At 35.6% G+C, this 144179-nt stretch overlaps 8 protein-coding genes and 2 pseudogenes across 24 annotated transcripts in view; 4 read left to right on the top strand and 6 right to left on the bottom strand.

The window, feature by feature from the left end:
- Positions 1-21444: 21444 nt before the first annotated feature.
- Positions 21445-29733, bottom strand: LOC115967485 (annotated as a pseudogene). The gene is made up of 3 exons (XR_004086463.1): positions 28757-29733; positions 24132-24251; positions 21445-22670 (listed from the first exon to the last, which is right to left on the bottom strand). The product of XR_004086463.1 is annotated as a wall-associated receptor kinase-like 8 (transcript).
- A 17576-nt stretch (positions 29734-47309) lies between these two features.
- LOC115967450 lies at positions 47310-50001 on the bottom strand. Its single transcript, XM_031086545.1, has 4 exons — positions 49905-50001; positions 48910-48960; positions 48032-48090; positions 47310-47734 (listed from the first exon to the last, which is right to left on the bottom strand). Exons 1-4 carry the CDS (start codon positions 49981-49983, stop codon positions 47561-47563), a joined length of 363 nt encoding a protein of 120 aa, XP_030942405.1. The 5' UTR covers positions 49984-50001; the 3' UTR covers positions 47310-47560.
- A 3277-nt stretch (positions 50002-53278) lies between these two features.
- Positions 53279-55015, top strand: LOC115968103 (tyrosine/DOPA decarboxylase 2-like). The gene has a single exon (XM_031087351.1). The coding sequence runs from the start codon at positions 53279-53281 to the stop codon at positions 54797-54799; it is 1521 nt and encodes a 506-aa protein (XP_030943211.1). The 3' UTR covers positions 54800-55015.
- Positions 55016-60256: 5241 nt separating this feature from the next.
- LOC115968102 (3-oxoacyl-[acyl-carrier-protein] synthase II, chloroplastic-like) lies at positions 60257-98024 on the bottom strand. 15 transcript variants are annotated; one of them, XM_031087341.1, is made up of 21 exons: positions 97213-97978; positions 94821-95026; positions 94535-94738; positions 93954-94110; positions 92563-92717; positions 92365-92445; positions 89514-89636; positions 88452-88559; positions 87748-87816; positions 87438-87521; positions 87178-87254; positions 86173-86239; positions 83365-83422; positions 83061-83128; positions 82917-82979; positions 80104-80157; positions 79916-80018; positions 79693-79802; positions 79463-79582; positions 74871-74925; positions 60257-60275 (listed from the first exon to the last, which is right to left on the bottom strand). In XM_031087341.1, the coding sequence occupies exons 1-20, from the start codon at positions 97607-97609 to the stop codon at positions 74872-74874; spliced, it is 2358 nt and encodes a 785-aa protein (XP_030943201.1). In that variant the 5' UTR covers positions 97610-97978; the 3' UTR covers positions 60257-60275; position 74871. The 15 variants fall into 15 exon arrangements, with proteins under 15 accessions (XP_030943201.1, XP_030943197.1, XP_030943198.1 ...); XM_031087337.1 differs by lacking the exon at positions 60257-60275 and adding an exon at positions 71928-72391; XM_031087338.1 differs by lacking the exon at positions 60257-60275 and adding an exon at positions 71928-72388.
- Positions 98025-101127: 3103 nt separating this feature from the next.
- Positions 101128-104781, top strand: LOC115966393 (annotated as a pseudogene). Its single transcript, XR_004086385.1, has 3 exons — positions 101128-101178; positions 101314-101839; positions 103422-104781. The product of XR_004086385.1 is annotated as an arginine decarboxylase-like (transcript).
- Positions 104782-105737: 956 nt separating this feature from the next.
- LOC115969240 (methyl-CpG-binding domain-containing protein 2-like) lies at positions 105738-107521 on the bottom strand. The gene is made up of 3 exons (XM_031088844.1): positions 107497-107521; positions 107178-107335; positions 105738-106214 (listed from the first exon to the last, which is right to left on the bottom strand). The coding sequence occupies exons 1-3, from the start codon at positions 107511-107513 to the stop codon at positions 106012-106014; spliced, it is 378 nt and encodes a 125-aa protein (XP_030944704.1). The 5' UTR covers positions 107514-107521; the 3' UTR covers positions 105738-106011.
- Positions 107522-119974: 12453 nt separating this feature from the next.
- On the bottom strand, positions 119975-122047 carry LOC115966392. The gene has a single exon (XM_031085634.1). The coding sequence runs from the start codon at positions 122045-122047 to the stop codon at positions 119975-119977; it is 2073 nt and encodes a 690-aa protein (XP_030941494.1).
- Positions 122048-126056: 4009 nt separating this feature from the next.
- Positions 126057-128013, bottom strand: LOC115968625 (pentatricopeptide repeat-containing protein At5g66520-like). The gene has a single exon (XM_031088060.1). The coding sequence runs from the start codon at positions 127809-127811 to the stop codon at positions 126492-126494; it is 1320 nt and encodes a 439-aa protein (XP_030943920.1). The 5' UTR covers positions 127812-128013; the 3' UTR covers positions 126057-126491.
- A 7703-nt stretch (positions 128014-135716) lies between these two features.
- On the top strand, positions 135717-136934 carry LOC115966391 (transcription factor MYB86-like). Its single transcript, XM_031085633.1, has 2 exons — positions 135717-135846; positions 136093-136934. Exons 1-2 carry the CDS (start codon positions 135717-135719, stop codon positions 136932-136934), a joined length of 972 nt encoding a protein of 323 aa, XP_030941493.1.
- A 5868-nt stretch (positions 136935-142802) lies between these two features.
- Positions 142803-144179, top strand: part of LOC115968374 (proline--tRNA ligase, cytoplasmic-like) — an 8813-nt gene continuing 7436 nt past the window's right edge. Inside the window, exons 1-3 of the mRNA XM_031087759.1 lie at positions 142803-142924; positions 143656-143710; positions 143843-143928. Coding sequence (XP_030943619.1) covers positions 143671-143710; positions 143843-143928 — 126 coding nt within the window. The 5' untranslated portion in view covers positions 142803-142924; positions 143656-143670. The remainder of the gene's footprint in view (positions 142925-143655; positions 143711-143842; positions 143929-144179) is intronic.

Genomic DNA, 144179 nt, shown 5'->3' with positions numbered 1-144179 from the left:
TACTTAATCATAATAGTGGTTTCGTATATGTGTGTCTGTGTGGTGAAAGCATGAGATTCAAAATCAATATCTGTACAGTGGCTCAGTGCCTAGAGGTTCATACTTCTTTCCTGTCATTTCTATATTGTGTTGGCTTGATAAGGAGTGTGTAGCAGTTCGACCTGAGCAATGTACAAGTCAATTTGTTTCAAGCAACAGTGCAAAACACAGAAAATTTAAGCAGCACTAGTAGGCCAAGGTTGATTGAAAATGAGGACAGGCTTCCTAGAGCTGTGCTGCTTGCAAGGGCAAGGCTTCTGGAGAGGTTGAGAGGGGTGCCTCTTTCTGCAAACAGGTCAGTGCTTACTTTATTTGATATGCAATTTGGTATTTTTCAAGGGTGAGTCTGGACATTACATAAAAGTTATTATCTATTTTATGCCATCAATAATATGTTTATGTTTGTCATTATACATCTGTGCAATACCAAGATTGACAACCACCAATGCTGTTGACGGTGAAGTTATGAAAGTATTGAATCAATTAATCTGATACCATAATTTCAGGTCTGATGATGGATCCAATTTTTCTTATCTGGCTCCACTTTTTTTTTTTTTTTTTTTGATTCTCAACTTAAAAATTTCATTAAACTGAAACTGATTTCATACAGATAACATCTTGCTGCACTTGTGCAGAGACAATAGGTGGGGTATCCTCCACCCAAATGACCTATCTAATACAGACTTGGCATTTCTTGCCAAAATATGAGCTACAAAATTTGTTTCCCTGCAAATGTGAGACACCTTCCACGCCTCAAAACATCTAAGATCCATTCCTATGCCTTCAATGACGTGTTGGATGCTACTCAGTACTACGCTTTGATCACGAATTGCATTGACCATAGTTTGCGAATCACTTTCAATGATAATCCTTTTGAGACCAAGATCCCATGCAAGTTGAACCCCATCTTCCACAGCCTTTGCTTCTATCTCTAATGCACCCAAAGGCATGTCCCATCTTTTACTCATTGCTCCCATAATTTGTCTCTCATCGTTCCTAATCACCACCCCGCTTCCGCAACACCCAATCTCCCTGAACACTGCACCATCTGTGTTAATCTTATACCAGTCCTGTCTAGGAGGAGCCCAGGGACGTGTGGTCTTAGGGGGCTGACACAACTGAGGGATTTTCCTCCTTAATTTCAGCAACGTACTCAGCCACAGCCCGGATCAAAACCCCATTACCTTTACATTTCCCCTCATGAATAACCGTATTTCTATTATTCCATATGCTCCACGCCGTCACAGCAAACATGGTCCAATCAACCTACGGGTGTGAATTCATAATCTCCCATACTATATCTACGAAGTCATTTATAGGTTCTTGCAGCCATGGAAGCTTAATTTTAGTTCCACTCCACACAGCCTTTGCATATTGGCAGCCCCACAAGATATGACCAGATGTCTCCCTTAGTCCACACAGTACACAGCAGTCACCACTTCCAACACCCCGAGCCATAAGCTGTTCCTTGGTAGGGAGAATGTTTTTGCACGCTCTCCACATAAAATGCTTTATTTTACTTGGGCAAGTCAGCTGCCATATAAGCTTCCATATGGACCTCATCTTAGAACTATCTAAGCTGCTTCCAACATCAGGACGAGTATTCCTTTCTTTCAACCATTTTTGTGCAACCACATATGCACTCTTAATGGTAAACTTTCCATAAGTGGTCCAAGCCCATATAATTGAATCTTTAGGCAATCTCAAACTAATTGGGATTCCTAACACGACTTCAGCTTCATGAGGGAGAAAAGTGCTTCTTACCTTGGTAATATTCCAGCTTCTCTTATCAACATCAATCAGGTCCGTGACTTGCACTGCTTCTTGCTGGGGCTGTCTTGGGTTGAAGACTTTGAAGGATTCTGGTCTTGGGATCCACTGATCATCCCATATATTTACTATTTGACCATTACCTATATTCCACCGATACCCCTTCCTTATAACCTCCTTTGCTGCCATAATGCTCCGCCAAGCATAAGAAGGCCTTCGGCCCAATTGAGTGTGAAGGAAAAAGTCCTTTGCAAGTACTTCACCTTATAAACTCTATGCACCAAGGAATTTGGGTTGTTCAGAATTCTCCATCCTTGCTTGGCTAGAAGGGCCAAATTGAAAGCCTTAAGGTCCCGAAATCCCATACCCCCCTCTGCCTTCGGTGTGCATAGTTTCTCCCACGATACCCAAGCCATTTTTCTTTCCTTTTCCTTCTGCCCCCACCAAAAATTACCCATCAAAGAATTCAGATCCTTACACAAAGAATCTGGCAGCTTGAAGACACTCATTGTGTATGTAGGTGTGGCTTGTGCAACGGCTTTGATAAGGACTTCTCGATCTGCGTTGGATAAAAATTTACCCTTCCATCCTGCAATTTTCCTTCCCACTTGATCTTTAATCCGGTTAAAAGCTTTTCTTTTCCCCCTTCCAACTAGTGGTGGCAAACCTAGATACTTTTCATGATGTCTAACAATCTCCGCACCCAGCTTTTGCTTAACTTGGTCCTGAACATCCCTCCTCGTGTTCTTGCTAAAATATAAGAAAGTTTTTTCCTTATTAAGCTTTTGGCCCGAAACCCTCTCATAATCCTCCAAAACCTTCATCACTCTATCACACTCCAACATCGAAGCTCTACAGAAGATTATACTATCATCTGCAAATAACAAGTGTGAAATACTCGGCACCCCTCTGCTCACTGCCACCCCTTTGATTTTCCCATCTCTCACCTCTTTTTTCAGCATTGCCGACAACCCCTCAGCACATAATAAAAATAAATACGGCGAAATAGGATCCCCTTGCCTCAATCCTCTTGAAGGAACAATTTTACCTTTTGGCTCCCCATTTATCAAAACCAAATATGACACCGTGCTAACACACATCATCATAAGCTCAATCCACTTCTCATGAAACCCCAATCTCCTCATAATGGCTTCAAGATAAGACCATTCGACCCTATCATAGGCGTTACTCATGTCGAGCTTCATCGCCATTAGCGCTTCTTTACCTTTTCTTCTCTGATCGATACAATGCATCGTCTCAAAAGCGACAAGCACATTATCTGTTATTGATCTGCCAGGCACAAAGGCACTTTGAGATTCATCAATCACCTCCCTTAGGATTCTTTTCAACCTATTCTCCAGAACTTTAGAAATGGTTTTATACACTACATTACATAAACTTATAGGCCTAAATTCAGTGATTTTTTTAGGGGAAACAACCTTCAGAATAAGACAAAAAACGGTTTCATTAAGTTCGCAAGGCAACACACCAGAATTTAATACTTCCAGCACACAACTAATAACGTCAGGGCCAACAACATCCCAAAATTGATGGAAGAATAAGGGAGACATACCGTCAGGACCTGGCACCTTAGTAGGATGCATCTGCTTCAGTGCTTTCCAAACCTTAGTTGCCTTGAACTCTGCCAATAACTCCTTGTTCATATCGGCCGTGACCCTAGGGGATATTGCATCCAAACTTTCTGCAAAGTTGGAAGGAAGGTACGACTTGAAGATATTAGCGAAGTATTCTAAAATTATGGACTCAATACCCTGTTGATCATCTATCCACTCCCCATTCTGATTTTGTAGCCCCTCAATCCGGTTTTTCCTTCTCCGTTGGCTAGTTGTTGCATGAAAAAATTTTGTGTTTTGATCTCCCCACTTCATGCCCTAGACCTCTGCTTCCCCGTAATTTCCTCTCTTAACAGGACCTCATTGATTTCCTTCTTCAGACACTTTATATCCTCAGCTTTGTCAACCATTCCATCAATGGCTTCAAATTGTTGAACATCTTCAAGGTATTGTTCACATTCCCGAAAACCTTCCAGTTCCACCTACGAAGGTGTTCTTGGCAGTTTTTCAATCAATCTGTGATTCTATAATCTGGGTCCCTTCTCAAAGGATCTCATGCTTCCTCAATCACCTCTCTACACCCAGGTTCCTTAGTCCACATCGCTTCGAAGAAGAACCTCTTTCTTACCGGTTTGTGGGGTTGTCTCAGGTTTAAATACAATGTTAACAAACAATGATCAGAAATAGACATTGAAAAGTGATGTACACTTGCCTCAGAGAAGCGTTGGACCCAGCTCTCACTTGCCACCATCCTATCCAGCCAGATTTTTGTTCTCTGCTCCCCCTCCCTTCCATTGCACCAAGTGAATCTTTGGCCCACAAACCCCAAATCAAAGAGACCACAACTGCTCAAGCATTCCCTGAAATCCTTCATTTGACCTGCATCTCTTTCCAGTCCTCCAAGCTTTTCATCAGACTGGGAAATTTCATTGAAATCCCCAAACACTACCCACGGCAAATCACTTTGTTTTTTCAGAGCTTCCATCAGTTGCCAAGAAATAAATCTTTTGGCTGCATCGGGTTGCCCATAAAAACCGGTAGCCCGTCAAGGAGCAACTGAGATCTTTCGTGGATCTCAACATCGATGTGTGAATTGGAACAACTCTTAAACCTCACATCCGTACCCTCTCTCCACAACATAGCCAGCCCACCACTTCGACCATCACTAGGAACCGTAATACCCTGAGTGTAGTCTAATTTATTTTGAATACCTTTGATTCTACTCATACCAGCCTTCGTTTTCAACAAGAAAACTAGCAGGGGTTTTTTCATTCTCACCTCGTCGGTGAGTGTCCGAACTTCCAGGGACGACCCCAGTCCCCGGTAGTTCCAGGCTATGACATTCATGTGGCTTAGCGATGCTGCACCGCAGCCACTGCCACACCGCCAACCATTTGTTCCTCTCCATTCTTCTTTTTGCTCTGTCCCGTACTTCCTCTTCTGCATTTCAGATCACTTATGTTAGGATCTAATTCCTGAAGTGGAGTTGGGCCAATACATTTTCCATTAATTGGGTCTCCTCCAATCTGGGCTGCCTTATTATGAACTTCCCGTGCAAGCCTTTTCCAATGCCTACTAGTTGGACCCAAGGTTTCTGAAATCCAGCCCTTATTTTCATCAAAACACATGGCTATTGGGCCCAATTCCTTACACTCAAGCATTGGCCCAGCATCATTTAAATTGGACACAAGGTTTGGCGCCTGACTTGAGGCTTTCACTTCCAAAGCCACGTGATTATAAGCTATCTTCACTTGCTTGTCTTCCATCACATCCGGCTTGACCACAGGCTTTTCAACACTTGACTTCCCCAATTTATCTTCCTTCTCCTCATGCTTTCCCATCACCTTTTTAACCTTACCATTCTCATGCAAGTTTTCTGACATGGGCATAGGTTGAGCTAGACCCTCCATACTTTGTGTAGGATAGTTGTCTTCCTGGCTTAACTTCTCGTGCACGTTACTTCCACCGCCGCCCGATGTTTCCTTTACCGTGTGCATCAACTCCGCCGGTTTTGTCGTAGCTTCCCCTGTTACCCCAGATCGTTGAACCTCTCCACCACCATAGCTTTGTTTATTCAGCTCCCTTCCACCCCACCAGACTAGTTCACCCCTTAGCCAAGCCCTATATTGAAGCTGGTTATCTTCCTTCGAACTTCTTTGATCCTGATCATCAGAGCAGTCCTTAAAGGCATGATTTAGAAGCCCACACCTGTAACAGAAGTTGGGTAACCTCTCGTACTTGAAGTTAACCCATTTTACTTCACCTCCTTCAATGGTAATCTTCCTCCCTCGCACCAACCGCCTTGTAACATCGATGCGCACACGAACCCGCAAGCATCTACTCCATTGCACACCTGAGTTTGGCACATCCACCTCCAGGACTGCCCCTAAGCTTGAACCAATAACCCACCCTCTTTCTCTCGTTCTGCTTTTCAAAGGAAGATTATAAATCTGAACCCAGAAGGGAACCCATTTTAAATCTAATTCCTTTGGGGTTAACTCCCCTTCAAATTCTTGGATTATAACTAGTTGCTTCTCGTAACTCCAGGGACACATATCCAGCACTTTCTTTTTGTCTTTCACATCTCCAAACTCTACTAGAAAAACTTCCTCATCTACTTCAGATATTTGGACCCCCTTATTGGGTTTCCATAGCATTCTTAGATTTTTCCTCAGAGCATCCAAATTTATACTTCTCTGAGTCCAAATCTTCATTAGAGCACAACACTTTCCCACCGCTTTTGCTGCTTTCGTACTAGTACTGTCTAAATTTATTCTAGTATCTTCCTCCTCCGTGAACTTTAGTTTTTTCCACAACTCTTCCAGTTCCTCTGCCATCGCTAACTCTTTCAACTGAGCTTTTCCTACAACACTCAGAAACCTAAACTTGCACCACTAAAAGTAGATGGGGACAAAAGAAAACCCCACTACCACAACCTCACACACTCGGAGGTTACTCCACTTCTTGCAAAAACTGCAAGACACCCAACTGCTACTACGCACCAAAGCGCGAGAGCACGGATGATGTTTTCACTTTCTCATATCTGGCTCCACTTTTAGATGGACTTCTATGTGTCAAAACTGGGTTATAGTGACCCATTTAATTCTTATGGAATGGCCAGAAACATCTTCAACTTTTTTGCAATTAATTATCCTGTACATGATGTCCCTAATTTAAATTTCTTGTGATAGAAGTATTTATGACTGGAGGGATTGCATAATGTGTGTATGTTGGATTGTATTAACAGTCCTATACTGTCAAGGGATGTTTATTATATCACAAAACTAGGCCAACCAAGAACAACATAACTGGTTTTAATTGTTTTTAGTTAAAAAACTGGTTCAAAATGGGATGGAATATGTTCCTTTACAAACCTAGTTTTAACTTGGTTCTTTCAAATATACATTCTCTCCAAAATCAAGTTCTGAAAATTTTGATGTACGTTTTCACATGCATACTCTCACCATTATCTAGTTTTAAATTAGAAAATTCTGCATGCAAATTAGACAAACTGGTTTTGATATAATTCTAGACAAACTTGAAATAAAATAAAGGGAATTGTTCTAGACAAACTTGAAATAAAGTTTTGCATGCAAATTAGACGGACATTTGTGATCCTAAGTTTTGGGGACCCACTATAATTTTGCTCTGAATTCCCCTTTGGAGGAATTGAATTTGGTTTGGTAATTGGAATGGCTAATTCTACTGGCTCTCACCACCGGGTTCAATTACAAAGCTCAGTGAAGATCTTGCCCACTTACCAGAGAGAGTAGTGTGTATTCCTTTAATCTCATTTTACGACTTAATATTAATAGTGCAGCAATTCAGGCTGTTGGGACAAGACACTGTAATTTATTGCGACGAAATTCTCCTAATATATTTTATTTCTTTTAACAAATGCTGAATTCTATGCTTGTATTAATCAAACGTGCGACAATATCCATTATGGGAATTCTAAATATTCACAAATTATTGGTGAATATCTCTTGTACCATCAAATTGAATTTGAAACGGTTGGACATATTTTAATGGATGGCTTCTTCAATCATTGTGTTTCTCATTCAATTTTTTGTCAAATTTTTCTTAGGCTTCCGTTCTTTTTATGATTTCCCAGTATCTTGAACCTCCAAATTATTTGCTAAATTATTTTATATCATTAGTTTTTTTCACTAGAAATGTTTTTGTAATCTGGGTTTCCTACACGTGTGAAAGTTTTGGCACTGACCAAATTATGTCGTTTTTTTTTTTTTTGAGGGTGACCAAATTATGTCGTCAATTTGTAATTGTGTGCATGTGTAATTATTGTACCTCCTGCGCTGTTGTACACACACGAGAAAATCTGGTCTCAATTGTATTTCTTGACTGTTATTTTGAAATTTGGATACGTGTTTTCTGTGTTTTACTGTTGTAGATTACCTTTTGATATCTGTCCTTTATTTAGGAAATTTAGAAGGTATTGACAGTCAAAGCCCACAAAGCCTATGAATGATGTTGGAAAGACCCAACAAGTAGTATTGCGGCCCAAAGCTTGCACACTACTATATATATATATATATATATATATGAAAATAAAATAACATAAATTGAAAATGCTTTTAACTTTTTCTTTTCTGATAAAGTAAAAAAAATGCTTTGAACTTTTTTTTTGCTGAGTAAAATGCTTTGAGCTTGAACATATTAGAATAGACTACTCGAATAAAAGGAGACGAGAACAATTATTAAACTTATGCTTTGGTTCTTGTTCTATTTTTTATTCTTATAATTGCCAACACAACATCTATATATAAAAACAATAGTATAAATTAGGGAAATAATTTTTAAATATATTTATTTCAGGTTTCAAGGAGAAGCTCAATTTGGAGTGTCAATTGGTCCTTAGTAGGTTTGTCATAGTGTAGTTATAAGGCTCCTATAAGAAATTTAAAATTTGATTTTGGATCAATGATTTTGGATGTAGGTAGAATTTGAACATAAATCCTTTATTTGAGAGGGAAAAAAAAAATAGGTTCCATTATTGATTGTTGATGAGGAAGAGAATCAGTGCTCTCACAGTCAATTCTCTCCAACTCCTACAGACTTTGAGCAAAGAGAGGCTCTAATAGGTCACCAGCTCAATGTCATGAAAAATGAATTTGTTCCATACTTGAAAGCCTTAGGTGATGAGTTTGAGTCTGAAAGAAACAGAGTCAAACGAGAAACCTATAGACCAAGCCATACCTTAGAACAAAAGAAAGAAGTGCTTAACAAATTGCAAGAATTCATGAAAGAAATATCAGCAGAAATACCTTTCTTTGAATACATCGAGAACCATTTTAAGTGGCACAGAAAATCTTGTGTTCTTACCAAAACAAATTGGACTAAAGAGAACCAACAAGTAGTCCAATCTAGCCAACCACTTCTAGAAACCATAGTTATCAAACATCAAGGACAAAAAGTTGTTGCTTCCATATTCAAGAAACCAACTGAAGAAGAAAAACTAGTTAGGAAACTTATGGAGCAAAACAACTATACCAACTGGTGCTTAGATGTCATAGGCAAGCAATTAGATAGAATAGAAGATAGAGGGACAAAATGGGCTTCTGCCCTTTTGGGGCAAATTAATTAGCCTTTTGTCTTTCTTCCCAAACTAAATAGGGATATACCCCTCTTTTGAAAATCGAGTTTTTCAAAATCGATTTAAGTCCTATAGTGACGTTTTCAAAGACCTATAGTGACGTTTATAAAGACCTATATTGGCGTTTTGTAACTTGATATCCATGAAATCGAGTTATAGGCAATTTTATTTCTTATAACTCGATTTTATGGATATCAAGTTATAAAACGTCACTATAGATTCTTAAAATGTCACTATAAGTCCTTAAAAACGTCACTATAGGGCTTTAGATTTTTTTTTTTTTTAACTCGATTTTGAGAAACTCAATTTTCAAAAGAGGGGCATTTCCCTATTTAGTTTGGGAAGAATGGCAAAAGGCTAATTAATTTGTCCAAAAAGGGCAGAAGCCCATTTTGTCCGAAGATAGAGTAGAAAATAAGGTTATCCCTCAATCCAACAACCTTGTCAAACCTATTCAATCTTTAGAAAAACCTTTAGTGAAATTACCAGTCAGTATACAAGCCAATCGTAGATCTAAGGATAAAACAACCTTAGAAATAGTAAACCAAAAGTTAGAAGACTTAGTTAAGAAGGAATTAGGAACCTGCTCGGCTAGCAATTCTAGCTAAACCTCTTTAGAATCTGAAAGAGAAATAGAGCAACTAGAAAACCAATTTCAAGTTTTACAAGTGAATAGGCTTCACCATCCCAAAGTAAACCCAACCAGTCTTACCAAAAATTAGTACCCCAAACCAACACCCCCTGACCTCCAGTTTGAGGAAAGAAATATTAGCAATCAGTTTTCATTAGCTTTTTTGATAAACTTTATGAATGGAATATAGATGGATTATCAGAACAAGAAATTTTGAATAAAATCCAGCACCTAACCATGGTAGCAAATAACTACCTCAGTAATGAATTCACCCATACCTAAGTAATTAATCTTTTGGTCTTAGGATTCACATGTAAACTTCTGTCATAGTGGGATAAGTACCTTACGGAAGAATCCAGAGAACAGATCAAAAGTGCAATTAAAAAAATGATGATGGAAATCCCATCTTTGACGAAGCTATAGGCAGAGGTGTCCCAAATGGAGTCAATACCTTGATCTACACAATCATAGATCAACATCACAACAAGGATACATAACCAGTTAAGTAACCTCAAGTGTCACCACCACGCACCTTTAGTGTGGTGGTCACTCCACTAGTATAAATGCTTGTAAAGTGTGGGGGGCAAGAGTTAGGGTTCAAGTTTCTAGGAGGAAACTTCACACACATATACACTTAGATTAGGCTAGAGTAGAAATTCTATCTTGTAAATAATAAAAAAAATAAAAAAAAAAAGTAACCTCAAATGTCCTACCCTCAGTGACTTTTGATGGTATGAAGATGTCTTCACCACTAGAGCCATTCTTAGAGATGATTGTAGCTCTCCATTTTGGAAAGAGAAGTTTATCAATGGTCTACCTAGTCTTTTCGCCCATAAAATCAAGAAACCCTAAGTAATACCTCAAGAGTCATAGATTATGACAACTTGACTTATGGGAATATATCTAGTGTCATCTGCCGAGAAGGCCTAAAGATGTGCATAGATATGAAGATCAACAACCAAGCCAACAAGGATAAGAAGAAAGCCAAGTATGAAGTAGGAAACTTTTGTACCCAGTATGGTTTAATAGACATCATAAGAAGTCTAATAACTTTAGCAGAGATGACTTCTATAAGAAAAATTGGAAAACCAAAGATTACCATAAGGTCAACAAAAAAGACCTTGCACAAAAAGACACAACAAAAAGAAAGCTGAGCGCTACAGGTGTGGCAAGAAATGTCATTTTAAATCAGAGTGTAGGTCGAAAGCCAAAGCCTTGACCAACACCCTTCAAATTGATCAAACTAGCAAAGATGAGTTATTTAAAGTTTTAGAGCTTAGAAACACAGACAGTGAGTCTTCTAATAGCTCTAGTGATCATGAGATTTTCCAGTTAAACCAATCATTTTCCTCCAAAGACTCCTCTAGTACCTCTTATGGTCCAAACAGTAGGATAGGATGTAAAGACAGTTGTTGCAAGGACAAATCAGTCAATGTTCTTAGCCAACAAGAAGAGCTTCTCCTTGATTTAATAGAAAAGGTAGAAGACCCAGTTATAAAAGCCCAGTACCTTAGCAAGTTTTAGAAAGCCCTAGTCAAAGAAACCAAGGAGCCCAAACCTAAGCCTTCTGAACCTCCTATGAACCTAGAGAAAATCTTCAATAGGTTTACCAAAGCCAAGAAGGAAGTCACGGTTAGCGTCCTTCAGCTAGAATCAAGGAAACCAAATTTGAAGTTAGAACCCTTAAAGAAGAAGTTTGGAAGCTTAACCAAGCCCTAACTATTCTTAGATCGATCATAATTTCCTTGACCAAAAAATGAAGAACCAAAGTGATATTTCTCATCTATCCAAAAAAAAAAAAGGTGATATTTCTCATCGAGATAATAATGAAGAAGGTCCTTCATGCCAGAATCTCTCAGATGATGAAGAAGTAGAAAACATTTTTGATGTGTATCTAACCTTAAGCCTCAAACGCCTTGTTTTTTGGTATTAGAGCCAAGTTGGCCTCAAAAACATTACACTATATGTTGTTAAAATAATCTTGTTTTTAGTTGATTTTACATGCATTATAAGATTACATCTATTTTATTTTAACCTAGCTCCTCTTTTATCCTCCATATTTGTTGTGTTTTCTCTATTTGTTAGCAATCGAATACCTTTTACTTCACTCTATTTGTTGTTTCAAGACTAATTCTCCATGTTATCCAATTATCTCCTAGTTGCTTTCTTTTTTGAGTTTCTGTGTTTATCCCCACAACTTGTTCCAAGAGAGTGCGAGTTTGACTTGTAAGTCCAGTTTCTTAGCGAGTGGTCGTGTTAGCCAAAGATAGGCATTTGAGGCTTAAAGCGGAAAGGCAAATGGTCATGGAATGTACCCCCTATCATAGGTCAAAGGTTAGATACAGCAATTTGAAGATAAAAGTAATTAGGTTTTGATTGTTTAACTTAGACTTTTAATTTGGAAATAATGAATAGATTGTTTAGAAGCAATTCTTCTGCTAGCTCTAGGTCATCCATACCAGATATAGATTATCCTCCTCTTACAGAATCCCGTAGTAATCCTATAATAGGAACATACCCATTTATTCAATCTTGTAATCATATGGCCTCACTCAATCTTGTAATCATGTGGCCTTAATCAGCCTTTTAATGTGGCCTCAGTCAGCCTTTTGATCCTTTTTTTTTGGTATCAAAGCCAAGTTGGCCTTAGAAACATTACACTGTATGTTGTTAAAATAATTTTGTTTTCAGTTGATTTTACTTGCATTATAAGATTACATCTATTTTATTTTAACCTAGCTCCTCTTTTATCCTCCATATTTGTTGTGTTTTCTCTATTTATTGGTAATTGAATTCCTTTTATTTCACTCTATTTGTTGTTTCGGGATTAATTCTCCATGTTATCCAGTTATCTCCCAGTTGCTTTCTTTTTTGAGTTTTTGTGTTTAGCCCCACAGCTTGTTCTAGGAGAATGCGAGTTTGACCTATAAGTCCAATTTCTTAGCAAGTGGTAGTGTTAACTAAAGATATGCGTTTGAGGCTTAAAGTGAAAAGGCAAAAGGTCATGGAATGTACCCCCTATCATAGGTCAAAGGTTAGATACAACAATTTGAAGATAAACGCAATTAGGTTTTGATTGTTTAACTTAGACTTTTAATTCGAAAATAATAAATAGATTTTTTAGAAGCAATTATTCTACCAGCTCTAGGTCATCCTTACCAGATATCCCAGAAGAAACCGAAGTTGTCAATTCCAAATCTTATGAATTATCAGATGTTGAGCTAGGTTTAGGAGATTGGAAAATCCTTAAGATACCTATCAACTAGATCTATAAGTCTTCTTGGTCTCTTAAATCATTTAAGCAAGATTACCAAGTTAAGATTGTAGAACAAGTCTATGGCATAAATAAAGAATATGAGACATGTTACTTGTTTACACCAGCAGCCACAAAAGCCCATAGCAAGAAAGGACACAACTTCCAAACACATGTTCGGTTCTTAGGTTTTGACATCCATCATGGCCTAATCAAACCTATAGATAGAGCCATTTAGTTTGCAGACAAGTTTCCAAATCAAATCCTAGACAAAACACAACTTCAGAGATTTATAGGATCTCTCAATTACATTTTAGGCTTCTATCAAAATCTTAGCAAGAATTGCAAACCCCTTTTTCATAGACTTCAAACCAATCCACCACCTTAGACTCCAGTTTATACTTCAGTCGTTCAAGAAATCAAAAAATATGTCAAAACTCTCCCTTGTTTAGAAATTCCCTCAAAAAATTCCTTCAAGATTGTCTAGATAGATGCCTCTAACATTGGTTATGGTGGCATCCTCCTTCAACGGGTCAATCCTGAATATCCTAAACAAATAATCTATTTCGGGAATTTAGACTCCCACACAAATTAATTACAGTACTATTAAAAAAGAAATTTTATCTATAGTATTATGCATTTCAAAGTTTCAAAGTGATTTATTAAACCATAAGTTCTTAATAAAAATTGACTGCAAATCTGCAAAACATGTTTTAGGAAAAGATGTAATTGGCTAATCCTTTAACAAAACGTACTTTACTTGTATTTGGGTAGGTCTAGGATGTATTTAATACTTCAAGAAACTGTGTTTCAAGATCAAGTGTTGAAAACATGCAAGTCTGTCCAAGATTCAAGCTCAAGAAGTGTTGTTCATTAAATCTCAATAGCTAGCTTGACAGCTAGCTATCTATCGAGCTTTATGAAAAATAGAAATCTAGTTCTGTTTTAACTCCAATCTGGTTTTATATGTTTGGGCTTTCTTTTCTCACAACCCTAGATATATAAAAGGATTATTTTAAAGGTCGTCAAAGAGTTCACAAGTTGCACAAGTTTTGAGAATAGTTTGTTCAAGCAGATTGTGACTGGAGACAAAGTTTTGCCCTAGTTCATCCCTTCTGAAGAAGTTGCTGTGTATATGCACCGTAGGGTTTTGTGACCAAGTATCATCTTGATCTTCATCGTGTGGATAAACTAAAGAACTTTGCAGCCAACAACCTTCTCTAGTTGGTGATTGAAGTCGCGTACTGGGATCCGCACATTGGTTAGTCACATACTTGGGAGCTGTGTATCAAAATGAGAAATTGCCACTACAAAACAAGTCCAATTGGGTATTAGGATAAGGGTTCAACTGTAGGTTGGTATAAGGTACAGGGATTCCTTTACTTGTAACCGCTTGTTGTGATAATAGTGGAATTTCGGGAGTGGTGACCTGAAAATCACCCGGGCGGGTTTTTGCCGTTAGGTTTTCCCCATACGTAAACAAATCACTGTGTCAAATTTATTTTCCACTGCATACTTAGTTTATTGGTGATTTGTTTGTGCTACCACGCATTTGCATGTTAATTTGATTAATTAATAAACTTGGCTAATTAATCAATTAATTCATCACAAGGGGTCAATTCATTTTTGGCCTATCACAACCCATAGCCAACCCAACTACAGTTCTGCTTTAGCATCCCCAGCCCCTAGGACAATAACCCCATATTTAGTCGATGATCCCTTTGGCCCCATTCAGTCCTAAAGAGCATCATAGTTTCATCCCAAAAAAGAAAGGTCTCCTTATGTTAAGAAGCCTTTTCTCAGATTCATGTTTTATACTAAGCCCGTATGGCTCACATAAAAGACCCTTTGGCACTTGCAATGGAATACTTTCCCCTAAATTGGCATTTTATTCCAAAGGATCCACCAAAGTCCATCAAGTTCTACAAGAATATCCTTACCCAGGAAAAGCTTGTTGGAATAGAAAACATTCAATCGAAAAAGGACTCCTTAGTCGTCCTCTACCATAAGTTTATCATCTCTAGATTCATCAATTTCAAGGAATGGGGACAACATCCCTCCATGCTTAGGACAATTGAAGGAACAACAATCCTGTATGGTTATTATGACTATATGGATGCCTTCGAAAAAGTTTTATTTTACTAGAACAAGAATTTTGGTAATTCTTGGATCATGATGTTTGACAAGAATTTTAATGGCCAGATACCCATGTGGTTCTTCAAGTGGTGGGAAATGTTTGGATTAGTACCCCAGATTTTCCTAGAAGCCCTCCAAAAGGCCCTCAAGTATTTCACTTCGAGATTTCAAGTCAACAATCATAATTCCCAGTTTCTAGCAATTTTGCACATGACGGCAAAGTACAAGATCCATTGGATTAGCATGTGATCTTATGCAATCAACAATAACATGCTGAGTAGGGAGTTTTCAGTTAAATGGTGGGATAGTCTTAAGATTGATTCAATCATCAGTCAAATAAATAAAGATTTCCCTCCTTCAGTATCAAGACCTATTGCTTAGAAGACAAGATCTCAATCAAGCCTAGAATTAGTCTCAGTCATTGGAAAATCTAGCAAAGAGATTAAATATCTTACCAATCAGTTACTTCTCCAGGCTTCACAATTAGAGAAAGAAGAAAGAGTTTCTCCTACCTCTTCAAAAGCATCTACCAGTATCCTACCTTTGATCCCTTCTAGGACTCATAAGACCCTTATGTTGCCTATAATCTAGATAGTCCCTAAGATCTTCTAGATAGCACTAGTCACTATTCAGAATAGTTCCAGCCGACACAAGAAGAAAATTATGTTAACCCATCATTGAACAGTGCCCTGATAGGTCACTATTCAAGAATAGTTCCAGTTGTGCCCTTTCCAAGATTCCCACTTGCTTTCCCTCCCACCTATAAAAGGAAAGATCAAGCTTCATTCAAGGGAAGGGGGGGGGGGGGGCTCAATCCTCAGAAATTACAAGAGATTATCCTCCTCTTACAAAATCCCTTAGTAATCCTGTAATAGGAACATTCCCATTCATTCAATCTTGTAATCATGTGGACTTAGTCGGCCTTTTGATCCTTTTTTTTTTTGTACATATATATATGGGTTGAATTCAAGTTACACCTAATGTAACTCTAAGTAATGTTACACCACTCAATAACTTGTTATTAAATTCATATTTTGAAAATTCAACCGTTGAATTACATGGTCTATCTGTTCTTAATATGCATGTCAATTTTCATATCAATTGGATGTTATTTACCATTCAATCCATAAACTCGTCTTTTATGCATTATTTTAAACTACAAAAAGTTAAATTTAAACAATTAATTAATGACATGACTATTAATCTTTGATCACCTTGAAATTTTGCAAGTATAGAGAATATATGAAGATAATGTAATCTAACTGTTGATTTGTCAAAATTCATATCCAATTAAAAAATATTGAGTGGTGTAACATTGTTTAAAATTACACCAAATGTAACTTGAACCCAACTCTCTCTCTCTCTCTCTCTCTCTCTCTCTCTCTATATATATATATATATATATATATATATATATATACACACTATAAATTGACAATTATTCACCATTTTTCAAAAATAGCATTTAGTACATCATAAAAAATACAATATAGATTGAAAATTTATCTCCAAAATGATGTTGAGTGTTAATAAGCCGCTTGTTACAACTTATAAGTTATAACTATGCTATGCTGTAATTTGGCTCAAAAAATTTACAAAACAACACAAATAATACTACCTTTCCCCTAATGTTAATAACTCATGGCGAACAGCAAGCCCGCACGGAGGGTCATGGCAATGAATATGATTGTTTTCTTTCTACTAAATAAAATTCATTTAGATTTCCTTTCAACCATATCAATGCAAATACACATTTAAACCATGTCTGATAAAATTCATGTAGATTTTATTTCAACCAAGTCAATGCAAATACACAAAAATCAAGTTCAAATTGAAGAAAATCAAGTTCAAATTAAAGAAAATCAAGAATTTTTTTTTTTTAAATCAAATTTAAAATAGCATCAATAACAAACATAGTTAAGATACAAAAATAATTCAAAGAGAATGATCCTTTTTGATGAGTTTCTATGTTGTGTTCCTTTAGTATGGTTCTAATTGAACCAAAAGTAATTCAAATGTAATGGAGGTCTCTTTTTGTTTTAAATACACAATATATGGACACAAACTAATATGGATCATTTAGTATCTTCTAAACTGGAGGTCTCCTTTTGTTTTAAATACACAATGACAAGTAGTAGTGGGTTTTAATCTCCACATTTTATTTAGTTAGTCGGTGATGTGGTAGATTCTTATTAAAACAAAAGAAGATTACAGTTAAAAAATTACTGGAAGTAAGCTAATCCCTTTGCTGAATATAAGATAAGGTATATGCAAAGAGGGTGCTTACCCACAACATGTAAGAATGACTTTTTCCCCCTTTTTTTTCCCCACAAATTATGGCGTAAAACACATTCTACACTTAAAAAAAAAAAATCAAATTATTTTTCCCAAAATAAATTTTCTGACTTCATCCAATAAACATCTTAATTCTTAATAACCACTACAATTCAACTACAACTCAAAAACAAAAAAGAAAAAGAGAAAAAAAAATCCTAGCCTACAAGTCCCACATTGTTCCATAATCTCAAAATCCTAGTTGATACAAAAGTACATGTGTAATATAATTAAAACGATATAGTTCAAGAACATCAAAAATCCTTTAAAAAGCAAGGAATTAATTAATCCACAAATCAAATAAGTGTAAATTGTAAATCATCTTGAAGATAAAATCCCTAAAAATAATAATAAATGATATAACCCCACAATTACACCACCACCACCACCACATCCGTGTACAACAAAGTAAATCATGAATCATCTCAAATATTAAATCCTAAAAAATAAAAGTAAAAAATAATCTAATCCACAATTACAAGACACCACCACCATGCATAAACCCACAAAAAACTCAACAGTTGTGTGGTTGAATGAAAAGGATCTACCAAGTTAAGTTGTGTGGTTGAATGAAAAGGATCTACCAAGTTAAGCAGGAGTTGAGGAAGTGAGAAAAAGAAAGACATCAGATAGGCTCTAGCATAGAAGCTCCTCTATGGTCTCCATGAAAAAATTTAGACATTCTAGGGTTTTTTTTTTGTCAAGAGTAGCGTGTGTGTTCTCTTTTTTCTTTTGTGAGAGACGAAATCATGTTTCTTTTTTAAAAGATAAAACTTGAATAAGAAAAAAAAAAAGATGCCGATGTGGAAAATTGTGGAGCTAGCAAAGCTAACATGGCAACATGTTATGAAATCAATGGAAAGTCAAAGGTTTGAGTTCTATAGTATACATAGATTACCAATTGAGATAATTGGTTATCACAATCCTTATTTAATAACAAAAAAATTTTAATATTATGAGTAGCAACGTAAGAGGGACCTTACTTAACACGAGAAGGTCCATAATTTATCAAAAAAAAGAGCTTGTAATGCACTACCCAAAAAAAAATACTTTTAAGACTCTTAGATTCATTTAGTAAAAATTAATTGCCAAATATTTGCAATTTTATTAAAGAGATTTAAGGGGGTCCTTGAACATGAAAATAGCTTTAAAAATTTTTGATTGTTTAAGAAAGAAAGCTCTACTATTCAATATTCATACTTTATAAATCCAAACCTTTATTTATTTATTTATTATTATTTAATAGTTATAACAATGGGAAATGGGGGATTGGATTCCTAGATGTCTTCTTTGGAAACACCAAGAGCTTCTAATTGAGTTACAAAGCTCTTGGCTTATAAATACAAAACTTTAAAGAGCTAAAGTTGCTAAACACTCAATGCTAAAGACCTTTCCAATTGAAATTCTAGCATATTGCAAAAAAATCTACTACACCAATGCCATAAGGAACATAGGGGTCCTTAAAAGCTAAAAATAATTTTGGCCAAAGTAGACTAGTACTAAAGTTCTTTGGTGCACTATTCCATCATTTAATAAAAATAATGAATTGACATAATTGTTCTATTTTTTTTTAAATATATATATATATATATATTTATATTCTAAGATACTCAATGTCAATGGTCACTCACAACATCAAAAAATAATAATTGACCATTATTGAATTAATTAGGTTCAAGTATAAATAAATAAAACAGTTTTTAAAATATTTTGATTGTTACAATAGAGGTGGAGGATTTTGAACCTTAGATGTTGTGGGTGCAAAGGAGAGTACACCTCAGCCAAGTAGACCGTGGCAGAGAAAAGTGGAGTAGCCACCTAGATTAGGTGTAGGCACCATATTGGGCCTTTTGGATCAATCACTTATGTATATGGGTCCACATACTAGATTATAGGTCTGGAGTTTGGGTACGGCTTGGCAAGGTATTAGGCACCCAAGATCGCCCGGCTTGTGGGCCAGCCTCTATTATGTATTGCTAGGTCATATTTAATTAAAGAGTTTATTAAGAGAGCCCTAATCCTTAACCTAAACATACATCATGCACTTAAGGAAATAATACACCCAACATATTAAATATCACATCATAATAGGAAACAAATAAAACATAATCAAAGGAAACAAATATAACGTAATCAATGAAAATAAATTAAACATGGCAAGTTGACAATTAAATATAAACACACAAGGAAAAGATATTAAATAAATTAAATATGGCAAAAAGATAAGCATGGCAAGTTGACAATTAAATATAAACATAAAGGGAAAAGATATTAAATAAACTAATCATGACAAAAAGACTCAAACCAACATGGTAAATAATTAAACATAAATAATTAACATAAAACAAAGTGAAACAGAATCAAATAACATGTTAAAATGTGATTAAAGTAATAAAAACAAGAGTTTACCCTAATATGGGTTTGGGATACGTACGCATACTCAATCATGCGTTCGCATGGTTGAACCATGCATGTTAGAACCCTAAACACTTAAACTAACATGAAGCAAATAAAACAAACATCAATATAAACAAATAACCATGAAACAAAATCAAACAATTAAACTAAACTACATAAATTCATATCAACATGTCAAATTTAAGAGAATCATGTAAGAATGAACTAAAGAAACAAAAGAGGATCAAAAACAAAATATAACTAAGCCATGGTCATATTAATAAACATAAAAGATCTAACATCAACTAAAATAAGTCAGAACACTTAATAGTATTAAACAAAGAATCATGTGAATCCTAGGTAGCAAAGTGGGAAACCATGGAAAAGAAGCTCAACTTGCTTTAGAATCACATATTTTAAATTGTTTAACTGACCCTTTAGTGCCTATAACACAAAGATTAGATTGAGGACAAGGATAATCAAAAGAACACAACAATAGTTAGTAATCACAACTCAAGAATAAGAGATTTTGAAAAAGGTTTTGAGAAATCAATTTAGAAAAATAGTTTCTACCTTAGAACTCACTAAAGAGAGGTTTCTAATTTGTAAAATAACGTGCAAAGGTGCTCTGTTTGTGTTTTAGAAAAGAGAATTAGGGTTTTAGAAAAGATGGAGGCCAAAAAGTCACTCACTTTAGCTAGCGTTTTGATTGGAGACATAAGATGAATATTTAAAAGTTAAAATTAGGGTTTTGGGGGCTTTTTAATGATCTTTGGATGTTCTCAAGAGTCTATGGGCCAGCCCACATCAAAACATGATGTTTTGGGCTCTTAAAATGAAGTTTTAAAACCCAGAAAATCGAACTATCTAGTTGGCCCAACTTCAAAAAGTCATAACTTACTCAATATAAGTCCAAATAAGGAAAAAAAAAATGTTAAAATTGAAGCCCAGGATGTATACTTTTCAATGAAACAGACCTCACTCAAAATTCTTTGTGGACCAAAAGTTATGGTCAAAACAGTGAACAAAGGTTATTTTTCAGTATCGATTTCAAAGCGATTTGAGCACTTTTGAGTTGTGATTACTTCCAAACTATTGTGAACTATTTAATTACCCTTGGTTGACATATGTCAAGCTCATTATTGGGGCCGAGAACCAAAATTTATTAATGGGTACAAAATGCGGAGTTTATAGATGTCTCTATTGGAAATGTCAAGAGGTGCCAGTTAAGCTAAAAAACTCTCAACATCTTATTATGTCATCTTTTGTCATTTCTAACATCTAAAGAGCTTTTAATAAATTTGGTTACTAGATGTGGATAATAATTTCAAAACACTTTATCATCGAAGTTTGCTAATCACTCTAAACACTAAAACCTTTTTATAGTAAAAGCTCAATGGTTAAAAATATACTTTCTATGTCAATACCAAAAGGACGTAAACAAGACCAAACAAAGATATAATACCATTATTTAAGAGAGAGTGTTGTGTATAGTATAATTTGTCTTACCTCCTTTAAAAGTAGCATGACTTTTGAGTGGAGATTGTGGCGTGTCTTTGTATAAGAACTCCATTCCCTCTCCCTTGTGTGTGTGTGTGTTTGTTTCTAAAATAGAAGAAGATATAATATCATTATTGCTTCTCTATTAGTAGGAGTTTAAAAATAGTAATATGATTTTATAATAGTTTACAACATGAAAAAAAGGTACATAGTTTATTAGTCAAAGTGATTTGATGGATAAAAGCGGTAGAACGTCTGATGATGAAGTTGCACCTGATTCTAAACATGAACTTGCTGAAATAGAAATCTCATTCCAAGGCCCTATTTCTTCATTTCTAACATATTCAAGCTCTTCAAAATTTGGTTGAACAAGAGAAATTTTTTGAACTCCCTCTAACTCCATCAAGATCTCTATCATCGTAGGTCGTTTCTTTCCATTCAAGTGCAAACATCTTTTTGCAAGGTTAGCAATTGCCATGACTTCATCTTTATTACTAACCTTACTTACTTGAGTATCAAGTATATCAAAGAGACGGTTCTCTTTCAGTGAATGAAAGAAATATGTAGATAGACTTCTACCTTCTTGTGATCTCATTGAAGAAATTGGTTTTTCTCTTGTTAAAAGCTCAACAAGGACTACTCCAAAACTATAAACATCACTCTTTTCAGTTAATTGACCTGTTTGAAAGTACTCTGGATCCAAGTACCCAATAGTACCATATACTAGTGTGGTTACATGAGTTTGGTCAATAGCCATTGATCTTGAAGTGCCGAAATCTGCTACTTTTGCTCTATATTTGTCATCAAGGAGTATGTTTGAAGATTTTATGTCTCGATGGTAAATGGGTTGTGAAGCTGCTAAGTGTAAGTACGATAGAGCTCCTGCAATTTATGTGACAATTCTTAAGCGCATATCCCATGTTAGTAATGGAAAATCTTCATTTTCTTCATGGAGATACTGAAAAAGTGTGCCATTGGGAATGAATTCATAAACTAACAAAGGAACTTCTGTCTCTAGACAACACCCAAGTAGTTTAACCACATTTCTATGATTGATTTGTGAAAGAATGATAATCTCATTAATGAATTGTTCAAGATTTCCCTCATCCACTGTGTTGCACTTTTTAATTGCCACAATTCTTCCATCAACTAACATTCCTTTATAAACCGTACCTTGTCCACCCTTACCAAGTATTCTGTTTTCATTAAAACGATTAGTCGCATTTTCCAACTCCTTTGAATTGAATAATTTTGTCTTCTGAACATTGTTTTCATTTGAAGATAATTGTTGTTGCAATAACAATCCACCATTCCTCTTGAAGAATTTTTGCTTGAGCTTGATTTTGTTTCTTTTCTTTATCACTTTGTATAATCTCCAAGTAATAAGGAGTAGAAGCAATACTCCAAAACTTGTACAAATAACTGCATACATCAAACAAATAAAATAGAAATATCACATCGACCTTATATACATACATATATATATATATAGAGAGAGAGAGAGAGAGAGAGAGAGAGAGGTTCGTGCTACACACAAGAATCTATTTGTTTGTGTGGTAGACTAAAATAATTTATAAAATCTTAAATTGATTATAAAACTACATCATTCCATGAATTGCTTATGTCTGACTTCAATTTGTGTCATAATTTGAAGAAGAAGTCATTACTTAAACATGCAAGGGCTTACAAAAATTTCCCATACTATTTTAGATATAGCAAAAAAAAACTCAAAATTTCAAATATTAAAACTTTTAAAAGGCCAAAAAATATTAAAGAATTAGAAGATTCATTACCTAGAAATTATTGAAACAAAACAGAATATATATGACTACACAATAAAGAAAAATAAGAGAAAGATGGGTTAATATAGTTTTAGATATTGCCAAAAAAAAAAAAAAAAAAAAAAAACCTACACAATAGATAAATATAAAAGAATAGAAAAGGTTACCTTCTTATTAATTTGAGATACAATTCTACTCTAGCATACCACTTTAGCTTAATATAAGTGTATATGTGTGTCAAATTTTCTCCTAGAAACTTAAACCCCAACCATTACCCCCCTCCCTTACACCCCACACCCCACAAACACTAATTATACTTGTGGAGTGACCATAATGCTAAGAGCACGCAGTGGTAAAATAGATTACCTTCAAAAATAGAATCCATAATATAATTGTTGAGAACCCATAAAGCAATAAGTTTTAATGGACCTAAACTTTAAACAATAAAAAAAAGAATCATAAACAGAACAGATGATAGAGTTACAAATGCATCCAATATTCTTATTGTTTAGATGTTACACCTATGATTACTAAACAGAACAGATGATAGAATTATTGGGCCTAAACTTTAAACAATATAATAATAATAATAATAATAATAATAATCATAAACAGAACAGATGATAGAGTTACAAATGCATCCTATATTCTTATTGTTTAGATGTTACACCCATGATTACTAAACAGAACAGATGATTGTCCTTCTCCTGGTAGATATGTGATCCTCCTATTAGTGTCTATAAAGGATACTCTTGGCCTAAGTATACCGAGGAATATATTGTCTCCCGTGGACTTAATTAAGAAAAACCAATGAACTAAAAATACAAATCTATTTGCCAAGTAAAAAAGAGAAGTAAGATGGATGCTTATTCACTCAGCGAGAAAGAACCATAAAATACATTAAAAAAATTTTACGAAAAAACACCATCATGGAGTCATAATAGATGTCAGTTGTACTGTCCCTCTTAAAGTGTCACGAACCTTGTGCCATGGCATCGCTTAGTCACATTATTGTTTACTGTATTCATTTTTCAAATTTAATGGTCACATATTTAGCACCAAAAAAAAAAAAAAAAAAAATTTAATGAGCACAAGGACATACCTATAATTGCTATCTTCACCCGAGACCTTGGCTTGTTGCAAGTGTAACCGCCTTCTGTATTCTCACAATTTGACTTGATGAGACATTTATTGAGTTTCTCGTCTTCGCATTCATTTATATCTGATAGGAATTTATAACACAAATTTATAAACTCATTAATTTTTTGTGCATTTTGGTACTTACAAGTGGCAACATATATATGGGTATTAGAACTAATTAGGTATAGTTATACTTATTCTTCATTTATATCTAATAGAATGATGGACAAATTATTAAATTTATTAAAAAAATTTGGTGCTCACTCATATAGGTAACAGAGGTTGCAAAAGTACTAAGCATTAGACGTTCTTCAAAATTAATTTAGGTTAAATCCAAGGAGACTAATCAAGCTCAAATAGCCTTATTACTAGGACTGTCTTGGCTCTTAAGCATCCTAATCCGACAAGGGGAAAACATAAGCAGACTATAAACATAAGAGAATAAATTCAGTCTAGATGTGGCGTAAAAGGGTACTTTTACACCCTCCAATACTGATGTGCCACATCAACTTTTGCAAATAAAATACTAGGCACTACCACACTAAATTAAACCCTCTTTAATACAGAAAACCAAATCCCACGCCACTTCTTCCCTAGCTAAACAGAGATGCTGCCGAGAATCTCCAATTATAGCCATTGGAGTGGGCTCATGTGACTCAGAAAGATAGGGAGCTAGTGAGGTAGAGAAGTCAGTTTCTAAGCCACTAACGGTGGTTGCGAGAGGCGGGGTGGTGGAGCCTGGTCGACAACTGGAGATTAGGGAGCTTGAGAAGATTGGCCATGGGGCTAGTCCGATTAGAGAGAGAGAACAGCAGCAAATGGTTGTTGCCTTGTGAGCCCTGATTGTGAGTGGGAAGCTATATTTCTTACTTTGTAATAACTAACGTGGTGTAATTAGTTAGATCGGATGGTGTAAAAAGAGGTTTTACAACCCATCCGGATAAAAATTGCACTCCATAAGAATGTTAATGGCTCAATCAAAAGCTAAAGGTAGAAAAACTAAGGGTTTTACTGATGTACACTCTAAGAGTATACAGTAATAAATTATTTTAAAAAACCTTTTTATAGGAAAATGAAAAAGTAAATAACTTTTTTAACAGTTTTTTTCAATTTCCTATAAAAAGTTTTCTAAAATTGATGATTAATATATGCTGGATCTAAAAACTAAAAGGTGGTCAGAGTCAATTACAAGTGAATTGTGATAAACTCAAAATCACTTTAGATTTCGAGTTTTGTGACAAAACACTAATGCTAATTTAGCAAAAACATAAGGGCTCATTTGGTAAGAGATTTCTAATAATGTTGTTTGTATTTTTAAAAATACGTGTGGATGAAAAAATGTGTAAAAATATGTGTAATGTTGTTTAAATACTAAAAAATATTGTTTAAACAATGGTAACAAACGGGCCCTAAGACACCAATGGGTCTAAATAAAGAACTAAAAAGGAATAAATTGTATAATAACTGTCCTTAAGATTTTACGAAATGGAACTCCTCACTTGAATTTTGTTGTCTAAATACCACAGTTACGTGTATAAAAATCTTTAGAGGAAATGTCATTTCATAAAACTAATATTTGGGGAGAGTGTCATTTTGTAAAATCTTAAAGAAAGTTGGTGTAATTTATCCCAAAAAAGTGTTCAAGAACATATAATATTTACTATATTATATATTAGATTATTATATATAGTTTAGTTCAGATTAAATTAAAGTAGAAAATTATAATATATGTTATTTTGAAAATATGTAACATTAGTGTTGTAAATGAGTAACTTAGAATGAACTTAAAATGAAAATGTGTAATATTAGAAGTATAAATGTTTAAAGATATAAGTTAACATCTTTGATATTTTAAAATTGTGCTGCTAGTAATTAGTGTTGTTAATGTGTTGAGCCAAGATAAATAGAGTGTTAAGTTTAAGATTGTTCATTTAATTTTGTTTTGATCAAGAGCTAAGTTCAAGCTCATCACCAAATTAGACTACATATTCGAGTTTAGTTTGTTTTCTTGTTAAAGAAACTCAAGCTTGTTCATTAACAACTAAATTAGCTCATTCTTTTCTTATTTATAGTAAACACCGCAACTTAAATATTTCATCTCATAAGGGTTGAAGTTATATAATTTTAGTTAATTAGAGATAAAAGATTTTTATTTATGAACATATAAAAACTAGAGTTGAACCCAAAATGGGGTTTGAACTTTGGATCGTTCAAACCCCAGTCTCCCATAGACATGGAAAATCGGGTGGGTCGGGTTCAGGTCAGGTCAGGTCAATCGAGTTGCAGGTCAAAAATGGGTCATTTCAAGCGGGATAAAAACGGGTTCGGGTCAATTGGGTTGTGGGTCAAGTCGGGTCATATTTTTCACATAATTTTTTTTTTATATAAATAAAACAACATGTATTTGCCATATAAAAAGTCATGCAAAAAATTATTTGACGTAAAATGCATTTCTTTGAATTCACCACTTATATCAAGAATGAACTCAATTAAACTTATTAATACTTATTCAATAATTTTAAAATTATGCAAATCCTAACATTGCCATCTAAAACAAAATAACACAAAGATAAGTAAAACAAATACACAAGTTTTATTTCTACACAATATCAACATCCCAAAATATAAAACAAAATTACATATGACTTATTGAATAACTCATTTGACAAAGAATAAAAACATATAAAAATTTATAATCTTGAAAATTAATTTTATAATATATTATCAATTGTAGTTGACACTCTATTTCAATTTGAGATATACATTAAAATTTGATTGTTTACTTATTTATACATGGTCTCTTTTATGAATATCATATCATTATTAAATAACACACACTCTAGGAAATGTCATAATGTATTTTGAAAAGCCATTTATTTTGGACATAAATTGTTAAAAAAATAGGTCTAAGCATTTATAATTTATGCTAATTTGATACTTTGGTTTCACTATTTTCACACTTGTGAATGTTTCTTACATATGTATACAATTTTAAATCTATGTTTTTAACTCTATTGTAACCAGATTATCTTGGCATGTACTTTGCTATTTGATATCTAAACAACTTTACTCATTACAAAATGTTCAACCATTCATCTTTCAATTAATTTGCATACAGTTATGTAAATATCTCAATTGTTTCCTTAAAACTCATAACCAACAATTAAACTAATATTGTCTTTATATATATATATATATATATATTTTTTTTACCCCAAAAAAAAAAGTTTTAAAAATTGGTTCGGGTACAGGTACGGGTCGCGGATCAGGTCGTGGGTCAACCTATTTTTTGCTTCAAGTCAAAAAAATCGAATTCAGGTCAGGCCGGGTCAAAAAATTCTGACCCGTTTTGCCATGTCTAGTCTGCCACCATGCCTTCAAAGTCGTTGCTGGGGTTAAGCGGGAATTATAATTAAGAGGCACCAAGACAACGGTAGTGGAGCATGTTTACTACTATTTCATTATTTAAATTACCAAATAGAAATAGTTTCGAGACTTTGGGATAGTTTTCTTGATCAATGGACTTCTTCTAATTAAGAAGTCCAGGTCAAACCATGCCTTCACTTGTATTTATGCATTTTACCAACAGCTTTCACCCACCAATTTGGCTTTACTCTGATCCTTGAGAAGAAAATATCTATCTCTTCCTTCTTTTCTGGTTCACATATACTCCATTTACAAGTCTCCAGTGTGGTCAATACGTTATACGTGGGAGCAAGAGATTTGATTTGTAGACCTGGTAAGTGATCTTTGTCAACATTTTACGGTGTTTATTTGGCTGTAAAATTTTGGTCAAATTGAGAATATTTTTAGTCGAGTGTAAAACGTACGTAAGACAAAAAATTGTAAAATGTTTTACGCATAAAACGAGGGTAAAACATTTTACGAACTCTCAGCTGCTCTCTTCTCATGCTCAGTTCACTCCGCCCCTCCCGTCTCTCTTTGCTGCCTTCGTTGACCTTTGCCACCGCTGCCACCTTTCTGATCTCGCGTTGCTTCAACCTTCGTCGCCGACGCTGCTAATGAAATGCTGCTCAAATCTCGCACAGCTCCGAACTCTGGTGGATCTCGAATAAGCTTAGATAATCGCTGCTCAGATTTTGACCCATAAACTCCAGTGACCCAAATGCAAACGCCACCCACCTCTCTCACTCTTTCACGCCGATCAAGTTCTTTGGTTTTGATCTAGCCGAGCTGGTGGTTTAATACTCAGATTTGTGGGTCGTTGGTGGTTTAACACTCAAATTTGTGGTTTAACGGTCAGATTTTTGGGTGGTTTTTTTTTTTTTTGGAATATGGGGTTGTAGGTTGCTCTGGTGGTTGTTTTTTCTCTTCCCGATCTGGATTTTTGAGTGGTCGGTGGTGGTTTGTGTAGCTGTACTTGCATTTGGTGGGTTTCAGAACTAGGAAATTTTTTTTATACATTTTACAATGAAATAAATATAGAAAAAATGATTATCATAGCACTTTTAGAATAAAATGCAAATCGAAAATAATTTTGAAATATTTTAGCATTTACAATGAAACAAATAGAGTGGTAAAAACTGTGCATGGGAAAAACTAAAGCAGTTGGTAATTGAAGTTTACCTTGACATCCCGTCTTAAGATAAGGATTTCCTTTGTATCCATTACGGCAGTAATAATAATCCACCCCGTAATTTGTGTAGTACGAATCTGCATTCCGTCTACGCAACTCTTGTCGATCAATGGCAGCAGTAAAGTTGTTTGATGCTGTCCACTCCAGCACCACAGGAACTTTGTCCCAACTCTGCACTTCGTTAGAGGGATCTGTTATGTTTGCGAACCAATTCTGTTGTGCTAGGAAGGCATAATTGCATTTATCCCTGCCATTGTTGTTTTCATCTATACTTTTGAATTTTACATCAAGTACTTGAATCCCATAAGGGACTGTGGTCTGGCAGCAGTTGATGCCCGAACAGTTATTATTGCCTGTCATGTTTCTACTTTTGCAATCGGATCTGCACCCAACAATAACCATAGGATCAATACCGGTCATTACCGCCATATTGTCGCAACCAGTGGAAATGAATATATTCCGATACGACGAGAAGTAAAAAGGACTTCCCCTCATATTCACTCCACCACTTGGCTGACCCCTACAATTCGAAGAAATATTTGGCATGTTGACTCGAACGATTCCTGGCTCATAAGGAGAGTAAGAATCAATACCAGTCAAATCACCAATTTTGATTTCCAGCAACTCCACGTCAATACCAGTTAAGAAGGCTTTAACAGGGCTGCCTGCAGTTTCATGGCAAACAACTTCGAACCACTTCTCCATGTAGCAATTGCCACCGATTCCAAAAGGGTATGGAATACTAACATTTCCACAGCGATCACGACACTTGGGTTTCGCCATAGGTGCTGCTGCTGCTAATCCATATGTCAGCAGAAGTAAGAAAGTAATTCGGATTACAAATTGCACAGCCATTCAAATTCTGGGTGTCCTTTACAGTTCAACAAAGCAAGCAAACCATATATGCCAACAAAAGTATAGCTAGATAAGATATTTTTTCTGCACTCTCCGTCTTTGCTCCTTCGTTATTTGCTTGAGCTTTATAAATGGACAGATCACGACACGTGATAATACCCCAACTTGCACGCCTTAATTAATTGATGTCTGTAGAATTTTCTTCGAGTTAAAATAAGCGGCCATGAAATAACCAACAAACCATATCTCTTAATTTTTAGATTTACTAGTAGCAGTCATTATCTGTCGATAAAGGAGTTCCTTTCTACCATTTTCCAAAACATTGAAGAATAGAAAAGTAAGAAAAGTCATCACTAAAGAACTGCAGGAATTTGTTTGATTCTGGAAGACCTAGTCTTAATAGACTCCCGTGAACGTTTATATACCGATATTTTCCAATCTCTAGTTTGACATGCTTGTAAATGATAATGATGCACATTTGACAAATGAGTAAAAAGAGGCAAACTGTCGCATTCTATCATAAATTTCAATACAAATGGCTTCAAGACTCAAGAGTTCAACTCGATCGATTGATTCCAGCCAGCTGCTTATTATATATATAGAAACTAGTTATTACTATAACTACTTCGAAAATGACTAAATTACAAGAATTTCTATGATAAAAATAATTTTGAACAATTGATGAGTGCTTTTTGTTGTTGCTTGAATATATCCTTTTAGTACGAATCATAACTAACTCATATGGTAATTTCTTCGATGTTGGGGTGTTAGTGTTACCGTGTTACTTCTTAAATATTTCCTTGCATTGCTATGGTTATGTTTTCTTTTGATTTCTCTCTTATCTTATGTATTGTAACTTTATGCACCTGTGGCACCTTTCAAGTCCTCGGCACAGCTAATATTACACTTGTAAGGTGGAGTGCCATAGGGATGATGGTGAAACTAATCTAGGTTTGAGTGTTTAGAGAATTGATGAATGTTTTATGTCTCGGAGTACGTGGATGAGAGAGAGAAGAAAAATGCATAACAATTCAGTAGGCATAAGTTGCAAACATTGAGTTGTTCGTGCGCATCTACAACTATATTTTAGATTTTTGCGATTTCAAAAAGAGTACCTATTTTATATCTATTCTTTACCACCTCAATTTTTTACCATGTATCTAGCTCTACACAATATTAGGTAGTTTATTTTAGCATTTTTTACCATACAATAATGCAAAATAAAAAGTATATCAAGTGCAATAACACCATATTTTTATAATATAAAATCAATTTTATTCTCTCAGCTAAACGAAATAACGTATAAATAAGCACAAACGCAATCTATTCCAAATATCTATTGTTCATATTATCAAATATAATTAAATTTCAGTATTATTACTTTTATTTTTTTAACTATTTTGAGTAGGCGCTATAATTGATATCTACAATAAGCTCCAATCTTTTAACCATCTTTTTTTTTTTATATATACTGTATATTAGTGTGTGCAATATGTTTCATTTTTACTTGGATTTTTGAGGATTTATGTGGTATCCTTTTCTTACTAGACCGGTTGCTCAGAATTATAATCATTAGGTCCAATTGTTATATCCCTTTTGCTTTTGTGGTAGATAACAATGATTGTGGATCTCATATTTAAAGCGTGGCACGTCAATTTCAAATAACACGCGGTATAGGCTGTTACCTCGATATTTTGAAGCCTAGGCTTAGAACTAGGAATGGCAATGGGTCGGGTTCGGGCCGGGTTTTCCCATATCCGGACCCGACCCGCGGGCCAAGACCCGTAGCCCGGACCCGGCCCGTTTACTAAACGGATTTTCTTTCCGGGTGCATAACAATTCAGTTAGAGCATCATTGGTGGTGCCAAAAATTTAGCAATTTGGTATTTCAAAAAACTATTTTATCTATTTTACCACCTCTTTTTACCAAATATCCAACATTAGTGGTTTTATTTTAGCATTCAACACAATAAAATAATATAAACAACACAATAAAAATAATATATCTACTACAATAAACAACAACAACCACCGCTAATACAATAAAATAGTATATCTTTTATTTTTTTAACTATTTGTGCGCTGTAGCTCAATAGCCATCTTTTACCATCTTTTTTTTTAATACTTTATTTATTTATTTATTTTACTTGGTTTAGGATTTTGTTCCTTTTCTTACTAGGTTAGTAGAATTAATATCATAGGTCCAAATTGTTTCCCTTGCTTCTTAGAATAAAATGATTGGAACTCTATTTAAAGCAAGGGAGTCAATTTCATACCGGAGGCTGTACCGATTTGACCAATAGAACTAGGAATGGCAATGGGTCGGGTTCGGGCCGGGTTTTCCCATATCCGGACCCGACCCGCGGGCCAAGACCCGTAGCCCGGACCCGGCCCGTTTACTAAACGGATTTTCTTTCCGGGGCCCGGACCCGCCCCCGCCGGGCCCCGCAGGCTCCACGGGCCCCGTTGGGCCGTGGTACTTCAGGGCCCATTCTGTGGCCTAATCAAAAAAAAAAAAAAAATTTGTTTGCCTAATATTGATTTTCTTGGCAACCAAACAACAAGAGGGGAAAAAGAACACTTAAGAAAACCCATTATTTTTTCAGCAACCAACAGATCGGAAAACCCTTTTCTTTTTCATTACAATATTTTCCCACATCAAAAGCAAAAACAAGATAGGTCTGAACAATAAGACCCTACAAAGTCAAATCAAACAAGTCAATCTATTCAACCAAAATAGCACTAAAACTGGAAATTACAAATTTGATTCTTTGAACAAAACGAACGATTTTCACTACAAAAGCAGGTGAGGGAGATGAGAGAGTTGCGGCCTTGTGAGGTGGAGGAGGGCCTAGCGAGGTGAGGGAGGAGCAGCGGCGCCTACAGGCTGCAGCAAGGTGAAGGAGCCAAGGAGGAAAGACCAGCGAGGTGGAGAACGGAGCGGCACCGATGAGGCGAGGCGAGGTATGCAAGGAGTAGCGGCGCCGGAGAAGTGAGAAGCGGCGCCGGCGATGTGAACATGGGAGGCGAAGCAGCGGCACCAGCGGTCTTGCTCAAGTGAGAGTGAGGGTGAGGGAGAGAATGGGTCTGAGGGATTTGGGAGAAAAGTGAGAATTTATACTTAGGGTTTTTTTTTTTTTTTTTAAATATTATATATACGGGTCGGGTATGCCTAATACCCGGACCCGACCCGAACCCGCTTCGGGTTTTTTAATGAAAACCCAAACCCGACCCTAATGTTAAACGGGTCGGATAAAACCCGACCCATTAGGATCGGGTCAGACCAGGTACCCGCGGGTCGGGTTCATTTTGCCATCCCTAAATAGAACGATATATTTCGGTACTGATCAATATCGGTGTACCGTTTTGGGTTTACCATTATTTTTTATATTTATAAATATGTGTGTGTGTATTATAATTAATATAAAAGTTTACCATAAAACATTACCTCAATTCAAAACAAATTATTCATAGTTTTAGACTTTAGCATCAATTAAAATATATATATATATAAAATAAAAAGCTTAATTTTTCATTGCATACTAAGAAAAAATAATAATACTAATAAGTTAATGCAAATAAGTTACTATTCTGCCTTTACAAAAATTCAAAAATTACAAAACTAAAAATAAAAAAAAATAAAGCTTTTTTTGTACCCGCCGGTATGCCTGGTATCAGTCAGTATTACCTGAAATTGGCAGGTATTTAAACCGATAAGAAACGTTGGCGCTTCGATACCGGTATACGTACCAATACAGTACATACTGGCCGGTACCGGTACGGTATTGACTACATTGATTTAAAGACCCTAGGGATGAGTACTGTTCACAGTATGCTTAATTAATATTTTTTTTTTTCTTTGAAATTTTTCCTTCAATCAACCTGTTTAAAGATCCTAGGTTCTAATATCCCATCTTGGTGGTGACTCCGAACATATATAGATGCTGATTCTTACGTTTTTTTTTTTTTTCCCCACAATTTTATTTTAAAAATTTTCATGCATAAGGTGTAAAATTAGATGTCCTCTTTTCTTAGCTAATTTTTAGATTACGTGACCTAAATATTGCTAGTAATTTCCTTATCTTCATTATTCATGCAAAAGATTGACTAGTAGCTAGGGGCATTACCAATTAGTATGCCTTGTGGCCATTTGAATTATATAATCAGAATCAAGAACGTACGTACGTATAAGTACATGAGGATGATAGTGATGTGCTAGTTAGCCTAGTTTTTAGTTCAAATAGCTCTATACCTTATAAAGGAAAAGTTGTTGGAACAATTAAGTTTTCCACACTACAATGCTAAGTGTGCATGTGGCAATAGTGCACACTAGGTAATACTACTTTACAAAGGATACATAAACTTTATGGTTTGGCTGGATGTATCTTGTGACTTGTTAAATTTCTTTCTCATAATCTGCCTATATACTACGACGCGCGATATGATTTTTTTTTTTTTTTAAATTTTTTTTTTATAAATTAGCTCAACTGACAGATCAATTGGTCCATCCCCTAGCCCTTCAAACACCTGAAAATTGGTTACAAATGATATTGAAAGTTCAAATAGTGTAAAAACACCCTTGAATGCTTAGACCCCCAATTTACAAATTACCAATTCAAGCTTTATATCAAACAATTAATGTGCGGAACATGAACAAAAGCTTAATACAAAAATGGTAAACAATCTAAGCCAATTAAAATCACATCCACAGCAGAAAATAAAAGGCAAAGATAAAGGGAAGAGAAATGCAAACACAAGGACAACACACGATGTGTTATCGAAGAGGAAACCGAAACTCTCGGCGTAAAACCTCTCCACCGCCCTCCAAGCGGTAAACAATCCACTAGAAAATGTAGTTGGGATACATGAACAGCAATAAACCCTCCAAGCCTAATCTACCCAGTGTACCTAAGCTCTCCAAGTTTCTTGCTCTAACGAGGTTGCGCCAAACCTATTTCTTTTCTAGCTTCCCGGATTCCGCTACTTGACCATAGCATCAACCAATGTAAATTGGTTCCTTCCTAACTGCTTCCCAGAACACCAAACAGCCCTCTCACAGTAATGGATATGGTGAGAAAAGGTTTTGGTAAAATGCCTCTCAAGGATTCAACAATGGAGAGGAAGAGAGTTGAGGAATTTGAAGTGTCTCTTATGTAAAGATTATGGATGAATCAATCTTGTTTTACTCTAGGGTTTCTCTCTCAAAATTCTCTCTGGAAGCTCTCTTTCTTTTGTGGGTATAAGGGGTATTTATACTGGGGTGAGAATGGAATGTGAAACGTCAGGTTTTTCAAAACAGGGCTGGCTCGCAGCTTGACTGAGTCGTGAGATCCAGCCGCGAGATAACAGAACAATCAGTTGCCCTATTTTGTCCTGTAGTGCTCTAATTAGTATGCTACTTCAACTTCTGGCATGCTTGGCACGTGTGTTGCTTCTGGCGGCTTGCAGCCGCGAGTCACCCGTGAGATCCAGCTGCGAGACTCTATCTTCTTGCACACTCTTGAGCATTCAACACTCTATCTCACTCACTACCCTTACAACTAACCCACCTAAATACAGGGTTACTAATTGCTGAATTACAAGCAAATTTAGCACGGAATAAAGCCAATAAGATGGTTGATTAAATTCAACCTTACAGATATGATGTGGAGGAGGTATGCATCCTCAATTAAGCTCTCAAAAATGCTAAGATCACAACTAAACCCACAACTTGCTCATATGTTGTGTTGTGAGTGATGAAGTGGTGAGACTGGGTGTTTTTCACAACTCCACCATTAACAACTCGCTACGTAGACAAATTGTAACAAAGTTGTGAGTTTATTTGTGGTCCTAGCCAGCGGCAGAGACAGAAAATTAATCTAGGGGGGCCAAGCTAAGTAGTTTTTTTTTAAAATTAGATAAAAAAAAAATTCATACCCAAAACAAATACTTTATTTTACATATTAACTATTTTAACTTAATGAAATTGTGTCTTTTGTTCTTTCATTGTATTAAAATTATTTATAATTGATTCTAAACTAAATTTCTAATCACCTCTCTTTCACATCTTTAAGCCTTTCTAGAGGGTTTAGCATAGCAAAATATTGTGCAATAGTTAAGATTGTTTTTATAAATTAGTTATATAACAAATTTATTAGAGAGAAAAATGTGTGGAAGTGTAAATTACAGTTTAGGTATAATTAAATAATTGTTTGTCAATATCTCAAAGCTCTTTTATGTATATATAATATGCAATATAATAATTCCACAACTCAAACCATTACTCCCCAATATGCAATATCTATATCTAAATACGAATTTTTTTATTTTGAGGAATCGGTAAGTTCTAAATGCCAATTATAAATAAAGTATAAAGTATAAACAACAGTAATGTATATTATATATTATATATTATTTACATGTACAAACAATAATGTATATAATATTAAAATATTTTTTTAGTTAAAAGCAGAAACTTGGACACGTTTGGTAGACTTTAATAGGCATTGTAATATAACAATTATTCCTATAGTTTACTATTCAATAGTTTGGTTATATTTTTATTACGGGGAATAGTCATTCCTTATAAATAGCTATTCTTTAAAATGAGGAATAACTATTCCTCTTTAAAAGGGTTGTAATAACTATTCCTTAATAGATATAATAATTTCAATCATTAATATATTTTCAAATAAATAAACTCTCCATATCTACCTAACAATTATGAAAATAAAAAAACATCAAAAAATAACTCATCTCTCTAAAATTTAAAATATATTATTTTCTAGGAAATATAATTGTATGAATGAGATATTTCCTAATATAGATCATAAATTTTATTCTAATGTTACAACTCACAACCAAAGTAATGAATAGGTTTAGTAATTCTATTACAACATATTTTATTCCCAGTAATAAAAATTATCATTCCTGTTGTAATCCACATTCAGTGTACTAAACATACCCTTAAGGTTAAAGTAAGCCACAAAAACATCTTTCATTCAGCCACAGTTTTGAAGTATTGTACAATGGTAAGCCACAACACAGTACACATAGTTTTAAAAAATAATGTTATTGATTCCATTCCATTCCAGTCAGAATTTCGCGTGCCAGTGTATAATCCATAACGGTAATACCACCTGTTCCACCTCAAATAAAATTTCAGTCAGTTTTGGGGTGTCCGACCGCTCCAGTCAATTTCGAGCAGAATGCAGATTTTGCCCAATATGAGTTTGGCCTCTTTTTCTTTTTCTTATTTCCTTCCTATGCAATGACATTTTTTTTGGGTCAAAACAAAGCTCTAGTCACTCTCACTCTCAGACCCTCTTAAATCTCACTAATATGTGTGTGTATATATATATATATATATATATATATATATATATACATGAATGAAGTTATGAATAGAGGAGGTCAGAAAAAATAAATAAATAAAGGGGGCAAGATTAAGCTATGGTGGTCTTACTTGTGAAAGGAAAAAGGAATAAAAAAATGAAAAAGAAGAAGAAAAAGAAAAGGAGGGAGAAGAGGAGAACAAACTAGATAGACCCACTATATTGCTAAGGAAGAAGGACTAAGGGAATTAATTAAAAGTAGGTGAGAATGTGGGTGCCTTCACGTAGGTACATATGGATATGGGAATTGGGAAAAAGTGATTAGGTGTAACTTTCAAGTTTCAAGAAGTTTCATTCTTTAGAAATACCCAAAATGTTAGTGTTATTTACAAAAGAACCAATTAAATGTTTTTCTAATAACAATCTTATTTTATTTAAGATTTTTTTAATATATATATATATATATATATTAAATTGATTATTTTATATAATACTAATAGTCTATATATATATATATATTAGCGGTAATCCCGAAACGCTATGAAACAGTACACTGAAATAGACCGATACCGAAATATTCTATTCCAATGGACAAACCAAAATGGGCTTTAAAATGGAATTGAAAACATCTTTTATTCAACCACAGTCTTGAAGTGTTGTACAACGGTAAGCCACAACACAGCACGCAGAGTTCTAAAAATATAAAACACAAGCACATAGCAAGAGATTAGAAAGGGAGAGAGAAAGACAGAGAGATACTAGTCATTCCAGCTTGGATTGGAGCTAAATAGAAGTCACAAACTCACATCGAGCAACTAGAGACAAAGATGACTGGACTAGCATGGTAAGGATGGGGGCGTTATACACACACAATAACTGTAAGGCATAGTGAATAAGTTTAATTTTTTTTTTTTTTTAAATTAGAGATTTTTTATTTTTTAAAGGGAAAAATGGGTTTTTGTTAGTGTTCTTTGGAGGGCCATGGGCTGAGGTAGGGTTGTCCAAACCCATCTAAAGACTTGACCCACAGAAGAAACCTGATCAGATCTAATCCGACGTCAGCCTACTCGACCACTCCGGCGGTCGGTGGCGGGCCTTCACCACCAGAAAACCGACCCTGGGGGGTTAGTTTTGGTTTCCCTCCCCCAAAATCTGAAAAACCTGAACCGACCGAGAAAAGCCCAGATTCTAGCGAAAAACCTAGATTTCAGCGAAAAAAATTTCCAGATCCCAATAAAAAAACCCAAATTTTGACTAGATATTAGGTAGATCTAATGAGATTTTGACCGGATCTGGTGAAATCTCATCGAATCTGATGAGATTTCCACCAGATCTAGTGAAATCTCATAGAATCCAATGAGATTTTCGCCAGATCTGGGTTTTTCTCACCGTTTTCTTAAAACTATGACTCCAACTGAACCGTCTGCCACCCGTTGAAGGTCTGATCCGCTTGATCTGACCAATCTATCAGTCGACAGCAGGTGAGATTTTTGGCCATCCGATTCCATCAGGTCGATTCCGGGTTGGACACAAACCTGACCTAGGCTAAGGAATGGGCCAAATGGGAAGTTTATTTTCCTTTGGTTATCAAATTTCTTTTTTTCTTTTTCTTTGTTTTTACCAAATTTGTAAAGTTAAATTTATTCAATCAACTGTTGGCTTTATTTCGTGCCAAATTTGCTTGTATTTTAGCAATTAGATACCCTGTATTTAGGTGGGAATAATGTAAGAGTTGTGTGTAAGAGAGTGTGAAGAAACTCAAGTTGTGTGCATTCAAGAGGAGTCTCACGACTGACTCGTGATTGGCATGTCGCCAAAGTGGCACATATGTGAAGCATGTAGGGAACTGAAGGGTCACGAAAGTTGGAGCACTACAAGACAAAATGTACAATCTGGCCAAGCAGTTAGCTCACAACTCAAACTCGCGACTCGTTCCACTCGCAAGACTGAGTCGCCAGAATGTCCTGTTTGGATGAAAACTGACTTTTCACATTCCTCACATACACTACTATAAATACCCTTATACCCACAAAATGTAGAGAGCTTCCAAAGAGAATTTTGAGAGAGAAACCCTAGAGAAAAACAAGATTGACTCATCCACAATCTTTGTCATTTGATTCTCCAAATTTCTCTACTCTCACCCTCTCCATTGACATATCCTTCAGAGGTAAATTTTGTCAAATCCTTATCTCACTATACCCATATCACTGAGAAGGTATTTTGGTGTTTGGGAAGCAGTTTGGAGATGACCAATTTACTTGGTTGATGCAATGGGCTTATTGCGGGATTCGGGAAGCTAAAGAAGACAAGGTTAGGTGTAACCCTGTTGGAGCAAGAAGTTTGAAAGGCTTAGGTGCATTGGGTAGATTAGGCTTGGAGGGTTTTCTATTATTCATGTATTCCAATTTTATTCTTTAGTGGATCATTTGACCTCTTGGAGGACGGCGGAGAGATTTTTCGCCAAGTTTTTCAGTTTCCTCTTCAATAACACGTGCTGGTATTATCTTTGTATTTGCATCTCTCTTCTCTTACTCTATTCCTTTTAATTGTTGTTGTGTTTATGATTAATTATGGTTTAGAGTGTTTTAGCAATTTGGATATAACTTAAATTCATCATTCCGCACATATATTGTTTGTGTATAAACTTTGTTGGAACTGTTAAAATTGGGGGTCTAAACATTCATTAGTGTTTTACACACTAATTGAACTTTCAAAATTGATTTTGTTGGGTTTTAATTGTATAATTTTATTGGACTAGTTCAACAATTTGAGGACTAATTTTAAATTTTGAGACAATGGTGTATCTTGATTCCCATTCTAATAAAATTATTTGCATTTGATTCTAAAAAATAAATAAATAAGGGCTGGGGGGCAAGTAAGAGAGAGCAATTTTTCGCATGCTTAGTGTTTCTCTGGGAGTCCTAAGATGGTGAAAGTCTTTCATCTATCATCAGATAGGCCATCTTTTCCCTACGGGTGAAATCCTTACTCCAAGCCACTGCTCATAGCATGTAAGACATCACAGGAAGATGAGCGAAACTATCTCTCAACGCTAAGGAGAGTTAGGCAATGGACCTATTGTTGGACGACATCGATAATTCTAAAACATTGGTAGCAAAGTTCTTCACTAAAAGACATCATAATATGAAGGCTATCAATCAGACCTTAAGAAGTATGTGGAGATCTGGTGGAAGCTTCAAAATTCGGGACCCTGGGGAGAACACTGTCCTTCTTTTGTTTGAGGATGTAGTCGATGCAAACCGTATATTCATGCAAGGTCCATGGTCTTTTAATAAATGCTTGATTGGATTATATAGACCTGGAGAAGAAGCGATAGTCAATGGTGCAACGTTTGACAGGGCTTCCTTTTGGGTTCAAATACATAGCTTACAGTTGCAATTTGTTAGAGATATATTAGTCCATTAGCATAGACTCAAGCCTAATTCTACTTTGTGTGCAAGCCAAGTCCCCTACTTGTACTAGAAGTCTATTAGTCTAGGGTTTAGTCTATTATATATACACATGTTATGATTCATTGTAACACAGGATTTGTACTACACTCTAATATATTATTGATGTAGCCCTTTAGGGTTTCCTCCTTGGATGTAGACCGTTTGGTTAAACCACGTAACTCTCATGTTACTGTGTTCTATACTTTATGCTTTCGCTTCCACATCTATACTAGCATATTCAACATGGTGTATCAATGCTAATATTTAACACAATTGATGAGGAAAGAGAACACTGAGGTGATTGGCAATACTTTGGGTAGAATGGACTGCGTTGAAGAGACTAAAACTGGGAATTGTAGAGGTCATTGCATTCGGATGAGAGTTGACTTGGATATAACTCAGCCACTCTGTCGGGGACGTCTAGTTCAGGGGGAGGGAAATCACAATGGGTTTCATTCCAATATGAGCGGCTGCCTATTTTTTGCTACTAGTCTGGTAAGTTAAACCATGATGAGCGAGATTGTAAGATGTGGCTCAATAGTAATGGTGCACTATGAAAGGAAGATCAACAATATGGGTCGTGACAACGAGCATCCATGGCTAGATTTTACAAATCACCACCAGCATCCCAGCGGGAGGAATCACAAAACAATGGACCTCGCCAATACCCAACCCATACCAACAGATTGTCTATTACTCCAATATCGGATAACAATGAGATTAGGGCTGGCGAAGAGGATGATCTGAGGTATAAGGAGAATCTAGTTGCAGAGGATGTCGTTGAGGACTGAGTTGTGTACACAGGAAAAACAATACTCTCCAACCCGAGTCTATTTAAAGCACACATCCAGGAAATTGACAAGGAATTGAATGATGGTCCTCCTACACATGAAATTAATGAGGGGAGGACAGTGAGGGTGGAACCTGAACATAGATAGGGCTAAAAAGGTGGTTTGAAAATAGTTGGTTGCAGAGATAATTTTAGTTAAGGGAGAAATGGGCTTCGGTATATGGGAGAAAAATATTTTGTGCTGATGTCTACTATTCAAAGAAGCAAGAGTATGAACAATCAAATAAAAAATACATTGCTTATAATTATGATTTGTTACTTTTCTTTCATCACTTTCAGCGGTTGATTGATGATAGGCATTATGAAGAGTTGAAATCAGATTTCAAAGCAACCCAAAGTAGACCATCATTGGCACATCCTGTGGAAATATTAAAGCATGCAGCAAGTTTTTACACTCTTGCAATATTTAAGTTGTTTAGTCATTAATTATGGCTCACTTGAGATTGTGAATTGCATAAGTATGATGAGATTGAAACTGACCAAATATAAAGTTATTCCTCCTAGTAAACATTGTCAACACATTGTTGAATATGATTCATCGGCTTCGACAGTGATGTGCAATTGTAAAAAAATTGAATTTGTTGGAATTTTATGTACCAATGCCTTAAAAGTGTTATCTCTTCAAAATTTTAAAAGGGTACTAGATCAATATATTTTAAAAATGTGGAAAAAGGATGCAAAGGATGGATCTGCAATAAATACTTGTATGCGTGTAGGACTACATGACCAGAATGCATGTTATGGTACATTTTTTTACTCCTAATATTATTTAAATAACACCTATTTATTTTTCAAACGTCACAAACAAATTATTAGGCATACCTAAATATTTTTTACTATTACTATGCTAGCCCACAAACGCTCTTCTTTTCATCACAAAAGTGGGCTACAAATGTAAAACACTATAAGACCCAATATTTTTGTAAAGACTAAATTATTTATTGAGTAAGTTGAAATCTCACAAGAATTTTTATGCTTAGCAATATTTGAAAAAAAACCCATGATTCAAATACATGGCAAAACAATTTTATCAATGGAATTCAAATCCATAATTAAAACTCATGATTCAAATTCATGGCAATACTATTTTATCAATGGGATTCAACCCCATAATCAAAACCCATGATTCAAACCCATGCCAAATTATTTATCAAAACCCCAATTTTCATTGGCAACATTAAAAGCACAATTCTTACTGGCAACATCAAAAAGCCCAGTTTTCATTGGAAATATTAAAAAGCCCAATTTTCGTTGACAACATCAAAAAACCCCGTTCTCACTAGCAATATCAAAAACCCAATTTGCATTAGCACTATTTTATCAAAAGTCCAAGATTATTAATGCTTGGCAAAAAATATTATGTCATAATTATTTCATTTAAAAGATGAACAATGTTTCTTAAACATTGCTATGGAAAAAACCATGGCAATCATTTTATAACATCTCGTGGAAAGTTATAATCATTATATAAAAGCTCATGGAAGGTTATCTTGAAGATTATGATATTCATCTCATATTATAAACCGATGAAACATGTGGTCATCATTTACATCACAACATCCATAATATTTATCTTCAAAGCCAATGGTAACTATTCAATCCCAAAAGCTCACCATTTAAATTATGATGTGATTATTAGAAATCATGAACATTACTTATGATATGGAATTCATCATATTCAAAAATAGTAAATGTTATTTACAAAGGCATTTTGAAACTTATCCTATTATTTCAAATATTACAACTCATTGCCCAAAGACCCATTACAAATATCTATGAAAACACAAAATATTTACTAATAATAAAAGTCCATGAGGGATGAAAACTCATGGAAACATGTGTTGTTAATGTCCATTTTGTAGGATGAACACAGTCCAGCCCAAAGGGACCAACCCACATGAGCTCCAAAGACTCCAGCAAGAGGCAGATGACTAAAAATAGACAACCGGCTCTTGTTCATCCTTGACCAAGGTATAGCTAAAGGCCTTTACAATAGAACCAAGTCTTTGAGGATGAACTAGAGGCTGTCCCATCAACTTTCTGTCACCTTTTACCTGACGTGAACAGTGCCCAAAGGTTGTGATATCAGCTGAAGGTTAATGGGTGATGAAACTTCATTATTTTCCTCAAGACTATATCTCCAATGGAAAGGGAGCCAAAACTAAATTATCCCAATCTCAACAAATCAATGCTATAAATGTCAAAAATGTTCAAGACATAGTTCATGTGCCAAGCCCATGAATCCTAAAGGGGGAAAATTTGGGAACATGTGGTTTGGACGGCATAAAGGGATCTCCAGCAGAACCCTATGAAGTAGGCTTCAATTTTGACACCTAGCTTTGGGTGTTGAATCCTACTTTTTGGGGTCCAAATCTCAGTTGCAGTACTAGGATTCCTCCTTGATACCTACCTTAATACTATTGGTTAAACCCAACTTCAGAAATCTTGACATTTAATGCAAAATACCCCAAAAACCCACCATGTGTCATATTACCCAAAGAAGCAAAGCAGCCCCAAAAGCAAATCTCCCACTTCTAGTCAAATCCTAGGATAATTAAGCCTTATACTTTGCCCCTTGATTAGTCCTATGTTTTTGGACTTTTGTTAATTAATGCTTCCCTAAACTCTATTATAAAAGTATAAGCACACTAGCCTACAGGCACACAGCTACTCCCTTTGAAATTTCTGATTTGCTTGTCATTTTGCTTGTGGTTTAACTCTCTCCAAGCTCACAACTCATTCCCCTTAGCCCACACTCACTTAGCCTCAGACATTCCCTTACCTTTTCTGCATATTCACAGCCCATAAATGCTTCCTAATCAGTCACAAACAACCTTTTACTCACTAAAGCCTTAAACTTAGCATTAACTCCATCACACCACCACAAGCCTAAATACCCACTCACTCAAAATAGCTCACACTACCCCATTCATGCCTTATGTATATATATCCCCCAAAATCTTAGTTTAACACTTGCTGCACTGAGCTGGAATCTCTCTCTCCCTTCACACCATGCCAATTAACCCCTTTCTTCTTCCCATGGAACCTTTAATTTTTACTTTTTGTTTTACTATTGAATGATATAATGTATTTGTAACAATGGAATTCTTTCCTCATATTGATGTAATGATAGTTGAAAGTACAATAAATTCCCCTAATCGAGACACACAAAGACCCCCTGAAGTGAACACTTTCCTAAATTTATTTAATAATTGACTGCTGGACTTTAAGTGTAATTTCACCCTACCGTTGGAAAATTTATTTTTCTTGCACTATCAAAACAGGACCACTAACGTACTAATTAAGTATTATGAAGTATTTTTATTGGGCTTTTATTGCTGTTTTGTCAAGTGCAGCCTTTATTTCTTGCTTGGATAGGCTTATCACCACATCAAAAGCCTTTGGACATTATCTCAAGAGCCCATCATTGAGTTTCGGCTTGACTTCCCAATATTTTATTTAAAGGCATCAATTTCCCCCTCAACAATGCAAATGTGGGAAGTGGGTACAAAGTATTGCTTAAATTGTATTCGAATTTGGCGATGAGAGCTGCTGTGACTAATGAGTCTTTTCGTATGGCTTTGGATGCTCATGAAAGTACTTTGATCTAAGTACAGGCAAGTTTGAAAAATCTATCAATTGAATAATGTACTGTTGGAGGCTCTCGTTTCAAATTAAAGGCTCATCAAGCAAACGATAGTGTACAACCTATCAATTCCAAAGAAAAAAAAAATTAAAGGAATTAAGCTTAAAGGAAAATAAGCAAGGACATATCCTAGAAGAAAAGGTGCATTAGAAAGAGCCACAAGAAAGAGAAAATGTCAAACTATTATACCTTCTCATATTCAACAACTCACATCGGTATGAAATGTGTTCCTTTTTCTTTTTCTTTTTTTCTTTGTGCTTACAATGTTAGACTATAATGTATACTAAATCCATATTTCACCAATGGAAAAACAGCAGCCATGCTAGAACTTAAGCTTGGATGTTGGTAATGAAGTTCATCAGATGTCTTCTTCGGTTTATACACAGGTAACAATATATATATTGTGTGTATAAATTATAAAAAGAACTAATTTTTTCAATTATGTATATAATTTTTGTCAATAATGCGGCAGCCACCTCAATCCTCATAATGGTGCCCGTAGTTCAAGTCTAGATACTTACAATCTACTGAATCAATCTTCATCTCAACATACAATGGTAGTATTTTAAATTTCGCTTATGAAAATTTTTATATTGTTATATTACTCTTAAATTTTGTTGTCTCAACTCATAATTGGTTCTTCATATTTAATTTATTAATTCATTTGAATGTGAAATGTAGCAGGAAGATGGCAGGACAAACATAACTACACATGGTTTTACTGAAATGTTGAACTTGATTCAAGTAATTAGATGAAAGCATATATTTTTTTATTGCTTTGATTTGATTGATATTTTCTTGGTTATATGTTGATATGTAGACACAATTACCAAAACGGTAAATCAAAAGAATAATGAAGATATTGAATACAAACACAGAAGTGTGCTTGCTTGTGGGACTTTATTGGCTAAGCTCCAAACCCATAACCTACAACATGCCTACCAAGGAGTGAAGAAGAGTGTCAGTGCTGTCTATCATAGAGGAGCATCCAAATTAATTTGTTATTTTGATTTGATACTCTACCATGCAAATGAACCTTGATAACTTTAACGGGTTATGATACCAGGGACAAACCCAGGTGGGGGCCTAGGAGGGCCCGAGCCCCCAGGCCCAAAAATAAAATTTTAGTAGGTAAAATTTTTCCCAAAAAAAAAAAAAAAAAAAAAACTTGGGCCCTCCTTAGTTTATAACGGATGAACCACAACCAGCCAACCTAGTCAACAGCGCATGTAAAACTTTTTTTTTTTTTTTTTTTTTAAAACACTAGCAGTCCAAAACGCCAAAACCAAACGGAACAAGCGAAAAAGTGAAAAACGAAGGCAGTCCAAAACGCCAAAACCAAACGGAACAAGCGAAAAAGTGAAAAACGAAGGAAAAATAAATAAATAAAAAAGAGAGAGGCGAGACTTAGGTGCGGTTTGGATTCAGTTGAAACTGCATTTACGTTTGCTTCGGTTTTTTTTTTTTTTTCAGCTCGCATTTCTTGACTTTAACAGTGAACAGTGTACCGTGCACTGTTTACAGACCCACAAATTTCACTTTTCAATAACTTTTTCATTAAAAATAGATCCCACGACACTATGCACACATTTAAAAATTATTTTGTTACAGTATTTTCAGTTTTCAGTTTTCAGTTTTCAATTTTAACAAAACTAGTCGCTAACCCGTGCGATGCACGGGAAAGTTCTTAGAAATACTAAAATTTTCCAATTAAGGAGTGGTCAATCTAGTGAGAAAATGAATGTCACTATTAATGTTTTTGGAGGGTTGAGAGAAATTTAGTTAAGATAAATGGACATTTTCGCTACGGATTTTAAGGAATAAGTCACACAAATGGTTAATTACAATGGTTAATTACAACACTAATATTCAAAGGAATACACATAATTCATTGGAATGTAAAGGATTTGAGTTGGTGAGCCAAGGGGTGTGTGTGTGTGTGTGTAAATTTAGTGATCTTGTCTCATATTTCTTAGTCTACCGACAAAATTTTGAAAAATAATATGATGTTTAAACATTGGTTATTGCCTGCACAACAAAAAAGGTAAAATTTCAAATCAAAATATTACATATCACGTCTAAAAGAAACAATAACAAAAAGTAAAATTATACGACATGCACTTATAACAAAAGTTTATAATATTTGAAGAGTTTTGCAAATCAACTCAACAAAATCTTATTAAATTGGTCAGGGATAGCTTCACTAACTATATTTTATCAATATAAATAACTATTTTCATAAGACTTTTGTTTAAATTATCATACGAAATATGAGAAAACAGGTGCAAGCATATTGTTGTTGAATCTACACTGCATCCCAAAGAGTTTCTCTTTGATTGCTTCGTTCTTCTCTGGCTATACAGCGAAAGCTCCCCATCATAACGTTCCTGCCTAGTAAAACTTTGCAGACAAAGGCAGAAACTATAGTACATATACAATATATCTTACTCCCATATTCATGTGCTAAATGGTCTTGCTTTAATATATAACATAATAAGGATTTGTGTCAATACTAATATGCTACAAACCTAATGTAGATTTTGCTCTCATATATTTTGTGCCTTAGTGACAAAATTCACAAAAGTCCCATCCAGTAGTTTAGGCTATTGTTTCCATGTTTTGAAAAACAGAACCTAATATTTATTGAAAAAGGAATGAAATAAAAAAATAATTAAAAATCACAAAATAAAGAACCAAAAATCAAGAACATAGAGGGAGATTGTTGGAAGCAGAATTAACGAACCTAGCATGAATTGTGAAGAGTCAATTGGTAAGATTTTAGACTCGATTAGAAAGGAAGCAACTCTAAAAGTTGAAGCTCGCCAAGCTCTCTTGCATTGTTTTTGTACCTCCTGAGGTACGGATACCAAGGGTTTTAATGGATGAGCAGCTAATAGACTAAACAAATTGGCCCGTATTTCAACCATCAATAACACGCCCAAAATGACAAAAATCTAAATAGATTAAAATGGAAGATGGCAAAAGAACTTAACAATTTATTTATAACTGCTAAAAATGTTATAGGATTTCCAAAATATCTATTCATTTCTTTATTGTTACTATTATTATTCTAGAAAGTATGGTTCAAACATGGATGGAATTCTTTCCCACAAGAATTCGATATATTTTGAAGAAAAATAGCCTTTTACCTTCCACAGCCTTAGGGTGTTATCTTTAGAAGTAGCAGCCACAATGATATCTTCAACACCTGTATATAGAGAACAACTTTAACATTGATAGTGTAAAGAAGTAGAGTCACTGAAACATTTACCATTTGAAAGAAATAGATATCGGCGAACAAAGAATAGATGAAAAAAATATCTTCAGAAACTAAGTAGGATTAAAAAATGAAAATTATTACCAAATTGCTTCAGACATACAAAGTTCTTAAACAATTCAAGCCATATAGGTCCCAAGTTCAAGTGAAACAGTTATTTTTGGCATTTCTAGGAAGTAACAATGGAGAAAGAAATACCCTTTCTTTATCTCAGATTTAGGCTTCTTATAAACTTCCTTTTCCTCTTTCTAACAAAGACAGTACCACCTTAACAAAAACAGTTCCCATGAATCAAAATTCCTAAGCAAATCTAAATATCCCCATAAGTAGAGCACTCAACAATAGGAGTGTAGGACTGCTATATTAATAGGAAATATTTTCCTTAAAGTGAAAGCTTATCTGAAAAAATTCAGTGAAGCCTTCTCATTGAAGTTAAGATTCAAAATAACTTTTAGAAAGGATGGAAAATTTTCTATTAGATTTTTTTCCTTGTACTTCCTAAGTGATGGAAAGTTTGGTTTAGACATTTTTACAAATGCTTTGGGGAGCAAATAACATAGTCACCAACCAAAATCTTCAACTTGTAGTACAACTTTAAACAAAATACAAATGTATATAAATAGTTACTAAGTATTTAACATCTAACCACTGTAATTTATCACACACACAATGAAGAATACAAAAAAAATTCCAATACCAAGAGTAATATAAACAAAGAGAAAGTAAGTAAAACACAAAAAGGACACTCACAATGTGGTTCATGTGGGTGTGAGAGATGCAAATGAAGTCTTGCTGTATCGCCTGCTAGGGACAATGACCAATATTGAAAGCCAAATTAGGAGTATGCAAACTTATGCAGGTTTTGTGGCATACAAGCACCACAAATTTCCACATCTTCTCTTCCTACCCTTATAGATGAAAAGTAGCTATTCATAATTATGAGGTTGTCTCACAGGAACAACATCCTCTCCAATGATAAGTAAATGGTGTTATTCAATTTTCTCTCTAGAAAGACTTTAGGTTTGAATTCCTATAATCCATTTATTGTAAACCCCAAAAAAAGGAAAGAACAGTTTAGGGCATCTAAGATTGGTTCAAACATTGCGTGAATGTGTGCCTAACATGAACAAAGGTCTTCTTCAATAACTAAAAAAATAAAAGTAATAAACCCTCCCTAGAAAACGATTTAAGAAGATGATGCTAAAATCATTAAATCAACAAATTTGGTCAACTAACAGAGTTAGCAGCTTCAACTAAACTTGAACAAATCAAACCTAAAAAATAAGAGAGACATATTGAAACAACACTGAGGCCAATATTCATTCATAATTCATTTACTAACCCAAAGCAAAACCAAAAAAAAAAAAAACAAATTAAGAAAATTAAGATTAATAAAGACAGATTCAGGGGTTAACCCACCATGACAGCAACAAAGTCAGAATCGCCTTTTAAAAGGCTCGCACGGCAGAATCTTCTTAACTTTCCCCTCATTTTCTTGTGTATTTAACACCAATAACCTAGAGGTCAGAGGTCAGTTCATGTTTTGTGTTTTTCAGGGAAAAGATGGAGGCTGAGAGAGAGTTGAAGAAGAAGCAGATATCTTTGATTTTGCACGGGTTCAACCTTAATCAAAACCAATTATCCAAATACTTAAATTAAAGAAAATCAAACCAAATCCAAGTACCTAAATCTAAGATAACGAAAATTAAATCATATACAACACCAATTTTCTTGTTTAAAAATACCTGCACTTAGCTCTGGCGATATATGACGGTGGCCGGAGGCTGGCACTTTTTGCCACTGAAGGAGTGAGAGAGTGCCCATGGGCTATGATTTAGGGATTTTGAGAACTGAGAGAGGCAGAGAGAACGGCAAAGAAGAAAGGGTATTTGGTCTCTCTGGAGTGGGTATAAAACCTAAAATAAAAGGAAAAATAAAAGAGTGGGAGAACGCAGAGCATCAACTGAGAGAGGCAGCAGAGCATCAACTGAGAGAGGCAGAGAGAACGGCAAAGAAGAAAGGGTATTTGGTCTCTCTGGAGTGGGTATAAAACCTAAAATAAAAGGAAAAATAAAAGAGTGGGAGAACGCAGAGCATCAACTGAGAGAGGCAGAGAGAACGGCAAAGAAGAAAGGGTAGGGTATTTGGTCTTTCTGGAGTGGGTATAAAACCTAAAATAAAACGAAAAATAAAATAGTGGGAGAACGCAGAGCATCGGGTTGGGTTTTAAAAAAAGTTTTATTATTATTATTTTTTTAATATTACGCTGACGTGGAAAATTGTGGAAGCTTCAAAAGCTTCGGTTTTATATATATATATATAGATAAGTTCTATCCAAATAGACTCTTAAAGAGATTCACGCCGCTGCTCACACCACCACCATCTGGCCCAATAATTAGCCCACATTCCTCCAAAACCCCTCATTCACCTTTTATAAATTCCAAATTTGCAATATATATAAACTCAAAAAAAAAAAAAAAAATTAGGTTACTGTGTACTGTCACAATTGCGCCACTTGCCACGGCCAGTTAACCACGCTGCTAGTGTTCTTGATGGGAGTCTGTAACGCCACTCCTCGGCGGCAACACTAGTACACCTCTTTCTCTCTTGCCGCTCTGTCGTTTGTTTGCTCAACACTGCTGTTATATTCGTTAATAGCTGCTCAACACTATAGCGAAAAAGAAAGTATACCATGTTTTGATAATATCAACTCGCCATTTGTTTTAGTATTTTCTATCCAATAAATAAGTGATACTTGTTTAAAAAAACACATCACACTACGCTAATAAATGATTAATTTATCACTCATTTATTAGATAAAAAATACCAAAACAAAGGCTAAGACATGTATACTTTCTCGTTGGGAAGCGGTTCACTTTGACCGACTAGTAAGCTTCTAAACTGAGTAATGAAGTGTTGTACAGCTGTATAGCATTTCACATATAATACTTTTATCTTTCTTTATATTTTTTTATTATAATAAGATATATTAGTTTTGTTTCGATGATTTAGGGGATGTTTGGTGAGTGTTTCTAAACAATAATTTTCATTTTTTAAACAACATTTTACGTATTTTCATACACTTTTTTCACTCACACGTATTTCCACAAAAGTTTTTAAACAACAATTTTCAGTTTTTAAACACATATACCAAACAGGCTCTTAATGTTCCTCACACAGTGCACTACAATTAATAATAATAATAATAATAATATAATGTGGTTTATATTAGAATATTAGGTTATCTATTTATATCTGATAATAGTAGGAGGACAAATAATTTTTTAATTGTTTGATTTGATCTAATTGCACTCCAAATAGTAGTTTGCACTTCATTGTTCACACTTTTTTTTTAACAAAAAATATTGTATAAATCTTCAAAATTTCGTACCTATTAATCAATTTTTATCCTAAATGCTGAAACATTAGATATAACTCCTTAGAAAAGCTCTAAAATGTAAAATGGTAAGTTCAAACCTATGTACAAAGAATTTAGTACAGTGAAAAAAATGTAGGTACAAGTTTACTTAAAGTTAGTTTATGAAATAAAATAATTTATTTTTGGCCACAATTTGGGCCAAATTAACTTGAGTTTTTTGCATTTTGAGCTAATGTAAGCTGAACTAATGTAGGCTTAACCCATTAACACAATGTAGGCATAACTAACTTGCCTCGTAAGAAAATTTCCTGGCTCCGCCACTGACTATATGGATGTGTATTTGATTTTTTTTTTTTTTTCCGCTTACCTCTGGCCCCCCAACTTGAAATCCTAGATTTGTCTCTGATACTCATTTTATTTTTCATTTAGAAGTGGAAAAGGAGAAACTTTTATTATTTTAAATATCATAGACTTTGAATATGGTTTCAATAGAACTTATGAACATTTAGGCCCCGTTTGGTATGGCAACTCAAACGGCCAAAATTGGAAATTAACTCCATTTTTCCAATTATATAATTAGTAGACATGGTTTTGAAACTATATTTTTTAATAACATTTTGAGTTTCTAAAACTCAATTTAGGGCTTATAAATCGAGTCTTATAGACTTGGTTTTCATGTTCTGTCTTCGCCCATTTCCATGTGACGTTCACCTGAAAATCGAGTCTATAAGACTTAATTTATAACTCAAACCTAAAGAACCAATCAAAAAAACTGATATTAGTCAGATCTGATGGTTAGGACGTGAGACACGGCATGGACTCTTCTTTCGTTGCAAGTGCTTTCTTTTGCTCCTCACCAGACCACTCACATGGCATGGACTCTCTTCTTTTGTTTGTTCTCTGCAAAGTCTTTTTTGGTTCCCATTTGTAAAGTGTGAAGTATGTGGAGTGAAGCAAAGTGTATATTGGTGACTGAGTGTATCTTATAAAAGTAAGTGGTTGCCGACTAAGCTAGTGTGACTTGTGAAGTGTACTGTCAACTTTTTCTTTTTTTTTCTTTTTTTTTGGGAGAAGTGTACTATCAACTCAATTGTTCTCTGCAAAGTCTTTTTTGGTTCCCATTTGTGAAGTGTGAAGTAGTGTGAAGTAGGTAGAGTGAAGCAAGTGTATTTTGGTGACTGATTGTATCTTATAAAAATAAGTGGTTGCCGACTAGGCTAGTGTGACTTGTGAAGTGTACTGTCAACTCTTTTTTTTTGGGAGAAGGAAGTGTACTGTCAACTCAATATTTTCAAATAAAAGTTTGTTCACGTGTTGTCTTCTTTTGCTCAACACTGAGCTCTTTGTTTTCCCATCTTCTTTACCACTTCTCGAGGAGGGAAAACAAAGTTTAGAGTGGACACGTGCAAGCTAAGGGCCTGACTAGCTCCTTGGCGCATGACACTGCAATCCCCATTGGTGCATGTGTAAACTTACCAAAAAAGAAAAAATCGAGTGAGATGTATGTTGTCAAGTGTATGTATGTTGTTAGCTAGGTTGCAATAAATATGTATGATAGCAACTTCAGCATTTCTTTTTTTCAAATGAATTAATTGCCTTTCTCTTTTCTTTATAAGCCCTTCTTGCCATTGATCATATCTCACTCAACCAGCGCAAACTTAGATTCTGCATAGATTTTTCTCCTTTATTTTTCATAGAGCAACTTTTAATTTTGCAAAAAAGCTACTCAAAACAATCAATATGGGTAGCCTCAAGCTCGATCATGAACTTGAAAATGATTCACACATGACGGTTAACCCTCTAGACCTAGAGGAATTCAGGAGGCAAGGCCACATGTTGATTGACTTCATTGCTGATTATTACCAAAATATAGAGAGTTACAAAGTCCTAAGCCAAGTTGAGCCAGGTTACCTTAAAAAACTCTTGCCAGAATCTGCCCCCTATTATCCTGAATCAATTGAAACCATCATCCAAGATGTGCAAAAATATATTATACCTGGGATCACACATTGGCAGAGTCCTAATTACTTTGCCTACTTCCCTTCAAGTGGTAGCACTGCAGGTTTTCTTGGTGAAATTCTAAGCACTGGCTTTAATGTAGTCGGATTCAATTGGATGTCATCACCAGCTGCAACTGAGCTAGAATGTATTGTCATGGATTGGCTTGGAGAAATGCTTATGCTACCAAAGTCTTTCCTTTTCAAAGGCAATGGTGGAGGTGTATTGCAAGGGAATACTTGTGAGGCCATTTTGTGTACTCTAGCTGCAGCGAGGGATCAGATGCTAAACCGATGTGGGAGTGAGAAGTTGGAAAAGTTGGTGGTCTATGGGTCTGACCAAACACATAGTGCACTGCAAAAGGCAGCTCAAATTGCTGGAATCCACACAAAGAACTTCCGAGCCATCAAAACTACGAAGTCAAATTCATTTGGGTTATGCCCAAACTCTCTAAGAGATGCAGTTCATGCAGATGTTGAAGCTGGGCTAGTCCCATTATTTCTATGTGCCACAGTTGGGACAACCTCAACAAATGCTATTGATCCAATAGGACCATTGTGTGAAGTAGCAAAAGATTTTAACATATGGGTTCATGTTGATGCTGCATATGCTGGAAGTGCTTGCATTTGCCCAGAGTCCCGTCATTTCATTAATGGGATTGAGGGTGCAAACTCTTTTACTTTGAATGCACATAAATGGTTCCTTACAACTCTAGATTGTTGCTGCCTTTGGGTGAAGGATCCAAGTGCCTTGATAAAATCTCTCTCAACTAATCCAGAGTTTTTGAGAAATAAGGCCACAGATTCAAAACTAGTGGTGGACTACAAAGACTGGCAAATAACCTTGAGCCGAAGATTCCGAGCCATGAAATTATGGCTTGTGCTAAGAAGCTATGGCGTGGCTAACCTCAGAAACTTCCTGAGAAGCCATGTCAAAATGGCTAAGCTTTTTGAAGAACTCGTAAGAAACGATAATAGGTTCGAAGTTATGGCCCCTAGAAACTTCGCTTTGGTTTGCTTTAGGGTTTTGCCATGGCCAAATGATATCAGTGTGGCTAATCATGTGGAACCAGTAAATGAGCTAAACAAGAAGCTGCTAGAGTCGATCAATGAGTCAGGGAATGTGTACATGTCTTCCACTGTGGTTGATGGAGCATACATAATCCGGTGTGCTATAGGTGCAACTCTGACAGAGGAAAGACATGTGATTAGGGCTTGGAAGGTTATTCAAGAGCATGCAGATGCCTTACTCAGCAAAAACTAGTGTAAAGGTATTGACACTAGTCACACTGAGTTTGCTTTTAGTTGCCAATAAAAGTAAAATAAGCGTGCATGAGGTGGCAATTTGATGCCATGCACAGTCCCTAGCTTATCTTCTATATATGTAAGATGCTTTTAATTTTATTCTACAATATATCTTTTTATTGACAAAAATAATTCGTTATTATGTGGCTGTCGTTTGATGAAAATTTTATTTATAACTGGCCTAGATAGAATGGACCAAATTGTGTGTCTATAATGTAATATTTATTATTTTTATTGCATTTTCGTGGCTTATATTTCATACTTTTCAATTCAAAAATTAAGAAAAAAAAAATGAATTCTTGAGCTAAACTTGAAAAAGCAATCTACAAATAGAATCAATTTAACGCCTAGTTAGTCTAATATAGACGGAAGGGGATTGAAATTGACTGAGTGGACCAAATTGAACCGAAGTAAACCTAATTGGACTAAATTGAAATGAATAAAAACTGTTTAATTTTTAGGGAGAACAATTTATCTTCAACAAATTTTAGAAAAAAAAGATTATATATTATATTACAATACAAAATAATTATTTATTCATATGCATCGCTTGGGTTTGCTATTAGCATTTTTAGAAAAAACATTATCCATTATATTACAATACAAAATAATTATTTATTCATATGCATTGCTTGGGTTTGCTATTAGCATTTTTATAATTGTGGGCCACTTAAATTAGTGTGCATGGGATGTGGCAATTTGATGCCATGCCAGTGGCAGCTCTAGAAATTTTTTTCAAAATACTCCTTAAAAAACATAAATTACACAATTTTATAAAAAAAAAAATTCATATATTGAAAATAATAACAAAAAAAAAACACAAATAAATAAAGTTTTACGACTCCTTTCTGCAAATTTTCATATTTTGATATAGTTGCCTAATATATATATATATATATATATATTGTATTTTATAATATGACCGAGTGGACCAAATTGTGTGTTTATAATGTAATATTTATTATTTTTATTGCATTTTCGGGGCTTATATTTCATACTTTTCAATCCAAAAATTAAGAAAAAAAAAAGAATTCTTGAGCTAAACTTGAAAAAGCAATCTACAAATAGAATCAATTTAAGGCCTAATTAGTCTAATATAGACGGAAGGGGATTGAAATTTACTGAGTGGACCAAATTGAACCGAAGTGGACCAAATTGAACCGAATAGAAACTGTTTAATTTTTAGGGAGAACAATTTATCTTCAACAAATTTTAGAAAAAAAATTATACATTATATTACAATACAAAATAATTATTTATTCATATGCATCGCTTGAGTTTGCTATTAGCATTTTTAGAAAAAAAAATTATACATTATATTACAATACAAAATAATTATTTATTCATATGTATTGCTTGGGTTTGCTATTAGTATTTTTATAATTGTGGGCCACTTAAATTAGTGTGCATGGGATGTGGCAATTTGATGCCATGCTAGTGGCAACTCTAGAAATTTTTTTCAAAATATTCCTTAAAAAACATAAGTTACACAATTTTATAAAAAAAAAAAAAAAAAAAAAAAAATCATATATTGAAAATGTAGGGGCAGTTTTTGGGGCCCAGGCCCAGCAAGTAAGTGGTTCTGGCCCAAAAGTCCCTAGACAATGAATTTGTAGAGAGCGGGTTACAGAACTAGGGCTGGACGAAGTGAATGTTAGTTAGATGTATGCCATGCAACATACTGAACGTGAGAATATTCCATTTAAGTTCACAGGATATAGGTCCGAGGAGACGTATAAGTGCACCTCTTGCTCTAGTTACAGACTACAGAATTCTTTCACCTCTCTCTCCCTCTTTTTCCTCAATTCTCTGATCCCCCTGTCTGGGGATCTCCTTCTCTTATATAGCCTCCTTAATTTGATAAGAACCTTACACTTGTTAACCATCTGGACCTTCACTTGAGTGCCTGTCCCATCGGATATCCACCTTATCTTTCTGTGAGTTGCACTGGCCAATGTAACACTGTTCGCCTGTCTTCTCCACATTAATGCGGCTGAAAAAGTAGCGTCCCTGCATTTAATGCGGCAGTTGTGGCTTCTCTCTGGACGTCTTACCTTTTCCTCTTTCCTGCTGTGTGTGGCTCATCCTACTACCCACGTTTGTCTGGGACGGTTCTTCACTGTGGAGGGGGCACACATTGGGCCCATATTTGTGTGTCCGAGGAGACATTCCTCCTCGGATGTCTTTTAAAACAAATTGGGCTCCACAAGATTGGGCCATGAGCTTTACCTTTGGGTCGTGGTTGGGCTCCGTGCGGGGCCCAAGGCTCATTATTAGCTTTGGAAATTTTACCCCTACAAAAAATAATAACAAAAAAAAAACACAAATAAATAAAATTTTACGACTCCTTCCTACGAATTTTCATATTTTGATATAGTTGCCTAATATATATATATATATATATATTGTATTTTATAATATCTTGTGCACTTCACAATTACATACGCTTGCACAGTTACAGAAAAGACAAGAGATAAGAGCCTGAGTCTAAGTCACAGGTCAGACTAGTCTGAGGACAGTCGCTGAGTGTAGTTAAAGAAATATAAAACATTAACATTACACAAAAGGACAAACAAATAAAGGCAAATAAAGGCAAAGCTAATCAATATTAGTTACTGTTGTGCATGTGCTATTCAGTGTTTAGTCCGGAACATCAGATATGAATCAGATTTTTCAATTCCATAGAGAAAGAGAGAGGGAGAGAGAGATCGCAGAGGAGATCGAGAAAAAATAGAGAACTGAGATGTCGAGGGTAAAAATTGAGAATTAATACTATTTTTCTAACTATATAATTAGTAGGTATGGTTTTGAAATTATATTTTTTAATAACATCTCGAGTCTTTGAGACTTGATTTATCACGTGATGTCCACCTAAAAATCAAGTCTTAGAAACTCAATTTATATATCAACTCTTAAATACTCGATTTGTATGTGACGTGTTCCTCACCCCTCACACATCTCACTCGATTTTTTCTTTTTTAGTAAGTTTACACATGCACCAATGGGGATTGCAATGTCATGCGCTAAGGAGCTAGTCAGGCCCTTAGCTTGCACGTGTCCCCTCTAAACTTTGGCTTTGTTTGTTTCAGTGTAAAATATTTTCCGGGTGTAAAATATTTTCAAGTGAAAATATTTTCGGGAAAGGAAAATATTTTCTAGTGTTTGGTTGCATTTTAAAAATTATATTAGAAAATAATTTTCAGTGTTTGGTAATATTCTGAAAATGCTATTTTCCTACAAAATTTTTCACACTTTCTCAGCCATTTTCTCATCTTCCAACCAAATTTTATATCAGAAAATCCACCACCAGCCACACATTAGCACCCACAGACAATCTACCACTATCCACACAAAACCCACCACCAAAACGCCACCACCCACACCACCACAACAACAACAACAAAATTAGAGATCAAAGAGATCAAGCAGATCGACGAGAGAGTGATTGGCGAGAAAGCAGATCGGTGACGATCCAGGTAAGGGTTTGTGAGTGGCGAACCATTGAGAATCGAGCTTCTTGACGACCCTGATTTTGAAACCGATTCAGTCGAGCAAGAGCGATGAGGCGGTGTCGGGGTTGGAGATCTGGATTGTGACGATCAGAGGATTGTCGGGATGGTACACATCCTTGTCCGGTTGGATTTTGAGAGTGGGAACTCGTTGACGGAACTTGAACTCAACGGTGGTGGTGTTCGGTGGATTTCAATTCAAAAGGGAGAGGGAGATCGAGAAAGAGAGAGATCGGCGGTGCGAATCGAGAACTTGGCGGTGCAAACTTAACGGTGCGATCTCGTCACTACGTCTGAGGTTGGGGCGCATTTGTGAGTCCTTCTTTCTCTCTCTCTTTCTCTCTCAGACTGTGTCTATGAGTCCTTCTTTCTCTTTTTCTGGAAGTGATTTGAAGGTAAAGTAAAAACGAAAATGCTTTTACGCTCGTGAGCCTTAGTTTACGGTCGACGCTGAAAACAATTTCAGTTTGACCCAATTTTCGATAACTACCAAACACACACATTTACAGAAAAACATTTCCGAAAGTGGTTTTACACGGAAACAAACACAGCCAAATTTGTTTTCCCTCGTCAAGAAGTGGTAAAGAAGATGGGAAAACAAACAGCTCAGTTTTGAGCAAAAGAAGACAACACGTGAACAAACTTTTATTTGAAAATAGGATTTTACTAATGTGTGCCCTTAGGGCACATAGATACAATCAATCACCAAAATACTTGCTTCACTCTACATACTTCACACTTCATCAATGGGAACCAAAAAAGGCTTTGTAGAGAACAATTGAGTTGACAGTACACTTCTCCCAAAAAAACAAAAAAGAGTTGACAGTACACTTCACGAGTAATTCTTAGGTACTCCCGGAGCACGGAGAATGGTGCTCCCTCCTCTCACATTGATGGTGGGGTCCGCTCATTAAATTCATGATGAGGTTCACAATGAATGTGAGAAGAGGGAGCACCATTTCACTATACTCCTGGACTATCTAAGAATTTTCCACACTTCACAAGTCACACTAGCTTAGATACACACGACAACCACTTACTTTTATAAGATACACTCAATCACCAAAATACACTTGCTTCACTCCACATACTTCACACTTCACAAATGGGAACCAAAAAAGACTTTGAAGAGAACAAACAAAAGAAGAGAGTCCATGCCATGTGAGAGGTCTGGTAAGGAGCAAAAGAAAGCACTTGTGACGAAAGAAGAGTCCATGCCGTGTCTCACGTCCTAACCATCAGATCAGGCTAATATCAGTTTTTTTGATTGTTTCTTTTGGGTTGAGTTATAAATTGAGTTTGAATACTTGCTTTAAAAGTCCTAAATCGAGTTTTAGAAACTCTAGATATTATTTAAAAATATAGTTTCAGAACCATTCATACTAATTATATAATTGGAAAAATAGAGTTAATTTCCAATTTTGGCCCAACTGAAACACATGTTTTCAGTTTTTAAACAATATTATACGTATATTCACATACTTTTTTGTATTTTCACACTTTTTTACTCGCACGTATTTCTACACATATTTTCAATCAACAAAACACATGTATTTAAATGTATCAAACACCCCTTATTTTCAGAGAATTATCAAAAGAAGAATACTTATTTTCAGAGAAATCTCTGGAACTTATGAACATTTATTTGCATTGTAATTCTGCTTCTTTTTTAAATGTAAGATAAAACCACTAAACAGTTTTGTGTATAAGTATCCCTAGCAACATTTTTTTTTTTTTTTGGGTCTGGTACATGAAACTGGAAAGCCCCTACCAACAAACTTTCTTCAACCTAATCAAACAACTATCCCTTGAACCCATGCTTGGTGTTTTTCCTCCCTTGTGCAAATATCCAGTGTACACACAGCAGCCTCGTTGTAATCCCATAGCAATATATCAACCTGTCCATCATCTTAGCTTGGCATATATCTTCAAAAAATGTGAAAGAAATCAAGATTTGATTATTGGGGAAGAAAAAAGATTAAGTTTATACCAAAAGTTTTCTGATGAAGCATCTCAGTTTCTTAAGGGAAAAATACTATGCTAAAACATTGCTAGAATCAAAGTTTGTAGAGAAGAATGAGTGCTTAAAATTAAAAAGAAAAGCTTAAAACTTATGTACCAATGCCGTGCATATCAGATATGAGAATTGCAGCATAGAAATATATGATCAAGACTAAGCAAAAAATTAACAACTGTATCCTTTTTTTCCTTAACCTAATTCAAGAATTTCAACAAACACATAAAACACAATCTAGCAACCACACTTATCATAACAACCAAAACAGAGAGTAAATGTTAGTTCTCTATCGTTGTAAGGCAGTGATAATGTAATGATGGATCAGACTTCACACTAAGATGATCGTGATGATTCTTCTCACAAAAAAAAAAAAAAAAAGAGATGATCGTGATGATGTTAGACCAATAATAATGCAAACAATTAATAAGAATGAAAAGGGAATTGATAAAGACAAGATTGGAGTCAAATGCAAAACTTCATTAATCATTATCAGTTTCAAAAATGAAACAGATTAGGATCTGGGTGTGTCATCTTCAGAACTGTAACCATGAGGCATTAACGTTAGTAACGTTTGCCTCTCCCGTTAGTTGAGAAGGAAAAAAACAAAGCTGCCAGGTGTCAATTTTTTATTGGTAATACAGGGAGTGGTACACATTTTATGATACAGAAAATGTTCATTCGATAAACAAATAATATTAGAGTGTGCCAAGTTCAATTCATTCTATTACTCATTTATGAAAAGACAACATAAATGACATTTGATTGAATAAAAAAAGAGAAGTGTTATACATCCACAATATTTTTACAATACTTTCACAATAAATCTTAAATAGTATGTTATTATTGGTTTTAATTTGAACTTATCATTAAAAATACAGTTTTGCCACCAAAAACAGCCAGTAACAATTTACGTACAACTTAAGATTAGTTGTGAAAATATTGTGAACATAACATTTCTCATATAAATAAATAAAAATGGATTTTTGCATATTATGATGAGACATTTAATTTGAGGCCAATAAAAATAAACCCACTCAATAATCAATAATGTAATATATGACTTTAGATAGAGCTTAATACTTTGATTAGCCTACCTATACCGAAACTGTCCTAAAGTTAGTATTTGTAACTTCTTCTTTAATTGCAGAAGCAAAACCATAGGAGTTTAGAGAGAGAAAAATGTGAAATTTCAAGACAAATGAAGAACAAAGAAAAAAAAATATACACAAACAACCAATTGAGAAATTTTTATAAGCAGTATATATGCATTCATGAACGTACTTGAATTTCCATTCCAGGGCCACATGTAGTTCTACAAACAGTTGACTTTCGCTTCTCCTTCACATCTTTCCTCCAGGTTAATGTGTTTTATTACACCACACACAAACAAAAACTCTCTTTTTATTCATAGTAAGATAAGATATTCAAATGAGCTATAAATAATAAAAATTCTACGAGTATCAACTCTTTTATCACAATGTCAAGACTCGTGTAGAAGAAACAAACAACGTCAAACATTCTATGGCAATAGAACATAAGTAATTCATAAGGAACCTTTAACTACTAATCATGAACAAATATAATAACTTAAGAGTCCCTTCGTTTCTATATATAAGGTAATGGTTGCTACCTTCTCAAAAAAAAAAAAAAAAAAAAGGGTAATGGTTGCTCAAAAATTTAACGTTCATGCATGCATGAGTACATTACATTATTCTTTCAGAAAAAAATGGTACAATATCCTGGGGGATGGGGGAAGAGAGATAGCTTTAGTGAATAAATTCGAAGCTAATTGGATACTATTTCTTAGTAAAAAAAATTAGTTCTTTTTTAGGTTCACTCCATGGTCATTGTTACGATCGTCATCCTGTTTCTTATACTCTACATGTTCTTTTAGATGCTTTTTATAGCATTTTATGAAACAGGCTTCCAAACGAAAAGGCTTTATATGTTTCTTATCGAGGCATAATTTCAAGCACTTTGAAGCAACTTCAACCACATGGTGGTTAACTGGCAACCTATTCTCCTCCACAAAGTGATCAAACACTCGAAAAGCACAAGCTTCAAGTGTTATAGCATGTCGATCGTCTTCACTAACTTCATGACATATCTCAAATGCATATATAAGGGAATTAATAAATTTTATTTGAGCAATATGAAGGTCAAAGGGATCGTCAGGGTTGCGGTCATTAGCTTGTACGTCAACAAGAGTAAGGATAACCAAATTCATTATTGCCAACATAGATATTTTCATAAATCTCCTAGCCATAAATTTTGCACCACCATAGAAATTTCCAGCTTTTGAGTTATGTTCATGACAATAATCAAGGCCTACACCCTTACGCCTTATATTCAATAGAATGATTACACACCTTCGAAATAAATTAATATAATATATAAATTTATTTATTCTTTAAAAAAAAAATGTTTATAAAAGGTGTGGCTTAAGAATTTTTTCTTTGGAAGTATTAGCATTTTATTTTAATTGAATTCTGTTGGGGAAAAATCCTAAATCTCCTCTATGTCTATGTGTGAATTAAAATATATAACTACCAAGCAATAGTAATATCATGAAAACAAAAAAAATTCCAGCAAGCACTATATAAATACAACCACACAAGAACACCAAATCTTACGTAAAAAACCCTCCGGTGTAGAAGGAAAAACAATGGGACAGATCCAAAAATTATCCACTATGAAATAAAAATTACAACTATCAAGTTTGTACTAAACTTGAATCCACAATAAATTGGATACACAACAAATTAAATCTCAATGAGTAAATACAATCTCACCACAAAACCAGTAGCAAAATCTTCTTCTAAATATTCCAACTCTCCATGGTTGCAACACTTAAAAACTCCATAAGAACTCTACCAATTTATCTTCCTTGTGTGTAACTCGAACAAAGAAAAATGTCTCATTTTTCTTTTTCACTCTCTCACACTCTCATTGTGTTTCTCTCTATCTCTTCGAACTGCACCTCTCAGCAAGCTGAAGCTCTCTCTTTCTCTATGTCTTGCTCTCTCTGGAACTCACACAAATGGCCGAAAGTGGTTCTCTTGCTTCAGCTTTCCATTAAAGGCTGAATGACCCTTGCATTTTTGCTTCACCCAATTTTCTTCCTTCCTTCAACATGTTAGACACGTCTTGCATCAGCTTTGCATTAAACCAAAAGCTGATTTTGTGGGGCTTGAGAAGACAAGCTCATAAATGAGCTTTGACAAGAGTGGCAAGCAAGTGGGCTAGACCCACTAGGTGTCACGCACTCAACAGTCTCCCCCTCTAGCCCACTACGGAGATCTTCAACCCAAGTCTTTAGTTAGAATTCATGCTAGTCAACCCAACACAAAGTTTTAGCTTCTCCCCCTCCATGAATCTTCTCTAATTCAAATGACTATTGCTTAACAACTAGTCTCAATCAATGGTATCTCACCTCAATGTGCTTTGAGCGTGAATGGTACATAGAATTCTTGCTCAAGTCTATAGCACTTGACTATCAAAATTAACCACATACCCATCTTGTGTCAAACCCAATTCTTGGAGAAATCGTTTCAAGCAAAGCATCTTTTTACCTGCTTCATTAGCTACAATATATTCAGCTTCAGTTGTAGATAAGGCAACACACTTCTACAATATTGACTGCCATGATACAACTCCCCCTGCAAAAGTAAATAAATACCCCGATGTAGATTTCCTACAATCAAGGTCACCTGTCTAATCTGCATCTACATAACCCTCTGAAATTGGTTTAGAATCACCAAAAGTCAAGCACAATTTAGAGATACCTCTCAAGTACCTAAAGATCCACTTCACTGCTTCCTAGTGATCTTTGCTAGGATTAACTGTGAACCTACTGATAACACCAACTGCATGAGCTATATCTAATCGTATGCAAACCATAGCATACATCAAACTCTCAACTGCTGAGGAATAAATAGTTGATGTTATGTCTCCCTTCTCTTTCTTAATGAAGAACAAGATCTCTTTCTTAACTTGAAATGAGAACCAAGAGGTGTACTGACTGGCTCGGCATGCTTCATACTAAACCTTTCAAGAACCTGCTCAATATACTTCTCTTGTGATAACCACAACTTCTTAGCTTTCCTATCACGAAGAATCTACATACCCAAAATTTGTCTTGCTGGACCTAAGTCTTTCATATCAAATGACTTAAACAAATCCTCCTTCAAATTTCCAATCACACCTGCATCTTGTCCTACTATCAACATATCATCTACATATAGTAGAAGAATAACAAATTTACCACTGGGAAATTTTTAGACATACACACAATGATCTACATTTGTCCTTGTGTACCTGTGACCCACCATGAATGGGTCAAACTTCTTGTACGACTGTCTTGGAGCTTGCTTCAAGCCATACAAACTCTTCTTTAACTTACAAACCATATGTTCTTTCCCTTTCACTTTGAATCTCTCTGACTGATCCATGTAGATTTCTTCTTTCAAATCACCATGAAGAAAAGTGGTCTTCACATCAAGTTGCTCAAGCTCAAGATCCAAGCTGGCTACTAATCTCCGAACTACCCGGATGGAACTTATCTTGAATACTGGAGAGAATATCTCATCAAAGTCAATCCCTTGTTTCTAAATGAAACCCTTGACCACCAATCAAGTTTATACTTCACTAACTTGTCACCATCTTTCTTTAACTTGAACACCCATTTGTTTTTCAATGCCTTTTTGCCTTTAGGAAGTTTCACCAAGTCATAAGTCTTATTCTTGTTCAAAGAATTCATCTCTTCATGCATAGCCTTCATCTTCTAGCCATAAATTTTGCAACACCATAGAAATTTCTAGCTTTTGAGTTATGTTCATAACAATAATTAAGGCCTACACCCTTACGCCTTTTTTTTTTTTGGCATAAACAGAGGATATATTAGATAAACATAAATAGTATAAGCACAACTCGACTATAGTACATAAAGCAAGACATAGACACTAAACCAAGCTAGAACAACACATAAACAGTCCACCAAACAGCGAAGGACACAACAGAACATCCTACTACCATAAACCAACCCGATGAGAGCTAATAGCTGGTACCAAAACAAAAAGCAAGACAACTAGACCATTATTGACCGTGACGACTCCGAGATGAAACAAAACCCATGGAGTCCCAAAATAAACATTGCCACAAAAAGGCAGGGCATGTATCATACAAAATTTCCCTTTCAGACTGAGATGCACCCCTCTTTGCCAGTAAGTCCGCACAGCTATTTGCCTCTCTCCACACATGCTTAACATGTGCCTCCCAATCCCTGTTGAGGAGCCACCTACAATCCAATATCAAGTTAGAAAACTCCATAGGGTAAACCACATTAGTATTCAACCATTTAGTAGCAAGAAGAGAATTTGTTTGAAGGCACACTAGGCGGTGACCGTTGTCCTAGGCTCGAAGCAAAGCCTCCCTAATACCCCAAAGTTCTACCATGGTATTGTTGGTAAATCCAAGGTGCAAGGAGAAACCCCACAGCCATTCGCCAGTGGCCAAACGTGACACGCCACCCACACCGGACATTCCTGGATTCCCTTTCGAGCTTCCATCTATGTTGATAGTAACATAAGATGGAGGGGCTAGACACCACCTGGTTGAAGTGGGTGATGATGGGGATGGTTGCCACACCGGAATAGAGCTGAGGAAGAAGAACTCTGTGGCATGCGATATAGCATTTTGTTTTAAAATGTGATATGGTATGAGCTTCCCTGTAAAGATTAAAGAGTTTCAGCCCAACCAAATAGCCCAAATGGTGAAAGCGAAGATAATGTTTCATGGAATATAGCATGAAGGTGAAGTAACTTTGAGTTATTTTTACACCAATCATGAAGCTCAAGCCTAAAAAAGTCAGAGATAAGTAAGTGCGATGAGAATGAGAACCAAATGTGTCGTGCAAAGGAGCAATCACGAAGAACATGAATCAGTGTTTCAATATCAGTGCAACAGGGACACAATCGGACATTCAAGTCAACGTGAGGGAAGATGATTGATATGGTATGAGCTTCCCTTTAAAGATTAAAGAGTTTCAGCCCAACCAAATAGCCCAAATGGTGAAAGCGAAGATAATGTTCCATGGAATATAACATGAAGGTGAAGTAACTTTGAGTTATTTTTACACCAATCATGAAGCTCAAGCCTAAAAAAGTCAGAGATAAGTAAGTGCGATGAGAATGAGAACCAAATGTGTCATGCAAAGGAGCAATCATGAAGAACATGAATCAGTGTTTCAATATCAATGCAATGGGGACACAATCGGACATTCAAGTCAGCGTGAGGGAAGATGATTGATTTGGTGGGAATGCGATGTTAGGTGCATTTCCAAACAAATAATTTGATTTTAGGAGGTATCTTCAACTTCCAAATCCATGACCATGTTTCAGTTGTCCTCCTTGGCCCACCATTAGACAATGATAAAAGTGAATGGTAAGCGTATTTTACTAAACATATACCGGCATGATGATTCCATACACAGTCATCATCAAGTGAAGGTGAAGATTGTGAACAAGGGATGGGCAGTGGTTGAGCATAGATATACTGGGTTATTGTGGGTGGCAAGACTATACTAAGTGGTGTGAAATCCCATTGGTGATTGTCATTAATCATCCTAGCAACCTTAAACTCATATTCCTATGAGAGAAGCGGGCCGTGAATGAGACCTCGGATTGGTCCAGGAGGCAACCAATGGTCTGTCCAAAAATTTATACTATGCCCCTTACGGACTACCCACCGTAGGCCACTCCGCAATAGGTCACGCCCCCTCAAGAGAGCCCTTCCATGAGTGAGAGCCAGTATGGGAAGTGGTCCGTATAAAGTTATTATATTCAATAGAAGGATTGCACACCTTCGAAATAAATTAATATAATATAGAAATTAATTTATTCTTTAAAAAAAAATGTTTTCAAAAGGTGTGGCTTAAGAATTTTTTTTCTTTGGAAGTGTTAGCGTTTTATTTTAAGTGACTTCAAGTATAAGTAATGTCTTTTCATAATGATCATAAGGTATCTTTATAATTTTATATAACTTTTGATTTTTTACAAATGTCAAGTATATTTGTATAAGCACAATTTTTTTTTTTTTTTTTGATATGATGTATAAGTACAATTGATTAAAAGCAAACACCTGAGAAGAGTATTCCAAAAGTCACAATACTATGCTTTCAAGTAGGTGCTAAAAAAATAGTATTAGAACTATACGTGGAAGATACTAGTAATAATAAATAATTTATGGACAATAAATATGACTGAATAAAAAAATAGATTCTTCCATATTATGATGAGACATTTAATTTGAGGCAATTCTTATTCGATAATGTAATATGTAATATGTGATTTCGATCTAACTGGTGTTTAGGCATAAAGGGAGGTAAAAATTTTAGCATATACCATCTCAAAACACTACTTTTTAGATTTTAACATCTCACTTTATAATACATCATACATCAAAAATTCTGTTTTTTTTTTTTACCACTTCATTTAAATATTGTTTTTTTATTCTCTATTTCTTTCTCTATGTCTCTCCCTTTCTCTGAAAACCCACCACTTTCTTTGCAAACCCACACCCACAGCTAGCCGCTGCCAGCCACCACCATCGAAAAAAAATAATAAATAAAACCACCCATTGACGCCACCACAACTACAACAACTGCCACTGTTAGCACCACCCACAACCATGACCACCAACCACCAAAATCATAACCAAATCACAAACCCAAACCCACAACCTCATCACCATTCACCACCAACAACCAGAAAAAGAAAAACCCTCCAAAATCACAACCAAATCCCAAACCCACAACCTCATCAGCACCAACAATTGGAAAAGAAAAAAAAAAAAAAAACAACCACTGAGAGAGACCCACACTATCAGAGACCCACCGATCAGAGACCCACACCGAACTCTTAGCCGATGACCCACGCCGATCTATCATCAACGTCGATGCCCACGCCGATTAGAGACCCATGAACCTAGACCCACAAAATCAAATCACCCAGCCATCAAGCTCTACCTCCATATCGGCGGCAACACTTCAAAGGTGAAGGGGATTTATTGTCCAGTGGCGTTTGGGTTTTGAAGTTCTGACCGACGAACCTTGGAGGGGAGGAGCTCAAATCGTGAAATTGAGAGAAACAAAAGCTACGGGGAAAGTGAGAGAGGAGAGAGAAGAAAGAAGAAAGAAGAGAAAAATAAAAAAAGAAAGGGAAAAGTGACCGTTGGAATAAAATATAATTTTTTCATTTAAGATTTTTACTACAGTAAGCTGTTATTGATAACAGCTCACTATATCTATGTGTCAAAAATTTTGCCATTTGAAATCTTTGATGGAGTGGCTTTTTTTGTGTGTTGATGGTAAAATTTAGCACATACCATTTTTAGCATCCTTAATGGGAATGCTCTAAGAAAGGCAAAGTGCTATAGGGTATATCATTTCCCACCAAAAGTTTTTATTTATTAGAAATTTGTTTAAATTCATTTTCAAATGTCTTCTTTTTTCCAAAATTGTATTCAAACCTAATCCCTATTCGTCAACTAGTTGAAAAAAAAAAATTAAAAATTCTTTTCCAATTTTTGTTATTCACTCAGTTCCCTAATTCTATAATTAAAAATAAATAAATAAATAAAAACCTCAGTTCCCTTTTTGCCTATTGTAATTCCTTGAAAACGGCGCGGCTTGGAGTTTATGACATCGTAGACTTGGTCATCATCTGCTTTTCCAGATATAAAGCATTATGTTAGTCTGATTCCCAATTAAATAAAAATTGATGTTTCTTTTTCACAAAATATTGTTTGTCATTGTTGTGCTACTGCTAAAGATTCTAGATTAACTTTTCTTAATAGCATGACCATAAAAAATGCACCTTTGATTAGATACACAATGATGTTTAGGACCCTTCTTTGGTTATATATTTCTCATATTGGATATCTATACTTCATTCTTTTCATTGCTCCCTTTAATTGTTATATATATATATATATATATATATGTGTGTGTGTTTTTTTTTTTTGGGAGTAAACAGTAATATTTATTATAACGCACACGAAAATAGTAATATTAGTGTTTTAAACCGGGTTTATAATGAAGAAAACTATAACTCTTTGAGAGAAAGTTCTAGAAGAGAAACAATGAGAAACCGAATCTTTCATTGAGAATAGATTACATGAGATACAACATATATAGGCTAACCAATCATAACAGATTTAGGCACCAACTCTATCCTAACAGAATTGTGTAATGACTAATAGAATACAAACACGTGTGTACAGTAGTGTAACTAACTAATACCACAAGTTCTTATACTAAACTACACACAACTTTACAATATTATGACTGAACTACAGGTCGTTTATGTGACCGAGTTTGTCTATGAACTTAAGCTCTGTTAACTGAGTGACTTGAGGAAGAACCATCAGCACTATCATCCTTTACATCCCCCCTCAAACGAAGGGGAGGAAGCCCCATGAGTTTGAAAGAAAGAGCACAAAACCGAGGGGAAGACAGACTCTTGGTGAATAAATTAAGTAATTGATCCAAAGTATAAATATATGTGAGAACCATGTCTCTATTCAAAACCTTTTCATGGACAAAGTGGTAATCCACTTCAATATGTTTAGTTTTGGCATGAAAAATAGGATTAGAAGCTAAGGCAAGAGCTGAAACATTGTCACACCCTAAAATTGGAGGATGATACAAATAAATCCCTAAGTCTTTGAGGAGCATACGTAACTAATACAACTCAGCAGTGGTAATAGCAAGGGATCTGTACTCAGCTTCAGTGGAGGACCTAGATGCAAGACTGCTTCTTGGTCTAACCTAGATACAACAGACTGCTTCTTGGTAGACCAGGTATTAGGAGAATTCCCTAGGAAAACAACCGTGCCAATGATTGACCTCCTATCAAGGGGATCCCCAGCCCAATCAGCATCACAATAAGTTGAAAGAGAGAGAGGACCAAGCTTGAAATAAATCCCCAAGTGAAGAGTACCCCTCAAAAATCTCAAGATCCTTTTAGCTGCAACAAGATGATGTTGACAAGGCTTACTCATAAACTGACATGCCTGCTGGACTGCATAAGACAGGTCAGGCCTAGTGAAGGTTAAATATTGTAAAGCCCCAACAAGACTCCTATAAGCAGTAGGATCCGGAAGTAGAGGACTGTCAGAAGCATGAGAATGAGCAAAAGCACAAGGAGTAGAGCAGGGCTTACAATCTAACATATGGAACTTAGATAATAAGTCCTTTGCATACTTAGATTGATGCACAAAAACACCTCCACCAATATATTCAATCTGCAGACCCAAGAAATAACTCAAAGGACCTATATCCTTAAGAGCAAAAGCTACACCAAGCTGCCTAATAATCTCAGCAACAAAAGCACCATGATTGCCAGTGATTATAATGTCATCCACATACAAAAGCAAGTAAACAACATGATCTGAATGAATAAAGATAAACAAGTTGCTGTCTACACAGGAAGCATGAAAACCCAAGTGAAAAAGCTAAGATGTGAAGTTGTCAAACCAAGCTCTAGGAGCTTGTTTGAGACCATATATAGCCTTATGCAGCAGACATACATGGTGAGGCTTAGACTGATCTTTATACCCAGGTGGCTGACTCATGTAGACTTCCTCTTGCAACACACCATGAAGAAAGGCATTGGAAACATCCAATTGCCTAAGGGACCAACCAAAGTGAACAGTCACAGCAAGAATGATTCTCACAGTTGTAGGCTTGACCACAGGACTAAAGGTCTCAGCATAATCCAAACCATATTGCTGCAAGTATCCTTTAGCAACAAGTCTAGCTTTAAACCTAGCAATATTGCCATCACTATTCCTCTTAACCTTATACACCCATTTACATCCCACAACATTCTTATTAGGTGGTAAAGGAACCAGAGACCAAGTATGTTGCTGCTTCAAACTAGTAAACTCAGAATCCATTGCTTCAACCCAATGAGGATACTTAAATGCAATAAAGTAGGAAGGAGGCTCAATACAACTCTAGTCAATCTGAACAGCAAACACTTTAGGCTTGAAAATACCATTTTTGGACATGGTAAGCATAGGATGTGTATTTGTGGCCAAAGGAAGAGGAACTGAAGCTGAATTAGGAATACTAGACACAGCAATAGAATCAAACTCAATGGGACTAGCAGAAGAAGAAACAGGTAAATCAGATGGAGGAAGAGAATGACTCAGAACAAAAGGTGTCTAGAGAGAGAGAGAGATAGAGAGATGGAATGCATATGAGATCAAGAGCTAGAGGTATTTAGATTGAAATTTATATATGTAAGTTCGGGGCAGCCGGTTTGGTTCCTTGTCAGAATCAAAGAACTAGAAATGTGCTTCAAATCAGCCAGTATCAAAAAACCTTAACCTTCACCAACTACCGCTTCCTTCATCGTCCGCAGCCCGATCTGGCAGTTTGATCGACTTGGCAATGGCTAGTTATGTTGGGGTCGGGCGGTTGATGAACAGCACTAAGCCTCTAACTAGAAGTATTAAATAGAGAATTGCAACTAAGTTATAAACTTGTTTACACGAGATGAGAGAATGAATGATATTATTGAATAAGCATAGGTTGGAGAGATTCTCATTATCCGTTTGTAAAATGACCTTCTGCCTATTAGTCTATTAAATATTTCCTAGAGACATCACATATAAACATGGACAATTTGTTACAGTAAAACTTATTTTTCTTCATCAAAGAAATTATTGCCTTTAGGCAATTTTTTAAAATAAATTACTAATGATACTAAACTAAGGAGAGAAATGTCAGCAAATCTTCAGATATCCAAAATTTCCTAGACTTGGTAAGATCCTTCCAAAATATGTTGCAGGATATCCCGACCGTTTTGCATCTGGTGAAGAACCCTCAAAACTAATTATGAAGACCAAGTTTGTTTTCTGCAAGAGTATACCAATCTGAAACAAGAATATCATTTCCAGGAACTTTCTGTGGTTGACACCCAGGTACCATTACATCCTGCAATCTCCTTACTTTGGTCTGCTACAGAAGGCACACATATATAAGATTCAATCAGCAATATGAAAGAGCTGACCGTATCCATATCAGCTATAGATGCATGGCACCATGACCATATTCAAACTTTCTAAAACAACAATATGATAGAGTGGGTCAGCAAATCGGGCTCCTTTTGAGAAAATTGCTTGTAGAGAATGACTTGAAATGCTATCAGAAAAAAACAAGCAGCAGATGACCTGGAACTCTCACGTGTCAATGTACAATTTAAAATCATATCAAGTACATGTATGTAGTTCTCAGATAAACAATGTCATTAGATGTATACAATTAGTACATGAGAAGTTGACTTACAATGTCTTGATACACAAACAGGCACATCAATAGAATTCATGTCACAGCAGCAAGGCCATAAATTGGAATCTAGTATTGAAAATTTCACAAGCAAGTAAGTGTATAAAAACACCTTCAATAACAATATGGAAGTATAGATGAGATGCCTCAAAGCAAACATAAAAAAATAAAAATATATAGATTGAAATGAGATTCTAAGAGTAAGTTCTATGCCATTTTTGCCAAATAATACTTTTAAAAAAAATTATTTGGTAAGATAGAAATATTTGAAAGTTATTTTGGTAAAAGCCTATTTGAATCTCGTATGTTGGAGAGGCAAGTTTCGGCACTGAACTAGTCTTCTGAAGAGACAAGTTTCATGTTTTAGCGAAACTCATCTCTTGAGAGAGACAAGTCAAACTTGTTGAGTTCCTTGTTTGCAGTGCAACTCATCAAGAGATGAGTTTCATGCTAGAACTTTAAAAAAGGTTATATCTCCAAATACTTTCAAAAACAATCCTAATTAACAAAATCATTTTTAAATAGTATCATTTAGCAAAAATGGTCAAGTTATATGCTTATAAAGGTTATACCGACCTTGACTAATCTGTTAAAGATTCATAGCTAACCCCAAGATTATGGGATCAAGACATGATTGTTGTTGTATTCTATTTGGGATGTCCCAAAATATAATCCTCTTTGAAAAGTAAATAAACATAATGTTGATAACTTTCTCTCTTTCTATAAAGTTTAAATTAATGAGGGTCATTTTGGAAACTTGCATCTTTAAAAATAAAAAATAAAAAAAAATAAAAATGAATTAAAAGTTTTTTGAAAAAAAAGTGGTATGCAGGAAGTAATTGATAAGCAAACAAACTGAACAAGTCATAAGAATGATTGGAAACTTTTTACCCTATTGCGAAAATGAATACAGTCCACAAATGGATGGATAAATGTATGACACAAATGGAGTAGAGAGAGAGAGAGAGAGAGAGGGGGGGGGGGGCAATGGGTAACGAAGCCAACTTTGATCTAGAAGTTCTGGACAGCTACTAGTTATAGGGATTATTAAAGAACTAGGGTTAGGGTTTTGGTGGGATTCGGGAAAAGGTAATAAAACATTAGGAATGTATGGATTTAGAAAGTGTAGGGAAAGGTTAGGATTTGGAGAAGAAACAAAGGGAAATTTTTGAGGATTGGGGGCTGGTCTAGGTTGCAAACTGTAAGCATAAACGGTCTTATGTTGTTTTGAGGGTTGTAGAGAGTTGATTGATGAATGGGTGGTTTAGGGTTTCAAATATTAAAATTTTAGGGTACGAATAGATCGCAAATTCAGATTTATTTATTTTATTTTTGATGATGTGGATCCTCACCAAGGTAGGGCCCTTTGGACCCATCCCTTGGGAGTAAACCAAGGATACACAACCCCACCTGCAAGTTCAGATTTAATATTGGCATAAACATGCCTAAGCATCACACTGAGGGTTGCTGAATTCTTCATAAATGTATGTATTATTAATCAAACATAAGACCTTACATTATATATATAAATATGTGGCTAACACCTAAAGCTGCTAGAACTTGGACTCCTTGAAACCCTAATAAGATGTGGGTTCCTTGACTTTACTACTAAGCCCAAACTAAACTCGCAAATAAAAATCCAATTACTTGATAAAATCCAACATAAGTCCCCATGGACCACTAGCACATCCCTTGTCCAGAAAACAGAAAATTACAGAATTGCCCCTAACACCAAAAAAATAAATAAATAAAGCTAAAGAAATTTGAGCAGAACCTAGTTGATGCTAAAAGACATAATAAATAAAGATCATGATTTGGTAGCAAGCCTATGCCTATCCAAGTTTGCAAGTAGTCTTGACATGATCTGATATGAACCAAAATAATTCTTGGGTATTAGAATTAGCTTTGGGATGCCTTCAATCAATTTATGTTGTTAATGGTTGCAATCATGGTCCTTTAAAAAGGACCATGATTGCAACCATTAACAACATAAACTGATAAATGGCATCCCAAAGCTACCATTGCAATCATGGTCCTCAATAATATATATATATATATATATATATAGAGAGAGAGAGAGAGAGAGATTTAAGGAAAAACAACCTTAATTAAGGAGCCAACAAGTACTAAAAAAGGAAACAGCAGTATGTACCTTATCTAACACAATTCTTTCCAACAGCTGTATCTTGTAGTATATGAGCAGCCAGCTAAAAAGACAACAAATACTTAGGTTAGAATACAATTTTGTCTCTTAACTATGTTAGGTTTCGTTTTCATCTTTGAACACTATTAATTGTTTCAGTTTACTTGTTGAAAATTTGAAAACGCATGAATATTACTCTTATCCTGCCTTTTTGTTACAGAGTGAAGGCAATTATTGATGTGGCAAACTTCTTTTCTTTTCTTTTTTGATAAGTAAAAAGTTTTATTGATATCAAAAAGGAAGACCCTAGTACACGGGGAGTGTACAAGGGGTCAACAAATCAAATACAAAAATTGCAAGAATCTAGGAAATCAATAAAAGAAGGGAATGATTGTTTTTGCAAAGCAAACAACCAACACAATAAAGTTCTAAAAAAGAATAACTTGAGGTCTGGAATAGATCTCTCAATATCTTCAAAGCATCTACTATTTCTCTCCCTCCAAAGACATCACACTAAGCAATGAGGAACAATGGACCATATATAACCATTTCGATGACAACCAAAGCTACCTTGCCAACACCCTAGCAGCCCCAAAACAGCATGCGGCATAACCCAAGTTACTCCAAATAAACCCAAAACCATAGACCATAGATCCAAAGCAACGGGACAGTGAAGGAAGAGACGGTCAATTGATTCACCATTACTCTTGCACATGTAGCACCAATCCAATATCCACACCTTCCTTTTTCGTAAATTATCAATCGTCAAGCATTTCCCTAAGGCAGCAGTCCATACAAAGAAAGCTACTCTAAAGGGAATCTTCTGCTTCCAAATACTCCTCCAAGGAAAACCGTAGATAGTAGGGCCAACTAAAATTCTATAATAATCATTCACCATGAACCCCTTATCTTTGCTAGGTATCCAACACATCTTATCCTCACCAAACCCCCTTATTGAAGAACCATATATGGATTCCATGAAGCTTGACATAGCCTCTAATTCCCAAACATGCACACCCCTAAAGAAGCTCACATCACAAAAAAGGACTCCATTGGAGGACTTCATAAGCTCAGCCACACTAGCCTCCTTATTCCTGCAAAATCTAAACAAGTTAGGATAGCTAACTGCAAGAGATGTGGCAAACCTTTTCTGTACACATGTTCTTCCAATGCTAGCATGGACATTGGCAATACTAGTCTCAAAATGTCAGAACATATGAAGACACATTAAATGAATGGGTCTCAAATTCAAACCATTGGGATAACACATGGATATAGTTTTGGCATGATCTAAGGGGTGGAAATTCTTGTCTAAAAAATATGTTTCCTGATTTGTTTAAATTGGCACTAGAAAAGGACACTTCTTTGCTTCTTATTTGAATGGTGAACGGAGTTGGAATCCTCAATTTTGTTGACCTTTCCAAGATTGGGAGTTGTAAGCTACAGAGAGTTTCTTTAATTTATTGTACTCCAAAATCCACAAGGCCAAGATAAAGACCATACTTCATAGAGTTTAACTAAGAGCTGAAAGTTTAAAGTCCATTCTTACTACGATGTTCTCAAAGGATCTACCAGAGTTCACTTCCATGGAGAAGTATATAGGTGTTAAGGTACTTCACAAGATCCTTTTCTTTGCTTAGACAACAACGTTGGGTAAAATACTGATAGTGGATTATCTTTGGAAACGTCACAATTTGATTATTGATCGGTGTTGCATGTGCAAGAGTAGTGGAGAGTCTTTAGATCATCTTCTTTACATTGCTCAGTGATGAGAGATTCATGGTCATTTATGTTTACCCTCTTCAGGGTATTTTGGGTTATGGCGGAGACACCAATTCAGATGCCAGGATGTTGGCAAAGGAAATTTCATTGCAATAGAATTTGAAGATTTGAAAGGCAACTTCCTATGTTTCGTGGATCATTTGGTAAGACATGAATAGTAGACCTTTTGATGGTGTTTAATGGTCTAATCATGTAATCAAGCAATTGATGTATTGATCCCTATATAATTGGATGACTATATCCAGAAATACCCCATCATCTTCCTTTCTTGTTTTTAAGATTTACTATGCTTGGTATTATAATTTCTTAGGAGTAGTTCAAAACAAATATTGTTTATTTGAATTATCTCTCCTTTTTTGAATAAATTATTTTACTTATAAATGAAAATAAATAAATAAAAACCCCAAATATGGCATCAAGAGTGATCCCAATTTACCCCCTAGTAACCCAGCCAAACCCTCCACCAACCCTCCATAACTAGTACTTTATTCTTAGCTAAATTTACACATCCCTTCCTCCCAGTTGGCAGGTAACTGTAGTCATCCTCAAAAGTAGTGTCTGCTAGCTCCTTTCACATCAACATTTAGCATGTGCCTCACAAAAGGACCATCACATTTAATGCCATTGAGCAACATCTCATCCACCCACGAACTGGGAACTACTGTCTAAGAGTCCAGTCAGCCAAACTGAGGGGAGGACCTGCTGACAAGTCTTGGGGGAAGGGTTTCCAGCCAAAACCAGCCCTTCACACACCTATCTCCATTCTGCTGAGGTAAACAATCTCATATGTTGAGATGTCACCATTTTCATTTTTCCCACCGGTTTACTGACTTAATCATTAAAGCCTCCCTAGCCAACCCCTGATTGGTCTTAAACAAACTGAGGTTTTCTCTTTCTTAGCAGTGTACCCATCCAGTTGCAATATCTCCACCAAGTTTCAGTCCTTGTGGAAGTTTTTGCTGCGGTTCTGTTGTTCCCTGAAACTTTACCCACATACAGTATTCTTCCCTCAAGTCCTGTATATAAATTTTCATAGAACAAGATGATCATCTCATAACCTCAGACTTCTCAGAAATTTCTTCCCAGTAAAATTACTCGTGTTTGCTAACATGTAGAAAAATATATTAATCCCTTTGGCCCAATGTTGCTTGTCCATCTTTCTATTTGTAGATGTCTCAAAATACATGTTCACTGATGCAGGCAAGAAAGAGTTCAAGGAAAAGCAAGATTATATACGAAAATATTCAAGTTTTATGATCTAGTTTTGATGAGGAATTTCTTGACACCTTTAATAGGTTGCTTTAGTTATTATTGAGGCTTAGTATTGAGTTTTTTTAGGTAAGAAAGCTACTGGATCAGTTTTAATTAAGTTTTACTAGAATGGGGGCAATTTGGTAATTTCCAGAATTCTCGAATAGGCTGTCCTTGGCTGTACCAAAAGCCCATGAGTCTTATTTTATGTTTTGACTCCTTTTCCTATTTGGTTTAGGAGTTATTAAGTCCTTTTTGTTTGTTATTGTTAATCCTAGACATTATAGGAAGGTTAATTCTTTGTAATATAACACTCAATGTAGCACACACACCTTTGAAATCATGTTTTGAAAACACAATTTCAGTTATAGTTGTGAATGGTGAAATAAAGTTTTGAAAACACGATTTCACAATTTTAAATAAAAACAGGATTTCAGATGACATGGCATTGCATGTCCTGTACACAGTGTGTAACTATCACCACTCTTCTAGGAATAGGTTTTTTGGAGTCCTAGTCATTCTAGGAAAGGATTAACAATAGCCTAAAATTCCAGCAGCTTATTTTAATCTTTGTGGGAGTGATTGCCTTCTCCTACCTAAGTGTGATTGCTTAGGAAAGCATAGGTATGATTGACTAGTATTTTATTTATCTTATTTCTCATTCTATTCCCTGTCTCAGCCCCAAACAGCCAACAAGATTCAATATTTTCTAATCTAAAACCCACCCTCAAACATCAATCCTTATTCAAGAACCCTTTAAGAACTCGTCAAGAAATCTATTGTAGTGCTGAATTCTTAAAGATCCTAAATCATTCAGTTTCTAAACTCAATGTCTGTAAATATTTAACTTTTCAAATTACACATCTTCATGTATTTCCAAAATAGATAGATTTCTTGTCTAATTTAATTGGGAAAAGCATATTTCATATGCAATTCAGATAACGAATCACCTAGAGACTTTGGCGAGAAAGAACTGCTAGAAATTTTGAGGAATATGAACTGACTATTTCAGACCTGAAATTGCAGTTCCTCATAACCTTGCTTGAATGGATGAAAGCACAAGAATCTTTTATTTCTTCAACTTATTAAAATTTATGGATCATTGTAATTTTAGAGCCTAGTTGTGATGTATATCTAGCATACATCATATGTACTTGGTGCATTCCATTTCTCTTAATAAACCTTATTATTTATCCAAAAAAAAGAATTCTTCCTAAATAAGTTTCTAATCATATGCCAATGGGTTGTGACCTGGATTCCACCCTTGGTGATAAAGTAAGGTCATGGGTTTGATCTCGCTTGGGTGCATGAGTTACCATACTTAGCAAAAAAAAGGGGGGGAAAAATTTCTTGATTGCACAAACTTAAATCCTCAAAAAGTTTGTGTGAAATCATCAAGGTGAAAACTTTTGAGGATTTAAGCTTGTGCAATCAAGAAAATTTTTGATGTGAGATCATCAAAAGTTTTAGTGTGAGATCATCAAGGTGAAAACTTTTGATGCCAACTATTCTTAATAAAAGCCATAAATCGTAAAAGGTACAAAATTGGATTAAAAAAAGTTGAATACCTCACCACCATTGGTACCTCCCTCATAGCACGGTTTCAAGTTAACAGCACATTCAAGGTAGGGTATCCAACATCCACTGAGCATATCTCTTCTGGCCATCTCCACACCACCTTGGTAATACTGTTTACACAAAACATATGGAGGTAACTTCCCAACTGATTACTAGATGTAACGTGAAAAGAATATGAATAATAAATTTCTTGATAAATTTGATAAGCATCCAATTGTACCTCAAGCATTTCTCTCAAATACGGTTCTTCATTAAAATAATCTCGACGTATGAAGATAAATGGCACCTTGTATGCCATGGCTTCACTGACTGTGCCATATCCAATCTTTCCTGGAGTAGGAAAAAAAAAGCCCAGGTACCAAAAGTTCAGTACTGAAAGCTCTAGACAAAATCTCAATCATTGGACCAAGCAACAGCTCTAAATAAATTAAAATTTATTATACCGAGCATGCAATCTGAAGCTGCTATTAGGTCAGGCGTATAAACATCTTTTGCAAGCTTTATGAAATTAGGGGGAAGCTCCCGATTGTCTGAAGCCCCACAAACCTAAATCAGAATGCAATAGGAAAAATATTATCAAAATGAAATGAAGAAATAACTATGATTGATGTATATGTCCAACAAAACTTACCAGGCACAACCAACCAGCAGGTAAGTACTCCTCCTTCAACTTCCAACCAGCTGGCTGGATGTGATGGACAACAGCACATAACAGTCAGAATTTGTCTTAATGCCTAAAGCATAATAAGCATATCACAATACCTAAGGACAAAAATATTGGTTTTTAAAACAAGCAAGTTACATCAAAAAGAGGGTCTCTTAACAGATAGCATCCTAAGCATCTGGTATAAAAATAAAGTTCAACATAAAGTTTGTAATAGAACATTCAAGCTAGTAAAAGTAGATTACAGAAAAAACAAATAATAATGATCTGTGAATTGATATGGAAATTGCTTCTCAATATCTCCCTTTTCTTTTTGGTTGGATGAAGTTGCTCAAACTAACTAGCATTTTTCACAGATTGGCAAATACATAAGGCACCATCACATCAGGGAAGTGAAATGCAATAGTAATCAGTTGAGTAGGGAGGATGAAGTGGGTGTGACAATTGTATGTTTATGTAATATAATAAAAATACACATCCATAATATTACTAATTAATTTGTTACAATTATTTAGAGAGGAAAATTTTTTTAAAGATAAAATGATCAAAGAAGGCAAGTGGAATTTGGACAAAGATGCTGATAAGATGTGGAATGATTGTATCAAAAGAGTGGCAAAAATGTAGGCAATTGACTAACTAAAAAGGCTTGGTGGTGGAAAAGGAGGTTCATATAGCAATTAGATTAGAGAGAGAGAGAGAGCTATAGAAGCTCACCTAGATGTAGAGACAATGCTGTTTATAGAAATTATAAAGTGGTGAAGGGGGAACAATGAAGGTTGCCGAAGAGACTAAATTTAAGGCTTGTGATGAGTTAAATAGCAAGTCGGGGACGAAGGATGGAGAAAATAATATTTATAAACTTTGCTAAGACAGTGGAAATGAAAACAAGAGACTTGAATGGTGTCAAGTGCATTAAAGATGAAGATCAAAGAGTGTTAGTAAAAGAAGAGGCATAGTAAAGCAAGATGTAAAAGTTATTTTGATAAACTTTTTATTGCAAGTGATACACAAAATTGGAGCGAATTGAGTAACCTATTGAGAATAGAAATCGGAGGTTTGCTTGAAGAATTAAGATGACTAAGGTAAAGACACACTGAGGAAGATGAAAATTGGAAAAGCCATATGGGACCGGATAAAATCCCCATTGAGGTTTGGAACCGCCTAGGTGAGGTGGGTGTATGCTAGTCGAACAAACTTTTTCAATAAGACCTTAAGTGTTAACAAAATGCCTAGTGAGTAGAGAAGAAGTACTCTAATTCCTATTTATAAGAAAAAGGGATATATTTAAAATTGTAAAAATTGCTGTGGAATTAAACTTATGAGTCAAACTATGATACTTTTCAATGAAATTATTTACTTATCAAAAAAATTATTGCTTGTTATTTATTTTTTAATGTAACTTTCATAATTTTTGGATTTAAGATGTTGTTTCCTTGGTTTTAGGTGTTTTAATTCTTTTCTATTTAGAGTCTTATTATGATATTATATCAATTAGAATCTTTTAGAGTGTTTTCGCTTGGAAAATGAAATTTATAAAGCCTTTCGATAGGCCGGAAATATTTAAAACTAAAAGAAAATTCTATTATCAATACAATTTTAGTCAATTTATTTTCTCAAAAGATTCTAGAGTTCTTTTTTGAGGATTCAAGGAGCTCTTATGGATTTAAGGGTTTTCGTTTGGTTTGAACAAGATCTAATCTTATCACAATTTTCATTCTACGAAAGTCTAGAAAGTCTAGATTATATGCTCTTTTGATATATGAAGAATCGAATGATAGTTGGCAATGAGGGAGGGTATGAAATTGGCCTTTTGCAAGGGGCCCATTCCAAGAGTCTAATAAATTTTCATGCTGTTCACCCTAAAACTTGCCTTAGAGTCTTAAATTTAAGGTCCCGTTTAACCAATAACCCAAAACAACACCCCCTACCCCACCCACTCCCAACCCCAAAAGGAAAAGATCCCAACTTATCTTGTTGGTGACTAAAGCATAATGAGAAGCCAAGGAGGTAACACTACCCCAAATAGGTTAGGACACCCACCAGCCCATTGAGTCCCTCATATCCAGCCACCAACTCAAGATGCTTGGGAATTTCCAATTAGCTAATGCTTACCAAGCTAGAAGAAGGGCACCAATTTGGCCAATTGGCGCCTTATAGCACAACGGAAACAATGACTTGATAGAGAAGAATAGAGAACAGCTTGCAACATTCTTTCTCAAGAAACTGTTATCTCTATGTCTAATAAAATTTCAGGCAAGTTGCACTTGTCTGTGATGATATGATGACCAACTTTAGAATGTTATAAGGTATTAGCATTTTGAGAACAATTGTTCTCTCTTCCCATTTGGACAGTCCTCATATTCAAACAAGCTATTGAACCCAAGAAGTGGGATATAATTAATCTTCTATGTTTCATTACTTTATGATATTTGTTTACCAACAAAATAAGTTATTTTCTTCTAACAATTTGGAGAAGGGATTCATTCTAATACATATATTATTTTTCAAAAGGCTAAAGAAAAACAAATATCAAGAAAAAGGAAAACAAGAAAAATCTTATAACCAATTACCAAATAAACACCAGAATTTCAACCCAGAGAATCAATTTTGAAAACTTGAAAGAAAGTAATCTGGAAATTCTCCAAACCATTTAAAGTCAAGGTACTTTCACCAATCTTGGTCATTCTAAGATGTTGAGGGATTCAAAAATTTTGGAATGTAAGCAAGAAAAATTGAAAGAAATATACCAATATATCATGACAGCCTAAATTATACCTCACCTGCCCACCAAAATTAAAAATTACTAGTTTCACATCATCCAGAACTCCAAGATCTTTCCTCACCTGCATTGCAAGGAAATTTTTTATAGCAAGCATAATACATTAATTCATACACATTAAATTTTTGAGAGTTCTAAATCACACCTCTTCTCTAGATTTGTGTAATCTCCTCACGACAAGGGGTACATCAATAACACCACGAAATGCAGGCACTAAAAAATGAAAAGGAATATTCAAATACCAATTAGAATAAATACCCTACAACTTATTCATTGCCAAAAGAGCAAAGGCAGAATATGTATAGAGCCACAGACAAACACAAAGACAGAAATACAACCTGAAGATCATAATCCCTATAATCAAGTTAGCAAACAAGAGTAAATAAAAAAATATTACTTAAATATTAACTTTAAAGAAAACAACCACAAATGTGCTTCAACAGACATACTTGGGCAGTACCCAGGTAGACGGATTACAAACTCGCTATGGGAATAATCTTCAGCAATCTGCATGAATTTTCATAAGACCATTTAGGTTTGGCTCAGCAATATCAGTTATTTCATCTGCAATATTAAATTAAGAGAAGAAAAAAGTGCAAGTATAAGATTGAGGGCATGCATACACACATTGACCTATATATGAGTTAGGTTAAAGTTACACCACTTAACAACCTTACATGAGATTGATGCTTTGTCAATCCACCATGAGATATCATGCATGCCACATTTTACATCGATTAGATCTAATGTGCTGCCATGTTTGCAATATGTTTGGTAATGTGCTGCCATTGAATTATTGGAGAAATTATGTGTTAGGTGTAAAAAAAAAATCCAAAGAACTCAGTTTTGTTATAATTAATCAAATATGAAAATGCATATTACAAGTACACCCTCACAAGTGGCAACAATCACAAAATTAAATAAAATATTGTACTGCAACACTCCCCCTCAAGTGACAAAGATATTGTACATGCCCAACTTGATTAAAATAGCATGAAAATGGATTACATATAATACCAACATCTAGCTTCTCCTTGATGAAATGTTTGTCAATCTCAACAGGTTTAGTCCTATCATGTTGGACAGGATTGTGAGCAATATTAATAGTTGCCTTGTTGTCACAATACAATCACATGGGTGACAAAAGTAGATTTAAGGCGATGTAATGGTACCAAAATCAGATAAGGAAGCTTATCTAAGTCTTAAAAAAAAAATCACTCAAAGAATAGAGGTCTTTGCTACCCAAAATTTGTGATTTCACCAAATCAAAGTTGGAAGGCAAGTCAAGAGAAATAGGGCAACATTCATATAGGTCTCTCTGTTTTTGCATGATGCAAACATCAGAGGAGATGGGCAGGTAAAGTTGAGTTCTTCATATATACAGTTAAATTTTGCATAATAATCTTCTAAAGGAAAAATATTTAGACCAAGGGAGAAATAATTTTGATGGACATCATATATATGTCTAAGATTATTGTAAGCCTATTCCCACTCAAGTTTGGTAGTTGGCCAAGAAAAACCATACTACAATTTAACTTAGACTCCATATTGTTCCATAAGAACTCCCAATCTATGCATCTTCTACTCCCCAGTCATCATATTTAGGATCCACAGAAGGGAATATCATCAATAAGAAAGTGAAAATTTTTTCTTCTGACCTCAACAACTTGAGCCATTGAGCATAATTACTCCCAATAAGGTGAATGGAGTTAATACAGAGCATATTAGGAGACAACATATAATTAGGATGGATATTATCTTTTGACTCCATTGTAACTCTTGTCAAATCAAACATATAAACTAAACTAAAAAAGTGCAGGCTCTCTAATCAACTACAAAAAAACTTGACCAACCAGAACAATAAACTAAAAGAGGGCATGCTAATTGACAAAAATAATAGTAAATAAACTTTGCAATTTTACATTGGCAGATTTTGGAACCCACGTGAACTGTACCATCAGTCCAATACTAGGAACAATGTTTTTTTTTTTTTTATAGGTAATAGAATTTTTATTGAAAAAATGAACATCGTGTTCATGATGATGAACACTTTGGACATGAAGAAAATACAAAAAGCTCAAAAGCTAAAGCTAACAGCTAACAAATTGTAGAAGGCAAGAATCGAAATACATTGTGTAAGACCCCAAATACGAGCCCACTGAAATAAAGTACCAAAAAGAAGTTGTTTTAAAAGATCTAAATATCTCTCTCATTATCTTCAAAGATACGGTCATTTCGTTCCTGCCAAACTAATCACAATAGACAACCTAGTATCATATTCCAGATACTTGACTGATGCTTACCAAACCAATTCTCCCAAACAAAAAAAAGAGAATTAACCATCTTCGGCATTACCCAATGGACTCCAAACACATGAAAAACTTCACACCACAAAGCATAAGCCAACTTATAGTGAAGTAAGAGGTGGTCCACAGATTCCCCATCACACCGACACATGCAACACCAATTAACAAGGGATTGACCTCTCTTAACAAGATTATCAATGGTAAGTATCCCAGCCCTAGCAGCTGTCCAATGTTATCAGGAAAGCTGGAAAGGAGAAACACTCAACAATTCTACACAAGCAAATTTCAGCCTTGGGTAAAACTCTATCACCAGTCTAACACTAGGAACAGTTATTAGCATAGAACATATCCCAAAGACTGGCCAAGTAATATATTCTCACTTCAAAATTAATATTCCTTCCCTCGACAAACCATGACAATCACATTCCCAAGACACTAGTCATAGATAGTCAAGTGCCAAACTCCCACTCCCTCTGATTGGCTAGGGAATCATATGACCTCCCAATAAACAAGTGCCACTTAAAATCATCTAAGAACCTACCCAAAAGGAAGTCTATGTGTTTTATTTTATATGTACGAAATGACATAGGCATAGTAAAGATAGACATAAAGTTGGTGAACTTGATTGAGAACTCATACTTCAGTTACAAACTGAATGCTTGGTGCCTTTCGTTTTATTAGTTAGCATGCTAAAATGGGTGTCTAGTTTCTCCTTCAATCAACTTCAAAAAAAACTTGTTGCATTGTTAAAGGAAATATATAATTCAATGAAAAACACAAAGGTGGGAAGCAAGATAACAAAATATCTACAATCAAAAGATCTTCTGATTCATCTAGAAAAATCCCTTGTCTACAATATATGGTTCTTAATACCACTTAAATGGAAATTACTTGTGCTTTGAACAACTCAGATGCATATTACTTTTAGATGCAAAAAATATTGAAGGTTACCTGCTGAAGGACTGAGCGATAGTGAGATCCAGCCATCATCACATATTCCGCATAGATAAAATCCCAACTGCCCAGGTTTCAAAAGGAGTAAAAAAGGTGGAAATTGGGGTTTAAAACATACTGCAAGAATTCTATAGACTTAATAAATCAAAATTAAGAGAGGAGAAGAGCTGCAAATATAAGAATATATAAACAGAGCCTTGGTCAAACAAGAAACAGTAAAAAAAAAATTATTACTAGTAAAAATCAAGCATCATCATTCCAAAATAATAATAATCATTACTAAAATCAGTCATTTGGTTCTTCCCCTTGCGCAACTGCATCTTATTCCAACATTAACCTATAGTCTTTCATAAATTATACCAGGGTTTTGTAAAATGTCCTTCACTTGAGAAAGTATGCATCCAAAGCTACAACTTTCATATCACTTTTCTTGACAAGTCCATTATTGTTTTATGGTTTAAACATGTATGTTCAATTAGTTTCCTCCCAAGAAAGTAGAAACATTATCTTATAATTGACACCTTATCTCTAATTCTCAAAACAAATGAGAAATCTCTAGGGTCCACAAAAACCTGATTACACAAAATATGTAACATTATTTGATAAAGCATAATTTTGTACTTAAAAATATTAGGGGAATTTTTTGAACAAAAAAATCTTGGCCATAATACAGGGAAATACAGATATTATCGCAGATGAACAATGTTAAAATTGTTATAAAATTTCAATGCAATTACCAAATACACTATTATAACATAATTTTTGGTGAAATAACGCCCAGATATATCGCCAGTATTTAACCATTACCAACATGCCACAATACATCACCAGTATTTAAATTTTAAAAAATTGGGTCAGATTTCAAAGCTGTATTTGAAGATTACAAGCATCTTCTACGTAAGTCTTGAATTTTGTTTTTGTAGCAAAGATCATATAAATAGAAGAATTTACAGCTTCAGATTAAAAGTTTCAGTCATATGAACAACAGTGCAAACAAGTTACCTGAAGTTGGTGACGCAAACAGAACGAATTCCAGCATCTGCAGCTGCTCGGCATGCAATAGGAACAACATCTGAAATCTGCTTTATAAAAATGTTAGCATGACTGAAGGCCATTCATAATGATGGAAAGATCAAGAAAATATTTGTATAGACACAACCCAAAAAAAAGAAGAAGATATGGTCTCATTTTGATTCCTTATTTCACATTTCAGAAAATCCAACCTCATAAATAAAAATCCAAAAAAGAAACAGTTCAAGTACCACTAAGTCAGCCTTGATAGAGTTCAGCCACTGAACTTCGGTTGCTAAAACTGATGCCCGGGGTAATACTGACATTTGGAAATACTTGATCACATCGAATGAGCCAATAAAAAAAGTCAACCAACAAAAGAAAAGTTATGGTAACAGAGCCAGCAAATCAAGTGATAAAAAAATTAATATAAAAGGAAACAATACCAATGCCAAGTATGGACATGGGAATGATCATTGGTGTTCCATTAACATGAAATCAACAATAATTTTAAAAGAAAAGTTTAGCAATTGCTAACCAACTCTGAAGTTTACATCATACCTTTTCCAAGGAGGCAACTGGATCAACTGTCAAAGCATCTGCTTGAACTGCTCCACAGTCTAACACAACCTGCTATCACTCAAAATGCCTTATTATTACTATTGCAAGAACACAATTCGGAAACAATTTCACACAGCTAACATAACATAAATTGCCTACTCCTTTAAAGGTTATAATGATTATGGTTAAATCCATTCATATAATTCTTTTAGGGCTACAATTATATTAAAGATAATAGTCTAAACTAAGAGATAAGAATTTTTCTTTTATTTTTATTAAATAGAGAGTACTCATTTGTTTCTTGTGGAAGTCACAGCATTAAATCATTTAAAAATCTTTTCACTACTGAATAAGAGTATGTTTAAATGTGTTGTGTACATGAAATCATCATTTTTTGCTTTTGTAGCATCAAGAGGCCGTGAATGACATGGAAAAGATGAATAAACAGATAAATTTTGAAAATATCATCATATCAAGAGGTTCTAGAAAAAACACAATCATTCAATACAATATACAAGCCACAATAATTTTTAATCTATTTCCTTGGGTGCCATCTAGATGCCATCATCTGTTTATGTGAACTACTACATCAAGGGAGAATAGTGGAAGCTAGAACAAAATGAAATTTACATTTTTAACACCTAAGGGATAGCATAGACAAGGGATAAACACATTTGCCCATAAACCTATCCAATTTAACCAACCTTGCGAAATAAGAGTCTTGGTGATTGTATTTCAGAAGTGAACACAAAGTCAGGAGCGCCTGTAACCATGTGAACATCATGGCCAGCTCGAATGAGATGACGGACAACCTGTAGATCGCAACATCAGAATCATGAAACTACTCACAAAGCACTTGGTTGAACAAGAAGAAATAAAAAGATAATTTGGGTTAGTAATTTATAAATCCATGCTAAGCACGGAAGTACCACAAGTCCACTTCAACAAAAACAACAAAATTTTAATCTCATAACATTGTGATCGGCCATGAATCCTCAACAGAGTAATTGTAATTGGCCACATGTATACTTCTATGCCATTCTGTCTTGTCCAAAATCATACTCTCAAATCTCAATTACTTCATTATCTTTTTCACTACTTCTGCTAATGTTATCTTAGATTTTTTTTTCTAACTCTTTTTGTTCCCTTGATTTAAATTTGATGAAATTACCAATTGTCTCAAAAGCTTAAACTATTAAGAAATTATGAATTTAGCCATTTAATCTAGCACTCCCCTTTCACGTATCAACCTAAACTCTCCTTATTAAGTGGAACCCAAAAAGTGGGAATTTCTTACTTGATGGGGTAAGGTGGAGATAGGTTTTTGAGCCCGGATAAAATAAGTCATACCCAGTGCACAAATCTCCCACTTAGGAGAGGTCATGGTCATAGTAAGCAGCCTTACACCAATTTTTTTTGAAAAGGGTATTTTTGGACTTGAACCCACAATCTGTAGCTTTCTTTTGGTAAAAGACACTTGTCATCCCACCAGACTCTAATACCGAGATAAATTACCAAACCATCTTGAGCAACTCTCAGTCTCTCACTCATCCCTATGACTTTAAAAAAGTTTCTTCATTTTCTTATCCTATGTTTGCTTGCATTTTCCACTTATAACTAACAGAATATCCAAATTTACAATCAAATCCTATATAGACTAGATTAACATGGAGCCTTACTTACAATCAGTGAAAAATAAAAACAATGGGTTTAAAGATTTTTAAGTAAAAGAGTGAAAAAGATATAAAACAGAAGAAAAAGTTCACCTCGACGGCACGAGTGGCGTGGCCAAAGCCATGACCAGTGAGGTAGTAGGCGAAGACGAGATGCCGTTTTGGTGCGATCACCTCAACCCCATGAGTAATGCTTTGATCCATTTGCATCCTCAACTAAACATGAAAAAAGAAAAGAAAAGAAAAGGGTACAACCCTTAGAACATTGGAGCTTTCAGTTATGTGAGTCCCAACCCAACATTTACATTTTCCCCACTTGTCTGTTTCATTTGTTGAAGTTGAAGTAAAGGTCCCCGTCTCTCACTTTCTTTTTTTCTTTCCTTTTTTTTAAAATATTTTTAGTAAAATATTTAAGATAAAATACTATTTTTATCCCTAAATTTTGTTAAAAGTTTGTTTTTCATTCCTAAACTTTTATAATAATAAAAAATTCATCCTTAAATTTTGTAAAGAATTTTTTCAATAGTTTAAAGACAAAAATAGGGATGAGAAAAGAACCTCTTTTTTTCAATAGTTCTATTTAGGGATGAAAAACAAACTTTTGATAAAATTTAAGAACATAAATAAAAAATTTTCAATAGTTTAGAGACAAAATATAAACTGTTTAATAGTTTCGGGACAAAAAATGAACTTCTTAAAGTTTAGGGATGAAAAACAAACTTTTGGCAAAATATAGGGACAAAAATAGCATTTTACCCAAAAATCTGAGACTAAGTCCTTTTCACCGCAATTTTGTCACAAAAATGCTTTGAAAATTGCTGATGTGATTAGTACTTGATTGAAAAAAAAAATTTTTAAAAAAAAAATGATATCAGTGGCCCACATAAGAGTTTGTAAAAAAGTTTGTCTATCACGTTACTCTTTTGCCACTGTGATGTGAAAAAAAAATTGTGGAAGTGATAAATAGCTAATCATAGTCTGCCACATAGGATAGTTGCGAAAATATGTATGATAAAGGGTGTGGTCCTAGAATTATATGCTCCTTATTACACACTCACTGTACACACACACAAAAAATAGTGTTGTACACACACAAAGAAAGAGTGTACTAAATTATGTTAGTTTTATGTTACAAATTTTTTTTTTTTTTAATTTAAAAGTAAGACATGTAATTTTTCTTTCATATCAACTTTGAGAATTTATTGAGCTAATTACACAATATCACTTCACTTGTCCATGGAGGTTCCGAGTTCTATCCACCTTACCATTGGTCTATAGGGCATTTAAAAGAGGGGTCTATCGTTTTGGTCCAATAGACAACTAATTTTTATAGAGGATTAGTGGTTATTTACACAAGCAAAGAGACTTGGACAAGCCAGTGAATGGTCAATTTAAATTAAGGGAGAGAGACAAAAAATAAAGTAGAGTTGGCCAAAAATTGCACCATTCTCCCTCAATCCAAACTAGCCCAAAAGGCCAATTCTTTTGTCATAACTTAATTATAAGAAATTGATAATAACTCAATGCTTTCTATTTTTCTTTTGTTATAACTTTTTCTTCCTATTACGTATAGTTGGTTTCATGATATTTTAAAAAAATAGTAGAAAATATTTTTCTAAATTAAAATTTGTTATCTCTGAAAATGGTTTCCAATGGAGGAAATTGATCTTTTTTCTTTTTCCCCTAGATAATAAACTCATTTGATCAATTTTGACCAACTTCAACTAACTTTGATTAATGATTCTGGCACTCTACCATTTCCACAAGAGTGAACGAGGCATTTTAAAAGATTCATGAATTCCATTAGAGTTGATTGGTCAATATTCAAATTTTAATTTGGAATAGAGAAGATACGGAAGAAGAGTCAGAAGACTATGCAAATTGAGTTTTGGAAATTTTGGACTAGGAATTCCCTCTTGATGAACCCTTTATTCTAACTCAATTAAGAATAAATGGGAAGTTTGAAGTTTGAGAGAGAGAGAGAGGAGATTGAATTTCTAACTTATGAATATAATTGAAGTTTAAACAGGAGATGCCAACTTAATCCTTGAAGTTTAAAGAACTATAAAATACTTGTATATTATTTTTCCCCACTTTCTTTTTAAAATTCAAACAATTTATGTGAAATGTCTTTATAAGTTGAGTAATTCGACATATAATTGACTTTAATCCTTACTTATACAGTTATACTAGACCAAATAGTTCAAAGAAAACACAATTTGTTTTGATTTTAACAATTACTTTCGACAACAAGTAGAGACAAGAATGAGATTGAACTATTTTTACAACTTAGATAAATTGCATTTTTATCCTTGAAATTTGATATAAGTTGAAAATTTTGGTCCTTCAAAATTAAAAAGGTTAGATTTTATCCTGAATTTAAGAATATATTTAAGAATATATATATATATATATTCATCCTATTATTTTTGGTAAATTAAATTTTGGTTTATTTAAATATTATAGGATTTGTTTGATTTTGGTCACTTGAATGGTTAGTTTGATTCAGTCCCTTAAAGTTAAAGATGTGGTGCCCCCTCAACAATTAGTAATGTAGAAAAAAAAAATTCTCAAAAATAAAAATAATTAGAGGAATCTAATTTTTCCTTTTAAAATTGTATTAAGTCCAAATGGGATGTTTTAAAATTGAGGAACCAAAATTGAACAAACTCATATTTGAGAAAATACAATTTACCTTCAAACTTCAAAGATAAACAAACATTTCCACGCTAAGAAACTTGTAATACACAATTAACACATTTTGGTGTTTCAAACGCGGGAGGTCTAAATTGAATAAACTTGAAAGTTCTAGACTTGATTGAATGGAATTCTAGTTAGAGGACTAAATTGAATTTTGGTCAAAGTTAGAGAGTGCAATTTGAAATTTAGCCAAGATTATATTTCTTGAATTTAGAATCACCATATCAAGACATAAATTGTTTACCTGTGTCGCTGCAACAGCTTCCACCACACCAGCTGATCCAAATAGGTGACCAATCATAGATTTTGTAGAATTCACTCTTAACTGTAGAAAGCAGAGATATTATCAGGTATTAGAATACGGTAATCTCATCAAGTATTTGAAATATGGTATCATCAGAAGCAAATGGCATAAAGAACAAACATTATGAATACAAGTTACCTCAGGAGTCTGGCCAAAACATTGAAGAAGTGCTTGATACTCTTTTAGTTCTCCAGCTGGTGTGGATGTAGCATGTGCATTTATGTAATTCACATCTTCCCTAGATACCCCAGACTGAGCTAATGCCTTTTCTACGCAAAGGATAACACCAGCCCCTATTTTTCGAGGGATATTAGTTAAGAATTTTAGCACCCAATTTTATGGAAGGATACAAGGTACAAAAGTGTTGAAGAAGTCAGGATTTGCGTTTGGTTCCTTGCCCAAAATATTTAACAAAATGGTAACCAATTAAGAAGGTATTCTACTTAGATAAAAGAAAATATCACTGTTAAATTGAGGGGTGGAAATATGCATGAGTAAAAGAAGAATTCAGTGCAATCCTGGATGTATTAACAGGGGATATGGTGCCAGTCTACCAGAGAGTATAGCTTAGTGGAGTTTTGACAATTATGCAACTGATTTTCAGGTTTTATTGTCTTTCTGTGCCACAACCTTCGCTATCAAGATTGTGGACATAAAGCAGCAATTCAGGTGGTCAATTTGGTGAACTACAACTCACTTTATGAGGTAGTTAGTAGCAACACAGTATAGGTACAGTATCATATAAATTAGTTTAAAAATTATTATGACAGAAAAGAACTCAGGAAGAGTAGAATAGATGCAGGAAATAAGTCCACTGTACATGCTCCCTCAAGAAAAACTATTAAAGAAATGCAACCTTTTCAAGGGTTGAAATTTAAGTACCAAAGAGAAGGCATGTTACCATCAGGATGTGGTTCAGTCATGTGATAAGCATCACAAGTGAAGCTTCCACCAAGAAATCATTGAAATTAAATAAGTGGCCTTGTCAACTCAATGTAGATTTCCTTTTTTAAGTAACTCGGTTTACATTTCTATTAAAAAACCAATTACACCGTGATAAGGTTTTTAGTTAGCTCAATTGATAAAATCTTTAATAGTTAAATAAGAGATTTGAAACCGATTAGTGTCTTAATTTGATGACAAAAAGAAGGATAAGGATTTCATGCACAAATTCACTGTCTTTTTTGGTGAAAAATAATTTGGGTTTTTTTTTCAGCCTTGGAAAAAATAATTTGGTTGAAGTATTCAAGTAACTGGGCCAAAGATGATTTTGTGTCTAGTACTTTATATCTGTGTCTCTAAACTGAAAATTGTGTATCTAGGCATTCCATACCCAGTGCCACCCTTTCTCAATACGTAAGTGTAAGTGTAGCTTTGAGAAGAAAGAGCAGAGAGAGATGGATATGGATATGTACAGATGTGTGGAATGTGGGTTTCAGATCAAAACACTGTTCGTGCAGTACTCACCTGTAAACATCCGACTCATGAATAAACAAATGAGCTGTTAAAAGGTTTAAGTCCCAACTTACAAAACCCATCAAGGTGTATCACAAAGTTGAAAAATAGTAAGTTGACCAGATCCATTGCAAGCATGGCAGAACCCATATTTGTAGTTGCAAATGGTACGCAAAAAGGATTCATCTTCTTGTATGAGATCCTTAGGGCTTCAATCGCATCATTAAAAACCTGTTCACAACACAAAACACAAGAACAAAGTAGTCAGTTACAATTGTTAATAAATTTCAGAATTAATATGCTTTCTCATCCTATCTGCAGGTCACGTAGTTTCATCTAGGGCTTTATACTTTGGATTCCACTTCCTGCCAAAAACCATTACAGCTAGAGAGACAGAAGACTAGCTTGAAAACATTCATTATTCCAACTCTAAGGCATGTGGCAAAAATCAGAACTTGACTTTAAGTTGCAAGTTCCACTGCATAAGGAAACCACAAAGGCAGCAGACGTGACAACAACTTACAGATTTCATAAAGCTCTTGTTATCAATCAAATTGAATATCAGCCAGTATAAGCTCTGGTTAACTTAATATTTTCAACCATGTTCCATTCTCATTATATACTGTATATCAAACTGTTGAAGGCTTGATGTTACCTTCATGCCACTGATTGCTGAGCCAATCAAAACTCCACATCTCACTTTATCTAATTCATTCATTACATCTTCTGTAATTCCACCATCTGCCAAGGCTTTTTTCCCAGCAGAAAGCATGTGAAGCATAAATTTGTCCATCCTCTTGGAAAGTTTTGGCGCAACCCATCCATCAGTTGAAAAAGACTTGATCTCTCCAGCAATTCTCTGGAGAAAAAGAACAGTAAGAATGCCAAGAATAAACTGCAGAGCAAGCACCAGAAGAAGAGAAATCTTAAATATGGTTTACCATTGGAAATTGGGCACAATCAAAAGCCTCTATCTCACTTACGCCACTGACACACTCAAGCAAATTATTGTAGAAGACATCTGGATCATGACCAAGTGGGGTCACCACACCCATCCCTGTCACAACTACTCGCCTTTGCTTTGTGACTGGTTTCTTTTTTGTTGCGACTTCCTTGGAAGGTTGCACAGCAACAGCCATGGCTTCCCCTAGAGTATTGATAAATGTGCAGTAGTTAGTACATCAGCAAAACTTTTCTATTTTAATGCTTTATCAAATAAGAGTCATGCCAAAGAATAAACATCAACATTAGGGTTTGAATTGATAGGACTGCCTCAAGCCTGCAACATTGACACTACTGAACCACTAAAAGTCAGAAGACGCTAGCAAGGCCCAAAATCTAATAATCATAAGTCTATTGATGACAATATATTAAAATCAAGGTCAGTGTACCAGACTCAAGTAACCAACCCATTCAACAGACACACACACAGCTGCATTATACTATGAATAAAAGAATGAACAGCCACAATGCTCCTGTACTTTGCAGCGCTAGAACTTCCATTTCATGCACATGATACACCAAGAAATGGCCTGATCTTAATTTTCTTCAGAATACTTGTAAGACATAAAATCTGAAAGATGGCCACGTAACATAAACTAGAAACAACCTAAGTTATGCAAAATTCCCAATCCTAAGTCCAGGCATATCAATCCAACTGCAAAAAGCTGTACATGAATGAACCTCATTTGGTGAAATTAGTTCTCACCCAAAAAGAAGGGGAAAAATATAAAATATAAAACCCTGTTAGTATCTATTCCCCACTTTCCTATAGCTTTGGCATAAAAGTAATACAAAGAACTCATTCAGCAATAAGCCAATCCTAAACTTATTTATTTGAATTCCTCATATTTTCCTATGCTTTATTAGTTCTCTATCCAACCAAATGAAAAGTGAATAAAACCAATCTTCCACAGCACATGAAAAAAGGGGGAAAAACAAATTAATAAAGATTGAAAGAATCATTATTTCATTATCAAATTCACCTTCAAGAACATTTTTTTTTTTTTTTTTTAAAAAAAACCATTAATTTGAGATATTGGAAACAAACAAAGCCAGAACTAGATATGGCAAAACGGGTTAGAATTTTCTAACCCGACCCAACCCGATTCGAAAATATCTGATCCGAATCCGATTTTTTTTTACCCAAAGCAAAAACGGGTTGACCCGTGACTCAACCCGTGTTTTTAGCAGGTCAACCCGACCCAAACCCGAACCATTTTTTTAAAACTTTTTTTTTTTGGTAAAAAAAAAAGTGAAGTTAAAAGAATATTGGTCTAATTGTTTATTGTGAGCTTTAAGGAAACAATTAATACATTTACATAACTGCATGTAAATTAATTGAAAGATAAATGGTTGAGCATTCTGTAATGAGTAAAGATTTTTAGATATCATATAATAAAGTACATGTCAAGATAATTTGGTTACAGTAGAGTTAAAAACAGAGATTTAAAATTGTAGACATGTGTGAGAAACATTCACAAGTGTGAAAATAGTGAAGCCAAAGTATCAAATTAGCATAAATTATGAATTCTTAGACCTATTTTTCAACAATTTATGTACAAAATAAACAGTTTTTCAAAATAAATTATAATATTTCCTATAGTGTGTGTTGCTTAACAATGATATGATATTCATAAAAGAGACCATATATAAATAAGTAAGCAATCAAATTTTAATGTATATCTCTATTGAAATAGAGTGTCAACCACAATTGATAATAGATTATAAAATTAATTTTCAAAATTGTAAATTTCTTATATGTTTTTATTCTTTATCAAATGAGTTACCCAATATATTCTCAATAAAAAATCCAATAAGTCATTTGTAATTTTGTTTTATATTTTGGAATGTTGATATTGTGTAGAAATAAAACTTGTATATTTGTTTTAGTTATCTTTGTATTATTTTGTTTTAGATAGCAATGTTAGGATTTGTATAATTTTAAAATTACTGAATAAATTAATAAGTTTAACTGAGTTCATTCTTAATATAAGTGGTGAATTCAAAATAATGTATTTTACATTAAGTAATTTGTTGCATAATTTTTCAAATGGTAAATACAAATGGTTTTTTTTTATGAAAATAAAAAATTAAAAAAAAATCATGTGAAAAATACGGATCAACCCGACCCGCAACCCGGTTGAATGACCCGTTTGACATGCAACCATTGACCCGACCCGACCCGCCAGTTTTGCCCCGGACAAATTACACACAAAATGTAAAACAAAATCCCAGATTTCCAATTCCATAAATAAAGAAAAAAACAGAGAGAAGAATCAATGTTTAGTTAAGAAAAAAAAAGAGGAGAAGCTAATGAGGAATGAGGAGTACCTGAATGGACGGCTCGATTGAAACGGGTGTGTCTCCGATTTGAAGGAACACGATCATTGCTGGATCCGAAGAGAGAGGAAAAGGAAGCGTTGGAGGCATAGTACTGATTGCAAGGCTCGAAAGCTCGGCAAGAAGTCGTGGGGCCCTGAAAGCTGGATCCACAGAGAGAGGAACTCAAGTCCCTCTGGCTCTGCAATTCGGAGCTACATTTAGACAAGAACACCCTCTTCTTCCTCCGACCCCATTTGCTGCCAAAGAGTCGCTTGTTGCTGTGCATGTACGAGGAGGAACCCAACATGGAAGGACACGTGGATTGGTCCCCTCCGCACGTGACCGACATGCAAGCAGGCCCAAGCCACGTGCACAGCGGAGATGTGACACACGAGGCTGTAGCCATGTGAGAGAGACACACACAAAGAAATATATATATGTGTGCAAACTGCCAATGGAAGAAGAACAAGAACAAGAAAACCCAGATGGAAAAAAGTGATTTTGATTGGATTAATGGCGATGAAAAAGGCTGTAGGAGATGATGTTAATCTAGAAGATGAAAATGAGAGAGAGGCATAGAGAAGAACGGTAGTGAGAATAGTTGGCGAAGAAGGAGAGGTCACATTCGATTGATTATATGGAAGAAAGCGTAGTAATCTATAGCAGAACAAGTCTTCAGAGTAATTTGGATTAGGAAAGCGTTTGAGACGCCAAGTTTTTGATTTTGTGCAATCGAAGAGAGTACTTGTCCTCAGAACAGAACGACAAGTACTCTCTCACTCTCTTCTTTCTTCTCTCTTCTCTCTCTGAAGTCCCTACTCTATTATACTCCTCCAAAAGAACAGATAAATATATTAAACGGATAAAATTTAGAGGATCTCTGACCAGAAAAAAAGAAATGAAAAAAAAAAAAAATCTAACAAAATTTTAAATTTTGGTATATTTTTATTAGAATAAAAATTTTAAAATTTTGGTATATATTTTTTTAGAATATTATGTTTATACCTATAGCACCCCTGCTTCTTCCACATGTTGAAATGAAAAGACAATATTGTGCATGGTAGGGCTGTCCAACGGGCCAGAGACCCGATCAAACCGACCGAATCCGACCGAACTGAAGCCCAACGGGTGGATCCAAATGGCCTGGTCGGTCGGATACGGGTCTACTTTCTTTAAAAACCGAAATTTCGGTTCGGGTGGCAGGTTGAAGAATCAGACACCCGTATAAACCGACCACCCGAAGTGCATTTGAAATGTTTTTAAAATTTCTCTCCTTCCATGTGTCTTCCTCTCATTGGTAGAGAATCTACCACCTTATCTTCGAAAAATTATATTTTTTTCAGCCCTCACCGATTTTAAGGCAGAGTGATAAGGTTTAAAAATTTTCCCAACACATGTCTTTCTCTCATTGGTAGAAAATCTACCACCTATCTTCAAAAATTATTATTTTTTTCATCTCATTAGTTTCTAGGCAGGTTGTATACAGCTGGCTTGCACGTAAAATAAAAACATCAACTCAAACTAAAAATAAAAAAATCCGGATCTCTCACCACTTTTCTTTAGTTTCCACTTTTCACTTCTCACTTTTCAAGCTCTCTCCAGTCTTGAGACTCTTTCTCCAGCTGCCCCTTCATCACGTGTCTCTACCTCACTATCTTTCACCGTGTCTCTACCTTTATTGTCTTACTGACGGAGTACCAACGCCTTATGGCAACACAACGAAGCTCCTAAGAAGAGACTAGTGGTGGTCTTCCTTATAGTTGATTGCTGGCACGGCTTTAGCAGTTTCTTTTTCATTTTGCTGGCATGGGGATTTTTTTAGGTGGGTTGTATTGTTTTTGAAAATGGGCCTCTCCTTGTAAACTTTTTCTTGTAAACTCTTTTTCTCTTTTAATAATATTCCTATCTTTTATCTTAAAAAAAATTATAGTTATTGATTGGATTTGTTTAGTCATAGATTTGAGTTATCACTTAGCAAACTCAAAACATTAACTAAAAAAATTAAAACCCAAACTTAAAATAAATCATTTGTTTGAATGTTTTATTGATAATTTGTTTTATTATTTTGTTACCTATCTGTATTTCAACCCGCCAAACCGACGGTTCCAACCCGCCCAACCGATGACCCGAAATGTCGGGTCCGACCCGTATGTTTGGTCGAGTACGGGTTTAATTTTTAGTCACCCGACTCCAACGGGTCGAGTACAAGTCAGCTCCAAACCCGATCCGACTCGACCCGTGGACAGCCCTAGTGCATGGTTTAGAAATGATACTAATTGATAGCTCCATCGGTAAAGTTTATTGTTATCGAGAGTAATATTACATAACTTTTTTATTTATCAATAATTATTTATCAATCATCGTGTACTTTTGATGCGATATATCAATAATCAATTAATATCTTAACCTAATGATAAAGAACAATTATTATAAAGCATATATATATAAACTTGCATATATTTATTAAGGAAAAATTTAAAGTTCAAATATCCCTCAACCAACTATTAAATTATTATTTTTTTCAAAAGTCCTCTCCATCAACTATCAAATTATTGTTATAAAAAAAAAAAAAAAAAAAAAAAAAAAAAAAAAAAAAATATATGATGCCATACGCCCATACCTATCACAGTTTTCCTTTATAAAGTAACTCGAGTATAAAAGAGGGCAAAATCATATACTAAACATACTGTAATTGTTGAAATATAAATTTTAAGGCTCTTAATGAGCCTACACAAGTTTTATTAACATCAAATAGACAGTTATGAAATTCTCTAAACTCTAAGAAAAAGAAGAAGAAAAAAAAAAACTCAATAGATGTGAAAAGAAATTATAAAAAATTTGTGTCCCTATATTTATTGGATAGGAAGGAGAGTTGAAAATGGTGAATTTTAATAATTTAACCATTATTCTAACAACACCAAGATAACATCTAAGTGGTTGATATTGCAACCATATATTATTTCTACATCACATTTTTATGTTAATGGCTCCAAATTTTTTGAAGGGTCAAGTGTCTATTCAAGATGATGGATTTGTACCTTCAGCACATGTAAAATGAAAAGGGGTCATTGTTCATGGAACAATCAAAGATGTCCTGAATAACTTTAGACCATAAGTTTTGATTGAAATCCATTTCTTTGAGCATTAAATTTTGGCTATAATGCACTTTACAGTTTACACTCGCTTGAGGTTGTTTTTAAATCAGTCCCTCAACTTTCAGAACTTGCAATTCCTTGACTATTACAACTATGTCAATGTGCCTCTTCTGTTATGGTCCGTCAAATTTTTGCCATTAACCTGCCTAAAAATGATGAATTTTCTATTTTCTGTTCAAAGCAATGTTATTTTTGTATGAGTTAATGGCAAGATTCTAATGGATGTTATGACAGAAGGGACACATTGATATTGTTGTAATACTCAAGGGTGTAAATTGCAAATTTTCATCGTTATGAGACCGATTAGAAGCAACCTCAAACTTAGAGAACAGAATTGTTAACTTAAGAGGATGTAAATCAATGAGAATGTAATCACCAAAAAATTTATATTTGTCTAATTGAAGGTCCAACTTACTATGATAGTTTTTATTATAAACAATAATAATTTTGGAAAAGGATAAGTTTCAGGCCAAATTTTTGGGATTATGAGAAGACTTTTTTTGTTAAGCATACAAATCTGGGTTATATTTTAATTTTTGAAACATTATGGCTTGATCTAGTTTTGGCAAAACCAACATTTTATGTTGAACAACTTAGAAGTTCCTGATTAATAATCAATTATTAAGTGTTACCAAGAAGGGAAAAGGAGGGAAGAAAATTAATAGAAATTATTAGAATAATCTTACAATTCAATTCTTCTTTTTAAAATGGGAGAATTTTTTTTTTTTTTTTTTTTTAATAAGTAAAAAGGGAAGAAAACTTAGGAATGATGGTTCTCGTATCTTTGTTAGACTTCGATTCAAAGGATTTTTCAATCAGGGTGCTTTTTTTTTTTTAATGACTAAGCCCATCCCATGTGTTGCAGTTTGTTTCAGAAGCCACTCGTCTCCAAGCAATTCTCTACTTAAAAATAAAATTTTAAAAAAAAAAAAAAAATCTTCTGTAATCTAATAAGCAGTACAAGGGCACTTTTATAGCATACAACAACTCAGTCACAAAGGATAATCTTCTGATTTCCCACCCTCCAGTAGCCAAGCAAGAAAGCCCACCTCCTTTGGTCAGTGCATTGAAAGCTTCAGCTGAACAAAATGTTGCTAGTTTTACTTCCCTGGGCATAACAGAGGACGTGCTGCTCCATCTTCATTAACTCAGCTTATTGGTTCAAGACCATTTCATCATGATTTGCCTGAGCTTCCAGAGCTTGACAACCTCTTTTCTCCGGAGGGGCCAATTTTAGATGCACAGAGACTAGCAGCCAAACTATTCGGATCATCAGAGACATGGTTTCTTGTTGAGGTACCACTTGTGGAATTCAAGCAGCAATAATGGCTACTTGTTCTCCTGGAGAATTTCTAATTCTTCCTCGTAATTCCCATGTATCAGCTATATCTGCCATGGTGTTATCTGGTGCACAACCTAAGTATATCATACCCCAGTATGATTTTGATTGGGACATTGCTGGCGGTGTGACTTCATCACAGGCAAGTTCAGAATAATTATGTTCATGTTTATAGCATTTCTTGGGATCCGGATCCTCTCCATTTCAAAGTGAAATGGAGAGTGTCCAGTTAAGGGACAGGATGCATCTAAAATAAATCAAGGGTGTAAAAATTACCACGTCAATTAAAATTTAAAACACTTAACTCTACAAGCTCAACTGTGGTTAAACAAAAGGGTTAACTCAGCAGACCCATCTTATCTCAATCTCTCTTCTCCATCGCCGAATCTATCAAAATCACCAATGCTGTGCTTTGCTCTCTGAATCTCTCTTCTCCATTGTCGTATTGTATTTCTTTCTTAATTGAGGTTCCAAAAAGATATGGCTGATCTTACTTCAGGGGGTGTTGTGGGGGCAGCTTTTGGAGAGGGATTTGCCATTTTGCACGATACAGTTAAGCATGTGGTAGGCCAAATCATCATGTTCAAATCCGAATCCACGCTAGATGGTGTGGCACCAATGGTCCGAGAAATAGAAGAATTAAGCCAAACATCCAAAACTTCTTTAAAATGTCCAATTTGGTTCTTTAAACATTAACGGCGTGTAAGGCCATTTGTGCATTCTATCCCAGTGCAAAGCTAGCTGTGATTTCTAAAGGAAGACTACAATGACAACAAGCAACTTGGGATTTCTAAAGGAAGACTACAATGACAACAATCAAGTGGGACATTAACACCACACAATTTCTTGTTTCATCAACACCACACCAACGATTTTCTTAAAATAAAATTATTATTAATTTTGTGTTTGGTAGCCAAGAAAATCCAAAGAAAAAGTCAGATGGATCTTCCCCATTTTGTGTTTGGCAGCCAAGAAAATCAAAAGAACAACCCATAAATCTTCTTCATTCCTAAATCTAATAAGTAGCCAAAATATCAAAAGGACAACCCATATAATCTCATCTGCTCTTTAGACTCCTTTACTCAGTGTTTGGTTGCTGAGAAAACCAAAAGGAATTTCTTCATCTCTTTCACAACGAAACCCATTAAATTTTCTGACCCACCAGCCACCACCAAAGGATTTCCATCAGCGAAATACAGACATGGGAGAAAGAAGAGGGTAAGATTTGGTTTGGCAAAGGAAAATAAGCTGGGTTTGCTATATTTGGCGTTGGTGATTTTGATACATTCAACGATGGAGAAGAGAGATTGAGATAAGATGGGTTTACTGAGTTAACCCTTTTGTTTAACCACACCACAATTGAGCTGGTAGAGTTAAGTGTTTTAAATTTTAATTGACGTGGCAGTTTTTACACCCTTGATTTATTTTAGATGCATCCTGTCCCTTAACTGGACACTCTCCATTTCACTTTGAAATGGAGAGGATCCGGATCCCATTTCTTGTGTGTGTTACATCTTGACCTGTAAAGGCAGCTTATTGCTGACAAGAAATTGGTATTCTAATACAAGATTGTTAAAATGGTCCAGATAATTTTAAAGCGCACACAACCTCCTTGTAGTGACCCTCTCTCTCTCTCTCTCTCTCTCTCTTTCATTTTAACAGTTTAACAGCCTTTTTGTTACCAAACTATATGCACATATGAATCAAGATGACTGTTTTTACAGGTAGAGCAAGCAATCAAGGAATTGGAGATGGAAGGTCAAAAAGCAGCTGCAGTTTTTGTCACTTCCCCTACTTATCACGGTATATGCAGCAACTTGACTGAGATTTGCCAGTTGTGTCGTTCTCATGGAATTCCTGTGATTGTGGATGAGGCTCATGGGGCACATCTAGGATTCCATCCGCAGCTTCCTAATTTGGCCCTCAAGCAAGGAGCTGATCTGGCTGTACAGTCCACTCACAAAGTTCTATGCTCTCTTACACAGTCATCAATGCTAGACATATCAGGGAATATTGTAGATAGGGAAAGAATCTGTAGGTGTCTCCAAGCTCTTCAAAGCACTAGCCCTAGTTATTTGCTTTTAGCATCATTAGATGCCGCTAGAGCTCAATTAAGTGAAAACCCAGACACTATATTCAACAAAGCGATGGAATTGGCCTTTGAAGCAAAATACTTGATCCAACAAATACCAGGCATTTCAGTGCTTGACTTTGCAAGCTTTTCTAACTTTCCAGGCATTGATCCTTTGCGACTTACTATTGGTTTTTCGCAGCTGGGTTTGTCTGGTTATGAAGCAGATGATATCTTATGTAGAGATCATGGGATCATCTGTGAACTTGTAGGGACCCGATCAATTACTTTTGCAATTAATCTTGGAACTAGTAGAGACCATATTCAGAGACTTATATTAGGAATAGAGCATCTAGTAGCAACTTCTGCACCAATTCATGGAAATAAAGGGAGGGTGGAGCATAGTGTTCATACACTCTTTGCAGATATCAGCATGAGCATGACTCCTAGAGACTCCTTTTTTGCAAGTAAAAAGAAAGTGAGCATAAGAGAGAGCCTCGGGAAAGTTTGTGGGGAGCTTGTATGTCCATATCCACCAGGGATACCAGTTATGATCCCTGGTGAGGTTATTACAGAGAAAGCTTTGGACCATCTGCTGGATGTTAGAAGCAAGGGTGCTGTTATTACTGGAGCTTCTGATCCTTCTCTGTGTTCCATAGTAGTCTGTGATGTGTAGTTCATTCCTAGAGATATTAGCATCTTGCTACTGAGTCCTTATTTTCAGCTGAAGGTAGTGGCAAGGTGCATGAAATGGGAACTGAGTGTAGCTTATATGTACATACCCACCACAGATAACAATGAAAATGATTCTTTTCTTCAATGGAATATTGGCCATGATTTTTACAGCATGATCCAAGACACTTGGCAAGAAATCAAACTAGAATATAGAAATGAAGTCTGTTTACAGTGCAACTTTGTTGCATGCGAAGTATTTCAGTATGTGCAAAATCTGCTCTGGGCGAGGACTACTTGAAGTTAATCCATACTCTTCATTAATGGCCACTTACCGAATTTCCCCTCAAATTTCCCCTCAAACTAGAAACTTGCTCAGACCTATTACATGACAATTTAAATCATCTATGTGAGCTTTTAATCACTTGACTGACTAAGTAGACTGACTTAGTAGTCATGTCATTTGTTTGAATGACGGAATGGATCATGTTATTAAAGTACATGTAGACAGTCATTTTAATGGGATGGAAGAGATTCTTTTAACTTGATTTAGGTAAAAACTGTCCTCCAAAATAGTCTCCTTAACATTAAAAATTTCATCAGCCGGAATTTAAGAAGAAACAAAAATCTGTGGACAGCTTTTGTACAACAACTTTTGTCACTACCTTTGTCACAACCCTAATTGATAGCAACTCACAATTTGCCACATTAGAATTGTGAAAAAATTTATGGTCTTAACTAAACTCGAACGAGAATGTTTCATTCACATGAACTTTGAATCCATTAGGGGTTCTTAAATACGATAGAAAAATATATGTAAGCCTAAAAACTTTGTTGATCCAAATGATGCCCTTTTTTAACAGCAATTGTCTTTTCATTTATCAGTTTAAAATCGGAACATGGCTTTATGTTTGAATCTTGTTCGGTCAGGTTTGCTATTTGCAGCTCTGTATTTGTTGAGTTGTCAGTGTTGTGTTTACAGTTTGAATATAATCAGTCCATCGAGTACTTGCCTTATGAGGATTAGTGACTGATTAATGATTATCCTCCGTAAGGCAATAACTTGGCAAAAATTCCTTAAGGTACAATGGTACCACCACTTAATTTTTGACACAGGCTACAATCAGACCATGGAATTCAGACCATATATCCATATCTATCAATGCATGGATCAATATACTCTCCAAGATATATAACCTTTGTGTGTGTGTGGAGAGAGGGAGAGAGAGAACAAATAATAAAACATTCAAAACTCACTAGAATCACCAAGATAGGCGGAGTTAAGAGGTCATGCATGTACATAATTGTGAAATCAGTTGACAGATCCAATATAAACTATATATTTTCTTTTATACGGGTTCTTCACAAAGGCCAGACGCCAAGCCTACAACGCTAACCCTTAAACCCCAAGCTGACCTGTTCTATTTCACATTCTTTCTCAACAAAACTTCCCCTTTTTCCTCTGGAAACATAATCTAGTAATGTGGGGCAACATAAGACAAGATACAGAGTGAGCAGTTACAGGAGAAACAAAACCAAAACGCTATCTTGACCAACCCATGATCATAATTTCACCCATCAACCTTAACCCCTATGATAATTTTAATTTGGCTTACTACTGTACATCTCCTTTGTAGGAGTTCTTGCTCGCTTCTTTGCGGGTCTTGATGAACAGGATCAAAAACAGGTGCCTCAAAGTAAGGAGAAGGCATTGCTGACCTATTAAGCTGCAAGTCTGGACCGTCATCTGGGCCTGCCCAAGACAGGGGACTCACTGCATAAAACAAAAGGGACATTGTTATTAAATGCAACAAAATATTCCATAACTAAGATAACGGAAAATGGTCAAAGGTTTTACACTCTAAAACACCTCATTTTGCCAATTATCCTATTCTAACAGTTTGAAAATCGAGTTCTTTAAAGTTTCATTTTTATCCCATGAAGATGGAAGAATAGAGACAGGAAAAGCTGTGGTGATGAACCAAGTCAAGCAAGTAGAGAAACTGATGGTTTTTCCTTTAAATTCAGCCAGCACCACTTTAGACGTTATCAAAAGGGAAAAAAGATACACATTTCATAGCAAAGCACTTTTCAATCTGGATATTCAATATTGTAATTCAAATCAAACAGCAAACCCCTGTTCAATTGGAATATTCTATATGAAATTCAAATCAGACATCAGGTTTGCAGTTTAATCTGATGATTGTACACTGCAGCAAAGTTAATTGATATGCAGGAGAGCCCCAAACCATAGGTATCAACTTTCAGTGTGATGGTACAGAATTAATGACAAAAGAGGAATGGTAATGCAAATGTAATTTGGGAGCCTTAACTGAACCCACAGAACGAACATATAAATAAGTATATACGGACTAACTACATAAATAAGGATATATGGACTAAATACAACCAAGAAAAACCCATTAGAATATGATTTTGAGGATAAATTACATTAATGAGTAAATGGTGATTCATGAAAAAAACACAGGCGTATGGCATAAAACCATGATTTTGATGATAAATTACATTAATGAGTAAATGGTGATTCATGAACAAAACAGGTGTGTGGCATAAAAATCCCTCAATTCTTACAGAGATACCACTAGTCCCTAGATTGATGGCATTATGCCATAGCTTAAATTAGGTGAAACTTTCTCTCCTCAAGCAAAATTTAGAGGTAATTAAAAAAGTCGCTTTTCAGTTTGTTTTTGAGAAGTAGGTAGTTTGTTCTGCATACCTTCATCAGGTTCAAGGGGTCTAGTGCCATCACATAAGGCAGCTCGACGTGTAGGGCACTTTCTCACATAATTTTCCTGCAAAGGCCTTGGAATTTGAAATGAGAATTGTGAGAGAGTTACCCCATCAGTCATACGCTCTGGATGTTCTAGAAAGTACCTGCAAATGCAGAAGCCCCACAAAAGGTTGTTATTTGAATAGGAAATACATTATACTTGTGAACCTTTGAACACCCACAAGTTATTTAGTTATTCAGTTTACGCAATTATTTACAAAAGTGATGCAACAGGGAAATATTGGAGTACAGGGCAACACCATACTTTTGGACCTCCACCATTGAGCGTAGTCTCTTGCCTGAACTCAAGTTATTTTTTGAGAAGGCTAATTCCTGGATTCGAACCTGTTACTTGTTGCTTTGGTGGATGGCACTGGCCATTGCACCAAGGCTTGACCTCTAATTTTTTTCTTAAAGACTTTGGAAATCAAAAATAGGGGGAAAACATATACTTTGAAAGCAAAACTCAAAGCTATAATAAGGAAAACTGCTAAATCTCATATATCAAACACAATACAACCGCACCAGGTATCAAGTTAAAAACCTTTTTGGAAAAACTAACTGGTTTTCTTATGTTTGGTTGCGACCTTGAAAATGAGCTAGAAAACACATTTTTTTGTTTAACTCGTACAGAAAAATTTTAATATTTCTAGTAATTCCAAATAGTCACGTGAATAAAAACTTTCATTCACAGCATGAATATTATGTAGAACAACTAGAAAAATAAACATAGAAGTTAAGTACGCTTGGATTCTTTTTACTAAAGAACTTACTTGCTTATTTATAAAAAATTTAAAAAAAAAAATTGACTAAAGTATAATTGTAATCAGGAAAGTGAGGTTTTAAAAAGTTTAACATAAACAAATAAGTTAATAGGTTTCCCTTTTAAGATTACGCTAAGTGGATTTTTTCTCATGAGATGGAAGTGTATTTTTTAATTAAATAGTCACACAAATGAATCTTAAGAGGGGAACCTGAAGAACAGTACCTAAGGTACCGTACCTAAGTTTTGTCATTTTTTAAATATACATTTATAAAATAATCAATAAAAAATCAACCATCCAAAATTGTGCAACATGTTAAACCACCTAATGATCATCAAATAACAATGTTCAACATAGATAAAAATATGTACCAAACCAAATGGTAGACTATGCTAGTTGAGCTGAGGTAGTTTTCATCGGGTTTCAATGAATATGCCAAATTTAGATACACTTAAACCTTCCAATGCAATTTACAATTACAGAGCAAGAAAATTAATTCATATACAAAAACTTCCAATGCAATTTATTGCTCACAAAATCCATCCCTCCACACACACTACCTCAAAAATTACTAAACAAAATCAACAAAAATATAATCTTTAAAAACTTCCAACTCAAGTTGGAAGGAGTAGGACCAGAAGTAGTGTTAGAACTAGAATGAGTAATGCCTAGAGAAGAAATTGGAAGTAAAGAAGAAAACCAAACATCAAAAGGAGCAGAAGAAGCAGGAATATTGGAAAAAGACTCAACAATAGAGATAGAAAAAGAAGGAAAAACAAACTTATCAAAAATACAATGATAAGAAATATAAATTATGTCAGTAAGAACATCTAAACAAATATAACCCTTGGACTAAGGAGGATATCAAAAAAATATGCATTGACTAGACTTAGGATCAAATTTACTAGAAACATAAGGCCTCAAGTAAGGGTAAACAGCACAACCAAAAGTTTTCAAAGCATGAAGTGGTGGTTTGTGACCATACAATTTTTCCCAATGTGAAATAAAATTCAAAATAGAAGAGGGAATCCTATTGAGAAGATAAACGGCAATACTAAAGGCATAAGACCAATAAGAAAAAGGAAGATTAGAATGATGAAGCATAGACAAACCAATTTCCACAATCTGCCTGTGTTTTCTCTTAGTAACACCATTTTGTTAAGGAGAGTAAAGGCAAGAAAGTTGATGTTGAATGCCATGCTCCAAACAAAAATACTTGAAATTGGTACTAACAAAATCACCACCACCATCAATTCTTAAGGTTTGGATTTTAGCATTAAATTGATTAGCAACTAAAGACTTGAAATGCAAGAAGAGCTTGAACACAGCAGACTTTCTTTTCAACAGAAATAACCAAGTAAAGCGAGTAAAATCATCTCCAAAAATCACATAAAATCTATGTTCAATAATAGAAGTGACTGGAGCAGGACCCCAAACATCTAAATGCACTAATTGAAAGGGAAATTCAGTACTGGATACATGTTGAGGAAAAGGAAATTTGTGCATTTTGGCACTTATACAAGATGTACATTTGGAACATATATCACTAACAAATGAAAGTTGAACAGAAGGATAGAAAGACATAGCTGAATGTAAAATCTTAGCACAAGGGTGTCCAAGCCTATTGTGCCAAAGTAAAGTCTATGGAGAGAGTGCAGTAAAGCCATCAGAATTGATATGGGAAGAAGAGGAGGAAGGCAGAGAGGCAGAAGCAAGTATGCAGTAGACTCCATCCTTACTCAGCCCTCTGTAAAGCACTTTCCTCGCAAGTAAATCCTGAATTAAGAACTAATAGGCATCAAAATAACAAAATGCATTATTTTGAAGACATAGTTTGTGAACTGACAGCAAATTTGAAGCAATTTGAGGAACCCTAAGAATATTGTTCAAACAGAAATTATGAGAAGAAGTAACAAGCTTACCATTACCAATATGTGTGACAGGTAAATCTTGCCCATTGCCAACTGTAACAGAGTCACCAGCTGCAAGTTGTTGAGCAACAGAAAGCTGAGATAAATTTGATGTGATATGATCAGAAGCACCAGTGTCAGTTAACCAATTATGATTCTGATTAGCATTTGATGAAGCAGCCATTGATCTTGTAGCCATGGAAGCAAGCTTAGCTGGAGCATGTCTTCCTTGGTAAGCAAAATTCATTCGATGATAACAATCAAAGGCAGAATGTCCATTCTTGCCACAGATTTGACATGTGACCTTCTGAGCCTAAGAAGAAGCAGACTTGGTTTGTGGCATAGAGGTGAATTGATGCTGATCAAACCCTTGATTATGACCATGAGGAAAATGACCACCACCAGAAAACTGATTACCACCTCTGCCATTACCATAACCCTTAGTATTGCCATTCTTGCCTCTTCCCCTACCTTGACCTTGATTGAGCTGATGAAATTGATTGACTGCCATAGCTAAAGAAGAAGAATCCCTGAGATTTGAAGCAATAGACCTCTTCTTGATTGACCTTTCTTCAGCATTCAAGAGAGTGTTCAACTCTTCAAGTGTAAGAATGTCATTTCTAGTTCTAATTGCAGAGTAGAATGCATCATACTCTGATGGTAGGGCTTCAAGAACTAGATGAATGAGCTCTTCTTCATCAACATAGACGGCTACAGCCCCAAGTTTATCTCTGACCTCTTTAATTCTTTGGAAGAAAGAATCCATAGATTCTGAGCCTTTCTTGATGCTCATTAGTTCATCCCTAAGACTAAGTACATGAGAGCCTGAAATTAAGGCAAACCTTTTCTCAAACTCCTCGTCTAGACCTCTAACCTACTGTAAGATCCATGATTGAGGGAGACAGAGTTGAATTAAGGAAAGTAAACAAGGCTTGCTCACGACTCTTCCATTGAAAAAACTCTGGATCAGCTTCAGTTGTAAAGTTTCTTGAGCTATCCTTAAGCAAACGATCTGGAGCATGATCATCATCACTGATGAAATTGATCATTGAATAAGCTACCAGAATCACTTCAATCTGATGTCTCCACACCATATAATTATTGTAATCAAGTTTCACACTAACCATACTTGCCATATTTAACAAGAGCAACAGCGATGGATTTACATCATGAGTAATTGATGAGCTTAAGGTTGACCCTGTTGTTGCAGAGGATGCCATTAATGGAGCTCTGATACCAAGAAGAAAACTATAACTCTTTAAGAGAAAGTTCTAGAAGAGAAAGAATGAGAAACTGAATCTTTCATTGAGAATAGATTACATGAGATACAACATATATAGGCTAACCAATCATAACAAATTTAGGCACCAACTCTATCCTAATAGAATTGTGTAATGACTAATAGAATACAAACACGTGTACAGTAGTGTAACTAACTAACACCACATGTTCTTATACTAAACTACACACAGCTTTACAATATTATGATTGAACTACAAGTCATTTATGTGACTATGCTTGTCTATGAACTAAAGCTCTGTTGACTAAGTGACTTGAGGTAGAACCATCAACACTATCATTTTTTACATATAATACATTACATAACCAGAATACAACTACAAAATGACCTTTATAGTTGGAAACTGAAATTATAAATAGCAGACACTAGACACACAACCAATGTGAGATAAACATCCCTATTTTTTTTTAAGTAAACAGTGTACTTGAATTTACTTTATGTGTACACAGTCTGATGGCCCATCTATTATTTAAACATTTATTACTATGATTGAAACTTGTAGGGACACAATTCGCGATGAGCCGTAGCTGTACTAGGTTCGCGCGTAAAAAGGCCCGAACAATGTAATTTGTAGAGCGTGGGTGTTAAGAACTAGGTCGACTTTTAGGAAATAGCCCTAAGGTATCCTCCTCACTTTGTGTTCTTCTCTTTTTCTCTCTCAGTTCTTCCTTCTCTTCTTCTTGTACGTTTTCTTCTTTTTTTTGCCCGATCCTTTTTTCAGGTTCTTCTTTCAGTTTATATACCACCTCCTTCGTTCCATCCACACCGTACACGTGTAGGTGGGATTCCAGGAATTTCTCTCTGTCCCATCTAGCACCTCCTAGAACTTCCTCTGGGCAGCTGTAAGGCTGCCCCATTACTGTTCAGGCATCACCTCCACATTAATGCGGCCAGAGAGTTGGTTGGGAAGTCATTAATGCGGAGGTAGCTGTAGTTACAGATATTTGTTTACCTTATCTCTTTCATTCCCAACCGGCTGTTCTGCCTCTGAGAGTAACTTGGTTCCGAGACCTAGATACAACAAGACAGAACCCCGATCCTCTTCGGACGCGTACTGCCGAGGACCATGGCGTCCTCGGACGGATATACACCCCCAGATGGGCCACAGGCCCAACAGGCCAGAACTGAATGGGCCTACTAATCGAGCGGCCCCCACAATAGCCCCTCAAAATCCTACTTTTCGACTCCTCGGGAGAGAAGGTGGATTTTGACGTCACGAGCCTGCACCTGTGTGTATTTCGGAGCATGCCTCTGACGTTTCAGCATCCCGACTTTGGCAGCATTTAATTTTGACAACTCTTTTGTCTCCCATGTTCAACGGTGAGATCTCAATCGAACGGCAGATGGCTTCCCTTGCCTCGCGAGCGGGAATTTCATCGCTCACAATCCTCACATGACTATAAAGGCGTTCCTTAATTAAACGTGCATTCTATCTTCGAGAATTACAGGGTTCCAGAGCTCAAACATTGAACTTGCCTTCTTCCAATTTTCGTTATCCTTCTGGTGACTACAAATAATCGTACGTTGTCCAACATCTCTCCTTTGAACCTGTAAGTCCTCTTGTAGTTTTTACCATTTTCACTTCGACGAGCCCGATAGTCCTTTCTTCTAAGTTTTTTCTTTTTTTTTTAGAAAATTGGGGAAACAAAAGAATCCATTTCGATGTCTTGTTGAATCCGAGGAGGGTATTAGGAACTTTCGTTCTAAGTATCAGATCCCCCCAACGGTAGGGATGCGGTACACGACCCAAGGGGAGTGGGTTGACGCCAGGCAAACTGGGGAAGTAGTTATCCCCATGATCGCCTTCATTGAGGGCGAGATGACCATCCCCACGGGCAGTGTCACTAGGAGTTACCTCAGCTTCTTTAGGTTATCCCCCACCCAGTGTGCCCCAAACATGTTTAGGGTTTTGGGAAGCATAAACGCTCTGAATAAGAGAATGAACCTAGGTTTAACCCATCACAACGTGAATTGGGTGTACAACCTTCATCGTCTAGCTGGCCAGGGATATTATCTAAAATCGAGATATCCTGAAATACGGTTAATTCAGTGCCTCCCCACTTCAAATAAGAACCTACAGGAGGACTTCCTTATTTTCTCTGGGGAATGGCACGATGGATTGCCTTGCCCGACAGTAGAGGGAACACCAGGTGGGCAAGTAGTTGTAGCTATGTATTACTCAGTTTGTGAGCACATTTTGCTTATTTTTACTATGTTTGCATCCCATAGCTTTAATTTTAGGATCAACGGTTTTGCAGATAGGCGTTACATAAAGCCCAATCTCAAGTTGGTCAATAAGGAGAGCTTGGACAGGCTATTGAAGGTCGAGATATATGTGAACGAGGCTGATGGTCAGCTCCGGGCAGCGCACTTGATTCTCGGCTATACCCCTCTTTCTTTTGCCTTTCAGTCGCCGAAGTGCGTGATCAGAGCACGCGATCCCCGACTTCACCGTATCAGTGTTGCCTACGAAGGGTTTATTGTTCCAGAGGGCATTCCGCTACCCCAGAACACACCTCGCACAGAGTCACTTTCGATAGTCAGCGTTTCGGTGGAAACTTCTCCTCCCTTATCTACCCTTAGGGAGAAAGGGACAAGAAGGGGAAGGAAAAAGGGAAAAGGAGAGAACGCCATCGTAACCGTATCTGAATCCTCGGACGAGTTCGTTACTTCTGGTCAACCTACAAGAACAGAGGAGGGCTCTGACGACATGGGGATGCAAAGGAAACCCCAGAAAAGCTTGCTGGAGCTGTTGGAAGGCCAGCCAGGAAAGTCGATACCAGCGAAAACAACACCACACCAGGCTTCATCTCTTACAACTGAGTCCCCTCCCCCAGCCCCTCACCACCCTTCCCGTTCGACTCCATAACCTGCACTTCCCAGCCCTGTGGAGCCGAAAAGGCGCAGAGGACAGAAAGACGAAGAGGCGTCGATGACGAACAAGTCTCGTCCCACCCGAGAGGAGGAGGACCAACAAGCCGCGAAGCAGTAGAAAACTAAACACCCAACCACGCGAGGTCAAGAGAAACCTGCTTCCTCCCATCCTGAACCACAAGCATGGTTGCTAGCACCTATGCATGGTGGGGAGCCCCTTCGAGACGATGCTTCTATAAGGGATTTCAACGGCGGCATAGGGTGTCACGTAGCTTCGGCCGTAGAGGAAGCCTTACTACTCCCGAAAGACATGGCCGAAATTAAGAGTATGCGAAAGAATGAGCTTGTCCTCGAGAACAAGCGATACTTGGGCATGGTAAGGAGCTGTCTTTTATCCTTTCTTCTTCTTTTTTTTATATCCCATGGCTATCAATTCACTAACACTCCCTTTTTATTGGTTATAGTGTTGACCCCCCCCTTTATTTTTTATAGATTATCCAAAATACTTTCAAGCTGGATGAGATGCTCAATGCTTGTTCTAATCAGCTAGATGGCAAAAGGAAAAGACGGGTAATGGCCGTGCAGACCTTATCCAAATCGGAACAGGATTTGGCTGATGCAAGGAAAAAGCTACAGATCGAAGAACAAGCCCGCAACAGCGCCGAGTCAGCATTGAAAGGTTGTCAGGAGCAGGCCGAGGACCAAGCACGGCTTCTGCGCGAGGCGAAGGCCGAATTAAAGAAGACTCAGGAGCAAGTTCTTGCTCTCAAGAAACATCTGGAGGAAACTCAGAAACTAAGGGAGCGAGCTGAAAAGCTCCAGGAGCAAGCCGAGAAAGCAAAAACCGACGCCGAACAGGCGATAAATGAAGCTGAGCAGAGAGGCTACGAAGTCGGTATAGCTGAAACTAATGAGGCTTTGAGGGCCAAGGTTCCTGAGGTATGCCGCATCTATTGTGCAAGGACTTGGAACGAGGCTCTTGACCGAGCCGGAATTGAAGCCTCCTCCGAATTACGCAGGTCGAAGAGCATATTTTATCCCTAGGCGATACGACCCTCAGCTCTTCATCCCGAGCAGGCCGATGCTCCTTCTACAGTTGTTACCTTAGCCGAGGAGGTTTTGCCTCGCAATTCTTCACCTCGTGACCAACCGGAACCAGCAAGAAAGGAATTCGCTCAGTCAGGGGTTTCCTCAGACAAGAACCCCACCGCTTAGGAGGCAAAGGCGGCCTCCTCGAGTTTTCAGCGGGAATTAGACTCTACCATTCTACCGGCTGGAGGCACTACTCAAGCTAAAGATGGAATAGCGCCTTCGAAGCCAAACTTATTCGCCAGAATCTACAAACCTAGTCAAAACTGAGAAAGTAAAAACTGTTTTGTAACTCAATCAAACATTTTAATAGAGGATTTCCTTGTTTATTTTCTTATCACTCTTGCTATTTTCCGTTGTGTTATGTTTGCACTCGCCTCCTTTATCATTGCAATTAAAGTTCGCGATCCGAGGACCTGGAATAATTTAGTTTTTGCTTTAACACTACAATGTAAATTATGTGACGTTAATTTCCACTAAGTTTGCAATCTGAGGATCTGGCATATCTTAGCTTCTGTTTAACATTTCAATATAAATCAAGGGACGTTAATTTCCACTAAATTTGCGATCCGAGGACCTGGCATAACTTAGTTTCTGTTTAACATTTCAATATAAATCAAGGGACGTTAATTTCCACTAAGTTTGCGGTCCGAGGACCTGGAATAACTTAGTTTCTGTTTAACATTTCATTATAAATCAAAGGACGTTAATTTCCACTAAATTTGCGATCCGAGGACCTGGCATAACTTAGTTTCTGTTTAACATTTCATTATAAATCAAGGAACGTTAATTTCCACTAAGTTTGCGATCCGAGGACCTGGCATAACTTAGTTTCTGTTTAACATTTCATTATAAATCAAGGGACGTTAATTTCCACTAAGTTTGCGATCCGAGGACCTGGCATAACTTAGTTTCTGTTTAACATTTCATTATAAATCAAGGGACGTTAATTTCTACTAAGTTTGCGATCCGAGGACCTGGCATAACTTAGTTTCGGTTTAACATTTCATTATAAATCAAGGGACGTTAATTTCCACTAAGTTTGCGATCCGAGGACTTGGCATAACTTAGTTTCTGTTTAACATTTCATTATAAATCAAGGGACGTTAATTTCCACTAAGTTTGCGATCCGAGAACCTGGCATAACTTAATTTCTGTTTAACATTTCATTATAAATCAAGGGACGTTAATTTCCACTAAGTTTGCGATCCGAGGACCTGGCATAACTTAGTTTCTGTTTAACATTTCATTATAAATCAAGGGACGTTAATTTCCACTAAGTTTGCGATCCGAGGACCTGGCATAACTTAGTTTCTGTTTAACATTTCAATATAAATCAAGAGACGTTAATTTCCACTAAGTTTGCGATCCAAGGACCTGGCATAACTTAGTTTCTGTTTAACATTTCAAACTACACGATATAGGATATAGCAGTACGGGATATAAAATTGACATAAGTTAAAAGAGAATATTTGAATTGAAACATTTTTATTAATAATAATACCTCTTGAGGTTATTTACATTCCACGGATGAAGTACAGGTTTTTCATCTAGGTCCTCTAGATAGTATGCTCATATTCCTGCTACAGAAGTGATCCGATAGGGCCCTTCCCAGTTAGGTCTCAGCTTTCCCCAATTTGGATTCTTAGTCGCTCCCAAGACTTTCCTCAACACCAGATCTCCAATGGCTAATGGCCTTACTTTCACGTTGCTGTCATAGCCCTGCTTGAGCTTATGTTGGTAGTAAGCTAGTCGAACCATCGCGGTCTCCCTTCGTTCCTCAATCAAGTCTAGACTTTTTTCCAACATCGCATCATTGTTACTCGAAGAGAATGTACTGGTTCTTAGCGTCGGGAATCCAGTTTCCAGGGGGATGACGGCCTCGGCCCCATAGGTCATGGAAAAAGGAGTTTCTCCCGTCGAGCGTCGGGGGGTGGTTCGGTACATCCAAAGCACATGTGGCAAATCTTCCACCCATTTTCCTTTCGCGTCATCCAATCTCTTTTTAAGCCCGTTGACTATTGATTTGTTAACAGCTTCAGCCTGCTCATTGCCTTGTGGATAAGCCGGAGTGGAATATTTATTTCTTATTCCCAGTTCTGAACAATATTCCCTAAAGGCCTTGCTATCGAATTAGAGTCCATTGTCTGAGACAAGAGTCCGGGGAATCCCAAACCGTGTGACAATGTTCTTCCATACGAACTTCTTCACATCTACATCTCTGATGTTCGCCAAGGGCTCAGCTTCGACCCATTTAGTGAAGTAGTCTGTGCCGACCAGAAGGTACTTCTTGTTTCCTATGGCTTTAGGAAATGAGCCGACAATGTCCAACCCCCACTGGGCAAAAGGCCAAGGGCTGGAGAGAGGGTTAAGAGCCCCTCCCGGTTGGTGGATATTTGGGGCATATCTTTGACATTGATCGCACTTCTTAACGTACTCCTGCGCTTCATTTCGCATATTCGGCCACCAATACCCTTGTGTGAGGGCTCGACAGGCTAGAGACCTTCGTCCGGTATGACTTCCACAGATGCCCTCATGTAGTTCCTCCAGTATCAACTCTGCTGTCTCAGGGGGTACACAGAGCAAGTACGACCCAAAGAAGGACCGCTTGTACAACTTTCTGTCCTCGGATAACCAGTACCGAGGAGCTTTCCTTCGTATTTTTTCAGCTTCCGTCTTATCATCAGGCAATACGTCACTTTCAAGGAATTTTAATATTGGGTCCATCCAACTTGTCAACGGATTGGTTTGATTGACCTGGCTAACCTCCTTCTCTGGCAAGGTGGGAGTACATAGGTCCTCAACGATAATCACTCGAGGAAGACTTCGCGCTGATGTGGTGGCAAGGGTCGCTAAGGAATCAGCGTGAGTATTTTCACTACGAGGGATATGTAACACCTCAAAGGGCTCGAACCTTGCACGCATACGCCTGACCCGATTCAAATATCCTTGCATCCTTGGATCTCGGGCCTCCAACTCCCCTGTCACCTGACCGACCACCAACTTCGAATCTAAAAACAATTTTACTGCCTTCCCACCCATTTTATGGACCATACTCATTCCCATTATTAAAGCTTCATATTTTGATTCGTTGTTAGTAGCTGAGAATTCTAGTCTTAACGACTTCTCGATGATGACCTCCTCGGGGGATATCAACACTAACCCCAATCCTGCTCCCCGTTGGTTTACGGCCCCATCCACGTACACTTTCCAAAAAGACTCTCCTTGCGCGGATATTAGGCCAACCGATTTTTCATCCATGTGATCCTGACTTGTGTTAACTTCCTCTAGGCACTCGGTGAACTCAGCTACCAGATCAGCAAGGACTTGACCCTTTACCGAGGTGCGAGGCATGTACTTGATATCGAAAGCACCTAGGATCGTGCCCCACTTGGGAATTCTTCTGGTGTAGTCGGCACTTCTGAGTATGGACTTAAGAGGCAGTTGGGTCAAAACAACCACAGTGTGAGCCTGAAAATAGTGCGGGAGTTTCCGCGTTGCATGGACGACCGCCAGTATGGCCTTCTTTAATGACAGATATCTCACCTCAGCTTCATGGAGGGATTTGCTTACATAGTAAACTGGCCTTTGGATGCCATTGTCTTCTCGTATCAGAACGAAACTCACTGCATGAGGGGCTACCACCAGATAGGCATACAACACCTCATCCACCACAGGGCTAGACATGATAGGCGGCTTGGACAAGTACGCTTTCAACTGCTGGAACGCCTCAGCACACTCCGCGGTCCATTCGAATCCTTGCCACTTATATAACAGACGGAAAAAAGGACGACACCTCTCGGCTGACCTGGAGATAAACCGATTCAACGCCGCAGTCATCCTAGTTAGTTTCTGCACCTCTTTTGGGTTCCGAGGTGCCTTCAAGTCGTTAATGGCCTTAATCTGGTCTGAATTTACCTCAATTCTTCTATGGGTCACCATATATCCCAAGAATTTCCTAGAGCCCACACCAAAGGAGCATTTCGAAGCATTTAAGCGCAACTTGTGTTTCCTCAGTATCTCGAAGATATTCGTGAGATCTTTCACATGCTCAGATACCACTTTACTCTTGACCACCATGTCATCGATATAAACTTCGATACTCCTTCCTAGTTGCGGTTCGAACATCTTCGTCATCATACGCTGGTAGGTAGATCCGGCATTTTTCAAGCCGAAAGGTATCACCTTGTAATGGTAGTTTCCAACCGGGGTCACAAATGCGGTCTTTTCCTGATCCTCGTCCGCCAGCGGTATTTGGTGATACCTTTGGAAAGCATCCAGAAAACTCATCTTGGGATGACCCACGGTGGCATCTACCAATTGGTCAATCTTCGGCATAGGAAATGGATCCTTGGGACAGGCCTTATTAAGATCTGTGAAGTCCACGCACACCCACCATTTTCCGGTTTTCTTCTTTACTACCACCGTGTTGGCCAACCATTGAGGGTAGAAAACTTCCTTGATAGCCCTGGCCTGTTTAAGCTTAGCGACCTCGCTTCTTATCGCCTAGGCATGCTCCTCCGACGGTCGCCGGGGAGGTTGTCTCCTAGGTACAACGGCCGGATTCACATTCAGCCGGTGACAAATTAAATTCGAATCCACCCCAGGAGCTTCATACGGGTCCCATGCAAAAACGTCCAAATTGGCCCGAAGGAATTCCAGCAAGCTCACTTTCTCTTGCGAAGGCAATTTGGCCCCAACCTAGAAGAATTTTTCAGCATCATCAGCAACTACCACCCTCTCCAGATCCTCACACTCCACCCCATTGGTCGGCACGTCCGCGTCAACGTCTGGGGGCATTAATTGCTATGACTCGTTGTCGGCCGTGGCCGAGGCCTCTGCCTCTGGCCGATGCTGTATAGCCGCTACCTGACATTGCCGAGCCATCGCCTGATCCCCTATTATCTCCAACACTTGGTTCCCAGATGGGTACTTCACCTTCTGGTGCAGCGTAGACGACACCGCTTTAAGGGTATGTAACCAAGGTCTGCCCATAATGGCTGTGTACGGGGAGAAAACATCCACAACAATAAAATCCACCTCCACCACGTCTGTACCTGCTTGCACAGGCAACCGAATCAGTCCTTTAGGAACAACCAACCTTCCCTCAAAACTTACCAGAGGAGAGTTGTATGTAGTCAAGTTCTCGGGCTTCAAACCGAGCCCCTTGTACAAATCTGGATACATTACATCCACAACGCTACCTTGATCGACCATCACCCTTCTGACATCATACCTTCCAATCCTCAACGTCACTACCAAGGCATCCTCGTGGGGCTGTATGGTCCCAGCCATGTCCTCATCCGAAAAGCCCAAAACTAAGGGGACACGCACCCTGGCTCTCTTCGAAGCTTGAGGATGATCCTCGGCCGGGGGCCGGAATACTGATAACACTTTAGAAGGGCAAGATCCGGTCCTTCCTGGAGCCGCAAAGATAACGTTAATAGTACCAAGAGGGGGTCTCGATGAGGCGTCCCCCCTCCCCTCTAAACCTGCTTGGCTCGCTCTCGCACTAGAATGATGCAGGAGTTGCTTCAATTTCCCTTCTTGGACCAGTTGCTCCAAGTGGTCCCATAGATTCCTGCAGTTATCTGTCGTATGCCCATGATCTCGATGATAATGACAGTACAAGTTCGGGTTACGTTTCCTGGGCTCTCCCGCCATCTTGTTAGGCCACTTGAAGAATGGCTCATTCTTTATCTTTTCCAAAACTTGCTGTACTGGCTCTCGAAACACAGCATTAACCACCTGAGCGTCCGCCGAGCCCGACTGCCCACCAAAGTCCTTCCGTGGTCGGTTGTTGTTATAACGGTCCGGCCTAAAGTCCCTCCTCTCCTGAGGGATCGCTTTAGCCTTCCCTCTTCCCTGAAGTTGATCCTCCTCTACCCTCCTGTACTTGTCTATCCTATCCATCAGTTGACAGATGCTGGTGACAGGTTTACCCGTCAGGGACTTCCTCAAACCATGGTCAGCTGGGAGGCCGGCTTTGAAAGTAGTTATAGCCACATCATCGTTCTTTCCCTCAATTTCATTTCCCTCAATTTCATTAAACATTTCCCAATACCTATCTGAGTAATTCTTGAGGGTCTCCCCCTCGCGCATGGACAAGGCCAACAAAGATCCCAACGGCTGAGGAGTCCTGCTGCAAGTAATAAATCGAGCGCCAAAAGCCCGAGTCAGCACTTTAAAGGATCCCACAGAATTGGCTCTTAAGCCGTTGAACCACTTCATCGCCGTCAGGCCCAAACTCGACGAGAAAACTTTGCACATCAAAGCATCGTCCCTCGAATAAATAGCCATCTTCTGGCTATAATAGCTTACATGCTCGACCGGATCTGAATGGCCATCATACAAAGAGAAAGTCGGCTGATTGAATCGCCGAGGATGAATGGCATCATCAATGTTCTTCGTAAAGGGTGACTTAGAAATCTGACTCAGGGCCTTGTTCATTGCCTCGTTACCCAAGCCCCTGCTAGGTGAGGCTCTGCGCCTACGTCGACGGCGACGTTCCTCCTCATAGGAAAAAGTCTCACTTGGTGGAGTTCTGGATCTCTGCCTATAACTAGCTCCATCCGACTCCTCCGACGATAGTTCGGAGCGAGGTGGGGAACGCTCTGTCCGCGTACGGCGCAACTCTCTCTTCAGGTCCGCAATCTCACGTTGTAAATCCCCTTCACGCTCTGCATGGGAAACATGACTTTTCCCATGAGAGTGAATTCTGGTTGTATGAGTTGTACGTACACTCCTTTCGTGGGCTTCTCCCTGTTCGGGACCCTCTCGAGGGTCACCATGCTGAGAGCCCCTCGACTCCGCTTGGTGAGGATTGACATTCTCCTGACGGGGTCCCGCCGTATGGTGATGTGGGCCCGCTTCCTCCATCAGAAACGTTGCACCGAAAGCCACTTAAGTCAACACAAGCTCTTCCCATAGACGGCGCCAATTGTAGGGACACAATTCGCGACGAGCCGTAGCTGTACTGGGTTCGGGCATAAAAAGGCCCGAACAATGTAATTTGTAGAGCGTGGGTGTTAAGAACTAGGTCGACTTTTAGGAAATAGCCCTAAGGTATCCTCCTCGCTTTGTGTTCTTCTCTTTTTCTCTCTCAGTTCTTCCTTCTCTTCTTCTTGCACGTTTTCTTCTTTTTATTTGCCCGATCCTTTTTTCAGGTTCTTCTTTCAGTTTATATACCACCTCCTTCGTTCCATCCACACCGTACACGTGTAGGTGGGATTCCGGGAATTTCTCTCTGTCCCATCTAGCACCTCCTAGAACTTCCTCTGGGCAGCTGTAAGGCTGCCCCATTACTGTTCAGGCATCACCTCCACATTAATGCGGCCAGAGAGTTGGTTGGGAAGTCATTAATGCGGAGGTAGCTGTAGTTACAGATATTTGTTTACCTTATCTCTTTCATTCCCGACCGGCTGTTCTGCCTTTGAGAGTAACTTTGTTCCGAGACCTGGATACAACAAGACAGAACCCCGATCCTCCTCGGACGCGTATTGCCGAGGACCATGGCGTCCTCGGACGGATATACACCCCCAGATGGGCCACAGGCCCAACAGGCCAGAACTGAATGGGCCTACTAATCGAGCGGCCCCCACAAAACTCAATTTAGTATATGCATCAAAATATTCTACTCTGACTCAGCGAAAAGGTATAGAAAGTGAAAAAAAAATTTAATTTCCTAAATAGGGATGGAATTATATTTCAATGCTCTTGTCCTTGTATGTATCAAAGCAAAATATTGTGGTAGAACGTAAATTCCACCATGTCATTGAAACCTTTTGAAGCCTTTTGATTGCATTTTGGATGAAGGTTGCTAACGCCGATGTTGATTTTATTATTAGATAGCCCACACATAATTTACATCAAAAGTCTTTTTTTACGAGTGTCTCCCTAAAACAACAAAGCTGTCTGGTTAAAAAATCTACTACAATTAATTAATCAATTACTAGTTCAATTATATGCAAATTCAATTAAGGCACAATCAAATCACCAATCTAAATTTAGTGGAAAATAAATTTGACACAATTGATATGATCATGATGGGGAAAATCCTCGTAGGCAAAACCCTACCAGGTAATTATTCAAGTCACTGCTTGCTAAGAATCCAGTAATAAGAATATATATTACAAGTACAATGACTCTTACCATATTCCAAAGTATTTACCTATGCTAAAACCTACTAATCTATAAGGAAGCTCAGCTTTAATCCCAATTGGACTACTTCTTACAATAAACTTCCTTTTTGCATGAAACACCTTTCGTGACTAATTTCATAGCTATCATTGATTGATGTAGCTTGGTGCAAAGTTCTCCAAGAATGCTTTGATTATCCATTTATCCGGTAGCAGCTTGATATAGAACTCTAGGCACACAGATGTCACAGTAGCATCACAGTAGGCACATGTCTCTTTTTGTGTATGATGATGACCTTGAAAAGTATCTTTTATATGCTTTAAACCCTAGTGCACGAAATCAAAAATAGGTCAAGTCGCATATATATATATATATATATATACATACAAATGAGTTGGGTTTATGTTATACCTAATGTAATTTCAAGTTATATTACATCACCTAATATTTTTTAATCAAATGAGAATTTTGACAAAGGCGAAAACACCATTTTTCTTACATTTTATGGTTATAGTTAATTTGATTCCTATATTTTAGTAGCAGTCAATTTAGTCCCTATTATTTTCAAGTTGCAGTCAATTTAATCCTTACCGTTAACTCACTAATAGAAAATATCTATGTGGCAAACGGTTTGCATTGTTGGCATGCACATGACTAACATAATAATATAATATTAAATAATTAAATATTAAAAAAGCCAGCTAAGCATTTTAATTTAAACCATTAATTGAAAGAACAAAAATAAAGAAAATGATTTTTTTTTAATAAATCTTGAATTTCTTTTATCTTCTTTTCCATCTTGCGCTTTCTCAGATACCGAACGCAATAACCAGCAACACCACAATCTGAAACCAAACAATATAAACTTCTTTGCCTCTCTGTCTCATTCACTCTCACACACACACACACTGAAATCCAATCTATTTTCAATAATATAAGCTTCCCAACCTCTCTCTCTCATTCTCTCTCACACACACGCAACAAAAATCCAAATATTTATTTCTAATAACCATGGCTGAGCATGGTGGAGCAAGAACGGAAATCAGTGACCTCGTGCGAGGCTTCAGCAGCAGATGCAAAAGGGGAACAGCAGACGTAGAGGCTGCCATCGTGGGTGACACAAGGAGGAGGAGTGGGTCTCGTCCGTTCAATATCGGTAGTAGGGATACAGTTTTAGGCCTTGCTATTTTGAATGTTTTGTTGGATTGGAAATGAAAAACTGATTTCCAACGGTTGAGGATTTTAGTCTTGGGTGGTTCAACCTTCAATGGTTTGGATGTTGACGGTTGTATATGGTCGAATCTGACTATGGTTGTTTTGATGGTTATGTGAAGTTGCTAGGAAAATAGATAAAAAGAGATAATTGTAAATAAAAAAAAAAATTTGAGTTTTAGGGCCTGTTTGGTAAGTAAGCTTAAACTCACATTTTCACATTTTAAACAACATTATACATATTTTTACACACTTTTTCACCCACACATATTTCAAAAAACTACAAACAACATTAGTTAAACTACTCTACCAAACACCTGTGTGATTATTGTTTAGTTTTAGATTGTTGTGTTTCTGGAAATTATGGTTAGTGGCTAAGAAAATGTTTTAAGAATATAGTAGAAAAAATAAAAGAAATTGAGGATTTTTCTAAAAAATAATCATTTTTTTACTTTCAATTAATATTTTTAGTTTTTTTTATAAGGGTTTTGTTTTAATTAAAATGCTTAGGTGGCTTTTTAAATATTTAATTATTTAATATTATATTATTATGTTAGCGGTACATGTGGGTCAACAATGCAAATTGTTTGCCACGTAGATATTTTCTGTTATTGAGTTAACGGTGGGGACCAAATTGATTACAACTTGAAAATAATAGAAACCAAATTGACCGCTACTAAAATGTAGGGACCAAATTGATTGTGACCTCAAAATGTAAGGACCCAAATAGTGTTTTTCGCCTTTGACACCGTTAGATTACATTATCTTTGTATATTCTCCATACTTGCAAAATTTCAACGTAATCAAAGATTAATAATCATGTCATTGATCAATTGTTTAAATTTAAGTTTTGTTAGTTTAAAATAATGTATAAAAGATGGGTTTATAGATCGAATGGTAAATTACATCCGATCGGCATGAGAATTGGCATGCATGTTAAGAACATATAGAAGATATAATTCAACAGTTAAATTTTCAAAATATGAATTCAATAATAAGTTATTGGATGATATAACATTGCTTAGAGTATATTACATCATGTGTAACTTAAACTCAACTCCATATATATATATATATATATAGAGAGAGAGAGAGAGAGAGAGAGAGAGAGAATGATTTTGTACTGTCCAACACGAATTAAATCATATAATAAAAATAAAATGATTCTCAAAAATAATAAAAAAATGATATCGTGTCTTAAACTTATCTCATTATCAACAAACAAAAAATAATAAAAAGTTGATTCTCAAAATTAATGATAAAATAAATATAAATAAAAAACCTTAAACTTATCTCTTATTCTGACCCTTCAAGCCTTGTTTTCTCATTTCTGACCCTTCAAGCTTTGTCAAAGCTTGATCTATTTCGACTTTTTTTTTTTTTTTTAATTTTTATAGAATTTTCGTCTTCTTCAATAATAAAAGTTTTTTCAAAAACTAAAATTTTGTCAACATTAATTACCTCCAGATTTACTGGTCAGGACTCAAAATAATTAATACTATATATCACATATCAAAGAAAATGAAAGAAACTTCAGTTAAAAGAAGAGATTTACGTTTGCAAAAGTTCCATTGACGAGTAAATTTAGTGTCCACAAGCAGCAGATATCTGGATCCATGTATCAAGACCAAAAGCTATTCGACCAGGGAATGTCAGTATCCACTTGTACTCTAAATCCAACCATCATGAATGATCTGCCAGTCTTCTACTTAGCTTTGAGATCGCTTAAAAACAATGATAATTTGTGCAAGTATGCGACCGCAGACCAAAATGCAGTTGCCACAGAGAATAAGCTACCTAGACCTCCTTTTTATTACACTTCATCTTGTTCCACTTCTTCATCTACGATATAAAGAATTCAAAAGAACTAACAATGTTGATACTTCCATGAATCCAAGGTTGACACATTGTTGTCAATAGTTTCACCAACTCAATATAGTTCCCAAGTACAGATTAAGTGGTAAACTTTCTATTACCAGCTTCTGATAAAACTTGAACCCCTAGCCTTCTTGACATTTTCTTTGAGCATTAATTTTCTAAGGCTCTCTGCTTCATCCCACTTCTCACCCAAAACGTACAAATCAGCAATAAGGGAATAAACCCCTCCATTATTCTCGGGCGTTATCATACTCAAGACCTTATCAATTACCCTCTCAGCCATCCCAAATTGCTTATGCTCCCTACAAGCTGTTAAGAATGAACCCCACAAGACAATATTGGGTTCAAATTTCATTGTCCTAATTATCTCATATGCTTCCTCTAACAGCCCTGCCTTACCTAGCAAATCAACTATGCACCCATAATGTTGGATTCTTGGCTCTAACCCACATTCTTCAATCATCTTGAAATATTTTCGACCCTCATCAACTAATCCTGTATGCACACACGCAGTTAGAATCCCTGTGAAAGTCAATTCATTGGGCCTCACTCCAGCATTTTGCATCATCTCAAACAAAGACAATACTTCTTTGCTGTAGCCATGTTGTGCCGAACCACAAATCAAAGCAGTCCAAGACACGACATTCCTTTCTTGCATCAATCCAAAAACCCGGCAAGCAGTCTTCACGAAGCCACACTTGGCATACATGTCAACCAAAACTGTACCAAGTTCCACATTCAACTCCCACCCATTCTTTGCCATAAACCCATGAACAGATTTCCCAGCCAACAATCCAAGTGAACCCATGTGGGCACATCCTGTTAGAACTGATCCTAGAGTCACTTGGTCAGGTCTTAACCCCTCATGCGCCATCATATCTCGAAAAACCGCTACAGCCTGGACATAATTGCCATTTTTAACATATGCAGCTAACATGGCAGACCATGACGCAACATCCCTTACTGGCATTTCCTCAAAAACAGCACGTGCACTCTCTACGTCCCCAGACCTCGAATACCCAGTAATCATCGTGTTCCACGTGACTGTATTTCTCTCAGGCATTTCATCAAACAGGACACGAGCATTCTCAAAAGACATGAGAACATACGCGTAGAGCAGAGAAGTGGCAACGTAGACGTGAGAACTGAATCCTATTTTGACAATGTGGGCATGGAGGTGTTGAATAACAGTGAGATTTTGCAAATGGGTACAAGATTTTAGTGTAAAAAGTATGGAGAAACTGTCACTGGGGACAGATGAGCGATGCATTTTTGAAAAGAGGTATAAGACTTTGTGTGGAGAAGATACATTATTTCTAATAGCTAATGCCCATGAATTAAAGTTTTTGATGGACCAAGAAACTAATAAGTGGTTCATGGGTTTGAGTAAGTGGTGGGAGAGGCTCATAAGCATTGTTTGTCTTGGTTGTTTAACTTAAATTCATTGGAAGAGTATGGCAATATCAATATGGCATGTATCAAATTAAGCAAAGGCACAAAATTCGATATTTGATACTACAAATACATGCTCAAATTGGGCACAGAATAAGGCTAAGAAAGTATTGAAGCTACTGGGCCTTGAAGAAGAACTAGTGCAGTGCCATCAGTAGGCTTCATTTGCGTTTTGTTGAAATGACGTTTTTGCAAACTTTCTGCTTAAAAGCCCAATCGAATCTCTACATTTCTTTGGGGATTTTCTTTTTTTTTTTTTTTTAAATATATTATTATCCATATTTGAAATCAGGTCTTTTTTTTTTTCAATTGTCGATTAAAATCTCATTTTTCCTAAATTATTTTAATGCCCGGTCTTTGTGCTTTTTTTTTTTTTTTTTTTTTTTTGACAATTGTCCATTTTACATTAATGTGATTTACAACCTCAAATCCTAAATTCAAATCCTATCATTTTCACAAAATTTTTCATAAAGCAAACATTCCACACAAACTCAAAACCCCAGTAACCTGACACTTTTCACTCAAAAAAAAAAAAAAAAAAAAATCTAGAGTCTCTACCAGTAGCACCAATTTCAAAACCATAATACCATTTATTTAATTGTTTACAACATTTTCTTGCCAAAAAAATAAGGGTTTATTTTATTTTATTTTATGAGGATACCCAAACAAAAACAATTTGAACGTCAATAGAAATATTATGCTGCCATAACCACCGGCCACGACCAAACCCACCCATTATTGAAAAGCCACTTGTGTCGTTGCCTCCCACCAATTGCTACTTAGGCTGTATTTGTTTTGAGTGAAAACCATTTTTTGAAATGCTTTTCTATATTTACGGGAGTTTGGTTGCGCATGGAAAATGGATTTTCCAGAAAAGAATTTCAGTTGACCGTAAAATTAAGGCCTTTGACCTAGAAAATATTTTCAACCAAAATTTTACCTTCAAATCATTTCCGGAGATGTGCAAAGAGAGAAAGAGAGAGAGAAAGGACTCACACGTGCAAACATAGAGAGAGAGAGAGAGAGAGAGAGAGAGAGAGAGAGAGCGAACCCAGAAAAGTGGAGATCGTCGCACCACCGGTGAGATCGTCGAACCCACAAATAGCAAACCCACGAACCCACGAATAGCAAGTCGCACCGCGCCGATCACATCGACGAGTCGCACTGCGAACCCACGAACCGCGAGTAGCACCATTATCGATCTCGATCTCGTTCTCGTTACCGACGAGTCGCACCATTACCGTTCTCGTTCTTGTGATTTTGATTTTTTACTTTCCCTCTTTGATCTTTGATTTTTTTGTTGTTGTTGTGGTGGTGTGGGTGGTGGTGTTTTGGTGGTTTTCCTGTTGTGTGGTGGTGGGTTTTGTGTGGGTGGTGGCTGAAAATAACATTTTCAAAATATTACCAAACACATGAAAATATTTTCCTTTTCGAAAAATAGCATTTCCAGAAAATATTTATTTTTTGGAAAATATTTTACATCAACCAAACATAGCCTTAAGCAAAATTCTTAGAATTTTTTAGGGGTTTCTCAGTCTAGAATCGAGTTGTTCATTATCAGTCGTAATAGTAGTTCTTTCTCGTTAGGATCAGAGTACATCAAATAATGGTCAAAACAAAACGGGCTCTAATAAGAACGTCAAAAATTAAACTAGAGTAGATAGTTATTTACCTAAAATAATTGGACGTTGAGTCAAATTAGTTAAGTGTATGTTGTATGGGTATGTGCTAAATCCCACAAAACCATATAATAGGTCAATCTAGGCTTTACAAATAATTATAAAAAATCTCAATTATGACTAGATTAATCCTTTTTAGGACATAGCAAATGTTTGTAGCGATTTCCCTTGGGTTTTGTTCACCTTAGTGGACTCTTACACACTATGCATCATGGATATGGTCAACATGATACAATTTTTGTCAAAGGGGGAACAAATATCGCCAACTATTGATGCAATTGAGGAGTGAGCTGCTAGTGGGTTGGTAACAAGGGACTCTCGGATTCTTAAATTAGCAAAGATTATTCTATTCATACACTGTAAGCTATGAAACTAAGCCTAGGTTTTTCAGATTGTGCATGCCTTTGACGTCAATGTAATCCTTCTAAAGAGTGGGTAGTAAATAGTCTTGGGATTAATCAAATCTGATAGCATTCGGAGGTGATTAAAAAAAAATTCAAATTGATGATAAATTCTTGGAGTTGAATCCCTGAAATCCAATTCCTCATTTCCAAGGATTCTTACCTCAATATAGTTCTTCACACCAACTTAAGAGTAGAATCCCTAACCTCAATATAGTTCTTACCTCAATTCAATCCCTGAAAATATTTTTATTTTCTAGTTTTGATAATTATTGTTGGAGATTGGAAGATTTGAACCATCGATATTTTCTTTGGGAATACTAAAAGATGTTTGTTGAACTACAAAATTCTAACTAGATAATAAGTTTATTTTATTTTATTTTAAAAAAAAAATTAAGATTAAAATTGTTTAAAATTTTGCACATAAGCTCACATATAAAAGTAGTTAAGTAAAACAAATACACTTATCCCTACTTTCATCGTTGTAATTATATATATAAATATATATATATATATATATATATATTTTTAAATAGACACTTTAGGTGCAAAAATCAACACGCACTACTATCAAATCAATAGGGGAGTTTATTAGATACGATTGTTGTTGAAGTCAAACTAAACTCTCAAGATTCTTCTAGCTTATAGTTATAGCAATAGGGAGGGAAGGTGCAAAGGGGGTGAAATTGCATCCCTTGTCCCCTGGGCTACAAAAAATACTCAAGTCTTTTACTATAAATAAAGGCTACAAGAATATAATCGCCCCCTCTCCCAAAAGAGATCTTGTCTGAATCAATTCGAAAGTGTCATTTTGCCATGCCCTTCAATTTTAAAAAGGGTCAATTAAAGTTAAAAGATAGTGAATTTGAATATGTCTTTAGTTTAGTAAACTTTTCAGATATATTGCCATGTTTCATGATTTTCAAATTAAATTTTATATACTTAATGAGTAATTTTCCTATGCACATAATAGCTTATTATTATTCCGTTTTTAAAAAACTATTAAGTTAATATAATCAAATTACTTGTCTAAAATTCCTATACCTACTTTAAATATAGATATTAATTTGTTTTGAGCCCAAGGTTAGTGAAATTGTAATTTAAAGGATTATTGAGATCACAGGAAATCCTATCAGAGTAAGATTAAAGAATAATGAAATCTAATTGGAACCTTAATGAATTAATTGGTATCAAATTGGAAAATACATTATGATTTCTATGACAATTAAATTTCCCTTTATAAGTAATTTATATAATCAATTAATGTTTGCCACATCAATTGCATGTTCAGCATTTTTGCTTAAAAACATTAAATCAACACTCAAGTTAAAGAATAATGTTATATCCAAAACATTTTCATAGCAATTTTAATTAAAAAAATCCGGTTTGTTTAATTTTGCTTCATGAATTCAATATCTACATTAGAAATTAGAAAAAAAACAAAAAAAAAAAAACCTTATATAAGTAGTAATGCTACGTCCACAACTAGTGGCAAAGTTAGAACTTTTTCTTGAGAGAGGCTAATGAGTGAAAAACTTAAAATATGTTTTTCATTTTTAATAAAAACTGCAAGGGGGAATAGGGGTTGTTCATAAAAAATAAAATAAAAGAGGGAGAATATGTGTTTTTTTATAAAACCCATGGGAGGTCCCCCTCTGCTAATGTCCACAACATTTTCACAGTAATTTCACAACCAATTATAAATGAAAAATTGTTACAGGCTATGATTGGTGGGTAAAAAAAATAATTTCAGTGATGAGCTCAGGTTAAAACCAATAACAATTTGTTACTTAAAATTCATTGTAAGATTGTTATGAAAATGTTGTTGTTGTACCATTACTCTATAAATGGTCATAGATGAGCAATAGTCACAAATAAGGCAATTATGGATAAGTAAGAATCGGACCTATTCATTTCCGTGCATTGTCCCACTAAACATTCCCACTTTAATCAACACTTTATTCAACTTTTCTAGCCCTCTTTCTTTTGATTTTGACTTTCGTTCCTTATTGTTGTTATTATATTTTCTTTTCTATGTGCTATGGCCTGTCACCTTTAAGATGCTAGCCATAAAGTTTAATTGAATACTTAACTCTCTTGCATATTTACACTCAAAAATGGATATAGTTCCTTCATGCAGTTGATAATACTTTGATAATTACGTACGTATTCACCTTTCATTATAGTTACCAGGAAGGCTTGAAGTTGTAGGAACAACTTTTCATCGATAAAGACATTAGCATATTAAAAGTAATAGAAAATTAATTGATAAAATTATGCAATATAAGTAAAGTAATGGGACTTATTCAAACTAGATACCGGTCATTCCTTTATCATTATATATTGATATATTTTTAAGGTGCAATTTCATATACATTAATTAATTTGATTTTTCAAAAAAATTTGAAGTGTAAGCTTTGATTATTAACTTGAACACTTCATGTCCCTATTATTTCCAATAGCTTCAGTACTGGAAAATCAGCATCTTATTATTTTATTTTATTTCTTTCTTTAACTTCTTATATTTACTACTCTTACACTTCAAGCCAACAGAAAATTGGTCCATTTTTTTCATCTATATGTAATTAAATGATAAATTATGAGAGTACTATACATGTAGTTAATTTGAAAGTTCTGTTCTGTTGCATGTATTAATCTTGCATAAGCTTTTTTTACCTTGAAATTCTTAATGATCACGTTTGCAAGAAATTGACAAGCTTAAGAAATCCAGGTGTTTTTAGAAAAGGATAAGTTAAAATATATACAAATTGCAAGATGTATATCCAAACCCAGCTGGCCAAAAATGTGTTTAAAATTTCAAACCTAATAACATGGCAAAACTTATAGAATAATACATTAATACTCACTGGTTAATTATGTGATCAGGTCATGGGGTTTTGACCTACTCTTCACATGGAAACTTTTTTTTTAGTTAACATGTGGAGACGTAATTAGATGTGATCAAAAACCATGTAGAACATATTAACTGGCTAGATCTTAGCCAAAAGACTAAGAAAGGTCAACAAAATAAAAAAGGGCCATGTAGAACTTACAATTACAAGCCTGAATTCCATGAATACATATACACTATATGAACCACAACAAGCTCTCGTATATGAATGTAAATTTTCTTATGAAAATAGTTGAGTAGAATACAGTGAGTTCAATAGTGATGCATAAATAGACAATAAGCATGTTACAAAGACAGCAAAAAAATGTTATATGGACAAAAAGAAACCCTATGAGAAGATAATCAGTGTGTGGGGGATAGTCAATTTTTAAAAAAACGAGTCATTGACACATTGATAACTTGACAAGTGGGGATAATCAAGCTTGTTTAGCTTTTCCACATTGAAAAACTTAAAAGAGATTATCATGGAATTGTCGGTACGAGTACTATATAGTAAAAAAAAAAAAAATTATATTATAACGGAATTGTGTGGTCCATATATAACATTTAACGTTAAGCAGTCTAACATTCACACACACTTACCAAAGAAAAACACTGATCACTAGGCCCCACCCCCCCTGCTAAAACATTGGGAAAAAGCCTAATTGACTTGCAAATTCTTGGACATCATGAAGCCCCAAAAGTTAGACAGAATAGAAGACTAGGATTGTCGCAGTGTATCAATTGCTCACATCAAAAATTATTGTTGCATTCATATAATACATTGATTATCACCGTCTGATTAATTAGTAGCTTCATCTAAGATAGTTGATTAGCCCTGGTTCTCTAAGGATCCACGTTTGATCTAATTCAATAATAGGACATAACATAGATTGTGTTAATAGTTTTTCAGTTTACTACTTAATTATTCCGTGCAACATGCTATTTGTCAACTCCTTTATTAAAGCATTCTTTATCATCACTTTTTTTATATATAGTATATTAATAATTGTTATTATTGTTACTCCACTTTATTTTCTTTGGGATACAAACCAAAACTTTATTAACCTATTGAAATTTGACGTGTGACAAAGACCATTGATTTATTTAGTAATTTTACATGAAAATTAATTTATTAATTTTGTATGGTTTATGATCTTTAGCAAGCTAAGCAAAGCTTGCTTACAAGTTTTTTTATGGTGAAAGAATAAAAGTACAAATCTAGAAACAGAAGAAACCAAAAGAAAATTAATAAAATCAAGAAAGCAGATAGTATTTGATTAGCAAAATTATAATAAAATAAAAAAAGAAATAGAGAAATGGTTTTCAATATCACGAGAATACATAATTAACTCTACTAGACAGGGCACATAGCAATGATGTCCAACAAGAGGGAAAAGGAATATCGATCTTAGGACAACATAGAATTTTTTTTTCACCTGTTTGGGTAATTCATGATTTGAGAGAGGGAATCGAAGACATTTTTGACATTAGCATGAAGGTTTATGAAGGACAGGTTTATTCAAGTCTGTGTGCTTTTTTCATCATTTTCTACCTTTGCTAGCTTTTCCACGTGATTTTCTCCTAAAACAAAAATTAAAAAAAGAAGGATCTATGAAAAGTATCGCAACAGAAATTTTGAAAGGGTGAAAAAAAAAATCATGAAAACAGATACATCCAATCATCATCATCATCTTCGTTGACACCAAGAAATTGACAACTTCAAGCAACGGTTGAGTGAAGAAAGGAAATGCCGCCTATATTTAGACATATCCCATAGGGTACATACTTTAATTTTTCATACATGTTTTTTAAATGAAAGAGGCTATATGGGTGGAGGGTGTTTATATTAAATTTTGGAGAGATGAAATGATGTGTTTTCTCTTTACATCATTAGGTCTTCCCGAAATTGGCCATATTATCATTAAGCATCTATCCTTAATCATGTCTCTTTTTTTTTTTTCTCTCTTTGGTTAGATTTTATATATAAATCTTTACCAAATTTGTACACCTATTATGATACACACAAGCTCAAGCCATCAAAATCAAGTTATATATATACCTAGCTATAGTAAATATATAAAAAAAACTTTTGATTTTTTTTACATGCATTAATTTCACTATATGTTCATTTATGCTAGACTAATAATTATTATCCTTTCATGTGTAATTAACATGCTGCTCATATGAAGTTGATTGGGAATAAAAAGCATGAAATTTATAGTACTTGATTTCACATTTACCATAAAATCATCTAACATCGAGTGCAATATGTACAAAATGCATGGGACAATAGTGGTTCTTTATTATTAGCTTGATATTTGGTAAGCATGGCAGTCCAAATTACGAACCCAGCTGGTACTCACGTACACTCATACAAAGGATTAATGTCTTAATTAATCACTCATACAAACCTAGCTATTATTTATTTGCAATGCTTAACTACGTAAAGACAAACCCTTTGTAAATAGGGAAAGATGTAAATTTTAGAGGAATGATTATGCTTTCACCCATCAAATGGTTAAGGATGTTGCTTTCTTCCAGGGTCACTATTTTTCTGTATGTTAATCAACTTTAGTAAGATTTTCTTATTGTTTAAAGAAAAGTAATAATCGAGTTGAGAGAAATGGTTGAAGACAAGGCTTGGAAGCTACCAAAGCACTCGAGATCAGTGGTCCTCTTATGAGTAAACCCCACGTTAAATTTCCAGCACATTTTTCTCTCTCTTAGTTCACTCACTCTCTCTAAAACCTGCATCATACACGTATGATATAGTCAATTAAGAGAAATAGTTCTACTTTTAATTATGAAAATGGAGAAGCAAATATAAGGAAGCTATAGCTAGCACACAAATTCAATGGTGAGGTCTGCTATTGAGAAGGTCCAGGTACAGTAGGATGGGCCATCACTGCTGCAGCAAACAGAAAGTCAAGAGAGGGTTATGGTCTCCTGAAGAAGATGAAAAGCTCGTCAATTACATAACCACCCATGGCCATGGTTCATGGAGTTCTGTTCCAAAACTTGCAGGTACCAATGTTCTTTCCATCTTTCTTTTTTTTTCTTTTCTTTTTTACTTAGTAATTACAACGGAAAAGGGGAGAGGAGATTTAAATCTTGGTTTTCCTTAGGAAGGAGAGAAGATAATGCCACTTGAGTTACAAGACTCTTGGTGGTACAAATGTTCTTTCCAGTTTATCAAACTCATAATTCTTGTTCTTCTCAATATTTTTCAAATGGGTTTAACTTCTCAATCTTGAACCATGGTCTATGTAGGCTTGCAGAGGTGTGGAAAGAGTTGCAGATTAAGATGGATAAACTATTTGAGACCAGATCTCAAAAGGGGTTCGTTTTCCTCACAAGAAGAGAGAATCATCATTGATGTTCATAGGATTCTTGGCAACAGATGGGCTCAGATAGCCAAGCATTTGCCTGGCAGAACAGACAATGAGGTCAAGAACTTTTGGAATTCTTGCATTAAGAAGAAGCTCCTTGCACAAGGTTTAGATCCCAACACTCACAATCTCCTTCCTTCTCACAAAACTAATGATATTCACAACAATGGCTGCAATTTCTCTCATACTAATCCCAAACCCACTTCACTTTTCTCTGTAAATTCACTAATGGCAGATGCTTCTGTGGACATGAACACACCATTTTCCACATTACTTTCTTTTCCGCCTACCGATAATAACTTTTCCAGCCCAACCATACCAATCTATGAACTCCTAAACCCTAATGCTGTATGGACAAACCAAGAGCAAAATCCAAGTTCTTTAGTGGGAAGTGCTTCATCAGTATCTTCTTCTCTCTTAAACCCATCTGGTTTTGATAGCGTACAAGAGAACTGCATGTGGAGTGGTAGCTTTCAACCAATGGAGATCACAAAACAAGATGAAATGTTGCAGCCAGAGCAACAAGTACTGAAGCCACAGCTAGAGATGAAGGACAGTGAAGTGGAAATTAAGAAGGCTGATAAATTGAGTGATGAGCGGAACAATATGGATGCTTCATTTGTGAACTCAAACTTTGATTTTGATTTTATGGAGTCCACACTAATGCCATGCGGTATGTTTTACAATGCTAGTCCAATGGATCAATTTGCATGGGATTGTTAGCTTAGCTCCCTCTTCATCACTATATATGGAGCTCATCTAACTTTGATTTTGATTTTGTTGTGTCTAGACTCTAGGCTCTACAGTACTAATTAATTTCTTGTGAGTATGGTATGTATTATAATGTGACCCTCGTGGATCAATTAATTTGCATGGGATTGTAAGCTTTCTTTCCCTCTCCTCCTTTTCTAATATGTGTCTTATTATTAGGTCATTTTTGTTTTGTTTTTTTTTTTTGTTTTTTTTTTTTTTGGTGTGTGTGTGTCTCTATAGTTTATTATTATTATTTATATATTTTTTCCCAGTCAGAGAGCCGCACAAGAATTTTCAACTTTCAAAAGATTACACTTATTGAAGGTTAATTTGCTCCCTACTCCCCGGCCGGGACATTATAGCTAGAAATTTTAAATAGAATAAAACATTATAAAACAAAAAGGAAAACAGTTGATATACACTATATATCATTTCTATTTTCTCCTTTAATTTTTTTGTTTTCTTTTTAGTTACCAAAAAAAAAAAATTGGAAGCCTAATTCTTCTCATAAATAACAGCTAGCATGTAATACCTTTGAATGAGAACATTTTTTTTATATATAAAAAAAAAAAAAATCTAGATATGCAGCCTTCAAATGAAGATCAATATATCAAGGTGTCAATATCTCTTATTTATTTATTTATCTTTATTACGGTTAGGACATAAGACTTAAGAGTAAAGCTCACATGCATGAATATTAGACTTTTCAAAGTTAACAATTATTCATTTTCACTACTATTATCTCATTTAGAGTTGAACATTTATCAAGAGCTAGCCTTGTAGTTTAATTAGTGCCATAGCTTGTTTTTTTTTTTTTTTTTTATAAGAAGTAATTATCAAATTATTTAAAAATAAGTAAAAAAGAGTTTATCATTAAACAGAATCAACAGATCACTCAACCGCAACTACACTATTTACATAGTGTATTATACTCTCCTATGTACGGAATCAAGAACTCAAAACCATATATTTGACAGGAATGACCAATATTTCTTGCTAATGCGCCAACAGCTCTGTTACTTTGTCAAGGATTAAGCCAATAAGCAAACTGCCTTAATATAAAATCCAAGTTGTCTGCAGGGACTATTTGTGCATTATTTAATAGATCCATGTGTGATGTGTAATCGATAAACACTATCAGGATTCACGATTCTAGATTCTAGACTCACCTTTAACCTTCTTTGTTCTTTCTTATTTCTTTCTTTTGCGCCAGGGGAGAGTAGCGCGCCCTTTACCTCAAGTGTCAAGCCTATTCAAGTATGATCCAATGGTACTTAACTTATATTGTTTCTTATAGAAAGATATAAATAATTAATGACACCGTTGAACTAGCACAGCTTCATTAATTTCGTCTGAGTTAGATTAGAATAGATTTTTTTTTTTTTTTTAATTAATAGTTACAATTAGGAGATTTGAACTTGGATGTTTCCATAAGGGCCCATTTGGTAACTAAGTTTGAGTAAGATATTTTGGGTGTTTTTGATATACGTACGTGTGGGTGAAAAAATGTATTAAAATGTGTGTAAGTGTGTTTGAAATGTAAAAAATGTGTGTTGAATAGGGTTACCAAACGGGTATCTCACCACAACATACTCTTAATGCGATAATCACTTTACAAGTATAAGTGTTTGTGGGGTGTAGGGAGTAAGGGTCAGGATTTAAGTTTCTAAGAGAGAGTTTCACACACATATACACTTAGATTAGATTAGAGTAAAATTTCTATTTTGTATATTAAAAAAAAAAAAGATATATAGTTATCCCATCCAAAGGGAAACCAGAAACTCATTGTTTATTCATCATTTATACGAGTGTCTTAGTATTTGTTTGGAAACAACTTATCTAATTTTTTGCTAAAAGTTCCATACATTAAAAGTAAAACTAAAACCTAAGAGCACTAGTATTGGACAATGTAAACAACCCCCAATTGCAATTTTTCAAACCTAAAACAGCAAATATCCACTTCATTTGGGTTTGTATATCTAAAAAAATTTGCAACCTATATGCAACCTTACTATTCATAGGTTGTAAAGAAAAAAAATACTAATATTTAATTTTGTGGTTGTATGTAAAGAGAAAAAGATAGTGGGAGGAAAGAGAGAGATAAGAATAATTTTTATTATTTTATTAGATAGTTTATATTATTTTACTGGGTTGTATATAAAAATAAAATCTAGGATGTAATGTGAGTTGTAAAATAAGTTGGTAAAATAGATAAAGTAGTATTTGAGGATACAAAAAAAAAAAAAAAATTCATCCCCGGATGCTAGTGCTCTAAGTAGAATAAGTATGGAGCTCAAATGAGACCCACAAATAGTAAGAAAAAATAATAAATAATAAATTGACTAATAATCAAAATCAAAACGGACATTTAGTAGCATACTAGAAATTTACTATAATCATCAGTTACATGTCCACAGTAATTCTCTCTGACTCTCTCCTTCATAATTATAATATTTAAAGTAAACTAATTAAATGTGTTTATTCAACTTGAATGAATGTCAGTTGAAAGTTAGGAAGATCAATATAATTTCGTAAGGAATATTAAATGTATGTATCGTGCTCTAAAATGTACTTTTTTTTATGTGACTAAAATGTAGTGTTGGTTTCATAGAATTCTACATTTTCTGAGATATAGACACGTTTTTGTATACATTTGTAAAAGCTATTAATGTACCAAACTATAATTTATGGGTTGTGCCTAATCCTATAATAAGAAAACATTGGAAGGAAATATCATATGAGACTCGACCTTTTTTAGTTAAAAATTACACTGACTCTATATATATATATATATATATATATATATATATATTGATTATTGACACTACATCATACCATTTTCAAAGCGATGCTTGACCATGGGCTTGGCAAGGTCGACTATTAGTAATTTTCAACTAAGAACTCAAATGTAGCTATTAGAAGTAAAGCTTTAAAAATCATTTGAAAAGTAAGTCTTACTCCTGGTGTCTTAATCGAAGACATAATATAGGGTTGAATTCCCACTCCCCCAACGATCCCCAAAAAAAAAAAGTTAGTCTTACTCAGTTTGTCGGCTTTGTCGAAGTAAGCTTGAAGGTAATACCCATCAATAATTGTTATGCATGTCTTGTAAATTGTATTTGATTATTTTTAAATAGAAACACACAAGTTAAATTATAGTTACACTATGCGTACATTCAAGTTAGATTTGTGAGCTTGTGTGAAAAGTGGATAAGCTATCTAACAGTACATTTTAGTGAAAAAGCTCAAAGGTACGTGATTAAAAATGAAAGCTTTAACATTATAATGTCAAGAGAAAAAGAAAGCATTGCAAGAAAAGTAAAGAAAGCAAAGGATGTATGTGGAAAACCCTTGAGAAGGGATAAAAAACCACGGGTGAGTAAAGGGGGAATGTCCCTTATTCTTTTCAGCTCTCTATTATGTAAAAAAATTGGAAGTTTTCCTCGTACAATGATGGTTTTCTTCCTAGAAGAGAGGCCTTTTTCTCTACCTCACTTCCCCACAAATTTTCTACTTTTTTCTCTAATGTTCTCTCCTGGTTCTTGTTGTTGTTCTCCTTGCGTTTTTTTTTTTTTTTTTTTTAAATGGTCTAGCAACATGTTCCTTTTATAGTCCGAGAAATGTTGCCAAGTACAAAAGACAAGTGTCAAATTATGATTCCTCCATTTAAATCATAATATAGCTAAGGTACTATGTAGTGGCTAGAGGAGAGAGAATGAGCACAGAATAGCAACTTGGAGGGCGACCCTACCACCACGTGGGGAGCAATTCTTGGACAAGGAAAGGGACATCAGGGGCATTAAGAGTGATGCACGTGTCCTTAACAATGGTCCAGCACAAGTACAGCCAATAAAAAGGGGGATTTTATAACCTCTAACCACAAGGAGTCACTATCTCCCTTTTGTAAGTGTTGGGTGTTCATGTCAGTTGCAGATCTCACTCTTCTCCAAGATGATCATGCCGCTCACACGGAGCAAAGATACTTTACCTCAACCAATGTTTCCTCTCCTTTGCTCACAACTGTTTCACATGTAGAGCCCAGATCCAGCCATGTCAGCACTCTCCTATGCCTTGGTTGGCGTATTGTACACCATGCGTAACCTGAATTTAGCCCTATATTTTAATTATAATTAAATTTCATTCTATTATTGAATCCCCCATTAGAATCAAATTAGTTTTTGTTTTTGTTTTATATGGTAAAACATATAATTCCATATAAAACACAATCATATTAAATGTTTATTAATAACTATCATAATTATTAGATTTCATATTTAGGAAAAAAAATTTGAGAAAAAAAGTATATTATGTTAAACATTCTCGTGCATTCTATGAGTTACCAATGAAAATGTATATTGGAGACGAACAAATGCTTAAATTGAGGCCACAATGTAAAAACATTTCTCGAGGTTTCAATTTTTCCTTATAATTCCCTGAATTTTTTATATTCTAGAAATTGACCATTGGGACTAACTTTTGTTAAAAAGACTTACCAATTGATTCACGTTATTCAGCAGGTGATGGTCATGTGATTTTCTTGTTTATAAAAGCTAAGAAAAGTTAGTCCTAGTGGTAAATATGACAAATATAGAAACCTTGGGCCTTGTTTGGTTGGAGTGATTATAAGGAGGATAGAAAATACGAGAGAGAAAAGTGGGAAGAAAATTATGTTTGTGGTTGTTTGGTTGAGGGTGGAAAAGTGAAGAGATTTTGGTGGGGCTTAGGAGTTCTCTCTAAGCCCACCAAAACACTGTACGTGTTGCTTGCCTTTGTTTTTGTTGTTTTGGTTGGTTGGTTGGTTGTTTCTCTTTTCTTTTTTAGCTACTTGGGTGTAAATGCTTGGATTTTGTGTGTGTGGTTTTTTTTTTTTTTTTTTTTTTTTTTTTTAATGAAGTGTCCATCTATGTACAATTTTTTTAATAAAAATATAATGTGTAATATTTTTTATCTAATAGGGCATGAGAATAAATTTATACAAATATTATTTTCTACCCTCATTCTTTTCTCTTCAACCAAACAAATTTTTTTTTTTCATTCTCTCATTTTTCCATCTCCTCAACCAAACGAACCCTTAAGGAGTTATAAGGAAAAATTGAAATCTCATGTAGTATTTTGGCAACTAGCCCAAACCCTAGGGGGCATTCTTGCATCTAAGCCTAAAATTAATAGAATTCCTTAAATCGAAGACTTTAATTGATAAAATTAAAAACTAATACTTAATTTCAAATATGATATAAATAGTGGATATTTTTATAGTATATGTTAGTAAAGCCCATACGGGCTTTACCAAACCCTAATTGTTCTAAGTTGTACTGCATTATTATCCTTATATTAGTTGTATAGCACACATTGAAATCCAAAAACAAAAAAGACAATGATATATTTATCTTTCATTAATCTTGTAAAGTAAAGCTTACACAATATACATTTTATATAAATGTATGCAAATATGTATAATGTTATACTTGTTTGTTTTTATTTTTTATTTTTATAGAGTTCCAATTTATAAAGTCTTATTTTGATTATTGTACTTTTGAGTGAGCTTTTATTCAATTATTATTAAAGATTTTTTTTAAAAGTGAGCTATTTGTTTGGTGACTTGGTCTACTATTTAAACTATTCGGGAATAGTGAATGACTACTATTTTAAGAGAGTAAAAATTAAATGCAGTACTTTTAACTCTTTAAGTGCTATTTTTTATTTTCATCATTTAAGATTCTTTCATATAACTTTTGTTCTCATGGGATATATAAATATATTTTTCAATTAAGAAGGGAACATAAGTTACAGAAAGTTTTGTCACGTATATGTCACACGTTCTCGTCTTAAAAAAAAAAAAAAAAAAAATCACAGCCCTCCGTTTCTTTCGTTCGCAGACCTATAGTAAAGTTTTCTTTTCTCCCGCCCCCAACCCAAAAATTCACACTGCTCACTCTCTCTCTCCCTCTCTCCGACAGCGGGTATGACTTCTCTCTCTTTGCATATTGGATTTTGGATCTCCCTCTTCCTGTTTGTTCAGTTACCAACTATTTAGCTTAGCTTAGCTTTGCTTTGCTTAGCTTAATTACCGAATTGAATCTTTTATATTCTCTACTTTCTTTACACCATACATGAATTTTTGAGGCATAGCCAAGTTTGAATTTTTAGCTATCCTTGATTTTCCTTGAAAGAATACTTAATCTGGGTTTTTTTTTTTCTTCTTTAAATCATTGAAATTTTTACTGGGCATTTATAATTTGTTTTGATTCTTGTTCATGTCTGGTTCTGGGTTTTTTTATTTTGTTTCTAGATCTGGTCTGTAATTCTTTTTTTTGTTAAGTAACAAGGCCACTGAAAACAAAAGTCAAAGACAAAGTTGTTACTTTTTTGTTGTTGGAACTATATGTGAGATTTGAGATTACTGCATTCTATTTCTAGTCTTTAGTTAAGGATTTTGAGAAATCTGTTTTTGTGGGACCAAAACAAGGTCTTTTATGAGTCTGGAAGTGTGTTGGGCAGATTTGTTTACTGGGTATTGTTTGAATTGAGAGTTTTGGATAAGCGTCCGTGTCTTTTTTTCAAGTCTGTCTCATTGGACTGATTATGCTACTTGTAGTTCTTAATTAGTATGTGCACCTTGTTCGGATTTGGTTTCAGAGACTTTTTATATTGGATATTTTAGTTTAATTGTTTTAATGGGTATTGTCCGCAGGAGTAAGCTGAGGAAATGGCTGGTGGCGATGCAAAAAAGTCTAATGCAAGTGGTGGTGAGTGTTTGTGACTTTATTATTCCCCATTGTGGTGTGCTAGTTTTGCTGATGCTATGCGTGTTTGTTTCTGAATGTATTGGTTTCTATGTTATTGTGTTTGCATCTTATACTGTGTGATTGACTTTGTAGGGGGGAAAAAGAAGGAGGTGAAGAAGGAGACTGGTTTGGGACTAGCGAATCGCAAGGATGAGAATTTTGGGGAGTGGTATTCTGAGGTTTGTTTTGCCTGTTTTTTCAATGGTGCAGTATGGATTCTATTAAGTGTTCTTTACATGTTTGATTGTGTACCATTTCATCATCTCTCTACAGTTTTTCTCAGACTACTGTACTTATAAGCTTTTATCCTGTTTTGCGTGCGTGTGTCCAATGCCAATTGCCTTTGGGTCAACCAGAATTTCCACCCCATTATCTAGGGGGTGTTGAGAGGTCTTGCTTCAAGGCCTGTGGAGTGTGTGAGTCACTTATC

The sequence above is a fragment of the Quercus lobata genome, chromosome 11 (genome assembly GCF_001633185.2).
Source record: "Quercus lobata isolate SW786 chromosome 11, ValleyOak3.0 Primary Assembly, whole genome shotgun sequence".
NCBI lineage: Eukaryota > Viridiplantae > Streptophyta > Magnoliopsida > Fagales > Fagaceae > Quercus > Quercus lobata.
The sequence above is the reverse complement of the archived record's forward strand: the minus strand, read 5'-3'. Positions and strand labels throughout refer to the sequence as shown.

Excerpts from the sequence above, each read along its gene's own strand:
- LOC115967450 (XM_031086545.1), bottom strand. The coding sequence starts at position 49,983 with ATGGGCACTCTCTCACTCCTTCAGTGGCAAAAAGTGCCAGCCTCCGGC. Across the intron at positions 48,961-49,904 it reads ATCGCCAGAGCTAAGTGCAG|GCGATACAGCAAGACTTCAT; the intron begins GTATTTTTAAAC and ends TGTCCCTAGCAG. Across the intron at positions 48,091-48,909 it reads ACACCCACATGAACCACATT|GTGTTGAAGATATCATTGTG; the intron begins GTGAGTGTCCTT and ends CTCTATATACAG.
- LOC115968103 (XM_031087351.1), top strand. The coding sequence starts at position 53,279 with ATGGGTAGCCTCAAGCTCGATCATGAACTTGAAAATGATTCACACATG.
- LOC115968102 (XM_031087336.1), bottom strand. The coding sequence starts at position 97,609 with ATGGCTACAGCCTCGTGTGTCACATCTCCGCTGTGCACGTGGCTTGGG. Across the intron at positions 83,129-83,364 it reads TCTACCTGGGTACTGCCCAA|TGCCTGCATTTCGTGGTGTT; the intron begins GTATGTCTGTTG and ends TTCATTTTTTAG. Across the intron at positions 80,019-80,103 it reads CTGCTGGTTGGTTGTGCCTG|GTTTGTGGGGCTTCAGACAA; the intron begins GTAAGTTTTGTT and ends ATTCTGATTTAG.
- LOC115969240 (XM_031088844.1), bottom strand. Across the intron at positions 106,215-107,177 it reads ACCCCTTGAACCTGATGAAG|TGAGTCCCCTGTCTTGGGCA; the intron begins GTATGCAGAACA and ends TGTTTTATGCAG.
- LOC115966392 (XM_031085634.1), bottom strand. The coding sequence starts at position 122,047 with ATGGAGGAAGCGGGCCCACATCACCATACGGCGGGACCCCGTCAGGAG.
- LOC115968625 (XM_031088060.1), bottom strand. The coding sequence starts at position 127,811 with ATGCTTATGAGCCTCTCCCACCACTTACTCAAACCCATGAACCACTTA.
- LOC115966391 (XM_031085633.1), top strand. The coding sequence starts at position 135,717 with ATGGGCCATCACTGCTGCAGCAAACAGAAAGTCAAGAGAGGGTTATGG. Across the intron at positions 135,847-136,092 it reads TTCTGTTCCAAAACTTGCAG|GCTTGCAGAGGTGTGGAAAG; the intron begins GTACCAATGTTC and ends TGGTCTATGTAG.